This window comes from Centropristis striata, chromosome 6 (assembly GCF_030273125.1).
Source record: "Centropristis striata isolate RG_2023a ecotype Rhode Island chromosome 6, C.striata_1.0, whole genome shotgun sequence".
Lineage (NCBI taxonomy): Eukaryota > Metazoa > Chordata > Actinopteri > Perciformes > Serranidae > Centropristis > Centropristis striata.
In genome coordinates, this window is record NC_081522.1 from 9,004,845 (window position 1) to 9,149,023 (window position 144,179).

Sequence of the window (144,179 nt, forward strand, 5' to 3'; positions counted from 1 at the left end):
CACCTCGCTCTGTTCAGGTACACACACACTATTAAGTACCCAGTGTAAAATATGGGATTGGCTCTTAGTAAATAATAGGCGTTCAGGCAAAATTGAAATTTTTATATTGAGATAAGGATATATCACAATATGAATTAGATCTGCTATAAATGTAAATTTAGATTGGAAGACGAGTAGTCTATACATTGTGATACAACCCCCCCAAAAAATATCCAGAAAAACTTTCAATGATAAAATCTGCAGACAGAAATTCAGAGATATGAATGTGATAGGTATTATAATGTTCTCTCACATCATATATTATCATATCACACATCCCTACATGTGATAGCCCCATATGTGCCAAGTTATATGCCTTATGCTCTCTTTTGAGAATTATTAAAAGTTACATTTTACTTTTTTTTATCATCTATTTGGAGATCCCCATTGTGAGAATATACACTGGTACAAATGAAGCTGTAAGAACATTCACTGGATGCACACTCCCTTATGTTTGTGTTAATTATTGACATTAAAATGCATTATTTACCTAAATGAGGTTTGACAAGTAAGTTAAAATGTGTTTTTACTTTTTTTCATTAAAAACAGATGGAAACACACCTACTGACGCTGGGATAGTTTCGGTTAATTGGTTGAATTTGTAATTATCTCAACAACACATCGCTGCACGGTTGAATCCCTTCACCAAGTTTACATCCACATTTGTCCAGACTAATTTATGTTGCCATTATAGCAGACAATGCCTCACATATGGATGTTGCTGCAAGGAAGGTAAGAATTCTAAAATGCTTTACATACATCTTCAACCCTGCAGCTCAGAAGATCTATACAATCACCACAGTGTCAATGTGGGGACCCATGAATTCAGCATCCGACCATATGACTCCACTTCTGTTCCTGAGAAAAGAGAAAAGCGCCAGAAAGTATTTAACATTATGATGCCACAGTGACCTTTGACCTTTTGGATATAAAACATCAACACTTCCTTTTATCCAATTAGACATTTGAAAGAAATTATGTCATATTAAGCATATGAATAATTCAGTTATGGCCAAAAACGTGTTTGGTGAAGTCACATTAAACGTAACCATGGACCTCCAAAATCTAATCAGCTTATTTTGAAAAAAAAAAAAAAAAAAAAAGAAAATCCCTCAAGGTGTTTCTGAGATATCCAGTAAGAGATGTTTGGTTACAGTGACTTTGACCTTTGACCAACCAAAACCCAATCAGTTAATCCTGAGTCTTACATGACATTTGTGCCAAATTTGAAGACATTCAACATCATGGCAAAACGTTCAACAATTAGTTTATCCTCTTATCATTCAGCTTTCATTTTTTTATTGAGAATTGGGGGTTGTTGGGAGTGGATATTTAGGGGGAGATAGCAGGTCAACTGTAAATGCCACATGAAAGTGGTGGACATCATCTGAAAGCTGTGAACCTGAAGATTAATTTAAGTTGTTCTGGTCATAAATCTCTGAGAAAAATGACACAATCAAGACATTAATTAAACCTATTAAAGTGTATAAGGGTTCATAACATTCATATCTTGCTTTCTGAAGTCCATTTCCGTGTTCAACTATGTCCCATAAGTTTTTACAGCAATTTTTGGTGCTGATTTATGCAATGTTATTCATATCAAGAATGGATGAAATTGGTCGAAAAACAGTCCAGAATATAACATCAATATACCAAGATCTTTGGAAGAACATTCTGTGATTTGGTTTCAAAAACTATGGGTATTTTGGAGATTTCTGTATTTTTAGCGATTGGAAGACAAGCACTTCTGTTCTCTGAACTGATTATCCCCTTATTGTCAAAAAAATATTCAGATGTCATATTTTTGAAAAACAGTAACCTATGAGTCTATATTTTTTACTTTTTTGACAAAAGTTCATGTATGGGTCAACAACTGGCTGTCTATCAAAACTTCACATAAGCATGTCGGTGCTTCCTTTAAGAGGGAATAGTTCACAACTGTCTCATCTATTGCTGTGAATATTTATCTGCAATTCTAAACATGATTTTGTAGATTAGACAAATATGAATTAATGCCATAAATACAATTATACTCCAATCACAACCAATTTAGGCAAAAAAAAAACACACGTTACATTAAGAAAAATCTTCATCTTCTATAAGAAAACAGGGTAAGAAATACTCATTCTGTGCTGAGAAAGTAACTGTTTTCTGCTTCTAACCGATTCAACAAATATTTGAGAATTGCACCTAAATACCGCTTTAAAATCATTAGAGAAATGGAAAACACTATCTGTAGTCCAAGACTTCACTCTGTTCAATCTTCAAAAAGATGGTCTTGATTAAACTTTACCTTGTAGATTTGAATATAAAACTGAGACTTAATATAAATCGAAAGATGAAAAACAAACACAACGCAGACACGGTGATACCACAGAAATTATAGTCTTGTAATTCAATGAATTCACATTACAACATCCACATGGTTCAGTTTGTGACAACTTCTAATGATCTTCAAATATATTCACTGTATGATACATAATACCAATATAGGCACTTCCAGTAAGTCTGGCAATATTGAAGCTACAGTATAGTGTCTAAATTACAAAATGGTAAAAATAAATAATGTATATCTAAAAGAGTTTTTGTAGTTTTAAAATTTCTTTACTGTACAGCATATATGTATATTGTACAAAATGGAGCATCGACCTGCAAGAAAAATTTATTATTTTACTTTCACAAATACTGTGTATTTGGACATATTCTTCCTTGTGTAAGTATTAGTACATGTGGTAAGTGCAAGGTACTAGTGAGAAGAAAGCAATTATTTAATCATGTGTCAACTATATAAAAATACTCATCTCTTCGTTTTGTTTTTTTTTCCATTTTTTTTCTCATAATTGTAAAGCTTGTTTGGTTCCCAATGTTACAATTATGTTATATGTGTGAATAAGTATGACAATCAATTAAAACCAATTAAGACATAAAAATACACTATCAAAACTAATATACTGAATCAGCTCAAGCACTGATTTAAGACTAATGTGACTGGGGGAAAAATGCATACATAGTCCACTCTAAAAACAGAAAGAAAGAGAGCGTGCTAACAAACTAACACAGTGGATTTAATCCCTTCACCAGAAAAGATGAGGGACGTTGTGTGATGAATGCTCGGCTGCTGTTACCAGTGAGGATCTCTGATCTGCAGGCGAAGCACTCGGCAGATCAAAGAGGAAGCGCAAGGAGAAAAATGCAAAAGGACCTTCTGCGAATAACAATTTCATCTGTGTCTGAGAAGAATTGAAGAACTACTTACTGCATCACTTTACCCTTCATTATTTCACCACCTCTACTGGCAAACTTGTCTCCTACAAAGTCTGTTCCCATACAAAGAAACAAGTCAACATTGACTTCTGTCTCCTGAGTAAGAAACAGCTTTCTCATTTGAGGGAAACATAGGTTCTTGAGGATTACAGACACAGTTTTTACAGTTAAGGTTAACATAAACAAAAGTACTTGGTTCAGTGGAGGATTAGATCATGGTTTGGTTTAAAATAAGTATTTTGTGACGTAAATTCAGTTACTTATGTAAGTTAAGTTACATACTTGCAACCCTGATTCCAAAAAGTTGGGATGTCGATTAAAACTTAGAACAGAATATGATCACTTTCTAAGATTTTGTGACAAATAATGAACTGCAAAGTGTGGTAAGACAGCATTTGTTATGCTGAAACTGATAAACATTTGTTCTGTAAATATACATTGAATTCTGAAATTGATGCATATTTACTTTAACTTGTTTAACCTTTTTGGACTCAGGGGTTGTAAGTTAAAATAAGTCAACATTGACTTCTGTCTCCTGAACAACAAACTGAATTGTCATTCGCGGGAAACATATTTTCTTGTGGATTAGAGTTGAAAACAGTTGAACTGAAAACCGGTATATTTTATGTTAAAACTGCTAAACATTTCTTCTGTAGAAATACACTGAATTCTGAAATTGATGCACATTTACTGTTTTTTTCTTCATAGAGCTTTTGTGTAATGGGGGGTTGTAAGTTAAAATAAGTCAACATTGAACTGTGTCTCCTGAGTAAAAGTCCTGTGTTTGTTTGACCTATCCATCATGCAGACTTTGATTAGAAACGTATTTGTGATGAGCCAAAAACAAACATAATCCTCTGAACATAGTTGAGAATGTACTGTCATTGCATGGGAACTACATTTTTAAGAGACAGGGCTGCTATTTGTGAGTAAAACCCTCTACTCAACAGTAAACACAAGCCAAACACAGAACAGAGTCACATTAGAGAGGCCAGTGGAAGAATTCAAATAGACAAAGATGCAAACACACACGATCTCGCTCTCTCTCACACACTGTATACTCTATTTATACATTCACAAAACAGGAGCTTTGGAGAGTTTGATTCATGTAATTATATAATTGTACAGCCTTGGGGGCCTGAAATAGAAACTAGGAGAAGGAGTTACATCATCCAGATGAATGATAAAGAGTAAAAGTTTTTCTTTTCTAATTCTGGACCACTTTAGTTAAGATGTCTGAGTTGTAGTGAATTAGCTTGCTTAATAAAACATTGCTGATAAGCTGAATAAAATGCATCCATGGTGTCTGTAATGATGATTATAGCTCATTTGGGTTGAATTGCAGACAACACAGAAACAGCAGGTGTGTTGTTTATGAGCTACAATGAGTGAGGCAGGACAGGATCATTAGAGGCCAGAAAAAATACAAATGTTCTGATTCAGTGGCTGTTAACAAGTTTGGTCTGACAGAAATAATTCTCTGTCGAATGCCTGCCTAAACAGTGGGTCAACCAATTATCTTCAACTTGTGTGGCCTGAGCTGCACTGCCTGAGTTCCTCCTCCTCCTTCTCCTCCTCCTCTCCACACTGTAGCAGAGTCAGGGCAGCAGTTAACAGGCCATTACGGATGTGGTGCACTATTCAGCACAGCCAGGAACATTGTGTGGTAATAGAGTATGTTAATGCAGGATCTGCAAGGATCTGCAAAGATAAAAGGACATGATGTTCTCCACTCAAAGTCATTAAAACACAGGAGAGGAGCTCTGTCATCCTGTCTGCAGGTTGACTTGTACGCTATGCAGCTTTTTAAAAGTCACTTTTTTAAGGATATAAGATTATGGAAGACAGCAGTGGTTTAGCATGAGATGAGATAACGCCGCATCGGAGATTCAGATGTGCATGTAGGCCACGAGAAGTCGACAAGATTAACAGTGGATAATTCATTACATATTGCCTCACTGCACTCGTGTGTGACAGTAACTTGACCTGCCAACTCAGTGTAGAGCATTTTACTTATTCAACTCAAGATCTACTTGTGGTCTCTCAGACACTTTTTCTATGTAAATGTGAAATAATGAAGCAAAGTGGAAGTTCTTTAGAGATATTTGTCCTTCTGGTATGCAACTTCAAGTCATTAAGTTGTACAGTAATGTTTTTAAAATAAAGTCATGTTAGAAACAAAGTGTTGGACTGTTAGGGCTATTGTGCTACTAATGCAGGTACTGGGATGCAATATTTTAGAGCCAATAAGGGGCAATTCAGGTAGACTAAGTATGAATGCCAGAACATTTGGATATTATTTCAAAAGTGATTAAATGACACAAGCTGCTGCCATCAATGTCATCTTGGCCCTTACTGAAGGGAAACATCTTCAAGGTTATCCACTGCATATCCATTTGGTTAAAAGAAAGAGCATGGCATGGCCTTGAGTTATCACTGTGTTTATCAAACTTGACTTGATTTCAAACAGCAGTAAACAACATTTCTGGCATTATAATTCCCCCCGTGTGTCATCACAGATGTGATTTATCAGATTTCGCTTGCAGAAGAACTCTGTCCAGCTGATGCACTCTGGAGTCCCGACTGCTGTTAACTGAATGAATGTCTCCCTGAGGTGCCAAGACAAGAATTCAGACAGATTCACTGTGTTAATCTGCAAAGACATAGTGAGAATAGTCAAAGCAGGAAAGAGGGTGTTGTGATATAAACGTCAGCCTTGCTCTTAGCCTTTTATAAACACATTCTATACTAGCTTGATATCCCTGCATATTTGTAATTTAGATGTTTACTTTGAATTTCAACAGTTGAGGTTTTTCCTGAGGGTTAAAGGTCAGCATCATTTGCAGGTTTTTACATAATGAGGATCAGTGAGTATAGACTATAATACAGCACACAGATTGGAATACATAGTCAGAGAGTTAAAAACTGATAGAAAAGACAAAGGACAGTGTAATAGTTAGTCTACCTATTGCTGTTTTTAAAAAATCATATATATTTCATTCATTTTGGGACTTTTTGTTAAATAGATGTTTTCTACTTCTTTATTTTTAATGAATGCATGGTGACTAGGGTTGTACAAGTCCGGGAAAGATGGAAACTTTCCATGGGAATTAACGAGAATTTATGGGAATAAAAATGATTAAACTGGGAATTTACAAAATTGAAGGTTGGCCTTTAACAGGGAACTTAAATATAGTTATATATAAATAATTTATTTTAGCATGATCTTGAGTAAAACAACCAGATTCCATCTGGTTCCAAGTGATTTTTGAATGGGTGGGGTCATTCATGTTTTTGTTGTTCAATGAAAGAATTGATTGTTTAATAAAATAATAAAAAAATTTTAGAGTTCTACTGACAAATACATTTCTTGAAATGTCAAGTTCTTTTAAATTTTAAATATTTCCAATATTTCCCAGTTTAACTTCCCATGGAAAGTTTCTGGAAATTTTACCGCAAATGTTCCACCCCTTTGCAACCCTATTGGTGACCTGTTTTGTTGTTGTATTCCCCCTTTATAATTCCCCTTAACACTTTGGTAGTATTAGTGCATGTCCTGTGTACTAGATTTCACTTTTTGGTCTCATATTCAGCACGGATTCATTTCTAAAAACAATGACGTTTACAAAAGCACTCACATCCTGATGACAGATGAATGGACTTGGAAAAGACAAAAATAATAAAGTCAGCATGCTAATATAAGATAACACTTTCATAAATATGTATTTTATAGAAGTCATGGGAGCGTTATCTTTTGTGCAGACTATTTTTTTTGTTATTTCCAACAACCCTGTGCTGTTTTGTCAGTGCAGGCCTCTCAACTACAACATTTGGGACAGTGAACCCTGTATTGACCTCTATATTAACCTTGGAGAACACAAATAAATTTGCTGAATCAATTTATAAATCCTTTGCAGAAGAACTGGCATTTGATCCTAATCTAAACATGCAGACACACACGCACACACAGAGTTTAAGTGGCCTTGAGTCTCCTTCCTTAAAGTAACATGGCAACACTTAATGGTATAAAGTACTTAATTTGGCAACAAATGTAAAACAAAACATATTATTGTTTGATTTTGTATGCTAAAACCTATGGGTGAGTGATTTATTTTGGCAGAAGTAGAATGGAATAATACGCCAATGTTTCTTATTTGATTGACTCCCTTTATAATCACACACGCGCACACACGCATATATATATATATATATATATATATATATATATATATAAAACATATCATGGTCCATGTGAGACCTCAAAAAACCCTTGCTAAAATTGAAACACAAGTACAAGTAACTGTGATGTCTATATATAATTGCATTCAGAAAATAATTATGTATAAACTGGCAGCAAATTTCTGCAGTCCTGTGTTACCACATTGGGTTGAGGTCTGTGCAAGCAGTCTTCCTCTTCTCTTGACAGTAGCAAAAGAGTCTGTATCCCAAAGTACACAAATAATCCTGTATTGCAATATGGAAAGCTCCTTTAAATGTTTGGTGAAACCAGATATTCAGATAAAATGTGTAAAGCACAAATTTTCCCACCCTGTTTTTTTTCTATAATAGGCACACATTTCCCAAACATCTACAGTGTTGTGTCTAAGTGATGTGCTGGCAAAGACAGGAGTCAGTTGATAGGATAAGAAATCAAGAAATACTTCTTCACGTCCTGGCCCTGACTGTCGCCATATTTCCCATGGGCTGTTTCACTGTGGGTCCCCCTCCGCTAGTTCCTCCGGAGGTTTAGAGTCTTCCTGCGGAGACACGGGCCACTCCGGTACCTCCACTGCCTCCTCCGGATCCTCTCCTTCTACTAGCTCCTCTCTGCTGCCTGGCTCCTCTTCCTCCTCATGGATAGCCAGGATTGGCTCAGCTACATTGTTTAAATGGACGGATTCGGCTCCTTGCGGCTGTTTCTGGGCCTCCTCTGCGATCACCTTCTTCCACATCTCGTGGTTCTCCAGCAGGTGGTGGGTGATCTGGCAGAAAGCTTTCCTTCTCTTCTTGGGAGTTGCTTTCTCTGGAAAAAAAACAAAACAGAAATAACTTTAACAATCTCAGATAGAAAAGTAACTTTTAATTGCAGTCACTCATCAGCAAGCAAGCCCACAGCCTCGAGCCTCTGAACAGTAATTGGTCTCTATGACGGACTATGTGGTCGGACCTTTTTGACAGGGGCATTTCTACTTCCACCAGTTTCACTTTCCACTTCTAATTTCTCTCTTTCCTATTTATTTAGATATTAATGCTAGGCAGGCAGATATGTTGCAAATACACACTGCAACATGTACAGTGTACATCGCAGGCCGGTCTAAAGCTTTACTATAAAGAGCATTTCCAATTGGCTTTGTAATTACTTGAGTATAGACTATAATACAGCAAACAGATTGGAATACATAGTCAGAGAGTTAAAAACTGATAGAAAATACAAAGGACAGTGTAATAGTTAGTCTACCTATTGCTGTTTTAAAAAAATCATATATATTTCATTCATTTTGGGACTTTTTTAAATAGATGTTTTCTACTTCTTTATTTTTAATGAATGCATAGTTACTAGGGTTGCACAAGTCCGGGAAAGTTGGAAACTTTCCATGGGAATTAACGAGAATTTATGGGAATAAAAGTGATTAAACTGGGAATTTACAAAATTGAAGGTTGGCCCTTAACAGAGAACTTAAATATAGTTATATATAAATAATTTATTTTAGCATGATCTTGACTAAAACTATTGGCTTTGTAATTACTTTTTATTCTTATCAGATGCTTTGTAATTCAATGTTAAACTGCAATGTCTTTTAAGTCAATCTATTTCTCACCATTAAGACTATAAACTACTGTTTAATGTTGTAGTGGCAATTTCAGGACTGACAACAAGAGAGTGGTCTTTGTGGTTTATTTTTTAAAAAAAGAAGACGCAACAACCAGCACCGTAGACTGTAGCAGATTGAAGCGTAAATTGTCTCTTCTGTGGCATCCTTTTATACAATACATGCTCACTCTAAGATCACACAGCTGTAAGTCATACAACATCACTGGTGATACATTCACCTAATCCTGTCCCAAGTTCGAATGGGATTTGGGGTCAGCTGAAGCTGTCACCATCATCAAAGGGAGCACATATTTTAAAGTAAAACATAAATAAACTCAACTACACTGTAATAAATTATTCTGTAGTCATTTAATTTTACTTAATATATTTGATAAAATGTATTAAATATAAATGTGTCCTTGATTTTGAGGCAGTTGTTTAAGTAACTTTAATATAAAAATGTTTGAGATTGAATCAACTTATTTTGATCACATTAAATATAATCTTTATGTGTATGTAATTCTAAATCAAGAGAATTTTGAATGAATCCAACACAATATAATTAGTCCGTTTTTAAATGACAGGCACTTCCTGTTAAGTTGTTATTAACTGAACTTGTAACGTAGTTAGATTTAATTAATAATATTGCGTGCAATCTGTTGCCTCAATTTTATTGAGTAGCTATTGTTTATCTTTTTTTACAGTGTACTGTGAGTTAGCACACACGTGTGACTTCAAACTTAATAAATGGTTTTATACCAATTGAGGTAATTTCCTATCACCAATGTCAAAATTGTAAATGTTTTTTTTTTAAATGATGTATATGGAAACCTATATAAGGAGAACAAATGGCAGTAACAAATGATTCCATAGAAAAGTATGCAATTTCTAATATAATAATTTCTAATTTAATGCATGTGTATAATTAATATTTCAGGTTGATAGCTTTGCTTTAGACCAGTGATTCCTGAATGTTTTCTTTAAATTACCTCTTTTTTATCATTAAGTAAAGTGACAACCCCTTAGTGAGTAATATATTTTATGGATATTAAATGTAATATTCACTACATAACAATAACAGTACAGAAAAACTGATACACCATGATATTGCTCCAAATAGTGAACTCAATAAATGCAGGAATTTTGTGTGAAATGAGAGATATGGATGAATGTTGAGCTGATTATTTGTGAATATTACATTAGATATCAGTTTCTTGTTATTTCTAAGAACTCTTAATACAATTCTACCTTTTTATGTTTGTTTTTGTTATTGTGACAAGCACACAGACTTAATAGGCTTCTTTTGTTGTCTTCTATCTGATATTTGGTCGTTGTTCTATTACTTCTTTGGTTGTTTTAACTGTGTACTTTTCTAATGCTAAACGAGGCTCTTTAGCAGAGATGGAAGGCTTTGTGAAGTTTATGTTCAAGCCTTTATTGTGCCCTATTCTATGAGGTTATTTCTAAGTTTATATCTAAATTAAAAGTCAAACTTTAAAAATTGAAAGTTTTCTTTATGGAAATTAATGAAATGCTGAAATATAGGTCAACTGTATATTAAAAGTAAAAGAAGGCTTAAACCCCTGTGAACCTTTGGCGACCCCTAGTGGAGGTCAGGGCTTAAAAGTGCTTACGTGACGCCTCTGAGCTGGTGGACGAGTCTTCCTCCGCAGTGTCCTCCTCATCCTCCTCCTCCTCCTCAGTCTCTGTGATCTCCGGCTCCTCTGCCTCCGGGTTGGGCTCCACCCATCGTCCGGGCATGAGGCTGGCTGAATCGTAGGAGTTACAGAGCGGTCCCACGATGTGCGTGATGAACGACTCCTGGAGTTTGGCCAACTGTGGTGCCGATCGGTCCATGTAGGGGCTGATGGGCAGGCCCAGGCTGGACTCCTCATCGCCCTGCATAAAGAACGACCCACATGGAAGACATGGCATGATTCACGTTTCAACACACAGATTATTCCAAAAGAGCCGAGTCATTCAGGCCAGAATGAATAGTTGGGATTGATGTTAACCCTACACTCACCGGCCACTTTGTTAGGTACACCTTGCTCGCTGATAAGGTGGCCGGCAAGTGTACGTCCATCAAGTAATTTATTATCTGGACAGGTTTATTAGTAATAGTGTAAGAGTGTGAACGCTGGTGTTGCTAGTCAGAAAGATGAATCCAAAGAAAATTATTATTTCAGGCACTGGCAGTGCTCAAAACACAGATGTGACAGGTGGAACAAAAAAAAAAAGGAAAGCTTAAATCTGGGAATAAAATTAAGCCAGAAGCATCCATGAAAACCATTCACACAAAGGAAATAAGTCTATAGAATATACTGTCGTGGGAAGGCTGTGGGGCAGCAGCATGTGTGCTGTCTAAAACGTCTGCATGGACGGCAATGAACAACAAGCTATAGCAAGGTTTTCTGGTTGCCTTGGTAACTGACCCCAAGTGTCATCCCATACACTTTACAGTAGCGTGCCTTTGTTCCTGCAGAGATACAAGCTTCTAACAGGAAACACAATGACTGATGTGATTAAAAGATGGGATCTGAGATGGATGTGCAGCTTGTTGGAATTGCTTAACAAGTGAGAGGACATAAAACAAAACAAGGAGATCCAGCTGTCACCATTACTAAGTACATGTACTCAAGTACTGCACTTAAGTACAAGTTTGAGGTACTTATACTTTGTTTGATAATTTTTATTTATGTATACTTCTACTCCACTACATTTCAGAGGCAAAAAATGTCAAGTAATTTCACAGTGTGGTATTAGTACTTTTACTTAAGTAAGGGACTATATCCTAAACTGAAGAAGTCAGAGGCATGCCAGGTTAACTTTCCAAATAAATGTCTTTAGATAATAAGAAACAGTGTTATGAATATGGTGGCCAGGTGTATTCTAACTGACCATAAAATACAGGACCCTTCGTATTTTGGGTGTAGGACTTGTGTATTAAGCGTAAGCCCCTGTAAACCCAGAGATTCATTCAGTATTTTGATACAGATTCAAGACCTCCAGATCCTGGTTTACACATCATAATCAATTTCCGAAAGCCTCAGAGCACGGCGAGCAAATCTTATCCTGGAGGCACTGTCGACATGCTTTCATACACTCCTCGACAAAGCGTTGTATGATCATGTGTTTGCTTTGTATACATGCCTGAACATGTTCTGTATTAAAGGGTAGCATTGTAGTATTGCTTTGAAGCTTTTTTTCTATGGTTGTTGGCTTCTGGGTGTGATCAGAGGCTGCTGCTCCACCTACACCACAGTTGCCTGGGCAGCCTGCTTGTGCGTCACCACATCTAGCTGCCCTAAAACTATTGTAAGTGAAGAGCATTTCTCCTGTGAGTCCCCCTCACAGACCTCACAGTGGCTTGTAACAAGCTGATTGTGTCACCTATCTCAAGGAGCAGGGTACATAAGGGCCTCAGTCTGCAGCAGAGGCAATTAGCAGAGATTAGCAGGCATTCTGTGCCAAGGAGAAATACTGTAACAAAGGTCGCTGAGTATGGCTGAAGGCATGATTAGATTCTGATTATTATAGCAGCACTGTACACTGTGTACATCAATTTATTAGATACACCTGTACAATCTAATACAATTTAAATAAAATATGATGCTTTACAATGTCTCCTTTTTGTTGTGATAGAAGTGTTAATTCAATTGCATGTTTTAGCATTATGGTTGTTAGTGGTGGTGCTGTGATGCATAATATTCAGAGGTGTTTCTAATATTCTGCCCACCTCATTTATGTAAATATGGAGGACAATGTAGTCCAGTACAACACCACTTTAACTATGACCTCAATAATAAGCACATAACTAAATCCGGTACACACGTCCAGCAATGTTAACAAAAATGGAACATTGTGAACTTTGAAAAATCAATCAATCAATCAATCAATCTATCTATCTATCTATCTATCTATCTATCTATCTATCTATCTATCTATCTATCTATCTATCTATCTATCTATCTATCTATCTATCTATCTATCTATCTATCTATCTATCTATCTATCTATCTATCTATCTTCATGACAATGAAAGTGTCAGTGTCATCAAGATGAAAAGTCCTGACACCATGTTTATGAACAAGATAGTCAAATGACTCTGTCGTGTTTTCATTATGATAGTTTACTCTGTAAATGCTTTCCAATGCAAAAAAGTCAGATCTTGGTGATGCTACCTGAAAATGCTCAAGATAGCACTATATACTTTTTGCACAGCCATTTGAAAACTACAGTACAGTTACACATTACTGTATTTAGTAAGTACAACAAACTGAATATGTATGTTTCACATTTTTACTGTATATGCTCTTTGCAATTCTAATTTGTTCACAGCATTGTGCAAAGGAAGAAAAACCTTTATTTACAACAAACAAACTCCCTTTAGGTAGAGCTGTGCACAACCATAAACAATAGTGCAGTACATAATGGAACTGAACATACAACATACATAGTACTTTAAATCATTCATGCACATCCAGACGTTTGTCTGGCCACATAGTTTCATCTACACCACAGCAGTATCATCTCTTGCAATGCAGTGAGGAAAGTATCTCCTCTGCAGTGAAAGCTGAAATTCACCAGAGAGAAATTATTTATAAGATTTAGAAAAAATATATAAATTTGCTTGACAGATTTTGACAACTAGTTCAACATTTTCGTATGTAATGACTCAAGCAATGAAATGAGGACTGTTAGTTTTGTATGGAATGACTATCCAGAATTCACAAGTATAGTTAATTTTGACTGACACGACATAAGCAAAATGATAATGTTATAAAACAGCAGAGAGTTGTATGAAAGCAATTGATGACTGTCCAAAAGCATTTGTAATTTGTTGGAAGGAATGAAAAACTGCTACTATGGTGAGCACAAATGACTAAATGTTGTGGAGGTTGAACTAACTGTTGTGCAAATGTTAATATTGATGTGTGAAATGCACCAAAGCAACTAAGAAAAACTGTAACATGCATTAAAATAAAACATATTAATAAATATTTATAAGGTAAAAAGAAGAATACATGACTGAACAGATGAGTAAATCTCTTTATGAAATTATGACAACGCCTCATACAATAAGAGCTCTAAGAGGGAGCACTTCCACTACTATCTCAATTTGTCAGAAAGAATAAAAAATGAATTAAAGGGAGCAAAAATCAATTAAGCTTTAAGTCTTTAGTCTACATGACGGAAAAATAAAGAGGGTTGACAGTATTTAAGTTTCTGGGCCTGTTTCTTTGTATTTTAAGAAAAAAAATAAAAATTAATTTGTCTGAAACACACAGCATGGAACCAGGAGTCATTCTGCTCTGCTCCTCTATTATATTTTGAGAGAAAATATTCTGAGAAATTTCGTGAGATATATTTACCACCTGTTTGTGTGTCTCCAGTTAGATTGTAGGTCTGAAGAATGAGGACATTTTGCCAGGTAAGGAGTTCTGCCGTATTCTCACTAACTCAAGGATCTGATAAAGATGACGGTTCAGAGGTTGGACTCTGAGGGTTAGAACCATGTTTATGATAAGGTTGTGGTTAGAATAGGTATGTTAGGTTGAGTAATTGTGGTGCTGAAAGGATAAGGGTTGCATTAATCTATATTATCTTTACTCAATATTTTTTGTTGGAATAATCCCCTGAAACCAGAAGTGCTATTAACAGACATATCCTTTTAAATTTAGGGATTGTGAATGTATAAGAGCAATTCAAACCTGCACGTTAAATTTTCATATTGCTTTTTTAATTTTAACCCTCTGGAGTCTGGGGCTATTTTGTCCGTTTTTGAATCCTTTTCATTCCCTGCCTGTATATAACACTTAAAACAATGTTTACCACGTCATGTTGGTATCTTTTTCTATCAGCACAACCTCACCTTTGTCACCTGATAATTATTTTTTCACTTTGACTTACTGGATCAACATTTTGAACCCAAAGAAACACAACAAAATGTTGCAAATGTGGACACAAGTTGCATATAAGAGGTAAAATGAGGATAACATCTAGTTCTATATTTGTATACTAAATATATTTGACCTTATCTCCGGATTTACTTGGCCTATCATCAAACAAAAACTGGCATGGAGTTTAAAGCCAGTGTTTTAGAGGTGTTGATGTTGAAGTTGATGGCAGGGAAACACACTGCTACGTTTTTACGCCATTACATCATGAAGAAGTCATATGATTTGATAATGTTGGCAGGACTGATGACTCCAGAGGGTTAATTTAACTTTGTCTGTCTGTGTTTTGTCTATGACAACCATATGTTTAAAATTCTGGTCATGTGATATGTCTACACTGCAGCTGTCAGGCTCTGATATTGTGTTACATTTAAAGCTGTTGAAATGTTTCCTTGTTTACTGAACCTGAAGGTTTCGGAATAAAACAGGCCAAATGTTAACAATGAGGTTAAGCCTGAAAAATAGGTTTTTAAAGCACAAATTGCTAGGAGAGCGATACAGGCAGATATGTTGCTTTTTTATTTTCTTGTTTCAATATCATTGTTTTTAAAATATGTATAAACGTGTTAAATTATTTAACGATGAGGAGTGTGATTATACCAATAGAAAAAAAAAATGAAAATATTAAATGCCCTCAGAAATTATCATAAAACTGACATCTCAACATTTTGCTCAGCCAAACCCTCACAAAGACATTTACATTTGACATTTAATTTAAAAAAAGCTAGGCAAGTTTTTCCACACAGAAAATTGCAAATTCACTGATGTCCCTCAATTACATTTTACTTGGAATTATCAACTAATTAAGCCAATGAACTGGTTTAGTGAATATTACTTGGAACGAATGATTCAATTTACAGACAAAACTGAGGACACATAATAACAAACAATCACTAAGTAATGCACTACATGAAAAACTGCTATTTTAAAGTTAAAGCACTGAATTCGTATTTCCTTGTAGAATTTATATAGATGATTGAAATAATAATTACTGGGCCAAAAAATCTCTTTTTTTCAGTGTGTGTTTGTGTTGATGTGTTCTCCACCTGCAGGTAAACATGACAGTACATTGATCTTTAGTTGAGCAAAGACAAATGAGGTCTAAGTACCCATTAGAGACGGTTCACACACCTGTTCATAGAACTCGTTGACGATGCCCTCTGTCCACTGCAGATGCAGGTCCTTACACTTCAGAGGCCCGTTGATGTCAGCCAGTTTAATGCACATCTGGCACACCAGCAACCTGTCGTTCTCGTTACCCCAATCAATACCTGTGGATGGATCATCACCCACCTGGGGGATCAACAAACAGACATGTTGACATTTAACATATTTGAATATTTTGGCAGACATAGCATGTGATGTTAGGTTAATGTAATGCCATTGATCTGTTGTTCCAATATTATGTATTCATATTATTGCCTCAGGGGTTCATTTATCAGGGAGAAGACATACAGCAACACTGGGTTCTATATTAAATGGTACATGAACAGACTTTTAACTGATAAAATGTGATTTCTTTTCAAATTGAGAGGTTTAATACTACTATAATTGTGCTGTTCTCTGAATTAAATCAGTGGATGTTTTGTAACTTTTATCTATACTGCATTATGAACATACATATAATGCTATAAATTCAGCTTATAGAACTGTATAATTATAGCTATACAAATTGAGACATATTAATTATGCTTTGTTACAATAATCATATAATTATAAAGCATTTTATAATAACTTATATGGTAAAATATCATTACATTTTATAGTTTCTGGTTGCTCACATTGTTTGTGCAAGCCCATGTCTATAATGCATTCTAAATATACTTATGATGCATTATAAGGATAGGATTTTCCTAAATCCCTACCCTAACCCTATAATCACATTAGAATTAATTAGAACAGTGATTATAATGCATTACATAATATTATAATGTATTACAACTAAGAGCATTATAATTCGTTATGATTCTTGCAAAAAATTACCAGCAATTATTAAGTATTATTATGCTTGACCTTATAAGTCATTAAATTGCTTTAATGGTTATAAGCATTCATAAATATTCATAAGGTCTAACAGTAAAGCATTATACAGTGCCAAAAGCAGATTATAATGCATTAGAAGTATGTTTATAAAGGTTTATAGACATGGAAAATAGAAATCAGAGAAAGTTCTACTACATTTTTGATTATATCTCCAGACATGACGGCACTTAAAATCATGAAGTTAAAGTTTGCATTAATCTCAACTCTGTTGGAATGAATTAGTTATGGTTAATGAGAGTCAGATCTGGAGATGGAGCATCACTGAATTCTTAGAGTCTTATCATTCTAACCTAATAATTCAGGAAGCTGGAGAGATCAAGAGAGAAACTTGATGGGTACTTCACAGAAAGCTAATTTGCTTCCAGGAAGAGCAGAGCGGGGTGTACTACAGTCAGAGACACTGCTGTTACGTTTGCTGCCAAGCCAGCAGGCTCTACACTAGCTGACAGGCCATGGCCATCCAGCACCACCACTGTACTAATACTCACAATGGAAAATCCCAAAACCCTCAAATCCAAAGCCAACATCCTGTCTGCGCTTAAAGGAGTTCTTGAAAAGCTGCAGGGCGCTTTGTGTTGTTGACGTGAACAGAACATACCGCAAAAGCTGCAATGTTCTTCACAAACAGACCTGTTCTTTGAAAACCACTGGACATTTCCCTTTCAATAAAGCCTTTTTTCCAGGTTTAAAAAGATGTGGTATGAACATATGAAGCACCTCTACAGAAAACACTTGACTCTTGAAAAACTGACGGATACATTTAAAGTTTACCAGACAATTCATTATGCCGTCAATCCAGAATCCCAAGACAACAAAATGAAACGTTTTACCTTATAACCCAGTGCATTAACTTAAAATCTCAAAGCTCAAAAGTAATTCAATTAAAGATCAATAAACAATCTAAAAAGTTTTTAAGATCATAATGTTGTCAAATTAACATTTCTAGTGATTTTATCCACATAAAATGTCAAACAGTTATGTTTTTAAGAGCTACCTTGGCGTTGAACTCAGCCAGGAAGTCGAAGTGCTTCTTCAGATCAGTGGCCAATATGGCCTCAATGACCAGGAAACGGAAACGCTTGAACTCCCCGTGGTCCAGGTTGACGAGGAAGTTGAACTCTGGCTGCGACATGAAGAGATTCCAGGCCGATGCAGCATGGTGGTTCTCCAGAACGGATCGATCGTTGTAGAGCACTGCCTGCAAACGCACAAGCACTTTAAATTTACATAAACAAGTACGATATGCTGCAGTTTATATTAATCCAGACATCCTACACAGGACTAAATAAGAGTCGAAAAAAGTAGTTATGTTGTCTAAAACATAAATAAAACAGATTGTGACTCAATTAAAAAATGTACAAAGACATTACATTTAACATTTACATTTTACGGTGTCCAAACTTTTTCTTTTTTTTTCATAAATAATTAAAGTCTTACAAATTTACAGAAAAATGAAAAAAAATGAAAAAAAAAACTTCATTCTTCCAAAGTACTGTCAAGAAAATTAGAGCCACTGTACTACATCACCACTCTCTAATAAAAAAAAAGCAATCCCTCAGTATTTTGACAGCCTGTTTAACTAAATTTCAGAGACATGTCTAGACAGAAAATACTGTGTAGAAGTTTACAAATCCATCCTCAGCACCTGTCAATTTCTGACAAGCAACTAGGAGCTACTGTAGCTTGTGATTCTCTGATTATGCTGCCAAAGGCTGATGATTTGCTGCAGCCCTGCCAGTGCAGTTTGGCAGGGAAACAAGAAAAGTGGAAGAAAATCGGCAATCAAATTATCGTCTTGTTCATTACAAGGAAAAAACTGAGTCTAACAGTGAATCAAGAAAACAGGCTTTTACTGACTTTGATCCAAATCAGATGCTGTGCTATGGAGGCCCTGAGAGGCAAGTGAGGAGGTTCGCCGGGATAATCTTTCTATGATACAGTTGGGGGAAAAGGGGATGCACTTTAGCCCCATGTGGCTGAAATCGGTATTACAACAACAAACACTAAGCACATTGACAACAACAAAAATACTGCCAAAATGTTGTTGTTTTTTTGCAGATTAAAATCTAGTTGGACAAATTATCCTGGCAAAACTTTTTGAAGAGACAAAAAAAATAAAGACTTTAGAAAGATTATCATTAAAGATTAAGATAAAGATTATAATAAGTCATTAACACAGGAGAGAAAATCACTTAGATCAGCTTTAGAAAATGTATCATTCTAATTTTTTCGCTCTCTTGCCTCTCAGGGCTCCCATACGGTTCTCGACCATAGGCTAGTCATAGAGAGTACCTGTGGGGCGCTGGTGGCCACCAGGAAAGCATTGGTCCGACCGGGGTGGTCATAGTCGTGCATTGCGGCAGCCACATAAAGGGCCATGAGCTCCAGAGCAGGTATGAGGCCTGACAGGCAGCCGTAACCGTCTTCTGACACAGTGTAGGTCTTTGAAACCAGGAAGCCCATATGACTGTGTGTTATTCCACTGTCGGAGTCTAGCCGCGGGGGAACAGACAAAGCGAGGAGGGTGAAGAGCAGGGTGGCAGAAGTTACACAAACACACATGATGTACTTTCATGCACACACACTAACACACAGTGCAGAGCACACACACGCTCAAAAACACACACTTGAACGTTCAAATCCACTTATATGTGGATCAAAGGGATGGCCCTAGTAAGGCATACAAATGAGGTTATGGAAATATGGGTGAGAGGGAACTCTAATCTGCCTTCAATTTCATGCTGTTCTAGACTTCAAATAGTGTTTGGTACGTAAATGCAAGTGCCAAAAGCCTGGTAAGATAAGACAAACTGTGAAAAGGATAAGAACACACACTCCTGCAGGTTTGATGCTGCGACATTAATGAGATAGCTCTGAGTAAAGCTGCAGGCAGATGGAAAAATCTAAATAAAAAAAAGGCCTGGCCTACATATAGACAGTCTTTATGGTAATAAATGGCTTAACAAAACTTATAAAAAGTGAACAAAAAGGTGTTTGGAGCTTATGTGTTACTATACTACAACTTTTACCACACTTTACTGGTCATGTTTACACACACACACACACACACACACACACACACACACCGGCACCTCCACCAGGACATGTCATGTAAATATGTGCATGTCCGGACTAATGGACAGACCTGAGTCACTGGCAGAGCCGTGGTCAGTAATGAGGCTGGGCAGACCAGGCACAGCCTGCGTGGTGAGGTACCAGACTGCATGCAGCACATCTGTGGCGTGGACCCTGTTGTGATCTGGGTCAGGAGAGAGAAAAAGTCTGCTCAGTGTGTCTTATAAATTCTCCACTAGGGTGCACTGTTAGGCTGCTTATGTTTCTTGTAACAACATACAGGCTTCACACAGTCACATATGACGACATGATACTCCCCTCTAGTGGCTGGTTTTATTGTTACAGCTGCACACAAGGGTATACTGGTAATCTGAAGCAAAATTAAAAAAGCTTGCTCAAGCTTACATGGTATGTCTCTGTAACCATTCTCAAGGGCATGGAAGTAGTTCATGAATTCTTTTACGGGGATATTGAAGGTCTCAAACAGGCCAGTGTCTTCAAAGAGCCTGTAGGAGACCTGAAAGATAAAAATCAAATTAACAGAGAGTCTGTCAACATCACCAGGCTTAATGGTAAACAACACAATACATGTAAGAGGGGTTCAAGCATTAAAAAAAATGCAAATTGTAACCAATAAATGATAAGATTGTAGATACAGCTCTTCAATTATATTAATTCATTAATTCATTATCCTTAACCGATTATCCACACTCGGGTCGCAGGGGCTGGAGCCTCTTCAATTATATGTTCTATTAAGTTATGAATGAGGGAAAAACAGGAAGTTTCTCAGCATTTTTTTTTTATTATTTTTTTTTAGAACTTTCAAGCATTATTTTGCTGGAATTAATCTTTCACTCATCACTGGTGATCCCAGATGTGCTCACCTGACTGAGGATGCGTCCACATTTCCCGTTGGTCTTCTCCATCAAATTGAAGATGGGGAAGTTCCAATTATTTAGCTGACTCATGAAAGGCTCTAAGTCCTCCATTACTAATGGCTCAGGAGCCAGCATGGGTTTGTCCTGTGACACATGATGAAAAGATACAAAGTCAACAATGTATATTCCAATATGGCTGCAGCTCTGTTGTGTTCTACTGATGAAAAGTCGTTTTGCCTGGCTTTACCTCAGGAGGTATTAGTGGGTGCAGGATGACATTCTGGGCAGGGTTTTTTCCTTCCTCTGTGTCCTCCTCTGTATGTGCTACATCACTGCTGTCACTGTGGTTGGCTTCGTGGGTGCTGTCATAGTCTGATGACGCCACCACTTGGTCCTCTGCTAGTAAAAGAAACGACAAAAGAGATGTTACATTGGGCCTAAGGCAAACTCATAAACTGATGCACATTGTCAGGTTTTTAGGGGTGTTGAGTTTACTTCTCTAGTATATCTAGTTGTCCTAAACCCACTTTGTTACAGCAGTTTTTCCCAGTCCCAGAGATGTTGGGTGTGCTGGTTCATTAACACTGCTGCATCTCAGTCAGACTGAACTTATCATGCAGTGTGTCTGGTGTTAGCAGTGATTCATACAGTAATCTGTAATTTTTATCATTAGAAAAACAGGTATGTCTGCACTACAAAATGGCAAATGTGTTAAGAATTTCTTGCTCTGTGACTAAGAATGACTGATACCAAAGTGTGAGCTTAAAGTGATAGTTTGGATTTCATGAAGTGGGGTTGTATGAGGTACATATCCATAGTCAGGGTTATAGCTGTAGTACAGGGTGGTCAGTTAAGTAGGAAGGAGTACTGACACGGGAGCTAAATTATGGATGAGGACACCATTAAAATGTATGTTAGCCACCTTAAAAAAAGGACCTTATAAAAATGGTAAATGGCATAGTATGCCAATATTTAGAATATTTACTACATGCAACAGCCTTTTCTGACAGGGACCTGAAGCCATTATCTACGCTCTCTACAAAGCCACCAGACTCCTTTGACAAAATCAATAATTTTACATCGCAAATCACTAGAGTGATTTGTTTGTGATAATGTGTGACTTTTGAAGTGTTAGTTCCAATTCAAAAAGTATTGTTTTGTCAAAGGAGTCTGTTGGCTTTAAAGAGGACAGTCTGATAAGAAGGTAAAGCAGTGAAAATATTCTAAATATAGTGTACACTGCAACTGATATAGATTTTTTTAGGTGTCTTACATACAAATATATTTTTCTGCTGCCCACGTTCACAGCAGTGCATTGCTTTGCTTTTCTATTTTAAGCATTCTGAATATGTCTGCTGTATATATTAGACTCCTATACTGTATCAACACATTGTAATGGGGGCAGACAGTCTCAAAAGGGAGTTAGAAACAGTGTGATATGATATCTTGGGAACTTTGCTGCATGTCATACCCCACTCTCTCCCCCATTTCCACTCTGTCTCTACACTCTCAAAGAAAAATGATGTTTTTTGTGATAAAGTATATATGCACACAAACGATCACAAAGAAAGAAGACTGAAAGCATACCTGACCGTGGTATCCTGTCTCCCTTGTCCATAGAGCCCTCCCCATGGCTCAGTCTGATGTACGGTCTCCCACAGCTGCAGACAAGAGGGGTTTAACAGGTTAAAGATAAAATGCATGAAAGGAAAATGTTGAATTGAACTTCACAGCGTATAACGTTTCCCTCTTGTAATGCTGTGATATTTGAAGCCGGTGCTGTGTTTTGCGTCTTCCACACCTGCATATATATGTCAGAATCAATTGATTTCAGTGATTTTTATGGACAAACGTGTTCCACCTCACAGCTGGGACTGCACACTGAGAGAGACAGTTAAATGTCAAGAAACAACTCATTATCAGGGTCAATTTTATATCCAAATAAGTGTTAAAACATCTGCTAATCAAATGCTAGAATAGGTTTTGTCGTGCTGGTAGGATAAGATGGAATTTTAATGACACACAAATTCTACGTAGCTGGTTTTGTCTGGCAGATTATATTGTTAATAACTAGTGAAAACTCCAAAATCAACAGAAATGAATAAAAGAAACAACAGAAGGACAAATGAAGAATAGTGCATGTGATTTTGTAGAAGCCTTTGCTGTCTGCGCCAAAGAAATGGGAATAATGCCATTCACTACATCTGTCTTTGATGTCTAACCAGTCGGCAGAAGTTGTCAAGAAAAAAAAATAAATGGGATTCCTACTGTGCTGTCCCCACATGAAGCAGACGTTGTACAGATGCTTCAAGAAAAATACTCATTAATGAACTTAATGGATGCACACATTAACACAATGCAATGAGAATAAACAACAAAACAAATTTGAAACAGTTGCCCGTGCTGGCGCTGTTATAAATGACTCATTAGAAACGGAGCCCACCCTCTTTGAGCTTTATGACAAATCTGTGTCAGCCACACAAAACGGCTTACTGCTCGCCACAATCTCAGACGGATGAAAATTTTCACATTTGCCGACTGGTTCATAAATCAAATAACAAATATTATCTTTTACGAAAAGAGCCTTGAGCCGGCCTGTGCTGGTTAGTTAGCTGTGTGACACTGTGGGGAGCCTCCCGAGCTGCTCTCAACAGCTTTTCCATGTTTCTCCGCCGAGGCCACTGTCAGGCTGTAGGTGGTTCCAATTAAAATACCTCTCCCTAAATGTTGTAAAACCTGCCTTCTCAGGGCAGGAAATGCCTGCCGTTAGAGCATGGTGTCACAGGGAGCACAAAGCCCTGTAGTGTGTCTATCTCCTTCTGATAAATTGTTTCTTGAACACTTTTTGAGCCGTACCCACCCTGCCTAATGGTCCTGAGGCCCCAACAAAGGCAGTTCTGTTGTGTTTGCATGGCCAGGTTGGACCACTGTGTGTAATGCCTAGCAGGTGTGGAATATAAAATAGTTTGATAGTTTGGCGGGCGAACAGTTAGTACATTATTGTCAGGGGGGTCTGGGCAGGCAGCAGCGCTTGGCTTAAAAGGTTTACTTTTAATGAAAGTTGAAGAACTGGCAGACACTCTTCCTATTCTGCTAATGCAGCAGAATAGCCTCAGCTACTGACATTGAGCCTTCAGCACTAAATGTAAATAAGAAGGTCGACCATTTTCACTCAAGGGATCCGTCAGTCATGTATCAAGTGACTGTGCTTTTATCACAAAAAGCTTCTTAAGAGTAGTTACAGTTGTTAGAACTGTAGTTACAGTAATTTAACTGTCCCAGTGAAACATGCCTACAGTACGCAGACAAAATACACTTTCCTCTATGTTTTTGTTTCAATTCTGTCTCAAAGAAATTACATTTGAATTCTAAATCATTTCTGCCTGGTACCTCTGGGAAGAATGTAACTGCTGCCTGCAAATATGTTTGTTCAGTCTCGTGGTATGCTTAGAATTAGGCAACAAAAACACTTTAAGGTTGGACAAAGAGCATTTCTTTATTGAAAAAAAAAACATTTTTTCTTTAACCCTTTAACCCAAACCACATTTTTTCTCCAACTTTAACTAAGTGCTGTGTGTGCCTAAACACAAACACAAACACATTAATTATGCTGTATTTTCTTAAAGTGGATACTGTGGGCGAAGCAACTTAAATATGTTGTCAATCAACGTTGAGGGATGCAATTATTATATTACTTTATTGTCAATTAGCCTGCTAAGTCTTTTCTAAATTAATCAATTCTTTGTTTGGTCTAGTTTGGTTTTTCAAATGTATTCATTTTCATTCCAACAAGCCAAAATCTTGCATTTACTCTAATAAAAGACAAAAAACAAGTATTCACATTTGAGAAGCATCAAACTGTGAAATTGTATTTTTTTTTTTTCTTAAAATGTTTTTGTGGCTGAATTTTCTGTTATTCCACTAATTGATTCATCAGCTAATCTCTCCAGCTCTAGGTAAGTTTGCAAACAGTACATTTATCAATCCAAACAGTACATTTATTAATCCAAATAAATGTTTGCTCATTATGATTACATAATTGGTTAAAAAAAAATCATGATCAAAAAAAGTGTGAAAAAAATGTCCTATTCTAAAGTGCTATTTTCAAATGAAATGTTTAGTACGTCCAATCAAACCGTTAATCTTTCTCTTTCTTCTATAAATGTATCTATTACATTCATTATTATAAATGTATAATAGTCACATCTGAGGAGCATCAAACTGCAAATGTATGGTGTTTTTCTTGGCGTTTTTCTTTTCTTTTCTTTTCTTTTCTCATTGGGACGATATAAAAAAAATCTTTTCTTCAAAATACACTTTTGGTGTAGTAAAATGAATACTATAGAAACATAATGTGTAAGAAACACAACAATGCAAAAGTCAAAGGTCGAAGTTGTTTTTTTTGCATTGTATATACTTTAAACAAATGTAAATACAGCCAGAATTAATTGTCAACAGTCAATTGGGAGTATTTCTCCGAAGTAGAAAATGACTCCCGTTCTCATAGAAAAGCACCTTGGCATTCTCCAGAATAAACCTTCATCAAGTTAATTATCCTGGAAAAGGAAATACTGTATAAATCGCAACATTGTCTGCTTTTTCTGAGAACAGCCTCCTCCGTCCACGTTGCTTATCTTAATAGTTTGGAGCCATGCAATAAGCTCTGACTGGCCTCTGCCCGCTCCCCTCTCAGCTGCAGTTTACTCCCAGATTTTATACTCAACCACTCACAGCAGGTTGACAGATTACCTTTGGTCCAGAGCCCAAACGGACAGTGTCCAAGCCACGATAAACACAGCAGCCATTATTTCTGCTTCCAGTAATCTACCTACTCTGGAGCCAGATGACGTGAAGAAGATAACAGCACAGTGGCCGGGGCCGAGGGAAATGGAAGGTATTCAATCGTCCCCTTTTTTACCGGGGTCTGTGTGATAAAAAAGCCGATACTGTAGCTTTGAAGTTGGTGTTATTCCTTCTTAACAATGTACGTCACTGAAAGCTGACATGATGGAAAAAGGAGGGAGAAAAAAAGAAGCCTAATGTCCTAATTAAGATTGTACAGATTTGATGATGGAGCAGAGAGAAGGCAATTGAAGCCATGTGTTCATTTTCTCTCCTCCATGTGTTCTCTCTCTCCTTCCTTCTTCCTAAAAAACATTTCTGCATCTCACTTTTCTGATGGGACTCATTACATATCAGGAATGATTATTGGTGTTTTCATCTGTAAATAAATTCACATTACTGCGTCTTGGCCTGCTCTCACAATGGATAACAAATATAAGTTACAGTACATAAATTACATTAAAAACACTCCCTTCTACGCCTTTAAGCTTGTGTAATTGTTGTGTTAAAGCCCCCTTGAGAGATAATGTGCTGGCAGGTTGCCGATTAAGAGACCATCACAGGTTTACCCCCAACAACAGCATGTAGTTGTCAGTAGGTATGGTAAGTGTATTTTAGCTTGACACGGAAGCCTTAACCGACTTTCCTTTTTCATTTTAGACATCTGGATACGAGCCAGATGCCTGAAACAAAATTTAAATGAAGTGTTGCTCCGATGAGAGCCCTCTCAGCTGCAGTAAACTAAACCCAGAGACTCTCTGTACTCTCCAATTGTGTCTGTATAACCCCTGCCAGAAGAAGCAGCTGTGACAGTGTGTCTCAGTGTGTGTGTGTGTGTGTGTGTGTGTTAATTGTGAGGTTCTGGTGACTGGGGAGAGGCCCAGGTGTTTGTTTATACTCACACCACCATAAGTGGCCATAGCTGGGGCCTGCTGCTGGGCTGGGCTGCGGCTTTAAGACCAGGCGACAGGGCTGTGTGTACAGAAGCTGCTCAGTGTGCTTACATTTACTGAACTCGTTCAAGTATCACACTGTCATTGTGCAAACAGACCCAAACAAGTCACTGACAGCCCACACAGTTCTTCAGACGGCCTCAAGACACAAAACAAAACAGTGTGCAGATTCTTTTTTAGACAGTGCAGTAAACAATATATTTTAGAAGTGAACGCTGCATATACTGGAGTCACGAGCTGTAGACTTTTGTATCAGTTTTCTAGTTTATTGCGTCCATTTCACAATATGGATAAACCAAGGGGCAACCTCCAGGCTGAAAAATTTAATCAATGGCTCAGTTCGAAAAAAAGCAGTTCCTCAATTCGCCACTTGAGGCTTGCTCCAAAAATGAGTCAATCCCCATAGACTCCTATGTTAAATTACCCAACTTTACAGCAGGAATTAACACCTTAACAGCCTTATACAAAATACAGTTTTAGTCTCTATAGCTAATTTTTCCTTCATGACAATTGTACTGAGATTGATTTTACATAAAACTCACCTGTTTTAATTATATTAAGGCTTTAAGTTATCCATAATAAAGGTCATTGCTGCTTTGCTGTTTTTGTTTTTTGAAGAAGTGTAAAACATATATTTAAAGGTAATGGAGAGACGAGAGATGGGTGAATGTAGTTAGTTTGAAGTAATTAGTAGTGCTTACTATTTGTATAATGAGTAATATAACTATGATTAAAGCCACATGTCACAATTTTCATTTTAGTCTGTAGTATAGAGGAGGAACAGCTGTCTTTGTTTTGTTGTTGACTTCGGCCCGGGCCACGACTGCTATGGAGACAAGTGATATTAACTTTTAGTGTTTTTATTCGGCATTCACTGCAGTTGTATACATGACACGTTGTTTGTGTAGTAAGTTATTAATAGCTTGTTTTATTTCATTACATTTTTCATTTTTGTCTGTTCATATTCCTGTCCCACATTGGATTAAATTGATTTTTTTTCGTTGTGTAAATATTTAAACAAATGTTTATGTATTTATTGTTTATGACAGAAAATAAAGCAAAGCAAACAGAACCAAACCACAAGCTTTTTCACCAGCTGACAGTAACAGGATGGGACAGTTATGTTGTCCACAGATGCATACTGTGTACCCAAGACTACATAAAAGTTTGTAACCCTGTGATGAAATGTTGTTGTATTTACATGTTTTATCTTTATATTAAATTGTTAAGTAACATATTTCATAAATAATTAAAAACGCAATAATGAATAACCATGAATGAATCCCACAGTACAAGTGAGCAGGAGGCTGAGTTAACTAACCTTAAACTACCTCATTCATTTGCCTTTATTAGAATTAGGATGACAAAGAGCTCTTTCAAAAGTATTTCTGTCCTTAAAAGAAAAAATTCTGTGAACTTAAAAACAAAGACGTGGAAGCTGTCTGCAGAGTATCGAGTGTTAAATCATCTTAGAGGAATCCTCCAGATCTGGAGGGAATCTATTTTCTTAGTGGTCAGCAAAGACTCTGATAAGTGCAAAATCTTCAGGGCAAAATCACCCAATAAGGCAGACTTCATGGAAACAGGCACGCAGATATCTGTTCCACCCAGATGATACATCAATTTAGTTACTGATTTGAGGACAACATACAAGACATAGCCAAAAGTACATGGACACTCATGAAAAGTGCATCATCACCTGAATATGACCCATATGATTGTTAAATATCTAATTCCAAAACCATGAGCCACCATTATTAATCTGCTTCTATATCGGTCACCACTATTCTGGGAAAGTTTCCACAAGATTTTTGGAACTCTAGCGACTGGGATTTTCTCCCATTCAGCCACAAGAGCATAAGTGATGTTGGGCACTTTTTTGGGAGATAAGTCGGCATTTCAATTCATCCAAACAATCTTTTTGGGTTAGGGTTAAGAGTTCTGTGCAGGGAAACACAGAAATTATTTTCTTGATGGACCTTGATTGTGCAAGGGAGCACTGCAATGCTGAAACAGGAAATTGCCACAAAATTAGAAGCAAAAAATATCATAGTGTTTTGTATAATTAGGATTTCCTTTAGCTGGAATGAATGGGCCAAACAATATAAAACAGCCTTGGAGCAGAGTGAGAGGGCAAAGATACTTTTGGCCTGATAATGTATTCATGTTAGCAGTATTTTGTATATTAAAACAGTAGTTCTTGGTCAGATCTCTACTCAAGAGTCAATTCATATTCCATACACATTATTTTGACATGGCAAAGATTAATACAATGTGCAGTTTCTGTGTCACATGATCTGCCCTGATGGATGCAGCAGCTCACTGATCTGTCCTTTTTAAGAAACGTTTAGAAAGAAGAGCTTCCACTGTATGTGCCAGTAAGGTAAAAAGCAATGGAAATAGTACTGCACCTACTGAATCCAACACTACATGTGAGTATCAGATCACATCCAGAAACCATCAAATACTGCAGGTGTGTCTATCTCGCCAACAGCTGCAGGCATCGTCTGCTTGGCTAGTTAGCATGTCTCTCCAGACAGCTTGGCTAAACCAGTGCCATTATTGGAAGATAGGAGCCACATGTTTTACAAACCAAAATCAAATACTTTGCAACCACTTAAGGTAGGCTGGCTTCTCTCACTGATCAGGCTGTTTTCATTTACTCTTCGTAGTTATACCTACGAAAAGTAATGCACTTTAATTTGAAGATAACCTGCATAACTGAGCCTGGAGGCGCAGCTTTTTGCACCTCATATTGATGTTTGTGGTTGTGTGGTGACCTCTAATGGCTGTAGTAATCATGACGGGAGGAAAGAAGGGAAGTGAGGTGATGTACTGTAAACACAGATAAAATAAAGTTAGGGGAGGTGGATAGGTGATGGATGAGTCAAACAAACACAGGACTTTGTGTTTTGTTGATATTGTTCACGTCCCCTGTGAAACTAAAAATCTAAATTTTTCAACTTATAAATTAACTTCTGGACGTAAATACGTCACAATCAACATCACCTTCTACAACCCATACATCCCCTATGTAACTGCATCAGGTAGTTACATAAAGAAGTATATATTTAGTTACCAAACCCGTGTTCTTTTTCCTAATCTTTACCAAATTTTTTAGTCCCCGACCAAGTTGTTTAGTTTCATGTTCACCACATAAAACAGTGATTGTGTGACTGTTTGCTACATAAAAAAGAACGGTCATATAACATAAGATATCATATGAATCGCACATGAGGATATGATGCACTGGAAAGAACATGGATCACTTAAGTTGCCTGAATATATATACAAACTGCACCAACTATACTCAATACAGCTAGACAGTCTCCTCCTTAACTTAGTCACAAACATTGCTTCTAATGCTGGGCTTACACAAGATTTTCACAGTCCCAGACTAAAAACTGAAAGTCTTTAGTAAATCTAGGAGTTTTACTGGAGTCACAGCACTCTGGTCATTTCGATCGTTAAGTTTAAGGTAGTAATCTGCTCTGTTTCATATCAGTCTTTTCCTAGTCTTAGGTTTGCGATCATATCAAACGTGCAAGTCGCAGTGACGTAACACAATCAACAACCGATGAGCGGGGAAAAGGTCTCCATTTCCAGATCGGGCAGTAAAACCACTTCCACAGGAAAAAGTAACATCACAATAATGCTAGTAAGCTCAGTCCTAAATACAAATATAGTGATGTAATATATTTACGGCCACACGCAGGATTTTTTGGGGCGCTGTTTCTTAGTAAAGAGAACAGTTAGGAGACCCAGTAAAAATGTATAAATAAATCTATACATAAATAAGTAATTAACAATCTTTGATTAATGTATGATTAACTAAATGAAAGTTGATAGAGCTGATAAATATAATTATTCAATTAAACAAATTATAATTAAATAGGACATGAATTCATGTATATCATGAATTCATTTCTTCGTTTTCCTTTCCTTTATTCTTCCTTATATCTATTTTTACTGTAAAATAGTCAACTTTTCATGTCAGAAAAACAGAAAACCCTTTTTCAGCTTTGTGAGGGGGCATTTTGTGGCGTCTTCTCCTCTTCTTTTTGTTGTTTTTTTCCCCCAACACAAACCACTGCACACACTAGAGCAGCTGTAGCCAAAAGCGGCTTCCTCTCCATTTTGTAAATTTTCACTAAGAGCATGATGGGAAAAGATGCAAAAAGAATCTAGTTGTAGTCTTGTAAATAGTTACCCTGCAAGATTCACAGTCTGTCTAAAATCTCAATCTAGAGACTAGGCAGGAACTAAAAACTCCAAACACTTGTCTTTAGATGTGAGCAGGTGTGAGCTGATAGTTTTCCAGGAGTCTTTTCCAAATATTTTCAAAGTCTTCTGATGTATAGGTAGCATAAAACAAAAAACATGGCATCCCTTCTGAAAACATCATATTTCTCTAAAACTATCCACCCAAAAATAATTTCTAAATGAATCTGAGGTGGGAAATAGGCCATGCAGTTGCAGAGTCAAGCCTCATTTTACAGCAGTGAGTTTGTTTTTATCCAAAAGTTCACTGACGGGCCCAGTAAGTATGCGAGCGAGCTGAATTAAATCTCAAGATGCATGCATAAAACCTGTAGTGAAATCTAAGCTCATGAAATGTACTCGGTTTTTATGAGGTTGCACTTTTTTATTCTTCATGAATGAAATATTTCTTAACACTAGCCTTAGATACAGAAAGAGAGAAACAAGACACATCTATGCTTGTTCTGTACGTCGGCACATAAACTTCTAAACAACCCAACAACTCAAAGGTTAAGATCAGTTGGAGCTGCATTGTTTGAATCCATGCAGGCAGTTTGCAGCGTGTCTCTGAGTCAGACATCAGACATGGTTTTCAGAAGTTCTTCTACACATTAATAATTAAGCTCAAGCTTCAGTTTAGATATCTGACTAAAGTTCTTTTTCAACATTTGAAAATGAAACTAACTTTGTACAACAACACACACATATACACAAACCTTCACTATGGTACTAACTGTCCCCCTATTTGGCACACAACAAGAATCCGTGACGCTGGTTGGCAGCACAGAGACGTCAAGAAGCCTCTGTATTTGCAGACAAACGCTGAACTCCATCTGAGGACTTTCATGCCTGTGACACAAACTCGACAGGGGAGAAAGTGAATAAGGTAGATGAAACGCAAAGAGACTCTTTCTTGTTGAGCCATAGTTAATATTTTAAAGACAGAGAGCATGTGCTGTCTAGTACTGCTTGTGCATCCACATCATAAAAAACATCGTATGCACGATAGCTCATATTCATAACACGCAAACACGCACAGCTGAAGATTTTCAAGCTAAATCTCCATTTTCTACGCCTTTGAAATTCATAAAACACATTATTTTCCCTGAGCTGTTCTAAGATAATCCAAACATAACGTCACAGTAATCACAAACTAATTGTAAGGAATGCAATCTCTGCACTGATCACAGTAAATTATGCTGAAATATTCCACTTAGTAATCATAACTACTCTAATAAATTAGGACTGTGTTTATTCTAGACTTAATGCATCAATGTGATTTACTAGCACAACAAAAGCAGCACAAACAAACCCAGTTACTTGTTTTTGTGCGTTTTTTCAACAATATGGGACTGTCATGTCTTGACATTTCTTCTGATTCACTGCGTGTGTGTTCGTCCTGCCTGAACATAATGGAACAACCAGGCCAGATTTTCTCAACAGCTTTTGCAAAAACAAAATGCATCCAGGCAGAAACGCCATCACACAAATAGATGCTTTCATGCACACACAAACCCATGAATGCACACACCCTCATCATCGCTCACATATATCCTGCAACCATCTCTATCCCAAAACAGCCCCTCCTCCGAAAAAAAAGGACACAAAAATAAAAATGATATCACATGCACACATATCTCCTATAAAGCATGATACTTCTGTGTAGCCTGAGTCTCGTGCTATCTTCAGCACCACTGTGCTGTCTTAGTTATTCAGGTTAATGTGTTTGCCTGTGGGGCATATTTCCATTCTGGCTCCCTTTGCACACACATCCTCTTCCAAACTGCTGCGCCATTACTGTTCACTCACAGTGTCTTTGCTATAACTGCAACCACACTGCTGGGGATAAACCTCTAAACCTACAAGGTCATGTGCCATCCTGTGGTAGCCATTGTAAGGCTCCTCCTGAACGCCTTTGCACCATAGTTGTGTATACCTTTATCACAATGTTGCACTTTAGGACCTCATTAGTATATTGAAATATAATATTCAAGGGCTTTCCTTCAGACAACAAACTTTTCTCTACATACTCCTTCCAATCTAAAATATAAAAATAAAAATGGGACTGCATTTGCTATTTTTTCACCCAATCCTACTACAAAATTAAACTGTATATACACTCGTGTCACTCATGAAGTTAGAATACTTTTTTTTAATTTTACCTCCGTCCATGAAATTATTGTGACAATGTGATTTATTCTTGATAGATAAAGTGTATATCTTCAGAAAAACTTTATGCCAACCAAATGTATTTCATTTCATCATTTTATATCTGTGAAATGCCTACAAATGTGTGTTTGTTGTTATAAAAATAAAACAAACTATAACTATAAGTTGTCTATATTCTGTGGAAATTTCTTGTGCTTTTATTGCAACCGATCAGAAGTACTATAGTGCTGCTTGTTTTGTTGTTCACTGTACAAAGACAGTTCTATATCTATTCTATTTTTTTCTTAGATCTTTTGTGTCCAAGGATAGGAGAGGTGTATGCTCAGATACCTGCATGTGAGTGCTTCATGGTAGGGTTTGATGCTAGCGCTGCGGTCCCTTCGCACGGGCCCGGGCTCGATGGTGGGCAGGCCTGTGGCGGAGGTGGTGGTGGTCCACGTGGAAGAGATCCTCCTCAGAAGACCAGGGTGGAGACTCCGCCTCAGACGCTTTACAAACACAAAGGCAAAACAAACACACATACACAGTCAGAACTACTTAATGCTGTTATAGAAGAAGAAGAAGAAGAAGAAGAAGATTACTTTATTAATCCCACAATGGTGAAATTCAACCTCTGCATTCAACCCATCCTTTTTTTACACACAAGTGAACACACCATGCAAGGAGCAGTGGGCAGCACATTACTGCGCCGTTTAATTGACATTTAATTAAAATTGTTTAATCACTTTAAATTTATCATTTGAAATTTATCGTTTTTTTATGTTAATTCTTGACCTAAAAATAACTAAATCTGTCGACTAAATGTAGTGGAGTAAGAATTAAAATATTTGCCTCAAACTGTAGTGGAGTAGAAGTATAAAGTTATACATAATATAAAGATAAAGATAAACAACATATAAAGTTGTACATAAAATGGAAAGACTTGAATAAAGTACAAGTACCTCAAAATTGTACTTTACGTGAGTAAATGTGCTTAGTTATTTTCCACCACTGGTCTGCTGTCACATTGATCATCTATATGAGACAGTTGTTTTTCCAGAATCCGCCCAAGACAAAAAGAAAAAGAAAAAAAGAAAATACATCTAATATCATGGAAAATCTTTATTTTTTTTCCTTCATTGGATCCAAAGAGAATCACCACAGTCACCACAGGCTGCAGGATATTGGCAAGAAGCAGCACCAACGATGCCCCTCATGGTACATTATTAGATACAATGTCAGTATTGCACTGCACAGATACATTTCATCATAGGGATTCTGCCTCTCTGCTTCTCATTCTCTCTCTAAGTTTCTTTTGTCTTGTCCTCTCAGTCTCTTTCTTTATCTTTTCTCTGGGATTCCCAGTGGTCTGTGCCCTTGTGATGCCTCCATCTGTTCGGTGCCATGCAGCAGCTTGGCACAGCAGCGCTAAACATGGCAGCCTCTCTCTCTCAGTCTTCTGCAGGGTGACCTAGTAAAGATCGCCTCAGAATCCTGAATGAGCCCATTCACAGCACGGCGGCATACACTCAGTACAACCACACACACACACACACACACACACACGTAGGTTTAGGTCACTTTAGTGGACATTTTACTAATTTCAATTTACTCTTAACCTTAATTTAAGCCCAATAAAAAAAAACAGAAAACTGTTCTGATTTTTTGTGCTGAATTCAGTTGCACATTAAACACAAATGCGTCGTTTAGAAAATGCATGCATACAAAATAAGCCATGCACAAAAAGTGCAGATTATATGTATAAGTATTGACACACTAATGCACACAAAACTGCATTATCACAAATCCACAGAGCAAGAATCTCTTCAAAGCATCCTGTGTGTGATCATGCTATGATTAGAAGAATGTCTAATGAACATGTGTTCATTAAAATATTCATCGAATTCTCAGTTTTGAAAGTAGAAAACATTTCATGATATGTTTTTGCAGCAGCGTAGTTCCATTCTTTAATGAAAGCTTGGACACACACCAAGTAGAAACACACATCACAGAAATGCACACACATCACCATCGGCAACATGGCAAAAACCAGGCCATCCTCGCAAAAAAAAAAGAAAAGAAAAAAGAACTACAGCTGATCCCTGCTGCAGTCAGTGTTGATTTAAGTCTATAACTGGACTTATCTCTGAAACAGAGTGAGAAAAATTAGATCAAGGTAACTAAAAAATACTTCATAATTAATTGCGTGTTTTGTCATGTTTTCTTTGTGCAGCTAATGCACTGGCTTTTTTTTTTTTGCAGCACAGAGAACATGCCCTGTCCTGGACAGAAAATGGGTTTTTGGAAAAGCGCTTGAAAGGCATCAGTATGCACCACGATGGACATCAGACTCTTAGCCAGGAGGCAGAAAAGCAAGCACAGGGCTTTCCACTCCCGCACTAACCACCTTCACTCCTCCTGCTATTCTCCTCCTGGGCAGTTAGAGGCAGGCACGTCGTCTCTGGGGAGCAGAGTCTTAATGAGTGCGGGCTCACTGGCCACTCCACAGGCGCAGTTTGTCTTAACTTCTTTTACAAAGTTCAGAAGATGTAAAAAAAACACCTGTCAGCCAAGTGCTTGGCTCGATGGCATGGCAGCCATCGACCACACGCTAGCGTTCAAGACAGCTAGGATGGGAAATCTTCCTCAGATAAATAACTGGAACCATAACTGTGGTGGGGGGTCCAGGTTTGTTGACACACGCTCGTCCCTCATTGTAACCTTTTGAGAGATGTGTTCACCTTCATGTTGCCTCTCTCCTCATCTTTTCGATTCATACACACACACACACACACACACACACACACACACACACACACACACAGCCTGGCTCTGCACATCTGTCATGTTGACACAGCTGTGGCTATGAAAGGGAGAACAGTGCTCGGAGCAGTAGACGCGCTCTATTTTTCTTCACTCAACTCTATGAAAATACTCTCCTTCATTTGATGCTAAAAGCTTTGAGAGCAGGAAGCACTCATTAGCTGATACATAGGCTAAAAGATTAACATGTGTGTGGAGCGCTGTGTGGTGTATAAATCATTTGGCCTTAATAAAGTGGACTGAATTTCCATCTAAGGATTATTTCAGTCGTTTCCAAAAAAAAAGTTTTATGACTACCTGTGATTAACAGTTCAGACTTTTGATATTTGGATGAAATGTCTTCACTTTCATCTCAACTTTCTAGAACAGCACATCTTTCCAGTAGAGTATAAATCATGACACTCTTTATTTACTTCCTTACCTTGTGAATGGACGTCTTCTCTCCTTTCTCAGGACCCTCCTCTGAGTCGGATAAGGTGTAGGCATCACTTGGGTTAAGCAGGGGAGCAGGGCGTGGCCGGTGCAGCGGCTGGAAGGTGAGCTGGGTGGTTAGCAGGTTGCTGACGGCCCGTAGTGAGGTGCAGGTGTTGGGGGGCAGAGAGGGGTCAGCCAGCAGGTCTGTGATCAGTCCGTGGGCTTCTCCCATCACTGCTATGTCTACCATGACAGTGGTGCCGGATGACTATAGGATGACAGGGAGACGGAAAGGGGAAATAAACATCAGTGCTGCTGTGGATAATGTGTGCTGATGCTAATTAATGTCTGGGTCTGATAGCAGCTTCTTAGTGGCAGGCATGAAGGGCAGGTGTGTAAACTCTGTCCGTGAGGACTTAATGTGGTTAACGCTGACATTGGCATCACTTGTGTTGTTGATCCTACAGAATTAGAAGTCAACCTTTGTTGAAGTTATACAGAAGTCTATGTTTTTGCATGAAGACAAACGGTTTGAACTCTGAGTTGTGTTAACTGACATAGTGTATTTACTCATATACTACTGTTGAGTACAATTCTGAAGTGTTTGTGAATAAAGTTGCACTAATATATATTTTCTATGTAAGCCAGAGACCATCTGGATATGCGATCACACCACGTGACACCAAATTGGTGAGTATGTTGGACCACAATTTGTCATGATAACACACAGAAAAAATGCGAGCCATATGGTGTTGTGGCTGTTAACAATGGGTCATATTACAATGTGTAACGTGAAAGGTGTTGCACGTAGAAACCTGCCTCTACATGTTCCCTAAACTCTGCAGAGCATTTTGACTTCTTAAGCTTTGCTTTGTTGTTTGGGTTCAGTCTCACTGTTCTCATCAGTGTCGTATTCGGCTGCAACAGACATCTCACAGCTCTGACGAACCCAATGCACACTGTCTGTCCAGCTCCAATCCACAGACAGACAAAGTTAGTGATTGTAGTGGCGCATTTAGCAGCTAACTGTCCAGAAATTAACATTTGTCAGGAGATTTGTCTCATGTTGAGAATGTATTATGTGAGGACAATGACAGTGCACACATCCATAACCAAATCATGTTTCAAAAGTTCACTTAGCGCAGAACAAAACCCACCATGGCACAAAATAAAACAAATGATACCTAATAAACCAAACTAAACACAACAATATGAAAGTAGAAAAACAATGGACAATTGCCTTTGGACCAGTATCACAGGAGCCATATTCAATCACAGGGTCGGACTGAGATCCTGCCAAGCTTTGTAAACTGTATTATAATTATGCTATCACACCAAGCTACGCACATGCAGACGCACACACTTGTGCACACTTACGTCCACTCACACATCACAGCCTTTATTCTGCACCTTATATGGCTCCTTTTAGCTCAGAGAAAGCAAAAACGTGAGGAGGAGAAGCAGGGAGTCGGGCTTCACAGTAGTAGGAGTTGACATACTTGCAGCCTTTTAGACTTCAGCATGTTCAGCACACCTGCAATACTTTATGCTTAATGAATGAGCTCATTAGTGATGCCTCAGCTAGAATCTGACCTTTGACTTTCTCACTCCTGACCTCTCAGACGGCCAACAGCCATCGTCTGTTCCTGACCGTCTGCCACGCGGCTTTGAAGGCAGCAGCGCAGTGTGAGCCGGCCTTGTTTTTGCAGAGTAAAGTGAAAAGTTCACAACCCACTCTTAATTGCTATGCATAGAGCAACCACAACTAAACACAGGTCAGTCTTGGCTGCCAACAAATGTATCTAATAAACTCACGAGTTCCCTTTATCCCCAAAGAATGTTATCAGATTTTCCTCCCCCAATGTCCCATTCACTTTGACACCAGCTGCCAGGCACCCAGAATTATTCTGTTTACACTGGCTAAGTGGCAGGAGGTTGACCTGAACAACACATGTGTGAACACCTTTCATTCGTTTCCACTTGTGGGAACAGTGAAGGTTTCGTATTTTATTTTCATAGTCATATCAGATAAGTCACCGTATTTATGCAACTTTCCTATTGGTCTGTAAAAGGACAAAAGCTGTGTGTTCAGTGGGTGTGAGGGCATTCCTCCACACGTGTCGATCCACACGTGATGATGGCACACATTTATTGATAAATCTGACATATTGTCAACACTGGTGGCTAATCTCTTTTAAAGACAAGGAGCTGTCCTGCGGGACGGCTGATGGGGGTTTCTTGATAGATGATTATTGTACTCTCTGCATCCCTCCTCTCCTCTATGTTTTCTTCTCCTCCCTCTCTTCTTTCCTATATTCTGCTCTAATGCATGCTTTGAGGATACGATGTAAACACTTGTCTCTCAGCTCATTTACAGGCTGATTTAGGAGTTTGCTAAAGAGGGGGGTTATGAAAAATAAAGCATCTGAAGAACATCTGTCTGATCTCAGTATCTTTAAACACGCAAAACAACTCGTGCAACTGCAGCAAACATAACCCCTACTTCTGACACCACAACCAACACAAAAGCCATGTGAAAACATAAATAGCATATGCAAAGACTGACATACAAATATACATTGATGTTGGCACATAAACTGATACAAAGGGCATCCTCCTGTAGCACCGAGATGCACATGTGCACCCAGATAAACACACTTTGCAAGAGGATGAGCATTTGCGTCACTAAGCTAAACCATCTAAAAATTGGACCTGAGGGGCAATAAAAAGGGAGGGAATGATGAATGTGTTGGGTTTGATTTTGCACTGGGAGCAAGCCACTTAACGCCCAAAACCTGACATGAAAAATAAAGTTTGGTGAAAGGCTCCAGGTGCACGGGAAGCATTTGATATTTGGGGACACAGTAGGGATCTTGCTTCCACTGAATTTGTACTATTCTCATTGACCTGGAAAAAATGGCCTGCCTGTGATGAAAAAACAAAGAAATAAGAATCAAAAAATAGGAAGAAGCGAACTGCAGAGGTCCAGGCTTGGACCCACGTCCCCTGTCCCCCGTCTGACCTTTTCTGACCCTGAGTTTGGACCACAGACTGTTAGGTTTGGAGAAGAAAGTGATGTTTGAATTGTGTAGGCTACCAAGAGATAATCATCGGGATACAATAGCATGCTTTCATTAGTTTGAATAAACCACACAACCCCATCCAAAGACACCAAGTTGAACAATACAACCTTGATATTTAGATATTACTTAACTGTAACTTAAGCAGCAAATTGGATGGTTGGTGGTTCGATCCCAGACCATGGCAGCCTTGAGCAAGATACTGAACCCCAAATTGCTTCCGATGCTGCGTTCATCGGTGTGAGAATGAATTCCCAATGGTGGCAGGTGGCACCATTTAGGGTAGCCTCTGCCACCAGTATGAATGTGTGTGTGAACGGGTGAATGAGTGCAGTCTGTAGTGTAAAGTGCTTTGAGTGGTCACAAAGCGACTAGAAAAGCGATATATAAGTGCAGGTCCATTTACCTACCAACATTAACCTAAGCGGACATTTTTATAGGCTTTTTTGCATCTTTTTCCCGTTGATGAATGTGAAGCATTGTATTTGTACGTTCATATACGTTTGCTGACGACATTAGCATAGCTAGCTAATGTTAGCAAACTCATAGCGTTTGCACATGTTATTTGCTGCTTAACGTTATGTTACCTTCCTTTATATGTCAGAGTACAGTTATATTAAAAATTGAAGGTTGTATTGTTTCACTTGGTGTTGTTGGCTGTGTGGCTTATTCAAACTAATGAACGTTTGCTGTTAATACCTGTCAAGTTTTGGATTTGAAAATAAGGTAAATTTTCCGCCGCCTGCCGCAAGCAGTCCCACCACCCCAACCAAGCTCCAGTATCCCTTACATTTAAAGACAGGTGTACAAGAAAGCTAAAATCACCACTTGTCAACCACTTATAAACTACAATTCGCTTTATGCACAGCTGCACTACTTCCTGAACTTTAGCCAGCTCCTTTGTTTCCTGCCTGCCATTATTGGACAAACTGATTTTCCAGATGTGCCTGACCTCAGTTGTCACAACAACAACAACAATAATAAGACACATGTGAATTAATCAGTTTGTCAGAACCCTATGGGTGACGTCACCGTGACTACATCCATTGTTTTTTTATTTAAAGATATTTTTGGGGCATTTTATAGCTTTATTGATAGAGAGATATTCAGAGTGAAAGGGGAAGACAGAGGGAAAGTGCTCCATGCCGGATTCAAACCCAGGTAACCCGCTCACGAGGACTGAGTCTCTACAAGGTGTGCCACCGGAGATGCACCATGTTCATTATTTATACAGTTTATGGTTGTCACTCATCTGACGTCACACACTAACCTCACGACAGCTGCCACCTACAGTACCTGTAGTAGGCTACTGTGGATGGCAGTTATCACGAGGCTAGTGACAGAGCTCAGACTGGGAATGTTTTTGGTTTTTTTTTTGCTCCGCTCAGGCCCGGTAAAAATACGGGAGATTTACAGGAAAATACTAATACGGGAGGACGGCGGGAAAGAAGGGTAAATACGGGACTTTCCCAGCCAAAACGGGATACTTGACAGGTATGATGCTGTTGCAAAGGTTATGTGGCATCTAACCCTTTACACTCTGTAGCCTATACAGAAGCATCTGAATACATAGGCAAGCACGAGAAGCACAACAAACATAGCTTAATGTGACACCAAATGTGATCAGTCGTTTTAATACACCTACCTAAATATACATCACCATGGCCATGATGCAATGTATTAAATATATCCTCAGTCAACAACTATAAACGTTACGTGCATTAAAACAATACAGTCACCAAAATAATACAATGCCATGTAAAGGTAATTTACTGATAAGGAAAGTTGATAAATACTCAGGATTTCCACCATTAGTCCTGGTGATCGAGATCAGTCCCAGCGCCAGAGGTGGGGCCGCAGCGGGCCGCTATCGAAAAAAGCAAGCCAACATCTTGCCGAATTAGAAAGAATGTGCCCTTAAAATATATCTACCTTGAAAAATCCTCTATCTGAACCTCTCTACGGAATGTTTGTGAGACGAGGAGTAATAGCTTTGAGCTATTAAAAAAATCTGACTGCAGGGAAAGATAAAGAATGTAAAGTCCTGACCATCCCTGGCGCAACTTTTTATGGATGCCTTAAAAGTTTTGTCTTGGCTGGAATATAGGTCCTGATGTTCCTAATCTTCCAACAATCTGCAACCTAAAACTTAAGAATCATCAACAGACATCCTGTAAAAGATCGAATTGTGAGTAAGTTACATAATATCAAAAGGTTATGTAAGTGTTTCCTGTCAGGTTAAATGATCAGTTTCATTTGTCAGCCACAGCCACCTCTGAAGCAGACTTAACTTGTGGAGAGGATAGATCTCATAGGAGCCCCACACAGTGACCCCTGTCTGGGAAAATAGCACTGCGAGTATCACTGAAAAAAGCTTTTGGACAGATGTTTAGATGGAGCTCTTCAAAATTCTTAATATTTTTCTGCAAGCACCACAGTGGATGTTCTTTCCCTGGATAGCTCTGCAATGTTTGTAAATCTATTAAACGCTGTCATTAAAATCATTGTATTTTAACCTTACAGGGAGTTTAATGACTCACTTTTATAAATGGTTCCCGAAGCACATATGCTTTTTTTTTTTTTTACTGCTGCTCTACACGACATTCATAGTAACGCACATCCACATCTGGGAACTGTCAACAACCGTCTGTCACTGGCTCACACTCCTCTCTGTAGAGATTTTTCTGAGAAATACACCCTTCACAGTTAGTCAGGAATCACGCTTCTCAGAGAGTTGTGTGGAGGAGATATATGGGAGCAACTACTTTAAACTGTGGAGAAAAAAGTAAAAGGTTACCTCTTTGATCATCGGAACAGCTTCCTTGGTTTTAAAATGATTCATGATTTCTCTGTTTCCAAGTGAGATAGACCAATCTTTCTTTTTAAAGGAAACATCAACACAGTTGGTGGCAATGAAAACAGCTGGCAGCAGCATATTGGGAAAGTGACAAACTGACAACCCCTCATCTGGTCAGATTAATGCATTAGCACATTCTAAGAGCTGCTCAACAGCAATTTACACAGATTTATTTTGTTTAATTTTGGATGGCCAAGAGATCTTATTTCATTTGTACTTTTTGACTGTGAAAACAACAATGAACTCCTGTCCTGACCAAGCAACACGAAGACATTTTGGGAAATACACTTATTTGATTACTTGCTCAAAGTTAGATAAGAAGATTAATATCACTCTAATGTATTGTAAATATGAGGAAACCACCAGCAGGCGGTTAGTTAAGCACTAACGACTGGAAACAGTGGGTAAGGCTGCTTTCAAGGTTGTGCGGCGGTGGCAGAGTGGCGCTTTAATGGCACATTTGTGTGATGTCATGATGTTATCTATAACCCCCTGTGTAACACAAGAAGATTTTATATCTGAGAGCAGCAATCATCAACTAGTGGCGCGCGGGCCACATAAGCTGGACAAAACTTCCAGCCCGGCCGAAGAATATTAGTCTAATAGATGTGAGGAGGGGAAAAATGTGTTCTGGTATTTAGCATGTTTACACTGTTTCACCGTTTTTAACCATCACTCCTCAGGAAACTGCCTTCTTGGCTGAAGTCTGAGAGCATTCTAGTTCAGTATCTAGTTATCATTCTGGATGTTCATTAGGAGTCTAAGGACACTGAAATAGGTAAATAAAAATAGCATAAATTTAGTAAGAAAGTGAAAATATCAAACAATGATAAGCTAAAAATAACATTATATTTTCTTTATTTGAAAGTTCGACCCCCACAGTGTCTGCTTAGAAAAAGTCTGGCCCTTGGACAAATGTAGTTGATGACCCCTGTCTTAGAGGTACAGGCCATCGAAACAAAAACTGCTTCCCAGCACCTCAAAAGCTACTCATAACTTGTATGTTTACCTGTACCTTTACACAAAGCTAGGCAAACTTTAGGAAGCAGTATACAGTAAAGAATAACTGGCTCAAGATTAATTTATACCTTACAGCTGTCCGAGGGTTACATAATCTTCAGTCTAACTATCAGCAAGAATAGCCTACCAGAAATATTCCAAAACTGTTTACCCTTTATCAGGCAAAGAACTATATTTGGTAACTTCAGGTAATATTTCGAGAAAAAAGTTGCAAATTTACTAGATTAAAGTGGCAAATCTACAAGAAAAAAAGTTGCAGATTTACAAGAAAAAAGTGGGGAAAAAGCAACATTTTCCTCCCAGATTCACCACTTTAACCCTTAATAGGGCACTCATTGAAATACTTGCAAATTCCAAATTTCAACCCTAGAGAATATTGGAGGATATTACATACAGCCAACATGTGTAAAAAAAAAACATACGAAAATAATATTTTGAGAAAAAAGTTTAAAGTGGTGAATCTGGGAGAAAAAATATGCTTTTTTCCCATTTTTTTCTCGTAAATCTGCGACTTTTTTCGTACCGTTTTCCACTTTAAATCTCTTAAATCTGCAACTTTTTTCTTGTAGATTTGCCACTTTAATCTAGTAAATTTGCAACTTTTTTCTCGAAATATTACCTGAAGTTACCAAATATAGTTATTTGCCTGATAAAGGGTTAAACTAATTCTATGTGCTGTACTTTAACCTGTGGGCTGATGCTCTTCAGGAAGAAAAAGTGAATGAAGATTATAATTTCATCATGGTTATATTCACTGTTGAAGGGCACCCTCCCTGTTGGGTCATTTAGAGAAATATTTATTCTTTTTTTATATTTAGGAGCCTATTTAAGTGCCATTGTGAATTAACTGTGGTGACCTTATGAAAGAAGTATTATTTTTGGAGCATGTAGGTTCTTTCCTGCTTGCAGCCATTTGGTATTTTTGTGGCTGGCAAATCTTTTGCATTTATCGCGCAGGAGGCACACTGATTTTTACAAGGCAGTAAAGTTCCTGTTTCGACTGCTGCCAGCCCCTGACACACCCACTGATCTTTCTAATCTGGCCTGTGAGCCAGCACCTCTGGTCACAAAATTCACTACAAATCTGTGTGAAATTTGGTCACAAGCCCCCGGCTTTTGTTGACATGCTATATTTGATAAAACTGACTACCAGCATCAATAAACAGTTTTTATGACTCCTCGACAAGCCGAAGCATATACTAAACCATGCATGAACATTCTGTTATGACATTTTACTATGAATAACAACAGTGTACATGATCAATGGTCTTAATTGCCTCTGTGAACACAGTTTGGAACAGTGCGTCAATAGACATGCCATAGATTAACACCCGCGCAGCAGTTCATGTAAACCAAAGCAAGGGCCAGTCAAAACAAACCAGCAATCACTCCTGAAGAGTGAAAAGCTGTTTGTCCACACAGCTTCTCTGTACTCAAGGCCTTACTCTGCTGTGTGGGTAGCTTTAGTTGCAGTAATGTGCACCAAAGTTTGAGCAAATAATATTTTCAAATAACTCTTAGTGGATATTATAACGGATTAATGGAGTGAGTGTTACTGACTAGAAACATTTCATTTGAAGCTTATTTTAAATGTAATTGATGAATTATTCACTCAAATGACATCTGTCCATGATATGATGCATGCTGGAACCATTTCATTAATTTGGAGCCAAAAGTGACCATATTTGGAATAGAGGGAGGAGCTGGGGAGGATGATGATCAGTTACCAGCTGATGCTAGTGCTAGCTAGGTTAGCAAGGTGTATCAGTAATCTAAAATGAACAGCCGACTCCTTAAAGTTTCTTTTAGCACAACTTAACCTCGACCAAAACATTTTTAAGCAGCCAAAATTAAATTTTATGAATTAAAAAACACACTGTGAAAGGGCCATGGTTCTGAGATGCAAACTAGAGATATAAACCCTGCTTTATGGTCTATTCTGCCCTAAATGGATCCATAATTTACCAAACTCTTCATGCTGTTCTGAAGAAGACTAACAATTGAGACCATCAACTCATTAGGAAAATGTTTATTGATGTAATAGGATGCCTCAGTAATGAGTTGTTAAACAAGGAAGTAAGTTAGCATTTTAGCTCCCTGGGGTCTATTCTCTCAACTCAATGAGGAAACGTGTGTTAGCTTATTTTCTGTAATTATCCAAAATCCAATGCGAAAATCCCATAGGCTTATTTTCAATAGATCACATGGGGATGCTACTTCTGAGTGGGCCTATGAAAATATATAATTTTGTTTGCTCTCTATATATCAAGTGAGAATTAGGTTTATTTTTCTTAAAGACTTTTATACAGTTGGACTTCATTTTGGAACTAGTGGAGTCACCCTCTGCTGCCCCAAACAAAGAACGCAGGTTTAAAGCACTTCCACATTGGCTTTACTTTTCAGGCCTGAAAGTTGCTGCTTGTTGTGCAAACGTGCATCTACAATATTTAAACTTTTATACCATAAATATCAGATATTTATATGCACAAAATGTACAATCTTCATGTGAAACATCACACATAACAAACAACACCATCAACATTGATGTTGCAACAACACTGAGTGATGGAAATATGATAGTTGGTGTTCCTGCTGTGTCCACATGTTGCCAATAACTCTGCAGAAGACAGATGAAGTGCATTTGCTGTAACAAACACATCGCTGATCCTTCTGTCTAATGACCATTATTAATCGGGTACACAGACAGAGAGGTCACATTTTTGTAATTTCTGAGCCAGTCCACTTTATGCACTTTTAACCCATCGGCTCCCTCATCTAAACATAGAGTCCTCTTAGCCTCGAGTAAAATACCAGTGATATGTGGGCTTCTTAAAATTGTGCAATGATGAGAATATAATGTATCCCGCAGGAGAGATAGAGACTGGACAAATGCCTCTGGGGCCTAATGGAGAATGAAAGGTATTTCATTCTCTTAGTAAACACATTTCAATAATGTAAGCAACTCTGGCTCATCATAAAGCACACAGATAGACACACAGCCGGTGCTTATTTTGCAATTAACCCCTTACACAAATCCTCACACTCTGAGAAATACAGGAATGTGCTGAGCAAGAAGCCGGGAAATATATAAAAAAACTACTTAAGTGCGTCCATGATTTTTTCTTAGGTTGATTTCATTTGCACAGAACTCTCTCTGCATGTTTGAAAAATCATTACCATGCAGTTTTCTATTTCAGTGGCAGTGCAGTTAGTGTAATGGCCCTGATTACATCTGTCGAGATGGATTAGCTGAAGAGGAGCCTGGGAGATGGTGATGTTCTCTACTTAAAATAACAGAGCCGCGATACAGTGTGAATCACAGCAGAACGGTAACACAAAACTCCACCGAGACACTGCTCGCTCCCTGCCTTAGCTCCTGCAGCCAAAACTACGCCCAGCAGCACTGCACTTCCCACTTCCCAACCAACCCACACCCCAGCCACGACCCCACTCCCCTCACAACTCCCTCCGTCAGCTCAGACCGAAGCTGTGCTGAGCCAGGTCCTCGGCTGCAGCCAGGATACAATTACACGCTATTACATATTTTATTAAAAAGAGGGTGTGCTGGGGGATGTGGGGGATCAAAACAAAACAAAAAAGAACAACTGCCTCATTAAAGATTTACTGGGAAAGGTCAAGCCAATTGACCCCTAAGATGCAGCCATCTCATCTCCAACAAAAGACTTGTTTTTCCTTCCACATATTTCAGGGTGTTTGATTCCAACAGTGGGGCCAGCTAAGATAAAAAAAAAAAAAACAGAAACAGATTGACAAACGGAGAGAGATTGGTTGAGACAGGAGCAAGAAATGCTGGCGTAATGGACAGGGCAAACAAAAGAGATGCATGAAGTAAAACAGATGGCTTGAGCGATGAGTGAGCGAGGATATACCGCATGATACAAGTGGTTAAACATATACCCATCATCAGCACTGCAGCGGGCACAGTCACAAGTTTTTAAAAATCTTGCAAAGTGAATGGGCATACTATAAATAAAACCAAGTTAAAATGTCATTCTCTTCCCCACTTTCTCTCTGAGAAATGGCACAAGCCCAGAGGTGTTTTACTGCTGCACGTCATGAAAAGTAGGAGCTCGAAAATCGTTAATGTCTCTGTATCATTTGTGGCAGATCCAATTATTTCCATGGCAGCGTACAGTGAAAAGCGCAGGTAGTCTAATGTTTTCAGTCTCTTTCAGGCTTAAATTGAGTCTTGCCAAAGGACCCATTTTAACGGGGACCTATTATGCTTTTCCTTATTTTCTATCCTACATAAAATGTTACAATGTCGAACAATGTCGGATGTTCATATTAACTGTGGCCAAAGTTTCAGATAATGTGGTAATATGGTTTTCTGACCATTCTGAACACTCTGTTGCCAACAGTTTCCTGCTCTCAGCTGGAGCTGATGTAAGCTTGTGAAGGATTTCTGTGTAAGGCCATCTGCTCTAGGGACGCCATTGCAGTGTTTGCATTACATAGACTGCTACATGTATAGCTACATAAGGGAAACATGACATATTGGTTGCTGATATTGTTAATTACTACCTTATTTTGGACAACGTTCCTGACGGAAAATGCTTGATTGTGTAGTTTTTGGTTTTGCGTTTGAGTCATTCCCTGGCTGCAATGATGGCAGGACAGAGATACAGAGAGCCATAGATGTATTATAGACAAAACTGGATACTGGACCCAAAGATAGTGTCTGTTCAGTCAAATAAGAATTGCTCATCTGGCGCATATGACAAAAAATAAAAATCCGAGTTTCTGGGTTTACTTCTTCACAGATCACAGAATATGTGAAGTAATGTTTGTCCTGCAGGTGTCGCCTGTGAGCTCCAGTTTGGCACATAGAGTTTACATTATGATGATGTCACAGATATTTCCATTACTATTCTCAGCTCGAGGAAAGTTTTTCAAATACAAAATCAACATGGATGTAAAAATGATAATATAAATAATCTCTTCTTGTTTGCTGTTCGAGGGGGGCCTGTCAAGAGTTTTAAAGACATCTCCTTTATAATGGTGGTCTATGGGGTAAATGTTTCTTGAGACACATTTTCTGTTGCACTACCGTGAGTGGCCACTGGGAAAAGCTGGCTGCAAGGCTGACAAGAGTAGAGATGGGGAAGACCCAGAAACACTGACCAGTCGGGCTTAAAGAGACAGAGCCTCTCAGACCGGTGGATAGAGGGGCAAAAGCCATAGGCAGTGTGAAGCATTTAAAAAAATGTGTGGTACAAACCCAAAATACTAATATGAACTTGAAATTGAGCACATTACTGTAGGCCTCCTTTAATGAGAAAAGACTAGACTGTCATGATGGGACTAACCAGAAAAAGGGCAGTGACCTTTTTCAACTCCCAAACCCGCAGTTTAAGAAAAACTGATCCCAAGTGTTTGAAGTGCTCACAATGATGTTGAGAAATCTTCAACATGACTGCAATGTCATGGCTTGTCTGCCTCACACACCACTCTTCCAGCCCTTCTGTAATTTAGAATAACAGTCACAAGATCAGGGGCCTACAAACACTCTTTTCTCAGATAATCTCCTCGGGTAATGTTCCAAAACCAATGTGTTTTCAAGTCGAATACAAATATTTAAATAGCTCTTTCCATACATAACTTCACTGTCAATTCCTAAGCTAAAACATCCACCGCAACCTTTGGAAGGGGGGGAAAAAAAGAAAAAAGATGTGGTTTGGAAAATGAGCCTGCTAATGTGTGCATGTTGGCAACTATGACACAGTGGAGATCAATCAAACTTCACTGGTCACCGGCTGAAGAGCGGAGTGTGTGATTTATACACTCTGCGAGGTGCCATGCCATAGTAAAGCGCTACCAGCCTCTCTGACCGACAACCTGGTCCAGAGGGAAAACAGCCACGAGAGGGAGAGAGATGCCAACATAAGCCTCAAATTCTTACATGTCTTGTCAGTCTCCGGACTATTACAGTATTCCACTGATGAACGCAGAGCACCAATCCAAATAAAAAAAGCCTGAACTGACCACTGAGTCTAAATGGCAGCTTAGGGAATGCATCAATCAAAAAATATGTGCTTGCCTACTAACCCCACATAACAAATTGATATGAGCCTCGGACAATATTTCACAAGGGTAACATGCTATTTGAAAATTTCCCCGCTTGAAGGGGATAATACTGTAAGGCTGATTTTGGGAACAGATATACCACTATATGAATCTTAGCATCTCGAGGAAATTACACAGTGTGTAATTCGATTTTAAGGCCAATCCTGCGCTGCACAGTTATGAATGCTATTCATAAAAAAAAATCCCCTAATTTTCCCCTCAACAACCACAACTTTTCAGCATTTATTGCTACCCAAACATACAGTGTCAGCACTGGATATCCTCCTGATAGCTGAACATAAAGTGCAGAACACATACTGTATGGTCATGTCAACACCAAGGGCATTGCTTGTTCTTCATGTACTGCCTGTCCTGCCCTGTGGCTTTGTAGCAGCTACATACACCAAACCCCAAACACACTCACATATTCTCCCCCTCCAAAGATGGGAAAGGTAATTTCAAGGATGTGGCTGTGTGTGTGTGTGTGTGTGTGTGTGTGTGTGTGTGTGCCCTCTACAAGCTGTGCCCCTGTGTCCGAGTCCCTCTAGTTTTAATTCCCTGGCCTTTAATGGCTTTTGCAGCACCTTACAGCCAAATCACAGAGCTGTGTCCTACAACAAGGACTCTGGTGGGAAGTGACACCTCTGGACATGCTGTTTAACCAGGGCTAAAATGAGTGGGTGCACAGGCCTGTTAGTGGTGGGATTTCTGCTATTTGCGTCATTTATAAGGTGTGTGTAGGCGAGTGACAGAGATCAGGGAGCTAGTTCCTGTGTGTGTGTGTGTGTGTGTGTGTGTGTGTGTCAGCTGTTTATCATTATTATTATTACTAGTGTGTCTCTTTCTGTGTGGACGGTGCTAACCTGTGATCCTCGGGAGCCTCTCTTGTGGTCCCAATCGGAGCGGGGGAGCATCTGTGGGAAAACAGAGACAGAGACATGTTCAAACCACAGTCTTGAACATCCTGTTCCTGTTAGCGTCCTGTTTCAGAAACTCGTACAAAAAGCAACATCATAATGGAGAGACTGGAGAGTTACTTTTGCTGTAGCGGAAAAGAGGAGGAGCAGGAGTGGTGATGCAAAGAGTCAGGGACGTGTGGGGGGAATGGAAACGCTCATAAATGCAAAAATGGGTTTTGTCTATTTTTTTCACTTTCCATTAAGCGCAGACGTCTAATGCAATTTCACAGTCAGGTTTGGTTTACTTTAGCTTCTATTCACTGCCTAAGGGCCTGGTGGAGGCTGAGGATTTTTACGCTGTCTAATTACCAGCCACTGTGTCCTCCCACAGGCCTCGTAAACCCGTTTTCCACTTTCTTGGGAGTCACCGAACGCATCAGTGCAGCTCTGTCACTGTTTTTTTGGTGAGCGCGTTGCAGGAGAGCCAAGTCAACATTAAACCTCCCCTGCCTCTGTTAGGGCTCTCTGCCCCAGAACTGAGAAGCCCTGAAACTCAGCATGTCGCTGTGACAAATTGCTGCTGCACACATTGAGGCGAAGGGCTCGGTATAAGAGCCAAATTGATAATTCAGGTGTAATTTACTGTGTCAGAGGAGGTCATTGAGTTGTGTCATGCTGGGAGTGAAAATATCAGGAAAACAGTGGGTTTTGGTCAGCGGTGCGAGGGCCTGTCTGGACAACAGTGTTGTTTTGTGGGGTGTTTTCCAACCATGCTGCTTAATTTTAAACAAATAGTGAAGTAACTGCTCCTGTTGCCTCATTAAAAGGTAGTTTAGTTTGCACATTGCTGACTGTAAAAAGTACAGGCCTATTTGCACTGTATATTGAAGAATGTTACTTTATGTGTACCCATTTTTCCAACTTACTGCACCTCTTATCGTGTCTAACGGTGCAGAGAGTTTTAGTTTTATGTGCTGAAACGCATCTTTCCCATTCCAAATGAGTGTAGGTCATTGTAAGCAGCAATGCATCTGAACAGAAACAATGTCCTGAACAATCTAGATAATCCACTGACTCTGCAGTTAGTTCTTCAGAAAAAGTATTTAGTACTTCCAGTGAAACCCTTTCTGTTGTTAATTTATCAGACTGAAAGGTGTAGAACTATCTAAACCTTTTAGATGTTTTAAATACAGCTGCAATGACATATTCGTAATTTCCAAGCAAAATGCCAAACATGCTCTAGTTCGAGCTTCTCAAATGTGATTATTTTATACTTTTGTTATTCATATCTGATGAATATATTAGTATTAACATATTAGTATTTGGACTGTTAAGGACTAAATAAAATGAATAGTTTTACTATCATTGGGTTGAGTGAAAATATACCAGGACATTTCTGACATTTAATAGACAGAATGACAAACAGTTAATTAAGAAAAATCTGCAAATTAATAAATAGTTAAGTGTCAAATATTAAAAATAAAATTTTCTCATGTGAAGAATTCAGAATTGCTCCAACTTTGGTGGAAATGTTTGCATTCATGTAGAACCCACTCATAGCAAGAAGCTGGATGAGAAAATATGTTTTCAGGGCTTTAACAAACCTGTACTATAAAGGCTTTAAATTGTAGTAATGGCGGTAACCCTGACAGTAAGCAAACAAGTTCATCATCACAATACTCACACACAACACGATGCACAGCCATTCATACAGCAAAGTACAACGGCAGTTTGACATTTAGGAGGTTTTCAAAAAAATGCAATATGAGGGCTTTACCCTTTCTCAACCAACATCTTCATCTCTCATCCTCCATTTTCTAGCCCGAGGACTGCAGCTCTGAAGAGCCTGGATTCTCCAATCGTCAGCATTATAATATCTGTGAGTCACTTTAAAGCTCCATCAAGCGTGTGCGTACCTCCTCATGCATTAAAATAACCATACTAGACGGAAAAGGAAGTCAACAAGCAATCAGCTGTGTAAAAGTCTCATGTATGAGATGTAAATTACTGTGAATGATAGTATTAGCCAGCCACTGAGCTGTTTGTCTTGTTCTTTACTGCTCTGACAACAGCGTTTTTGCTTTTTACAGAGCGGGAGCAGCAGCAGCTCCTGCATGGTCACGGCCGAGTCCTGCTCCATTAGGAGGTCCTAGTATCAGTGAGGCTCTCCAGGCGCACACACATAAACAGCCTTTTGGGTCTACGGTCTTATGTAACCCAACCTTTCATCTCCATGCTGTGAGAGAGAGACTCAGACTACACAGAAGTCTACATGCGCCCTTTGATGTGCCAAAACAAAAAACCCACACAAAATCAAAGCTGGGCATAAAGTTGAGCAGCGCAGATAGCCTCTCACACAGAGTGATTTTACAGGCCACAGCGGAGTTCATTTCCTCTGAGACGGGCTGATCAACAAATACACTCGGATGGTGTGCTGCTAACTCACTAAACCAAACAGTGGATGCAGTCTGGTGCCACTGTGTTTAAATGTTTTTTACCAGTGCTGGAAAATCAGTAAACAATATCTTGGTGTTTCAAGCTTCATAACACCGATGTCAGGATAAACAAGAAATTACTGCAGCACAAACATCATCTATCTTTTCAAAGAGAAAAAGAAACAATATCAGTCACAAGAGTTAAAAGAAACCCAGCAGAACTAGACAATAAAATATGTCTAGATGACAAAAAATGTACTGTAAAAAAGAAGTTACGTTACTCAAACCAATAACCTCTTACAAACAACAATGATAAAAACAAAAAGCCATGTTCAGACTTTATTACCTTGTTTTGCCTCAGCAGGATGAAGTAGATTATACCTTAAACATATGACAGTTCACTGCCAATATTATGTCTAAAGAGGTAAAACCACACATGAATGATTTCTTAGATATCTCCTGGTTTTTCATGGACAGCCTCCAGGCAGCATAACAGCCGAAGCAGTAAAATTTCCAAATGGATTTGTTTTTGTCCTAAAGCTCCAGTGCACCTACTGGGAAAAATAACAACTTTGTAGAAGTTATGCCCTTTGTTTCACCCTCTGCTAGATTCATTATGCCGCCCCATAACTCAGAATAAGTCAGGTCTAGCAGTGGCTTTCCATCACGTACAGCAATGCTGGTTTTCTTCAGAAGAAAAAACGCTTTGTCTTTGAAGGTGGAAGTACGTCTTTCAATCACAGTGCGAGAGCTACCAGAGTAACATGACACACTCAATAAGGTTTCAGGCATTTTTATGGGACTCTGGCTCCATTGTGAATGTATTCTGGAGATTTGCTGTTCTTTCATGATCCAGAGTGAAACTCTCAAGAAAGAAACACGAGAAAGAAATGATAACAGTGGAGTTCAGCGTCAGGTTAATAGAAGGTGACGCAAAGTCAAGGCATCTTTCCATGAAATACATTTAATCAAATCAGTTTGAATTGGATTTTAAACCAGAATTATATTGATTTTTCCTCTTACCTGTTCTGCTATTTATTTATCATTTTATGTTGTTTTGGTGATGAGATACCGGGCTGTAGAGAAATCTGCTTTTTCTCAAATATAATGGAACTAGATGGTCATTTGCTTGTCATGCTCAAAAACCATTATAGATTTGAAAAACTACATCCATGAATAGAGGCACGCTTTGTTCTGCGCGGTGATATGATTGGTAAAAAGTAGAAATAAAGTAGTTTCCAAAGAAAAATGCTCACAACAAGGTCTATGAATTATCTTGAGTCAACAGGTCATGATCCCTGGAAAGACACATTTCTGTTGAGTTTTCAAATGTATTGAGCACCACAAGCAAAACGCCACATAGTTCCCTCTCCCCATCTACACTTCTACAGCCAATATCTCCAACACTTGGCATCTCACACCAACATTATCATCATCATAAATGATCAATAAATAACACAACAGGTAAGAGGAAAAATGTGTATTTTTGATTTTGGGTGATTTTAACACTGAATATAAAAATGTATATAAATAAGACATAAGGAGTTTGGCATCATCAGCATTTAGGATTGGTCTCTTTACTATTTTTTCGGTAGGTTTGGACAAGTTTTTTATTCATGCTACTACATTTGAATGGCAGAGACTGGAAATTTTCTAATTGTTAAGTAATATTCATACACTTTTATTCTTTCAAATTACAGCTCAGCCCCCGCACTATCCTCTGGGGTTGAAGTTTGCCTGGTTGGGAATCACTGCTTTTACCCCAGTGTAGCGGGACATGAATGGAATTCTGTTTGTTGTGCCCACAAAACCTCGAGAATAACATTTAAAAACTTCAACAGCAATGTGTCGTTCCAGGAATGTCCCGGTTGCTGCGGACGGGCCGCAGACCTCACTGTCAACAGTTTTCATTGGAATAATATTCTACCTATGAAGCCTGTACACAGTGAGTCACTGAGACATTGTTCCTGGAAAGAGATGTTGCTGTCGGATTTCTCAAATGTTTTGATTTTTCAATGGTGTGAGGACCAAAAACAAAATTCCATTCACCGTCACTGTACTGGGGTGGAGGCAGAACTTTCAGAAAGTAATAACTCAAAAATTGAACCAGAACATTCTGCATGTCGACATACCACTAGAAGTAAGTGGGAAAATATATATTTTTTTAAATAATTTTCATCAGCTGTCACCTTAAAGGAAACTCAAGCCAAATATAGTGGCACTTCCTTGTAGTTACACTACTAATCAACCTTCACACAACTACCAAGACAGAGATACAGACTGGATTTGGGTAACTTAAATTGATGAAACCTTATATTAGTTTCAACAATTTTTTTTGTCCAAAACAAGGGCTGTGGGTCTTGCCACAATCACTTATGGAGACGAGTTTACAGTTCTGTATTATCACCTGTGTCTTGGTAAAATAAGTCCTGTCTTTTACTGTCCAACTTTATGACGGTTTGTTCAGCTTCATAAGCATGAACGTAAATAATGGAAAGGATACTCCAAAGTACTACTGATATGATAATATCAGATATACAAGGAAAGCAGCCAGCCAAAATATGCCCGCTGCCCTCTGTAAATGAGCTGCACTCTCATGACTCAAAACAGTGCCAGCCAACTCCCAGCCTTCCTCTCACCCAGAGTGTTAAGAGGGCAGCAGCGTGGATGCCAGTATGCAGCCATGCCCTGTCCACCACCATGGCTCCGGGCCACAGCCCACAGCAAGCTGCCGTGCCTCTGAGGTGCTGGGTAAACACCATGGTGTCAAAGCACAAACAAACTACTGGAATATGCTTGTTGTTTGACTTGCTCCTGCCAGTAACCAGTTGAGAACCACTTCCCTGTGGGTGTGAAGTGGTGGGAGCTGCAGCAAAGCACCCGTATTGAAGCTCCACTTTCACACTGATCATCCCCGCGACGAGCCCCGACCCACTGTCACTGACTTACTACTGAGTACTTTTCTAAATCTGTCTGGAAAGGGAACCGGAAACTGCCTCGTCCTAATATAGCTCAGTGCAAGATAACTGCAAGCGGTGTTTCTTAATCATTCATTCATGATCATTCCTTCATTCTTCTTTCCCTCCCTTCTGTGCCTCCTGCCTCCTCTTTCGTCCCTCATTACTGGGTTCATATGAGTAGAGTTGATGTGTGTCTACTTGGATCTTCAGTAGCTGTGTTAGCTTGTTAGTGCACTGGATTTACTGGCACCCAAATTCAGCATCCATTGAGGACTCAGTAACAAGAAGTGCCAACTAGAGATCTCCTGGTTGAGAGAAGGGAAGGAGAAAGAGAGAGAGTGCTGATGTTACAGTATGGTTGGGTTAATTAAGGCGCTGTTGAAAGGCCAGCAGATCAGTCTGCAGGATTTCCAATCAGCTTGACCCAGGGGTTTTATGCACCACCTCTCCGTCCAATTAAACCCACTATGTGCTCACTTACAATCAGGTCTGCAAAGTCATGAATTCGCACATCTGCCTACGTACATAAATGCACACACACACATGCACTCAGACTCACACTCGCTGCCTCGAGGTCTCAGAATATTTTCTTACTTATTCCTCCTTTGTTCTCTTATCGCCGCTCTCTGTCAAAGATATTCTGACGTCTGCATTGCTTGACTCAGACATCCCCACTTTCATTTTAGCCCGACAAAAAGAAAGTAGGTCAGATTCGACTGAGGCTCTCTATATGAAGGCTTCAGAAATGACAGCGACTTAGCCGTAAGGCCATCATCGGGGCAACAATCAAAGATCCTTGTACCCACTTTCATGGTTGTTAGAGCCACAGTAAGCTCTATATTGCTCATCACAGCTTTTAAAATGAGGTGTAATCTTCTTTTGCACCCACAGGTGGAGGTATTTTCATGATTAGTGCCATATAGCTGCTTTCTCTTGGGACCCTCTGTAGGAAACTGTCCTTTTTGTTTAATGACAGGTTTATTTATTCTTTTAAAGATAATTATGATTATGTATATTTTCAGGGCACCCTTTGGGGATTATTGAAGATTTTTTGGTGCACCAGTGGGAGAAACTAATGCAACGTAACTCCTAACATACATTTTAACACCTCTATTAATTGCTACCTAAGCTTTGAGTGCAGGAAGCTTTGATGATTGAACCCTCTGGTCTACCTGGTGCTCTTCATCTATTTCTCACTCTGAACAGATAGAGATGTTCTTTATAACTTTCAGTCTCACAGATTTTTAAATTTAGTGTTTGGACTACAGAAACAGCCAGGTATATACATTTCCCTGCTGAAAAGACATGAACAAATATATATCAGATAAAAATGAGAAAAGGGAATGTGTGAGTCTTAATCTATGTTCTCTCTCTTTGTGGTTTTCCCACTCTTGAATTTTCATTAAACAAACTATCGTCCTCCTTGGAAAATCTCTTCATAAGCTGTCCTGAATTTAATTGGACACAAGGCAATAGTAATGCTAGAAGGGAAAGGAAAATAGACATTAAAGTGCTGAGAATTAATAGGGGTGTGTACAGTATACAGCAAAACTGCATACTGTTTAGAAAGGCTTGGGGTCAGGCAAACACAAATTTCTGGACTGAAAAATGTCTGGCTCTTTATACAGGTGACTCTGAAAAACCTCGGCACACCTTCTCCTCTGCCACATCCACCCTGAGCGCTGGGAGGACACTTATAAATCCTTCCATGCCTGCCTGCTGAGGGGAGAGTATGAAGAGTCATTCCTATTCACGCTGGCTAATGTTTTACAGGTTTTACCGTGGGGGTCAGTCATCGTGGGTCATTTGCGTCATCGCTGGAGGGAAGGGAACTATTGAGGTGGGCTGCCAAAGCGGAGGGGGGCCGTGTGTAGGGAATGAGGAACACACTTGTGTGTATGCAAAGATTAGCACGCACACACACCTAAAAGCTGTTTGGCTTTCACATTCTCTGTCTCATGCACTGTCCTGCAAAGCAAACATGCACACTTAATGAACAAAACCACACATGCATGTGCATTAACAACGTGCATAAATATGATCCCATGTTTTCTTTCACACACCAGCACTGCGTCGACGCCACCCCTCCTTTACTTTTCACACTTTCTTCCTCAGACTCTGCTAATTTCTGAAGTGTGACTAATGGGATTTATCGTCTTTACGTTTCCTGGGAGAGACTTAGCCCGATCCTAGAAGAAACCCAGTGTATGAGTCTGTGCCAGAGATAGATCTGTCAGTCTCCCAGGGTGAAAGCACAGGCCACAAGGATGCCGTGGCCCAGAGAAAACCTCAATGGGAGAATACCCCATATTCTGACCTCAAAAACTGTCAAACACGACGGCATTAAAATGTGCCAGTTACAAAGCAAAAATCTCTTCTTAAAAACCTATAGTATGAAAATATTTCTCATGATTCAAAAAGCATCAACTTGTATGTTTTTGTAATATAATTTGCATACTACACTGTTTTTCCTTGTTTTATGCGCTCTGGACGACTTTTTCTCAAGCAGTTCGGTTCCCAGCACATTCAGCTGGGTGAAAAAGAGGGGATCTGGCTGGGCAGACCTGGCAGTCCACCTCAAAACAGCATGCCAACGCCATTAGTGTATAATGGTCCAGTCAGGATTACTGCCGGGGCCCGGAGAGCTGCGAAGGGAACACAGCACTCACTTGTTTGTTTGTTTTACAAGCCTCTGCTCCGTTCAGTCTGCAAGGTGCCAGTGGGCTTTGTGTGGCTTAATTCACAGTTGAATCGAACGGTGGACAGTGTGACAACAATAGTGGCTACTCTGTGGCCACAGCACACTTGTTTAAGAGAGTTATGTCAGAATAAATAGGTTATAATGCTGCAATTAATTTAGTAAATCTAAGCACTGAAATACAGACATTAAGCCTGCACTGTCACTCATCCTCCAATCGATGTATTTCCCCCAAAGGTGACTGCACCTGCTTGTTGATTGGCTAATTACATCTCCATAAGGGAACAACAAATTCTCTGTGATGTGCTTTTCACGTGTCATTGCCCCGGCTTCATGTTCATCAAAAAGAGATGGACAGCATTAAGATAAAGAGTGCATTTCCCCATCATCCATCAACTCAGTGATTCAGCCCTTCAGCCCGCTTCAGCCACTTGGGTATTTTCCAGCTGAGCTTTCATTACAAAATGGAAATGGTAATATTGATTTATGTGTCTTCTTAAAGACTTTCTGTCGCATTTATGAATTGCATTATGAAAGGCCAGAGAATTAGGAGCGTAGGCTGGTTAAAAAAAAAAAAAAAAAGGCTAAGCCACATTTTATTCTGTTTTGTTTCTGTTATTTAAGCAATGAGAAATGGATAGATTTGTGCTGGTTAAGTGCACAGTGCAGGTCTCAGACAACAGGGCTGGGTGTTACAGTTCCACTGTAAAATGTTTTTATGAAGCCATAAGTCTGACTGGGACAGAAGGCAATATTTCTTTCGGCGGAGGCGATCTACGTCAAAAGGGGATTTCAAAGTTAATGAACAGTTGAATAACAAAACAATTTGGACCTGACCTTGACATGAGAACTGAAGCAAGTGCATTGAACTTGTGACTCGAGCTATTTCTGGCGTAATAATGACGTGTGGAAATCCACCCATTGATATTAAAGTATTCTCGCTTTAGTATTCAACTTAAGCTTTGCTATAAGATAATGCAGTGCATGTGGAATGAGAGTCAAAGAGTTCAGTAAACGGGCAATGTTATGAAAGCAGTATGGGAATTTGTGCATGCATGCTGCCTCCAGTGCATACATTATTTCATCTTTTATTCACCGGTCTGACTCAGCTAGGCCTGTGTTCTGTGTTTTGTCTGTGCTCATCAGAGAAAGGACCACACACACACACACACACACACACACACACACACATCTCCCCCACTATTTCAGCTGCACACAGAACATTTACAATCCCATCAAGATTCCCACAGGACTCCAGTAAACAAACAGACAGCGACTGCCCGTTCAAGCATATGCCTTTAAATCACATCCTCCTACATGCTTTATAAATCACTGCTGCAGAAATATAAACGTACAGTCAGGACAGCACCTATGTAGTGACTGATGTACTCAAAGCGTTCGTGTGCATGCATGAAAGTGTGTGAATGCCAGCCGCTAATAAACAGCATGTGTACCTGTGTGGGGGCATAAATCTCTGCTTCCTCTTTTTGCAGGTGGAGGGATTTGCATTAGAGAGCCTGTTCCCCTAGAAAGAGGCTCAGGTCAGCCCCATGGGCAGGTTTTCCACCATTAGCTTGTAAAACGCTTGCTTTGTCAGTGAAATTCCCAGAGGGCTCTACTTCCCCATGTAGAAGGAATGTAGGGGTCTGCAGGGACCATGAAGGTACAGGCGAACAAGAGACGGCCTTCCCTGACACACTCCGGTGGGCTTCTCTTTATGAGGCAAAGCATAGAGCCATTAAGAATGGACCATCATGCTGACAGCCATCCTGGAAACCTGGCTTAGAGCAAAGCAAACATGGGGATCAGATATAGGAGACGCTGGTTGTCCTCGGGGGAAATAGGCTGCAGGCTCCATGAGTGACAGAAAGCCATCTTCTTCGATCCCACACTCACTGGGGCTCATCGAGGCTTAGCATGCAATTCACAAAATATACTATCTTAAAGCTCTCCGTCCCGCTCCCCTAAGTGATATATGATGTGATAATAGCCAAAGATACAGTAGTAATAATATGTTGTCACTGTGTCATGCAGCTATGCCTTTGGCAAAGGTATATCATGATGTATGGTTTCCGTAGCTCTACTTAAAAGTGACAACAGCTCTGTTTCTGGACCACCCAGAGTGATTGTTCTCAGTCCAGCTACAGAGGCATATTTATCTTAAACTGGGAAGTTTTAAATGAATACATGCCTATATATTTCAAATGTGTCTAAGTCAATGATGGAGTATGTATATCTTACGTAAAAGTGGTAATACAACAATCTTAAAGCATTAAAAAGGAGTTCACAAATTTACTGAATTTGAAAACACACAACTGACATTAACACCTTATGAGGTTGTTCCAGTGGAAGTGTTGTAGACTCAAATATCCAGCAGATAAAGTATGAAGCAACATTATCAAAAAAATATGTTTTTGGCCACCAGGCAAATGTAAGTCCAGTATTCACTCTTCTTTTGGTTTCCCCCATCATTTGTGTAAGATATCTGGCTCTTCAGTTTCTAAATGCCCCGCTTGTCGCTAACTTTGTCTGGGTGCCATTTGGTGCCAGGTAGTGTACTGCTGGTTTATCAGAGTTTGTTTACAGAAAACAGCTGCCTGCTAAGTCAAGAGGTTGATAAGAGCAGTGAGACTGAACTGAAACAGAGATGAACAAGTCAGGTGATCGTTTTATGTGGGTCCGTCTATAAGTGTCTCCTCTCACATTACATGGAGTCATTTGATACATTGTTAATAAAAAGATATTAAATATCTGTTGAGCTTTAACGGTTCAGTAACCTGTCTAAAAAAGAAGAAGAAGAAGAAGAAGAAGAAGAAGAAGAAGAAGAAGAAGAAGAAGAAGAAGAAGAAGAACAACAACAACAACAACAACAACAACAACAACAACAAAAACACTTTTTGTTGTTTTTGTTAGATTAGCTGAAACTGTCACCATGTCCCAACAGTAATACATGAAGTATAATCTGTGCTCCTCCTGGTGCTTCTCATGGCATTTGCAAGATCCAAAGCTCCTGAACAAAAACAACCAATCAGAGCCAGGAGGAGTCTCTAATAGTGTCATTCACTGCTCGTTAGATGGATGGCTGGATAATAAGGTAGCTAGATTGCTAATGGAAGCTAATTAGCCAGCCTTAGCTTGTCCTTCTCTTCTCTGGTGCTGCCATCCACTCTCCTCCCGGCAAACTAGTCTCTTAGTGGTGGAGAGTGACATGGAGGGATCATTAGACTCAGTGCTGCCACTGGCCACCAGTAGCATGAAAGCAGGGCGCAATTAGCTTGCTAGCTAACTATCCAGCTGCTAAATTATTAAAATATAAGAACTTTATGTTTGATCCTCTTGTCACAGTGTAGCAAAAGTGACATTGTCGTTTTTTTTTTCACAGATAATCAGTCTCATGTAATCCATTCAGGATAAATAGTGACAGTTTCTCCAAATATGACAGGATGTTACTCTTATAAAAGTTATCTACTGAACATTTAAGTAAAAGGCTATAAGTTTAACCAGCACTCAGGACACATTTTTCGAATGAGTTTATCTAAAAAAATTGCAAAAAAAATGCTGCTGTTAGCTTCATTGTTGCAACATTGTTGCATTACTTTGCATATATTGTACTTGGTTGAGGTGAGGCTAATGGTAACTATTTGTGTGTAAGAATAAGATCTCTCTTTACTGGTTTGTATGTATAATCCTGATCTTAATTGTAGTTTTAAAAAGTATTGTACTGTAATGTACATAATGTAGAAAAGTAAAAAGTACTATATTAAAGTAGCATAAAATAGAAATATTCAAGCTAATGTACTTGGCTACATTGTATAATACTAAGTATACTATGTACTATACTAACTACACTAAGTGGGTTTTTGTGTTACAGTACATGCCTGCATGTATAAGAAAGCTGGACTTGTGTGTGTGTACACTGTATGTCTGCGAGTGTACCACATGTAGGTGTACAGTAAACACACAGTATATCCCTATATGTCTATACATCTAAATGCCTGTGCATGGCTCTGTTTTCATGTCTGCAATAGTGTCCATGTATGCATGTGTGCTCAGGATCTGGAATGGCATTAAGGCCAACCACAAGAAAAACATTGTTAAAAAACTTTGTTAGTCTGCTGTTTAAACATGGAAGGAATCCTAGTAAAAATACACAAAGCATTTGTTTCTTTTTTTTACACTCAACAACACGAAGCAAAAGCTCTCTCGAAGGAACACTTTGCTCCTGGATCCTCTTGATCAGAGCCACTGGTGCCACACACACACACACACACACACACCAGGCTGAACGGCTACTTTTGTTTACCTAGCCATGTGACTGAATCTACCGCACATCCAGTGACGTCAGCTCACATTCCTTACATTCATCAGCCTCAGTTCTCACTGATACTGTCTCAGATGCTGCGGAACAAAGGGAGCAGAGATCATACATTATAAAAGCAGCAATCATTCACTGGGCCTGTGTTTGCTATATTTAGCTTTTCCTGATAAAATAAATAAGCACTACGTTGTGTTTGCCATCCGTTTTCATAACCAGTTGTGCGCTCTTGAACAGCTATTGCCTGAAATAGTCTTCCTGTTCCACTTAAAACATGGAATCCATAAATAATTGCAAAACTGCTGTCAGGAGATGGATGCAGGGAACAAACAACTCACTACATAAATATGCATGAATGCTTCAGCTTTTAACTACAGTAGGTTTTGTTTGGTGTCGTGTCTGCAGCTTATTGTTAAATTAGTGTATTTTTCTCTTGTAGTGTAGAACAACAGATGAATGGTGGGGATCCTACAGTATATATGGTATGCATGATAATGGTCAGGATGTGAATTAATTATTATTTTAACTTACAGCATGTGTTATTAGCATAACACATGTTATGAAAAGTTGCTTTAAATCATATGTTTGGTCTATGTGATGGGAATGAAAGGCAAGAGAGCAAGACATTCAAATTTTTTATCCAACAGTTAAAGTTATAGGTGGGCTCTGAGTATACTCAGAGAAAAATCTTATAGCTCATTTATAGCTATGACCTAAAACATTGATTGTTTAATGCATGTATGTAGACCGAATGTGAATAATTTAGTAGTCACAAAAGGGCATGTAATAATCAATAGGATTTGACATTTTGAGAGCTTTGCACTATGTACTCATAAAAGCCCTGTCTCAAAATTACGTTAATATACAGCTCATTTGAAACAGTGAACATATTTCCAAGAAATTGTATAAACCTATTGATGAAAATGCTAATTAAGTTGCAAAATGTTCTCTCCCGAACGTATTGTGAAAATGTTCCTATACATTAATTTGCTCTCATCTGCTTTCACAATACAATATTCACTCGTAACATGTAAACCAGTGGTAAACAACTGTTAAAGCGCTTATGTAATTCTTGCAATTTGTATTGACCACATGCTTAAAAAAACAGTGGCCAGCATTTCACCTTGTGCAATTACCTACCTTTAGTAAATAGTAAATGCAGCGATTGTGTAGACTTATGCACGCAATAAACCTTGTAATGTCCTCAAAAATGTATAGCAAACTGTCAAAACTAAAATTAAGACACACACCAGAAACGTTTTTTTAGAAAGCTGTTGCAATGGATGGGTTCCTGAACAGTCTTATTGTACAAAATTCTACAAAACACATATTTAAATGACTTTTTTTTACTTTTCTTTTGAAGCTGACATACATGATGGCACTTTTGGCATAATTGATCATATTTCATAAAGAGGGCAAAATGATTGTACAAACATATAATTATCGTACATCTGACCAGTCTACCGGTCTTGTTCCTTTTCTGACTTATTTTTCTTGTGGCTTGATACTTTTCAATCTGTTGCAGAAAGCCACAAAAAACTCTCGCAACAGCGAAAGTTTAAGACAACACTCTAAGAAGGCCTTCTAAATTCTCAGCCTATCCTAAACAGTCCACTCTGCAACACAGCTGAGGAAACAGTTTGCTGAGACCTTTGCCTTTCACATTCTGCTCCCCACGACACGGCCCAAAGACACCGCCGAACAGCAGGCTCCTCTTGCTACCATCTGAAGAAGCAGAGCAGGCATGATGGAGGTTGTGTTTAACCTCACTCAGTCATTACACTGTCCAAATCCTCATTTGTTATTTTCTTAATTGGCCAATCAGTAATGGTGGCAGGACAATTAATCAAACAATGAAGAGAAAGATTAATCCTGGTTTTAAGATCGTGTTCAGCTGAGGTTCACATCCCGTATAAGTCCGACAAAGTGGGTCTGTAGCCTGCAGCTAGTGTGACTTCTCATCTGTAATTGCTGTAATTGCACTTTCCGTAGACCATGTAAAAGCAGAAACAAATAATGTCTGCTGCAGCTCTGGATAAATGACGACCATCAGCCAAGATTGTTTTCACAATCCTGGCTCGAAAAATGCCCAATTGGAAAGGATAATCCAGTATAATGGGAAGTAGTTCAATTAATTAGGGAGGTAGACTAGAAGAGAGGTATCATAAAACTGAGCCATAAACAGCTTCAGCTGCACGCTTGATAAGGCTGTACTGTGCAGGGCTTGTAAATACAAAATGGCCACCTCGGAGTTAAAAACTGTGGAAATTTGGGCAAATGGTCATTTTTTTTTCAATCTGAAAAATCTGCATGTTTATTATCTGCATGTGTGCATTAATCTAATGGAAAACAGACCCCAAAGCAAATTAGTTCTCCCCATATAACCTGATTAGTACAGCTGCTGTAGCCTGAAGCAAATGGATCTGTGCAGACAACCGGCGGGGATAAAGAGGAGGGGTCGGGCGTGTGTGTGAGCGGAGGGCTCTCAGATCTGGCCGTCACCGTCGCTGTCACACTGTAAACACACCGAAGACAAGAAACTGCAGACAGACCACACCCAACCTGCATCCACATCCAAAACATCCACTGTCAGTGATTACAACATTACAGAACTAATCATAGCAACAATAATGAGCTGTCACAAGTTGGAAGCCAACGGCTAAATGACTCCTGTCAGGTCAGAGGGAGATTGTTTTAGTAGAACAGTGCATTTTCCATGTGTCACATTTCATTCCAATCTTTATACACTGTGATACCAACTGGTAGATTAACACTGATGGGCTGTGACGTGACAGCACTGCTGATGAGCGGGGTTCACTTAAAGGGATAGTTCTGTGTTTTGGGGAGACTTTTTTGCATCTAAGCAATACTTCAAAGTTGATTGGACAAATAGCCTGCCTGCAGTGTTTTAAAACAGTAAGATTTAAGCGAGAAATGAATGTGTTTGGGAAGCACTGACCATACGACTGGATGAATGAAACATGAGAGTTTGTAAATTAATGTTTTGATGTAGTTTTCCTGTAGAAAACGTGACCTCAATTTACTTAAATTCAACGACGATTTTGTCCATTTTCTGATTCTTCATTCACCGTGGAGGAATGTAAGAAAAGTTTTCTTTACAAAATCAAGGAAATGAGTAACTGATGTACTATTTGTCATTTTGCGGGTGAAGTATTCCATTTGAAATTGGGTTTTTTCATGGCTTAAACGAATGAAATATTCCGTGTTATCAGTGAGCTTGAAAGATGTTGGTAGCTGTTTCAAATGTTACGCTAACATCTCCTGGCTCTAGCTCCATATTTAACAGACTAATATAAGATCCAATTCTTGGCAAGGAAGTGGGAAACTGTATTTCCCAAAAGCCAAACAGTTTCTAAACAATGATTCCAAACATTTTTGCAGTGTGTGAATCCACCCTGCTTGGCTCTGACGCTCACCTTGTCCCGTCCTTTGCTGGATTTGATCCCTCTGCTGAGCTGGCAATGCCACGTTGAACTGTGTGAAACCAGGGGACCTGTGTTGGCAGAATGGGCCTCGCCCCGGGCAAAAACACCCTCAACTGTGGCTCACTGGGTTATGGTTCGATAGTGCTCCCAGGCTCTTGGGTCAAAACTCCAGTCACATGCAACAAAGCACTAATGGCCATGGCTCTGTCTGTCCCTGGGCCTCAGAAACAAGTCAAGGGCAAGTCAGCCAAAAAACCCAGCAGTGACTCGGAGCTGAGCTGTAAGGCGGCACTTTTTTATGGCCGTCATCTGGTAAGGCTGCCTTTTCTGGCAAACCGCACAGAATCACACACACTCACTGCCCCTTGTGTTTCCTCTGTCTGACTCTTTTTCCTCTCGCTAACACACAGCCTCACATCCACAGAGAAACTCCACACACACACACACACACACACACACACACATGCACCTGTGTCAGACTGACTGTTTTCCACTGAGGGTCTAATTGATTGGAAAATGAAGACGGACGCCTGTGCAAGGCGAAGCCTGTTGATTAGCAGGAGACACGGAGTCTATTACAGTGGTCCTGCTCCCGACCCACACATCACCCAAACAACCAGTCAGTCTTCATTGTTGGCTACCAATCACACTCCTGACTGGGTGAATGACGGAGACGACGATCCGCACGACAGAGGCGGGCGGCGGTGGATTACGGATAGTTTGGGAGACAGCAATCCCCCTCTCCTGAGCAGCGATACACCACTTTCAATAGGGAGAGGAAATGGGTTGGAAATGGGCAGTGTAATGCTTTCAGCCCCGGCCTCTCTGAGCAATGACAACAGACATAACACAGAGCCATTAACGGCTTCACTGTGAGTGTTTGGCTAGCCAGACAGACTGGCCACTGCTAGCTAGAGATTGAGGCTGGCCTGATTATTGACATTTTGATGGTTTTCAGGCTTGGAAAACGTCAGACTACGAAACCCTGATAGATTTTGGCTTGAAAAAGCTTTAGCTGAACTTTGAGTTACGGATGTACACTGGTTATTAGAGTGGTACATCCTAATGTAACTGACTTAATGTGAAACTCATTACAAATAACTCCAGCAACCATAAAATTAGACAAGTGATAATTTTTTACTATACTCCTTTTCAATTCAGCAATAAACTAAACCTGAACTTGCTTTATTGTCCTTTGGCACCCTGGGGGATGGCTGGAGCTGTATTAATCTTACGTAGGCATGGATACACGAGGGAGTATGTTTCCTTTTCATCCGAGCCTGTCCTCTCACCAGAGCGAGGAACGAGAAAGGAAAAGGCAAAACTGTGAAGAGGAAGAGCCTGTAGAAAGGAGAGGGGTCGGCCGTTCAGTGGAATTCAACAGTGCATGAAAGGCGAGGGAGAAAAATGAATACATCTGGCGTGGAAATAGGAGAGGTGGTTTGTCGGGCATTACAGAGTTTGGAGAAGAGAAGAAAGGAGAGAGGAAGAGAGAAGACAGAGAGTAAAATGGGGGCTAATCATGAAAGAGACAGGGCTGGGAGGCAAGAAGAGACAGGATGACTAAAATAGGGACAGTGAAGTAAGAGAGGAAGAGGCTCAGAGTGAGACACGGAGAGATGGGGGAAAAAAGAAGAAGTGGAAGGTAAAAGAGAGCAAAGTGTGCAGCTCTAATCACACAAGCTCATTGTGAAACTATAGATTAGGGGGAGGTGATTTTAGCTCGAGGAGTAATGTCTCCATCCGGAGCCGGAGCTTTGAGCGCACACAGGACGAGATGTGGGGGAAAAGAAAAAAAAATGAACGCACCTCCCCAGAGTGGGGAGCACTGTGTTACCATGGTAACAGCTCTGACGTCAGAGCAGGCATTATGTGATTACTCATAGAGTCTGTTGAGGAGCGGGCCAATAAAACAGGGACCATTACTCACACACAGGGAGATGGCCAGAGCTCAGGTTACACACATGCATATGCACACGCACTCACACACACTAGACACACAAATAAAAGCATATATACACACACATATACACACACGTATACACACACACACACAAAGTACCAGCTCACTCCAGCAGCTCCACCTTAAATAAAAAGCAGACTGATGATAAACTGTATGAACATTTTTACAATCCAGACTCAGTAAATTCGTCACACTTTTACAAGGGGCTCCTGATTTGGAATGCAAAACGTGCAAATTCAACACATGCTTGATAACGTTGGTGCTGAGGAATGAAGCAATAACCTGAACACTCAGCACTCAGCGCCGAAACCTCAACATGAGTGTCCCCTCGATGACTGCACACCACAAGTCTGACTCCCGACAACGAGGAGCGCAAACACAACCTCTTCGGCACAACCGCAACCAGGATATCGCTGGCAGAATCTGCGTATTCTGCATTCCACACACTCTGACCCACGTCTGACAAAGTACATCAAACGTGCACGCTGACATGTACACTATTGTGCGTCACAACACACACAGGCACACTTCCTCTCGCCGTCTCCCACACATTCTCCACTGGGAGTTAAAACACTGTTAGGGCTGATAAGGATCCAGGCAAACAGTGTGGATAAACAGTCACTCTGGTAATTAAGAACCACGGGCCTATCAGAGAAGAGTATGCTGAGACAAACATGTGATCCAGACTCCATTACTGGGGCCGTGCACATTCCCACCAAAAAGACCATTAGGTGGGTCCAGACAGGCTGCGAGAGTCACCAGAACTGTAAAAGCCCAGAGTGGCTCCAGTATTTTAAGCTGTGATCACATGAACTGTGTTTTCACCCAAAGCGTCCAGTGTGTATCTATAGTGTCAAGAAAAATAATGTTTTTTTATAAATAGTGCACTAAAATAAAACATCCACGTTAGATAACTTGATAAACACCATTGTAAAGATCTTTTAGTATTTATAGGCCTGTCACTAGTTTTCTTGGACGACATAGAGTCAGAAATAATTGTATTAAATTATATTTTTGTCATTTTAAGAGAGTTTTATGCCACTGACATATCATCATAATAACAACATATTAGCATAGTAACGCAAGAACACCCTTTCAAAGTCCAATGAACTTTCAATTCTTAAGAATATTTAGTTGGAGTGAGGAAAGAACAAAATAAAATATCCTAAATAAATACAACATAAATAAAATAAAAATCACAAAACCAAAACAGTAAATGAAATGGACTGTCAGGCTCTGGTAACAAAAAACATAATGACAAATAATAACATTTGCTGCAAGGTATAAAAAGTTACTCATTCCTTAATAGAAAATATACTTCTAATCTGTGAAAAGACAGCAAAATGTGTCCCGGCATTATTTTTTTTCTGTTCGTTCACCATAGGTGCCGTTAAAACGATCACTCTTAAAATATAAAGTCTTTTAATGGGAGGGAAACCTGTCATGTCGGCTAAAATGTTAGTGATATTTTATGTAAACAAAAACACATTAACAGGTTTTCACAGCAACATGTGGTTAATTGGAAACTTTTCTCTTTTTGGGGAACCGCTAGCAGGTAGACTGTCAGGGCAGTTCCTGTGTGGCGTTGTAAAAGCAGAGCTCTATCATTTTTGCAAGTTGATAATGTCATTATTGTGAAAGGTAATATATATAAAAAGAAAAAACATTTATATTCTCTTGTATGCTGCTTCACTGAGTCTGTTTAAAACTTTGTTAAATGACCATAATGTGGGATGCTCGACCCTGAATCTCACTCTCCAATACACTTTAAAATTGAAAACATAAGGAGAGATGCTGCTGGTTATTGTAGTTGTACTAATTTTTCACCTGATTTGTCCTGCACTGAAAAAAATCAAACAACCTATTACAGTGCTCTTCAAGGTGCGAAAGAGATGCATATCCGAACTCAACACCATCACTGCTGATTGATGTGATGGCCTTCAAGTCCGATCATTTTCTAAAATAAAGTTTCCCTCGTCTTTCAAGTACAGCGCTCATAATAAACACAGAGATATTCTCAGTTTTGTAAAGGATAAAACAAAATAATGAGCTATTATTATGAGCAAATGTCTTCCCAGGACATCAGTACTATTACAACTTTGATGGGGTTTTTTTTTTTACAGTAAAAATGCATCAAATATTGCGGACTGATGCCTCTCTTTGTAATGACAGTCTTTGTTTTTTTCCTTGAAAAAGAGTGTGCAGTGAGTGAGACAGATTAGCACTGATCAAAAGACACACTGTAGCTGCAGTCAGACGTCTCTGTCTCTCTCTGTGTGAGCGTCAGCCAGCGTCAGCCTATCTACCTCTGCAGTCTCTGTATTTTCAACTGTCCGTAATGTGCATGACGCAAGTTCAGTTATTGCATTTGGAACAAGTGCTCCATGTCACTTCTCTGCCACAAATGTGACTGAGCTCTGGCCAAAACCTGATATACTAGACTCTGCAGCATCACTAATTTGGTTACAATGATACCATATCTGAGTTGATCTGATTACAGGCCCGATAGCTCTCCCTCCCTCCGTCTGTCCCTGCAAAGTGTGTGAACGTGACTTATTTGTACAACTATTAGCAAGCACACATGTGTACACCCATGCATCATGTGCGCCGTGAGTGTGTGTGTGCTGAAACAAGCTGCAGTCCACCTGGCAGGCCAGTGAACTTAATGAGTCTCGTATTCATGCAGCGTGCGCAGCCACATCCGCTGCCTGAGGCTCTGGCCAGGTGCTCTGACACAACACATATTCAAACAACGTGAGCAGGATCCTCCTGTAATATCATCATGGCCAACAGCATACCACCCAGAAGGAACAGTTTTCTTTAAAACTCTCTATAATAACATTACCTGACTAAAACATGGGAGGATCTCCAAAAATGATTGGAAACAGGGTGATTAAGTTACCTCTCTAAATGTAATTTATTACTGACTAACTTCCTAAAAGTATAACCACATTGTAAATGATCATATTGTTTTCAACTGTATTTATATATGTAGCATATTAAGTTAAATGGGCAATGACTCCAATTTCATGGCAGTGAGATGATTTAAATAACTACTACCAGCCTGACTGAATTTGTGTTGTCAAATGCTGGGTGTCTATAATTTTTTAATTAGTACCTTTATGTATCTCAACACTCGATTCTTTCTTCTTCTTTTTTTAAAGAGACAGGACACCTATACTAGAAAGGAAATAGTTCCTACCTGAACTGTCCTAATGTGATGATAATTAGATGTTATTCTAAATAAAAATGCATAGAAAATGTTGCTTTAAAAGGGTAATAGGAGTCACAAGATCATGATCAACTTCTGTTCAAGAGAAATTACTACATCTGTCAAGGATGTTGCAATGATATCACAACTATGATTAACCAATGTAGGAAAGTACCAAAAATCTGCTAAACTAAATACTGTCATATCACCATGACTCACTCCTTACCTAACAAGATGATTTCTTATCAGAATATCTATCACACATCAAATCGCCTGAAAACTGAGCTGACTGACAAAAACTCAGTAAAATATAAGTTAAATAAAATATATCATAAAATATGCATAAAAACCTACAGGAGCTTCATGTGCAACAGATGAAAAACAACCAGAACCATTTATGAGCCATAAATTAGGTCAATATGATAATTTATTGCATGTTTGAGGAATAATATTGTGATCAAATCATATATCAAAATATTGTGATACACAATAATATTATCTAAACTGATAATAACAAGCATACTGACTCAAATTTCACAGAAAAAATGTAATGTGAAATATTTTGATGACATAGCATTTGAATATTGCAGCTTTTTTGTACTCAGTTACATGCATGTAAAGATTTCGTGTATAGCTAGAAATAATTGTCTTTGTCTATAATTTCACTTGAAACTGTTACATTTTGCAAAAAAAAAGGATTTTAATCAAATGAGAAAACATACAGTTCTTCAGACTCCATTCATTCATTTATCAAGTTTGTAACACAGGAGCCAAAAAAGGCTTCACTATTAATGTCATACAGGCTATTTATTTATTGAAATATTGGAAAACATGCTATATCGGTATCAAGAGATATGATGACATAAATATTAGGACAGAACCAAGATGTACTCTGTGCAATGACAATAAAGTTGAATCTAATCTGATCTAATCTAAAGAAGGTTTTGAACACATCACCAAGCCCTGTCATAAATACAGTGCAATGCAGTCGTGTTTTATGCATTACACATTAAATAGGAATGTTTCTGGTATAAGAACTGTGAGAAAAGTTCAGAGATATGGGGGCTGAACAGTTGGCCCAGTAGGAAGTATCCTGGCCTGGCCTGGGTCCATACATGGTCCAGTCAACTCAGACTTAGCAACACAAATATACTAATGAATCACAGCTGCAGGGTCTAAAGAGAAAAACTCCTCCTTACTTTACTTCCCCCCCAAAAAAACCTTTGCAAAAACTCCCTTGCAACCTTCTCATTCCTCTCCTTTCCTTTTTTCCCACTAAAGTCAAGTAGGTAGCCCGGCACTCAAGAGACCCTTTTCAGCAGCCATTACAGTAGGGTGGACTTTTTTGTGCAATAATAACCGTGTTGCTACTGATGAGAGGCCTCTCAGAGTCCACTCTCTCCCACACCCTTTACTCATGAACAAATGTCAAACTTTCAGGGGCTTATGATTCAAGTAGTGACCCAGGAGGAGATGAATGTTAGAATTTGCCGAGGCTCTAAATGTGTGAGAGTGGGGTTTATTTGCTGCCTGCAGGGTCGCGGTCTGCTCCGTCCTGCAGCCAGGCCCTGCGGACACAAACGACTTGGCCAGAGCAATGCTACCAGGGAAGCGGTGAAGGGCACTACAGGACTTTGAAGAGTGTGTGTGTGTGTCCAACATGCATCATCTCCCCTAATGTTTTCTCTCAAATGTGACCCCTGGTTCCAGTTCCTTTCCAGCAGCTGACCACCATATGTAAAAGGCCCGCACAGGTCCACTGAATCCCTGTCTAATGGGCTGCACAGATGCCACTTTCCTGGAACAATTACTCCTGTGTGTGTGTGTGTGTGTGTGTGTGTGTGTGTGTGTGTGTGTGTGTGTGTGTGTCCCTGTCTCCCTCCGTGCAAACAGACTCTAACGTTTCACACATTTCCTTCAATATGTTTCACCACTGTCTGGAAACAATGAAAGGTGCTGGGTGAGAAGTGGGGAGCAGAGAAAAAAGAAGAATTATGGAAAATGGCACGGTGGGAGAAAGGGAAACACATAAGGAGGGAAAGTTATGCTGCTGTTTGGACAAGCGTTGTTGAGGGTAAGTAAAAAGGGAAGTACGTAAACTAACAGCAGGTCAGTCGTGAGGGGAGGAGGAGGAGGAGGAGGAGGAGAAGGAGAGAGTGAGGGCAGATTATTGACTTAATGGCAGAATCGAGGCTGTCAAGGGCTTCAGAGACACTGTTTGTGTAGTTTGGACTGGGCCTGGCAGAGCGTGTGGCGTGATGATGGAAATCTTACACTCACTAAAAACAAGCCCGCTGACCTTTTCATCTACCAGCCCCTGAATCAGTCTTAACATTCTGCCAACGTGGAAATGAATGAGTGCTTATTGCATCTGTGGCAACTTCACAGGCTCCAGCCCCCTTTAGTACGCAGGTGTGTGTGCGTGTTTCATGAATGTTTGTGCATTCCTGCCATCGAGCAACAATATGGGCACATGAAATGAGGCAGGAATAATCTCTATAAGCATGTAATGTTGTCGGGTCTGCTCTCAGCTCACTGTGTCTCCGCGTCAGAGTATACAACCACAAGGAGCAGGGCGTGACGAGGAACGTAAAGACCTCAGTCACAGTAAATTGGGTGTCTTCTTGAAGGTGACCAATCTTCATTACCACTGACATTTCAGAAATAATGAGCTCATCATAGACAGCGGGAGCCACCATTTTGTTTCCCGGACTTTGTCTGGATTGTGAACACACACAAAAAAAGGCCCGAGCTAACATCTGCCTGAAACGATATAGCCTCTGACTCGCCCCTGGGGAAAAAATAACAAATGAAAAGGACACGGCTGCCAAAACGGAGCAAAAACTAAACAATATCAACATATAAAAAGCACACAGCCAAGCTTATGACTGAGATCAATAGACATTGATGCTTGCCTTTTCCATAGATCTGGGATATTCAGCATTTTTCTCAGAAATTGGGAAGTGACTGCCAGCTGCGGCTTGGCAGATAGCACAGAAATGCAATTTTTTGAAATGAAGAAATGCTCTGACCCCATTATGGACAGTGAGACTTATAGGCAACATAGATGAAATCCAATTTCTACCAAAAGTGCTCCAAAAGATGACAAAAATAAGATCCAAGTGGAAATGCCCTGAACTTAGCTGTTTATATGGAGGATGAATCAATCCTTGATGTTCATACAAATCACATGAACTTTCAGATTGCAGACTGGACTGTTCAGCCCTTCACTTACTCCAATGAATATTTTTGTTTTACAGCTTTCTGAACATACTGTATCCACGATTTGATTTAATCAACTGAAATTAGTGAAATGCCACACAATTTCCCCCCTCATTACAACAAATTATGTCGAGGATCGGTTACGCCATCAACTGTGATGTCAGGATCAGGTTTAGGAGGTGAAATCAGATTAGATGAAACACTACTATCTCCCACAGGGGACTGAGTTTAGATTTACACGGTGGGACATGAAAAACCAATGAACTGACAAAAAACTTGATAGGAAAGTGGAAAACTATTTTCTAAATCCTAATGTGTGTCTATGTGTATTTTAAAGGATTATTGGGGTGCCCGGGAGGTTCCTTGGGTGATTTTTTTTTCTTTTTTACTGTTATTTCTTCATGTTTTTTTGTTTTAATTCATTTTCACTGGCTGTGAATCATCTTATATCACATCTAAAATGTTTTTTTCTGTATTAATTTATATTGCAATATGTTAAAATGAATAAATTACAAAAGTACTTTGCCTAAAATCTGTAATAGCTGAGTTTTGGCTGCATGACACAGGACAAACAAGCTGTAACTACAACAGTGACATTTCACCATTTAAGCTGACATGTCAAATTTGTTAGCAATTTATTTTACATACTGAGCTTACAAGGAGCTGCATAATAATTCATTGGAGACACCTGGCAAATTAAATTCCAATATTCACTCTCCTTTTTAGCTCTATTTTGGTCTCCATCAACTCCTGAGGGAAATATCTGGCTCTTTAGCTGCTAAATGCTCCACTATGTTCACCACAGTTGCTAACTTTGTCTCTGCTGTTTGGTGCCCAGCGGGTTGCCTACAGTGAGTTTTTGACAGCTGCCTGCTGCGGCTAAAAAAAACGCTGTGAAATGAGGTGAAAGATGCTAAAACGCTCCACAGAGGGAACTCAACGGAACTGCAGAGTAGCGCAAAAATTTTCTGTTGGTTCACAACTATGAACAAACACATAGTTTTGCATAGTAAAAACAAGCTGATTATAGTTGCTTTAAAATTTTAATAATAGAAGAGTATTGAGAGAGAGCATTTCATTGCATTTTGTAAAGCTCCAATGGGAACGCATGTCAGTCTGGAGCTCTGCAATCTACCCCTCCATCTCTACACTACAACAGGCACCTTTACATTTGCAATAAAAGGTGCAAATAGCAGACAGATAAAGAGCCACTGTAACATGTCTAACTAACTGACAGACCAGAAAGAAAAGCATTATATAAGGCCTGAAGCGGCAGAGTGATGGTAGAGAGTTGGAGGAGAAGATTGCCCCTGGCTGATGGGCAGGACTGAACTAGCGGTTCTCTTGGGCCCAACATCACCTCGTCTTCCCTCCGTCCACCTTACGTAACAGGAGCAATGCAGCTGAAAGGCATACTGTAGCAGCTACTTCAGGTTCCTTTCCACCGCTCTGAGACCCGTTCAGAAAAAAACCCACCGGATATGACCTAAATGACCCACTAACACCCTCCCTTTTGTCATGCTGTACCTCTTATTGCACACACTGACGACCACATCAGTTCACGCCTGTGCACAACCACAAAACCCAAATGAGACCCGGCTAAAGATCCTGTGCCGTTGATTCTTTTTCTGTGGGTATTTTAACGGAAAATAAAGGCAAAGTAAAAAGTCTGTGCACACAGGGAGCGTGCACGTGTGCATGTGTGTTTGTGTGTGTGTGTGCGTGCGTGCAGTCTCATCTGTGCAACATCTGCTCAACCAGCCCAAGGCTCCTCGCCTCTTGAGAAGTGGGTCACGTTTCCCAATGACGTCAAAAGTCCTTCTGCCTCTCCAGTTTGTGGAGCTTTGCCAAAACCACCACATGCCATTCCTCGTCCTTATAATGGAAACGCTCTCTCCAAAAGCCTTGATGAATCACCTGCCAAACCTCTCACAATTCTTAAATCTTAACACTGAAGTGGGTCTGACCGTGACAGCGAGACATAAGGTGAGGCATTGATTCTTTACAGAGGATTAAAAACATGATAATAAAAAAAGCCCAAAAGGGAAAGAAATAAGAGAGAGGTAAGAGAGAAAAGCAGAACTACAGACAGACACAGATCTATAAAAGACCGGATCTGCAATGTGGTCTCAGAGCCATCATTGTGATCCAGGATCTGAGGCTGCTAAACTGCCTCGAGCATGAAGACCTGACACTAAAATCTTTCCACTGTCCATGGAGAGGACAGATCAGGGAAAAAGAAAAAAACACAGAGAAGAGAAGAGAAGAGAAGAGAAGAGAAGAGAAGAGAAGAGAAGAGAAGAGAAGAGAAGAGAAGAGAAGAGAAGAGAAGAGAAGAGAAGAGAAGAGAAGAGAAGAGAAGGTCTCTACTACAGTAGGTGTAGAGATTTCATTTAAGCCGTCCAGTCCCAGAGGAGACGGTGCAGGGATAGTATGAATGGAACAGCAGCAAATGGAAAACATTATGGAGAGAGAGAGGATGTAGGGAGAAACCTGGGAAAAACCTGAGGCAGCACTAGGCAGATAACCATTAAAATAAAGGCTCAGTATGCCTATTCTGACCTCAAACACATTGTTGTGAGTCCCATTTATTAATATTAATCCTCTCTTTATACCACAGAGGGACTTTTTACTGTTATCTGGGTGGATGTTGGCCTGCGGAGCAGGATCCATTTAAAGTTTTCTGAAACATTGATTCCTCCTGCCGGAAGCGATATATGGACAAGATTCATTTTATTATTATTTTTCCTTTTTCAATATTTATATATTGAATATATAAATATAAAATAATATATATATATTTCAATATTTTTTTCAATTTTGTTTTTCAATTCAATTCAATTCAATTCAATTCAATTCAATTCAATTCAATTCAATTCAATTCAATTCAGTTCAGTTCAGTTCAGTTCAGTTCAGTTCAGTTCAGTTCAGTTCAGTTCAGTGCAATTCAATTCAATTGGGCAACTTATAACAGTTCTTTAATATCAGCTTGTCTTGGCTGGCAGAGCGGAACCAGCTGATCAGTCATGTGATTCGGAAAAATCGTTTCCTTCTCCAATTTAGTGCATTAATGATTTTTTGAAAAAGACAAAAACCAGCTCAAGCAAGCGCAAAAACTTTAATGCGCATTATCAAAAGTTTTGGTGTTTCCATCAAGCTTTTCTCAAGCAAATTTCACATGTGCATAGAAATTTGTTGATGGAAACACGACTAGTGTCATGCATCTTATCAACGAGGCTGAAGTGTTGTTATGGCATGTCTTTTCTCACTTCTTGTTTTCCAGGTGAAGATATGACCTGAACCAGCAGTGTCCATGGCTTTTTCTCCATAAAACAATGAGTTGGTGAGCTGGGCTATCTTGGGCAGGAAGGGGTGCTTGGAACCAGCAGGCGACTATCTCCACTACACAGTTGTCCGACCACACACACACACACACACACACACACACAGAAGAGCCTGCTGTTCATAGCCATCGATTGTGGCCCAGTATAAACGGATGTCACCTACACAAGAACACGTCAGCCCTGACATCGTTTAGTGTCTCCAGGCAATGCAGAGCAGAGCAGCAACAAATCAATGAGACCTTACCTTGCCAGTCTGCCGGACTGTGTGTGTGTGTGTGTGTGTGTGTGTGTGTGTGTGTGTGTGTTTGTGTGTGAGCAGGTGGTTATAGTGTATAGAGAGCACAAACTGGAGGGGATGGCCACTGTATTATACACCTCACAGACATAAAGTGGAGGGCCTGAGCAGGGTTTTGGGCAGACGGACTGAGGAGAAGTCATAGCTGCAGCCTTCGTCTCAGCGATTCTCTAACAACTGAGCAGAGACTCACACTTTCAAACTGAATAATACAGTGTGTAGTTGAACTCCTGCAAGTGTGGGAATATCTCAAGGCCCTCTGGATGTCTTGTCCTCACCATGGACCTAACAAGTCGACTTGAGACGATATTCCCTTTAAACTCCAAACATCTATTGCATGTAGCATTGAACACAAAACTTTCCAATCCTGTGAGGCTTATGGTTAATTACTGTGTGTGTGTGTGTGTGTGTGTGTGTGTGTGTGTTTGTGTGTGTGGTCACTTGTTTCTTGTGCAGTTGGTTACCTGTGAGATGGTGCAGAGGTTTTCACAGCTGTTTTTGGGTGTATTCTTGTGTATGCAACTGCATTCTTATATTAATGTTGTAAATGCTACTTACGTTCTTGTGTCTATGCCTATATTTTTATTTTGTTAAAAAATGTAAAGCATTTAAATGTAAAGCACTTTGAGTTTACATTCAATGGAATGTGCTATATAAATATTTCTTTACCGCCACTGAAAGGAAAAAAAAGACTTTTCCCACAGAAAATAGTGACAAACTTCCACACACTTCCATCACATCCACGTCAAGAATGGTGATAACAAAGAGAGATAAAGAGGAAACACAAGAAAAGCAGCTGAAGAATGTGTCCCAGAAAACACAGCTGACTGCTTTTTAATTTTTCACTTCTTCCCCCATTTATTGCTTTTTTCCCCCCCAATTAATAAAAATAACTTATTTCCTTGAGCTGACCATGAGCGGTTTCTGTTTGCAGAGTGGTTTCAGAAATGTTACCAAAGTGGTACAGAAATAGCTCCACAGTGTTAAACTCAGCATCATAACCAACAAGCATTCCAACATTGGTATTTGTTCATGCACAGTGTGTCCATAAAAGTCTAAATCATATAGACACTGTATACCATCATGCAAATTCAGTGCAGCACTACGGCTATACATTCCGCTTTTAATATCCGACTAATTGAAAGTGACTGCGCGAAAACAGCCCTTAACCCAAACCCTAAGACTCTCACCGCTGCAAGGGGTGAAATAACCCGACTGACAGACAGATGTACAGACAGTTTTTTTTTTTCCTCGAACATATTTAGAGAGTAAAACATGGCATTGAGCAGGGAACAGCAGAAGCCTTGTTGGCTGCAGGGACAGACAGACTCATGGCGAGCCAGTGAGGCAGCGGGCTGGACGGACGGGGAGGGCTCACCAGGCAGAGGTTACAATAACACATTTCCTCGTACCACGCCATCGAGCTAGACAGACATGCGGCCTGCTGACGGAGGGGATTATTTCTATACTTTTAATTCCACTGCACATGCTTAGCTGCGAGTTACTTTAATTCACTTTCAGATAAAGATTTTATACAAAACATAACATCAGCTTAAAAATATAATGCATTGTGACTGAACAGGCTTAGAGTATATAATAAGTTTTAAAAGGAGCTTGACTTCGACTAGATATAACATATTTCTTGAATATCAATCTGCTGCATAACAAATACTGATGTTTTTCATGACGTATGTACAATTTGGCAATAACATCCCTCTGAATGCATGACTTTTTCTTGAAATGGAGTATTTTTATACTGTTGTGATGCTACTTTTAACAAAGTAAAGGATCTGAATGCTTCTTCTACCACTATGTTTTGAAAATGATTTGCATTTGAAATGGAGAGGTTGTAATGTTTAGAGGAAAATGCACGCTGCATGAAGAGTTTGAATCAAATAAAACTTGTGCAACAACCCGTCCAGTTGTAGCCACACGTAACCAACCAGGCAGCGGATTACTAAATATAATCACCCATCAGTGAAAACAGCCTTCCTGAAACATATAATCAATTAATTGCTGACCATGTTTGGATTTATTGGACAGCCCCAGTCAGATGGGTTCGAAATGTTCCTGTTTGTTAAATGAATGATGGCAGCAGCAGCAGCAGCAGCAGCGGCTGGTCTACCGTGTTTCTCGTGGAGACACAATAGCCAGGCTGGACCTGAGGGACTTGCTGCACTTCCTCTCTGCACCCCAACACCAATCAAAGGCCATGAGATTAATTTCTGGGACCTGGTTGACCCGAATGCATGTGAACACTCTAAGAGAGGAAATTAACAGTTGTTTCTTCCATTTGTTTTTCACACATTCGACTGACTGTGGCTATTTACGTCTAGGACTACTCTCTCCCCCTCCTCTCTCTCTCTGCTTCTGCCTCCTTCTCACAAACATGCACACACACACACACTCGCGCACACACACTTCCCGGGGCGATGTGAGAGTGTCTATTCATTCGGCGGAGGCCAGCTGCACACCTGGTGACAGCCCAGGATGGTGGTGTTGGCTCAGGTCAGCGTGTGCGGGGAGAGGAGGGCCAGGAAGGGGAGTTGCTGGGTGAATGGGCCCACAGGCCTGTCCTTCAGGCTCTGCTCAACCTGCACATTCCAGTTCATTTAGCGCCGGGGCAAGCACAGGAATGTCCCCTCATGTAAGGGATCACTGTCTTTCAGGTGGGCTCCTTGTGTGATTGAAAAGGCCCTTCAGGAGGATAAATAGAGATGAAAGCCAAACGTGCTGCGCTCAGTTCCCAGAAGTGATGTGCTGTCCTACCGGATATGTACTGGCACACATTAACCTGCCAGACCTTTAAAGATGGGCAGGTTAAACTCAAGTGCTCTGCACACAGAGATCGGATTCGAACTTCAATCCTTGTGTTGTGAGAACTATCAAAGTACAGAAAGTTAGCTACAAATACTTGGCTAAATTCATATTCTTTGATTTTTCAGATTGGGCTACACGCTGGTGTCAGCCCTGTGATAGTCTGGCGACCTGTCCAGGGTGTACCCCTTCTCTCACACAATGTCAGCTGGGATCGGCTCCAGCCCCCGCGACCCGAGTGCGGTTAAGGATAGTATATGAATGAATGAATGAATGATTTCAGATTTTTTTGCGACCTATTTAAGACTGTATTTATTTTAGCAAGCCTCTTGTATGGCTGCTGGTAGGTGGCACTAGGGTGGAGAGAAAAATAAATAGATATTTGACATAGACAAGCTTGTCTGATCTTCTGTATTTGAAGCCGTTTCTCCTATTCTCTAGCTGATCTGCTCCAATCTACATACTTATTCAAGTATACAATTACTTTTTCTTTGGTAAACTAAAATCGTGCCAAAAATGTTTTGTTTCATGATCAGACAACCTCGTCAAGAGGTTCCAGAAACTTAGAGAGCCAAGACAGGCACAGAGACAGAGTGAGAACAGCGGGGGGAGACCACCTGTGACGGGCTACAGTACCTCCTCTGGTGCTGCACAACACACACAACCATCATTTGAAACGGTAATGAGCAGTACTTTTGCTGGAAGACTCTGTTGTTAAAGATGCAACATTTTGTCAGCATTTCCTGCAGCTCCTGTCTGTGTTGTCTGTTTTGTCCAGATGTGTAGTTTCTATGTAAGGTTGCGTTCACACTAAAACAAAGGATGTGGGAATCAGGGCAGGGTTGTGTGGTGGTGTGGGAATGCGTAACATCTTTAACCCCCCAATATAGCACAAGTGGACTTTATATTCCACAAAATACTGTTTTCCACCAGAGTGTTTTTACGATCAGCTAGATAAGAAAAGATGGAGAGACTATGCCTTGTGCTAGTGCTTTTTTGCAGGAAACAGCAAATTCCCCTAAGAACTTGTCCAGCAAGCATCTATATAGTCAGCTGTTGCACAGTCGGGGGTAAGTGCTTGTGTTTATCATTTTTACCCTTCTAGACTTTCAAGCTTTCTTGGACCCAAGTTGCGTCCAGCCCCTTCCCATGGCAGCGATACAGGCAGAGATGGTCACTGGACTCACTCACTGACTCATTGCTTACATGATTGGTAACTGCAGTGTGACATCACAACAAGTTCTCAACATAAACGGCAGAAGAGGTTGTGTGTCAGAAACACAAATAACGGCACATAGGCACGTATTGGGGCACGCGTTTTCTAAAAATAGCACACACCTATGGCCCGTGACTTTAGGTTTAGGGCAAAAACTTCTGATAAAGCGTTATAAAAGACAATTTAAACAGTTAATACATGTACGTAAATGCCGAAAATAAAATAGTTACAAGGCTCACGTGACTGCGGCAAGTTACGTAAAGATCATTGGAAGGACTGGTGTTTTTGTTGTAGCATGTGATTTGGTGTGAATGCAGCTTAATTCTATATTTTTTTTGACTGTCAAGTATTTCTGCCTTAGCCCACCTGCCCCCGGGTCCTATGAACCAGTCCTATCAGAGTGCTTTCTCTTTTCTTTTTTTTAACTGATAAAGCTGTGACTGTTATTATAAGGAAATATTAGTTTGCCGGTATTAATAGTAGTCAGAGTGCAACTTTTTACAGTAGACATATACTTGAAACTGACTTTTAAATGCCACATGTCTGCACGTTTATGCATGCATTTACTGCCGAGTTTTGACAACATCTTGATAAGTTAAAAAAAAAAGGGTTCTATAGAATACTTACATATTTCTGAAAGAAAATTATTAACAAAAGCATCGTTATTGTAACGGTAACAAAACTTATGCACATATTGGCTAATATAGACACTTTCACCTAACATATGCGCATATGCAAATGCATCCAATTCTTCACAAACACACAAATACTCTCTCCTCTCTCTCTCTCTCTCTGTCTTTGCCTCACACACACAAACACACTCATGCACAAGCACGCACACCCACGTACTATACGCATACACACATTTGTGCCAGGAACATTCTGTTCACCTCCATCACTGAAATAGTCGGTCTCTTACGGTAACACAGAAAACTTGAGTGACATAATTGCCTGAGTCTAGAACAGACAGCAGAAGAAGAAAGTACAGCGTGTAATCTACCCTTCAACACACACACAAAAAATGATAATTCGCTTCAGATTCTACTATTCTATTCAAATGTGAGGCAGTTATTAGGATCCTGAGGTGTTAATATGTGTGCTGTGTGTCAGGACTGGAGGCCTGTGCCTGTCTAGCAGTTCCAGCTGCGTTGGGTTGTGTCTGTGGTTTGAGGCCCTCCGTGTTTCTACGAGCAGATTCAACCTCTCAGCCTGCAGCAGCTGGCAGCCATCAAGCTGCTGGCAACGCACACAAACACACGCACACACTTACATGCACACACATGCTCACACAGACGTCCTTCCATAATTTCCATGGTAATCAGTAGGGAGCCAGATCGTGGTCGTGCCAGGGGTAGGGAAGAGAGGGATGAGGGGCACTCGGCTCAGCTCTGGACCTCTGCTGGGTTCGGTTGGCTTAGGTGATCAGAGACGCTGGGCGAGAATGTGTGCTGTAAATGAAGGTAATGAAGGAATTGGACACAGATGGGTGAGCCTTGTAATGTAGAGTTTAAAGGATAAATCGCCTTTATCACAATTTAGGTCATATTTTTGTAGTTTTGGCCATCATTATCGGTAAAAACAACATTGTTCTCACACAGTTAATTGCCGAGATTTAGAAACACTAAGCAGGGGGTCAGATGAGCATACAGGTTTTAAAGGAACAGTTCTACATTTGGGGAAATACTTACTTTTGCAGCCATGCCTCGAGTTAGATGGGACAATCAATATCTCTGTCATGATAATATGAAACTCCATACATCAGCTGACTATTTTAGCTTAGCATAAGAGAAGAGAGGATTACTTTATTAATCCCACAATGGGGAAATTCAACCTCTGCATTTAACCCATCCTTTTTTACACACAAGTGAACACACCATGCAAGGAGCAGTGGGCAGCACATTACTGCGCCCGGGGAGCTGTGCAGGAGGGTTAGGTGCCTTGCTCAAGGCACTTCAGACCTGTCAGTACCGGGATTCGAAACGGCGACTCTCCAGTTACAAGCCCGATTCCTAACCTCTAAGCCACGGACTGATAAAGACTTATAAAGACTGGCAATAGAGAAACAGCTAGCCTGCTAGTTTATTTATTTATTCATTTTCTGCTTGTCATTTCTCCCTCCTTCCAGTCTTTCTGCTAATCTAAGTTGAGCTAATCAACCACTGGATTCAGCTGCATATTTTAAATCATACAGACATGAGAAGGGGGTCAAACTTCTTATCCAACTCTGCAAGAAAGATAATAATTGTATTTCCCGAAATGTCAAACATTTCCTTTGAAAAAACAAGTGAAATTGAAAGAGGGTAATGGAAAAATTACAACCCAAATGATTCACTGTAAACTTTTATTAAAACATTTGTTTACAACTAGGGATAGGAACTGATAAAAAATGTAATGATACCAATTACATGCCATAATAGATTCTTCTAATAGGTCCAAATATTTATTGACTCTCTTATTGATTCCTGATAATAATTCTGTGTGGGGAAAAAGTAGACCCACACAGGTTGTTTTTTTAGCATCAACACAACTGTTTAATTATACCTGAGTCTAAACAAATAAGTGTAGATGAAATGAGAGAGTTTTGTACAGCATTTCTTTCCGTTAAGGTTGTCTTAGTCAGAGAAAAAATCTTCTAAACCTCCCTGTTTGGTGCTACTCGTTTAGTAAGCATTGAATACATGTCATTTCTGTAATTTAAGCTCATGTTGTGTCTAAATATGTTTCAGTATTTTGCTGGGGTTTCCTTAGTTACTTTAAATTATAATTTTACAAACATTACAAGCAGCACTGCGATGAAGTAAAGCTTTGGACCATTTCTTGATGATAATTTCTTCTTGTTGCAAGTTTCCAGCAGCGTAGACACATGACTATTATGTCATCGTTAAAACTCAGACGCATATGATTACAATGGATCAGACAATTTTTCTCAATTCCCATCCCTATTTACAACCTCTTTAATAACCTTACTGCTCATTTTAATAATTATTTTGCTGAGTACATATTACAGACTGAAATGTTTGCCAAAACTATGAAAATAAGAGCCAGGTTGCAAAAAAAACAAAATATATTATCCTTAAAGCATCTGGAGCTGGCCATCGCAGCACAACTTGTCTGTTTGGTGAGACAAAAAAATGTCGGCAAGAAGCTCTTATTTATGCCGCCACAGACCAAACCCCAGTGTAATGTGGCTTCATGCTGTGTAGCCAACATGGTAGAGGTAACACATACAAATCTGGAGCACAAGCCTGCTTAAAGTTGCTACACTGCAACAGTCAAACACAAGGCTCTTCCACCGTTCAGGGGGGTAAGAGTAAGCCTGCTGTTTTGCCTGGCTACTAAACAAAACCTCGAATGACCTACTTTCAATCCTACCCCGATTCCTCCACCCCTTGCCTCCTCACACACGCACAGCGCAGCTAATACACTGGGACTGAATGGGGATTGAAAGTGTGAAGTGCATCACCCAATCACAAGACACACAAACCCATGCTGATATCAGCTTCCTTTCCAAACGCACAGGGAGGCTTTCAATGAGACCGTTTCTAACCAAGAGGCCCGTCCAGTCAAAAAAAAAACCATCATATCCCACGAGGCTATGTGTTTAGAATACAAACAAGCTGTTTGGGATGAGAGTGCGCAGTGGCCCAGTGGTAAATCACTGCCCTACAGGCTATCAACAACCTCCTCCATCCAAAACACAATTCAATTATGGATGGTGCAGCTAAAATAGAGTAACAGGAAACATTTACAACAGCAACAGTAATTGTGTTTGGATCCCATTCCACAGGAAGTCATTACCATAGATTTCAAGAATATCTTCATCATCCAAGTTAAGAAAGAATTTCCTCCTCTGGTTGGGATAATATTTGTGTTGGTGTCAGTGAGAGGACAGAGAGCAGAGCGCTGTGGAGAGGGGTGGAGTTACTGACGGAGAAGGGAGCGGCTTCCAACGCCCCTGAAGAGAATCATATAAAAAGCAGAAGTGTCCTACTAATGTCCACACCCCTTCCTGGCTAATCAGCTCAAACTTTGCAGCTCAGGTAGTTAAAAACACTGGATGTGTGCTGGCAGACTGCTTTCCTCTGCATGAGGGGAAGTTCTATGACAGCGCTGATGTCTGCAGCAGGAGAGCCTTGGACTCAAATTTCCTTACACACTGTGAAAAGCGATCCACACCACAAGTCCACACCTCTTCCTCCAGTTCAATATCCTCAGCTGAAACACAGAAGACTGGCCTGTCATTTTGCATTAACCCAAGAAGAACTATCCTGCAGTGGCCCCTGCTAGCCGCTATCAGATCAGCTGATAATGACTTTCTTTTATTGCGCTCATGATGGGAAGAACGACCCCAGTGTTGCAAAATGCACCTACTTAGTGAGCTGATAGATGCTGGCAGCCAATTTGTAATCAAAAGGAGGGAAAATGGCTGTTTATTAAATCTACAGTTGAGCAGAGTGAAGCATAGCCTCGGAGCACGGCTTTGGCAAAGCGAGAGAAGGGCAACATGGCAGCTTTAAAGCTTGTGAGGAAGAAGAGAAGGAGGGATTCCTCTTTGCTCTATTTATTTTCTGAATAAACTGTTTTTACACAGTGACTATCAATCTGAAGGGCCTTTATATAAGACTCAAAGGTCTGTGGGAGAAGCTTCCTGAGAAAAACAAAGTTAAGTATCAACTGTAATCCTTCCGCCAACCTCACACTATTCTTCAAACACTTCAGACGCACAGCACTAACGCAAACATTGTCACGTCAACGAAGTGCAGATATACTCCTTGTCGTGACGCCTTTACAGCTTACTTAAAACATCATAACATTATTGTACACAGCAAAAGAGAAGATCTGTTAAAATATAATTCAGTCTCTTTAGGCCATCTAACTGAGAAGTGGTTCCTGGAAGATGATGGCCATGTTACTGTTACGCAGTGACCTTATATTTTTTCGAGCCCGATCTCCACAATCTGCATTCAAATAACAAAACTTTATGCTTTGGACTTTGGAGTATGCAGTGTGTGAATTTTTTATTTTGCATGCAGGTGATGTGCCTGTTATTACCAATAACTTCTGTGGCAAAGTTAGTTATTTTAGCATTTTGTTATATCCAGGGGTCACATTAAACAAATATTTTCCATCACTAACAGATGTTATTTTAAGATGATGGAAAAAATCTCAAGGCTGTTTCAACAAATTAGAAAACTAAGGATGATCTATTGGAACTTAAAGCAATTCATACCCCTGTCCAGTTGATGTTATGTGCATATTAATTAGCTTTTAAATAATTAGTATAGTCTTGTGTTGAGTCTTTTTCACACATGCATGACGTGGGTGTTGTCTAGCTGGCTTCAGCCATCGTATTGGTCAGTTCTGTACATTTGTCAATAGTCACTCCAAGCGCCAGAAAGTTGTTGGGTTATACCGTTCAGTTATTCAGGGCTCCCGAGCGTAAAGATGCTCTGGGCTCTCCGAGCGCAGTAAATGTTTGATGAACGGCTTAAAAATGGCATTTTACTAACGTTAGCTAGCAGCATACAATTTCAAAATGCCACGGTAGCTGAGAAGCTGAAAGCTCCTTAAAAAGCCCAATAATTATAACGGTGATAAACGAGGTGAAAAAACAAGGATTGGTGCAGTTGAGGATGACGGAAGCTTGTTAATCATCCTCCATCACTTCTTTTCTTGTTATTGTGGTGTTGACATGAAAATAGGCCGTAGACCGTATAATATATATATATATTTTTTTTTAAGAAGTAAAATGCAACAAAAAATGGTAATAATAGATTAAGACTGAATTTTTACAACCCGTCCGTCAAAATAAAGTGTAACTCAACCTCTGGTTACATCATGCGCCATCACTAATAACAACTCAAGGTAACGACATCACTTCCTCTGCCTAAACATGTCGTATTTTCCTCTAAACCTAACCATCTCATTTTGTTGCCTAAACTTAACTATGTTGTTTTGTTACGTAGACCTTGCAGAGTATTTCTGTTTTACAATGTTAACGGTGACCATAAAAGTCACCGGACAACATTTTAAAATGCATAGAACAGGACATATGAATGACAAGCAAATAGCTTAAAAAATGCACTCACATTACAAATGTCTTTGAATAACCGTAGTATTTGTATGCCTCCTGTGAGATCAGGTTGATTTTGTCCTCCAGGCAGAGTCAGTCAGACGCTTTATGCTGCCTGCTGTTCCCTTCACCATGTGGTGGTTGCATTGTGGCCCCCAAACGTGAGTCTGACCCCCCTTAGGGAGGCCAGAGCCCCGTGTGAGTGAGGTGATGACTAGTGTGGGTCAGCATGGGCTTGTTTACACATTACAGACCACACAGACAAGACACGGTTAAGACAGCATATGTACGCCATGTGTGACTCAATTACAGACAGGCCATGGCTGCTCGACTGCTTAGCACCACTGCCAGAGAGGAGAGCCAATGATCAAGCCCTTATATCCTTAACTTTCATATACTAAGTACTGCTTTCTTTATCTCCCACAAGAGAAACGTGTAATAGAGATCCTCTCTCAGCAGAGGGCTCCAGCCGGGCCGAGGTGGCGGAGCAGAGGAGGGTCTGAGATGTTGTTAATGTTTACATCTTTGCATGATGTTGTCTTTTCTGTATATCTGGTAATTCCATCCTGCTCAGCTTTTATTGGGATGTTGTTGCAAGAATGAAAAAAAAGCAGACAAAAACGTGTTAATTGCTGCAGTTGCATCAATGCGTGCTGTTTACGACTAATGTCTTGATTTTAGGGCTGTTTTTATTGTTCTCTGAGTAACTCCATCTTGAATGCCTTAAAGTAAAGGAGTTTGGATCCAAACATAATGGCATTCATCCTCTCATTTACACATTTGGTCTCTTTGAAATAGTGCATTACTGAACTGAAAAGCTTGGTTGTGTTATACCTATAAGGTCACTAATGTATGAAGTAGCATTTTTTCTTTCATCTATACACAGCTTTCTTCTTGTTTTCTAATGCATTATCGCAGAGTATGAAATTACAGATAAAAGGTCTTATTATTATATAACACAACACAAAAAATAAAAACACTGTGCTAAATGTATTGTTTTCTTTTTAGATATATAAAAAATATTTGTAACACTGAAAAAGTTTAGTTTTGCACGTTAAAACACAGCAGAGTGTAAAATAATCTGCTATCTGTGCACATGCTTGTTTAAAGCCATAAAGTAACTATTCAATGTAAAATATACATTCAGAAACAAAGATCCAAACATCCTCACTCTGATACTGCAGCAAACAAACTACTGCTTATCAAATGAATAATTGACACTTGAATGAGCTTCAGCTGGGACATCAAACCAAAATCAGAATAAAGTGTAAACTGTAAAATATATAAGAGTCTTTTCATATCTGATTTGTGTATGTGCAGGAGTGTGTGAGTGTCACCACAAAGAAAAACAAACAAGCACACTACAACGCTAACTAGCCCCGAGAGCTGAGGGCATCTTTCAAGTGGCCGGGCCGACAGTGCGGCCTCTCATCTCCCCACCTAACCGCACTCACAGGTCACAACGAGAGCTTTGATCACTCCAAAAGTCTGTTTCCCATTCACATGCTCAGCATGCTCATTGGTTTTCCATAAGGAGGGCTGAGGAGCTGATATTAGTCCGCTTTAATGAAGTCCCCCACAGGTATGCATGTGTATCAGTATCAGAGGACGTTTAAAAGCCAGAGCTGTTACATTCCTGGTGTTTGAGGACAGTAAGCCCTGATAAGTGAATAGGAGCAAGTGGTATTAAAGTCCAGAACACAAAGATAATAATGCATTTGTCAGTTTGGTGGAAGTGGCACAGAGATCATCTGGGGAGAATGCTTGACATAAATAATTAGAGATGAGATGAATCATTGACATCATGTCCTCAGCTTCCCTTTCTCCTTAGCACATGAAAGCTGAGTCTAAAATAGCACTTGCAACTATACTGTGTGTGTGTGTGTGTGTATATATATATGTATATATATATATATATATATATATATATATATATACACAGTAAAGTATATAAATTGCATCCACTTGGTCTGACGAGTGCAACAATTTCAGAGGAAAAAAATGGAAATATTGGCTTAATTGATAAGAAGATAAGGTATAATGTCTAATTTTAAAATAAGCCTAATAAGGAATTATACGACAATATAAGTGAGAAGGTAAAGTAGAAAACAAAATATTGTTAATTGTTATAAATCCATGTTTTCCCGCCACAGAATATGGCAAGATACAAATCCAAAGATGAGATGAGAGCTGAGCAAGATCAAACACACTCAAACACACTGCAATGTAAAACAGGAGCATGACATGTAAACACGATACGTTTTATTATAATTAAAGGCCTCACAATATTGATAATAACTATGATATCATAATTAATATTATCATTGTTGTTATAGCTGTTGTGTGTTAAACTACACATGACATAAAATCTCTGCAACCTTAAATACCATATGCATTGCTTAACAGCAATAATAATAATAATAATAATAATAATAATAATAATAATAATAATAATAAATAATAATAATAGTCTACTTAAAATTCCAGTCAGAGTCATAAAAGGCCAGCAGTAATTATTTTATTGCCATGTCTCTGCTCCCTCTTTCTCCCCTTCGCCTCAAACACAAAACTGGAGCAAAGAAAACAAGCCAGATATAGAAAAGTTGAATGGGACAGAAACTTCTTACCTGGTCCCTCTGGATGCATGGCAGAGAGGTCCGGCGATGTGACTTACTGTTGGACTGACTGTGTGCCATGTCTGAGGCTATCACAGAACTGGACCTCCTGCGCCTTTTAAATACAGGGATCTCTTCCCTGGCTCCAGTCACGGGGGTGCAGCCCTCCTTGTGTCTCCCTTGGTTGGGAAGGAGCTTGTCAGCATACCTCGCCAGCAGGATGCCCAGCACTCCAACCAGGTACGCTACGTACGGTCTCCAAGTGGCCCGTACTTTGTGCAGCGAAAAGAGTGAGATAGTCCTGACTAGGCTGATGAAAACGATCACAGATATGCCCTGATTCAGCCGCGCTACCATGAGTGCGCCGGTGGCCACGCAGATGAGCACGACCACGGCTGCTGTCGTGAATGAAAACAGCTGCTCATCTGTCCCGTCCAGGAGAGACCACGCCGCTGCTTCGCCCAGGTGGCACAAGGTTAGGAGGGAGAGGGCGGTCTGGATTAGAACTCCGCAGCGGATTAAGTAGACACCGACCCAGAAGAAGGCACATACAAGGGTGAACAATGGGGAAACAACACTCCAGCAAGTTTGCAACAGCTCCGCCGCGCAGCCTGAAACGAAGTGAAGGGGAGACGATGAATGCGAGTGTGTGTTGTCAGCGCTGCTGCTGCTGCTGCTGCTGGCTTCAGCTTTCCAGTCTGCACATTTGACCAACAGAGCGAGAAAAACCGAAAGCGACCCCACACACACCGCACTCCGGAGTCTCTGGGAACTCCATATTTTTGTGAACATTAGCCTCACCCACGATTCGTAATCTCGGTCACGGCACAGTGGGATGACACATGTTTTCACATAACCATTGCGATCCGGTGCGCTGAAGCTTTTTTCACGAGTGCTGCTCTGCGCACCGGTACTGTCAGATTCTGCAGGCATCGCCATCACTCATGGCAGATATGAAGTATGGGGAAGTCTATAATGCATCTATACCAGTGAGTCATGGGACACGACATGAGTTAGTGACAAAACAAACATCATTTATTGCACGCATAATGAAAAAGTACAGCGAGTACGCGCTGATGCGTCTCCATTTACGCACGGAGATGTGCTGCCACTGAACGCATTCCCTTTGTTTTTCCAGGTGCAGGTTGAGAAACTGCTGCCCGAAACAGCATGAAAGGAGCCTGGATGACAGAGTAACTCAGATGTTATTCAGATCTAGGGCACTGCTTCTCTGCACACACGCGTCCTGCTTTGCCCTCCTTTGTGGTGCGCCGTCTCTTTTACTTCTGCTGTCCTTCTCTTCGCCTTGTGGCTCCACGGCCCGGTCCGTGCAGCAGGAGCAGCAGTAGTCTTTGCAAAACATCAGTCCCGTTCCGTGAACATTCAGCGGTAAAAAGCGCTCTCCGTGTCCATTGTTTGGCCACTTCCCAGTCTGTCCTGAAACAACAGAAGCTCTCCTGGTACTTTCGAGGATAAACGCTGCTGAGGAATTTTGGCAGTTTGAGTGAGTGTCCGTCAGGTTATTGCTCGGCGTTTTGAGGGGCAAATCCTGAGTGTTTGTCACCAGCTCTCCAACCAGCCGCGAGTCTCAGCTCATTCACACCCCCGAGTTCCGTCTCCACACAGGGAGCAAGATATTGCAGCAGCAGTGAAACCCCCAAATCTTTTTTCTCTCAACCAGCCCAGCAGGCGTTGTCCTCATTAGATCTCACTTAGATTTAGAATTATTTTCCTTTTTGAACATTTTTAATTGCTTATTTATGGTAAAAAATATATTTAGTATTATATTTTTTTAAATTTAAACAGCAGAAAAACTGAATAAAATGGGGGTGACCTAATTTTTACTTGTGAGCTCCTGTCTGAATGGAGTAAATGTGTATTTAGGTGCAAATATATATGGCCATCTTTTATCTCAAAGGGTACGTTTTGATTTTTTTGGTCACCAAGCACATCTTGGCACTTTAAACTGCCGTGACATGAATTAATCTTTAACAAGAAATGTGTAGATGCTGACGACAAAACCAGGACCTGCAAACTGTGCAGTGAAATTTCCAGAATAATCCCGTGCTTGCCCTCCAGTTTGACTCCTAATGTCCCCCACTCCTATGGGTCATTGAAATATTCATTCCACTTTAAGTGTCACTGATAATGTGTTGCATCACAGTGGAAGGTCTCCATCAATGTTTCAGCATGCAGATCTTCCGTGTGCATAAGTACATGTGTTCACAGGTCAGGAGGCACACGTGGGTTCTCCCTCAGATGTGACGCTCTCATGGGATCATACCACCTCACATATCTACAGCCAAGAAAGCTCATGTAATCTCATGTTTGCTGATGCACACTCAAAGAAGCTGACGTACATACAGTGCATGAAGTCAGTGTCTCTCTTACTCAGTCTTTTTTCACTCTCACACACGTTTTAGACTGTACATTTAACCCTGGAGCTTTTCAACATCTGGTCTTCTCACAGCATCTAAATGAAGATGGAGCGTTTTAATAGACAATGCTCTGTCATGCCATGCTTTTGCTCTTGCAGCTCCACGTCCTTCATTCATTTATGGAAATCCTGCAGCCTTCTAAAATCGAGAAGCAGCATATTTAGCAGGACTCATTTCTGTGATTTTTAAAATCTTTTTGTCCTTCCTCAATCCTCTCTCCACCTGTGCTCATTCCCCCAGGATGAGACAGGTCAGCACGACTCTTTCCACCCATTGGTGTAGACAGAGTCCTGTGTATCCCTTGTCAGTTGTGATTAGCGGGAAGCACAGGAGGAGAAGAAGCGCTAACAGAGAGCGATAGGAGCAGGGGGAGGCCAGGTCCTGTCCATCACCTCTCAGCACATGCTCACTGGGTGCCAGGCAGCCCTTTCAATGCAGAGTATCACACAGGACAGCTGCCGGCTCCAAGTGTGAGTAGATTTCTGTGACAACATCTGTTTTTTTTATCTTTCAAAAGCCATTGGGTAACTTTTTCTTTGGAAGAGTTGAAACAATACTGCTTCAACTAACTGTTTTATTTCACAGATGACAAGAACAGAAACATTCCCTCAAACAAACAAAAGATAAGAGAGAGACAAAGGAGAGAGGAGTGGAAGTCAGCCAGAGAACTGGGAAGAATTCATTTTTCTTGTAGGATACTGTCATGCACTCATCTTGTGAAGTTGTTGGTCCTCTTTTACAAATCAGAGCCAAATCCATCAAGTGAGAGGCAAAAGGTTGTCCAAAATGTGTGTGGTAATGAAATATAAAATGACATAGATTATGCTTCAGGCAAAACAATAGAAAAATTGCAGTTATGCCAGATGTGGAATATCTGGAACAACACCCGTGTTATCAACTGTGAAAGCCAACAGCTGTCCCTGTTTTCCTGCAAACTGTCAATTGCCAGGAAGAATGAAACTCATCATAACCTGCATCTTTCCCCAATGAAAAGCATCACGTTCTGGTTCAGATGAAGATGAATCACTACAGCCGTCAGCATCCGCTGCACGCAGCATCTCCAGACAAGATCACTGTGAAAAAATGCTTTCGGTCCTCTCTGCAAACACGTCTAGAGGCCGTTCTGAATTACCCGTAAGAATTTTAACGACTGGGGAATGCACACGTAACCATCTTACCCTATTTGGCAATGTCACGGTCCATTGTAAAACAGGAATCTTTTTATGAGGAGCAATTCATCAGACATCTGGTTTGGGTGTTGCATGGGGGGCAGCCATCTGATGTGACCTCGCTCAGACCTACGCTGGCCTCTGGGCCTGCTGCTGACAGAGCTGATGTATATTCAGGAGGTGTGAATGTCCTGCAGAGTTGTTTACCATTAACCCGCTGCACCCTGCAGCCCCTATGTGCTCTACTTATATCCAATATGAAAATGAACTAAAGACATACCTCATACTTGATTTAAACTTCTGACGAATGTGGTTGTGAATAGCTTTCAATTATCCTAAACAGAACTTTACATCAAGAGCAGCTGTCTGTTTGATCAAACTTTGGCAGAAACTGTGTTGCGAATACAGCGTGATTCAGAGTTGAAAGACTAAAGGAACAGAAGGAAAGAAGAACAGCGAGTGGAGTGGAGTGATGGAAACAAGTTTACATTATGTTTGGCACTTGTGTGCAAAGTGAGATCCATCGCAACGTGTTTACCAGCCCTCATGGGCAACGGTCGGCTCATGGCCAAGTTTCCACTGAGGTGCTGTGGACACCCATCTCCACACAGTAAAACACACACACAGACACACACACACACACACACACACAGACAAATGCCACCGCCATCATATACACAAAAGACACGTGCACACACTTCCTGACACAGTCATCTATCTGCCTGTGTGTGTGTGTACACACAGAACAGGGGCCTTCTAGGCAGCACAGCCGAGGAATCAACAAGCTTCCTTTCTCTTAAGAAACATGGATCTGACCTGACATTGTTACCCAAACTGCAATTAGCTAGTGCTATCTTGTATTACACAATCAGGGCAAAATGGAGCAGTTACCTACAGCAGAGCCAACTGCATTATGTATGAGTCTGGGTCAATGATTTCAACATCTGCCAAAATGTCTCCATCAATATTCCAATTTAAATCATGTACAATTCAGAGATTCATTGGCACAAGAGAGCTATAGGATTTATAAGTCTAGATACAATTTTATGAATCCTATATCTACTGATATAAAATGCTCAAGCCAACGATGGTGAGACAAAGCCAACACTATCAATGCAAATTGTAATTCTTTGGTTCAATGAATAGAAAAATATGTGATCTAACTGCAATGACTAAAGCTGGTTTGGGCAGTTTTTTTGGTGTCATTGGGCAAAAATTCCAAATTCAAGTTGTCTTCATCCCTGTTTAACCTGTTTTCAGGCTTTAGATAATCTAGCCTGTGATGAGAGTTTCCAGAACAATCACAGTTCAATTCAGAGAGAGAATGTGTTCCTATTGGCTGTTCTACAAATGCAGATGCCAAGGCACGCCCCATCAGATGGTGATTTAATGGTGGAAAATCCTTCAGAAAAAGTTGCTGTTCCAGCATTGGATACAACTGTCTACAATGCAAAGTAATGCAAAAAAGTGCAACAGACTTTGCAAGAGTCTAAAAGAAATCTGACAGTAAACGCCTGACAATAAAGCGTGACAATATCAGTGAAGTGTTTCAGAGAAGGAGAGATTTTGTTGATAATAGTTTAGCTTTCTGCTAACTGTAGCCAAAGGCTCATGACTGCAGCTTATTCAAGTTCATGTTCATGAACCCCATATCACAGTTTGTCATCTCAAAGGGCTTTATAGTTCAAAAGTTTAAAAACAGGAGAGCAATGGGATCAGGGTCACAAACATGATGACTGAAATGAATTACTAGTAGTCATACAAGCTACTGTATGAAGTGTGTGTGTATGCCTGTGCTTATCTGGTGGGAGGGGCTTAGGAAAGGGAATGAGGGCTGCAGGAGGAGGGATGTATTTTACAATTCTTGCTTCTTTTTTTTTTTTTTTTGCTTTTTCCAGAACACATTCTACCCCCAGTGGCTAAATGATTAACAGAATATATACCTGAAACAATTTTGATAATTAATTAACCAGTTTTCAAGCAAACTTGCAAAATATTTGACATTCCCAGCTTCTTACAATGTGTGAACTTGCAGTAAACTGATAACACCACCTTGGGCTTTAGGAAATTCCAATAATCGTACAGTTTTCCCATGTTTTAAAGACCAAACACTGACTTGATTAATGGAAAAAAGTTCTGCATGTGGTTAAATAATGAAAATAATCCCCTGCTTACAATCCACTACAGTCTGCTGTCGGAGGAAAGGCTCCGTCTGCTGCCGTCCTCCTGTGTTTGTTGGTAAATAAACTGCTGACACTCTAGACACTCTAGACTGTAACATACTAGAATCTAGAGCAAGGGTTTGAACATACTGTACATGTACATGCAACCGAACACAACCAAACACACACACACACACACACACACACGGGTGAGAGATTAATTTTCATGGCAGAAAAAGTGTCACCGCCTAAATTTTCAGCTGAAATTTTACCATGTTAATTAAATTCTTTTGTCAGACTTCAAATTAAAAGTGAATTTGTAGAAAACATTACTGATCTGAACTTTTACTATTGCAGATGGAAATACTAGAAGGTACTGAAAATTTAACAAAAACAAAAAAAAAAAACCCACACACAATGAGCCCATAAAATATTAGTGGTGTCAACAATAATCCATTCGGTGATGCATTGCAATGCGGGGCATGCACGATTCAGCATCGATGCTGCAAAGTGCCATAATCAATTATGGCAGTGTGTGCATCAACACATGGCTAATTTGAATATACAAATGAGCCATGTGTTGATGCGCAGAGCAGGTAAGCTAGAGGGACAAGCTGTTTTGATATGTTGTAGCTGAAGTATGTGGTAGTATTTGACAGAACTTAACATTTACGTTTTTATAGAAAGTACTATTGATAGGTAATTACCATTGTATTTGTCTATTTAAAGTCGACTCCTTAATGTTACATTTTTGCGTCATGAAAACTAGCATAGCTAGCTAGTTGGGATAGCGCTAACGTCTTCCCTAGCTCAGGGACAAGGGGTCTACATTTAGCTGACGTAGATTTCACCTCAGCAGGTTCCTTTCTTATGGCAGGAGGAGGCATTTCTCTTTCCTTACTCTTAGATGAACTCAGGCAGGAGATTCATTTTGCCATCTTTTCAAAATATATGCATTTGCCGTCTTTTCAAAACAGGTTCATTTGTCATTTTCCAAAAAGGTCCTTTCTAATATATTTAATATATTGTGCATTAATGTTTCTTGGTGAATGAGAATGTTAAGGTATTAATCTGAAAGGTAAAACCAGCGTAATTTAACCAAACGGCCTTTATGCCCTGTCATGTAGCTTTGTGCCCTTAAAATAAGTGTGAACAGGAAGGCCAAATGGCCTTCCCCCTAAAATGACGAAATTCCAAGCCTGGTGGGGGAAATTTTCTCTGTCGCTAGTTTGGAGTTTAACACGGTTTTAAACTACAACTCCCAACTACAACTCCAGTTTAAAACTGTGTTAAACTCCAAACTAGTGACAGAGCAATTGCCCCGTGAAGTTTCAATTACTTCCGGCGGCATCATAATAACAACAATCAAGATGACTGAGGCGGAGGGAGATGACAGTGTTGTGTGCAGTATAATTGTGATGCATCGCAATGCATCGTAGAATCGAATCGAATCGTTACCTGGTGAATCGTAATCGAATCGTGAGGGCAGTGCCAATGCACACCCCTATAAAATATGATACATTCTTTTAAAAGAAAACTACCCAACAGTTTGCACAATATTTATAATAAGCTCCACCTGCTGCTTACACGTTAATGCGTTGGTAAAAATAATCTACGGTGTGCTGAAGAAATAACTCACAGTTATACATTTTAATAAGGACACATTTATCATATAATCTCTGGCATGTTCAGGTAAATTGGTTTGATATGTCTCCAACATGCACGCACAGAGAGAACATGTGCACACTAGTAGGGCAGCGTTTTGGAGAATGACAGGGAAGAATATTGGGATTGAATTAGAAGACGGGTACTTAATTCACTGGTGTGGGTGGGAGCACTGCGGGCAGAGAAAGAGAGAAAGTTGAAACACTGCCTCAGATGAATAATGCAATTCCAAGGTTTGAGTAGGAAAGGAGCCACACATTTTATTGCATATATATTCAGGGGGGTTAGAAAAGTTGCATGTATGAGTTTTGAATATTTCATATCAAAGTTTTAGAAGCTGCTCTGCCACCACAGCTCGCTCAGACCATGTGGCAGTTAGCTGGCGTGGGACATGCTGCTTGTCTCAGACACTAGATATCTGCTTGAGCCTGGGATTTATGCTAACCCAGGGAAACTGCAGGAACTTGTATTATATATATATGTCTCTCTTGTTCTGTGGAGTACAGATTTACTTCCTAAGCCTTCTCAAATAATGCAAAATAAAACCGTAGATCATGACTTGACACACCAGGCAGCCCACTGTAAATGGTCTGTGTTTGTTCAAGATGTGCCAGGAAAAACACCGGCCGTCCACCTTGTATGAGAGTTGTCCAGCACACAAAAGTCAGCTTTCATATGGGCATCTGGGCCAGGCGAGAAAGGCCAAGGGAGCTGACTGCTCACTTTTATTTTTTCGACGTCAGTTTACATGTTTTCCTAAACATGAGGAATGCTGCTGGGAGCCCGGGCCCAGAAACAGATCCTTAGGCTCTATTCACTTGTTAGGGAAACAGGGGGTCATGGGTAAAGTGCTTCACGGCAACTTTCCAGTCGGGAAAAAGGATGAGGGTAATGGACAACCTTTTCCAAAAGCATAATCACAAACAACAATCAAACAAATTCCTATTGACTGCAACATACTTATGCCTTGTTCTGTATGTTTAAATAACTAATTACCTGGAACAACCCTCAAAGGGAATCAGCACTGCCGGGAGAAACTGCAACTCCAGTTTTGTTCATTTACTTCAACTGAAACATTACAAGAAACTTTTTGGGATGACAAAATCCCATGACTGATGAAACTCTTTCCAAGCAAGCTGGATGAAGTCAAAAATATCTGACTGCTTTGAATTTTTTTTAAGCTTGAAATGAAGCTTTGAGGAGTTGATATTTTCCAGAACAGTGACAGGTCTGAAAAGTGACGCCAATGTAAAAGTGACGTAAACCTGCATTCTTTCACCGGGCCAGCAGGGGGAGACTCCACTGGCTACAAAACAAGTCCAATTGTATAAAAGTATATAAGAAAATGACTTGATTAGTTACCTCAGCAAACACTTTCCAAATGAATTCCTGATCTTCTAGTCACTAGTTTCAATATAGTAATAGCTAGTTTCATTTTAGGCATTAGAATGGTTAATGCTATGCATATACACGGTCGCCCATAAAGTTGGAATACTTTTGTTTTTTAGAAAAAATTGTCTGTTAATTTGGTGGTTACATTTTCATTGTGATATATTTGGAAGAGATTGATTAAAAAAGTTTTGAGAATATATTCACTTTATCTGTCAAGAATAAATCACAATCATTTCATGGAAAGCGGTAAAAAGAAGACTTTTTGGGCGACCGTGTATATAAAAAACTACCTGCGCTGGTCAATAAAGTAGAACATTAAGCAGCTGAAGAGCCAGATATTTCCCTCCAGAGTGTAGAGATCAAAAGGAGCAAGAATAATGAGTAAACTGAATATATTTGAGTTTTAGACAAAATGGGACACTTGAGAACATTATTTTGGGCTTTGGCAAACACTGATCAACATTTTCTGACATTTTCTAGACCAGACAACTTATCGATTAATCAAGAAAAGATGATGGAAAGCCCTCCTTACGGAATATTCAAATAAATTACAGGCAGTCACGCTGAGTTATCAGAATCAGTTTCAGTAGAGAAAAAGTCAGATCCCATGTAATAATTTAGTGACATCACAGGCTGGAAGACCCTTTAATTCTCCTGGGGTATAAATATGTTATTGGAGAATGTGTCTGGCTGCTTACGGAGGACCTCATACACAGAGGAATCTGAAGTACACGCTATTAGCCTTTCAAATGCCAGACACAAACAATCATCAAGGAGGAAAACCTACGGAACAATTTAGGGTACCACTCAGAATGAGCCAACAGCTGCGGGCTTTCAGTGAAGCATGCAAGTCAACTTTCCTCTCCCGGGGCCAAAGCTTCCAAACTTCAGACATTCATAAAAGTTTCTGAATCACTTGTCAGGTGATTTACCGTAAAACACGATTCAGCTCCGTGATGAAAAGGAGGGAATGAGATTTCATCTGGATGTTGGCTGACCTATGGAGGGTTGGTGCTCAAAAAAGACAAAAAAAAACAGGCAGACAAAGACAGCAGACTGGCACCTAAACAGAAGGAGAGACAGAGAGAAGACAGGACACCACAGCAGACTTCCTGTCCCCGAGAAGCAGCAGACGCACACTCGGCCTCGTCCCAGCTCTGTCCAATCAACTCGCATCTCACATGGCTGGTCTTCATCTTTAGATTCTGACAGCCCAGCTTTCTGTTTCTGTTTTTTTGTAACTTTTATTTGGGACAGAGGCTTTTAAGCTGCCATGTATCCCCCGCTGTTTGTACCGTTTATCCTGGTTGCCATCACAGAGCATGGCGCCGGCACACGTCAGGCCGTTCTTGGACCAGAGAAGAGGAGGAAGTGATCTATAAAGTGTGTGGTCTCTCAAGAGGAAACGGGCAGATTGAGGCCTCCATTTACAAACTCTCACTCTCTACTCTTGTTCCCCTCTCTATCAATAACATTTTATGAGAAACACCTACATGGTTGATACGCTGGACAGAGACTTTTAAGGCAACGTTTTTGCCTCTTAAATTGAGAATATAAAGCTTCTCCACCCTCTTCACTTTTCTCCCTTCATCAACTGAGGAGGAGGGACTTAAAATATCCCATTAAGAACTGCGTGAGGACAGTTGTGTAGACGGCAACAGACTTTAAAAAGCCCTATTTAGTCTTCCCAGTGGCTGTTTGACGTCATTTAATGGAGGAAAGACTTTCTTAAGTAAACTGACAAAAATGAGAAACCTCTCTAGCAGCTTACAGTTGTCATTCGGTTAAGCCCGAGTGCTGTAAACATCAGGGGAAAATCGTGCATGATTCTTGCCGTTCATGAGCCCCTGCAGAGTACAATATGTGCTATAAGTTAAGCTTTAACTTCAAAAGGATATTAATTATTTACCTCACAACACAGGAATGAAATACATCTTGCTTTATAATACCTTAACACCTTGTTTTAGTTTCAGAGATCCGAGCAGATATATCCAGCATGACATAAAACATCATGTCATTCATAAGTGAAAGCTGGACCCCAGCAGTAAAAACATAATAATGAGCTTTGCGAATCCAGATGTGCTGCAGAGGTGGAGTGAAGAAGGAGTGAGGGCCTATACCTCTCAGAGTTTGTATTACTTCACAAGTAAAGCAGCATACTGTGCTTCTTTTGAAAATGCATTATGCACCATATTCATATTTTCTGCAATCTAAGCATTACTGAGTCCCAAAACCGACAACGTGCTGCCCAGGAAAAAGGGAGACATTTAAGATGTTTTCGCTAAAATGCCAAACTGATGGCGGCGACAATGCAAACACTTCTCGTGTTTGCCGAAGCACTTAATCCTCCCTGTGATTTTCCTACAGAACATTTATTTTCTTCATGTTCGCGTGTCAAGTCACTTTCTCTCAGCTGGTCAAGTACACAACCCCTAAATATGTTTACTAGATTGCCATGGAAATTGACACAAAAATAATTCCGTCAGTTCGCAGCAGCTCAGCAAAATAATTTGACTGGATTAATCTACAAATGCAGTGCTTTGTTGGTAATAGGGATTTCTCTGACTGACGTTGCTTAAACAGAGATTGAGAGTTGGCACAGAGAGAGAAGCATGATGTTATTGCTATATTTTAAGGCATACAATTACAAAAAATAGTAATTCAAGTTGTAATATTGCCTCTGTCTGTCTCCTCTTTTGTTAGAGCAAAAGAGATTTGGTTCAATTTACAGAAGACACGTGTTACACTGAACATTACCCTGTGTCAGGAGTGTTTATAAGACACTCTGTACCAACAGATCCCTGTTACCCTTTAAAGGCAAAGCCAGTGCAGATACATGTTATTGTTTAAATAGTGATTTACAATCAGGGATTCAGTCTAAGTATGCCAAGCCTGAAATACAGTAAAGGTTATTTGCAAGTCAAACAATGCAAGCAAAAAAATATTAGAACTTTGAAATTTAAATATCTTGTACTTTTCCTTTAAAAATATGTTCCATAGCAGTCAATAAGTATTTAGTTTGAGTCAGTGGGTCTAAGGTGAGGCAAAGGACATTAATGGCATCTGGATTCTCTTGTGATTTCAGTAATCTGTGCTGGCATGCTTTTGTATGAGCGCCAACACATTTACATGGGTACTCACTCAGCCACAGGAGCCTTTATGAATGAATCAGTTGGTTTTCAGTCAAGGTCATCTTCTCTTTGAATTTGTTTTCATGTTAACAAAACATTCTGCTGACTTTCTAACTCTGTGACGCCACAAACCCCTGACGGTTGCCTTTTTTCTCTCTGTCCTTCAGGAAACTATAATGAATACTATACTGACATGACAGACATGAGCCAAATTTCTCAGAATATATGGTGCTGAAACATTTCTCTAGGTCTGCATTATGCACAAGTTATTCACGGCTCACTGGGAGCGTTCAATAATTAAAGTGCTAAAATGGCATATGTTTAAAAATGTAAATGCCCCCCTTTTGCCTTACTTGTGCACTGCACTATTCCTCTCACAATCAGGTTAATGTGCATGGGGGGGATGTGTCATATGGCCACTTCAAGAGGATACAAACAACATTGTTGTCACACCGAACAACCAAAAAGAGATAAGAAAAAAGAAAAAAGAAAGATAAAATAAAAGAAATGTCTTTGAAATACCTAATACTGACTTAATATGTTAGAGGTTGTTTTTTTATTAATAATTTCAGTTTGATCAATATTTCATAATTAAACTAACAATTTCTCTTGTTGGAAGTATGTTCTAACTTTGCCATGATGCACTTGATTTTAAAATATTAATATGAAACACACTCATGAATTTAAAAATTTAAACAAGACATCATCAGAAATTAAATCAAACAAATACAATCCCCTGCATAGAAAGAAAAAAAATAAATTGCAAACTGAAAAATTCACTGGAAAGACTGAATAAAATATCCACAGTGTCCTATCCCAGTGTTATCAGATTATAGGTTTAATGACTTCCAAAGGCCCAGGTCATTTCCTGTCTGTACTTCCTGGTGCTCAGACCTATGTGTGTTGGACTTGGACTTTCCCTGCAGCCCTCCACTCTGCTTTGGCCTGAACCGGACTGTTCCCTGGGGAGAGGGCCTAAACGTGGTCCAAGTGGTAAAAGCCAAAGACTTGGAGCTCTCAGACCGTCAGACCCTGGCTCTGATCTGATCTGCGCTGGGCAAGAAAACCCAGCACAGCTTGTTATTACTCCGGTGCACAAGGAAAAGTGCTCCTTGTGATCTGATGTCGGCCTCAGTGGCCAGATAAGCCTACAGACTAACTAACCACTCAGGAATCCCAATACTAAGTCTGTTAAGGAAACTTATGCCCGTGGAGAGATGTATGCGCATGTAACCATGGCTCAGTGTGCGTGACAAAACAAGCCTGCAGCTATATTTGCATGTGTATGAGAGCCTTTTATATTTGTATGTGCAGCTGAGGGCACATTCACATCATGTTTGGCTGATGCAGCAGGCACACCATCTGGGAAGAACATACTCAGTATTTTCAAGTTTCCTTGGCTGGATATTTTGCTGATCCATGATGACTGGCAGAGAAGCTGTATGGAGTTTCCATTGCACAAGGACGGAGAAACACTTGCTGTGTAGCGTGCTCTGAAGGAGAATTTGACATCATGTGATTTCATTTATTGACCTCAGGGTGACCCAAGGTATAAAGCACACACAGTCTGGTGTGGTTGGGCAAATACACACCCAGGATTTATTATATATATAACAGGAGGTCAATGTTCATCAATCAGATGAAAGTTGGACGGCAGCTGACGAAATCAAGTTATTTTCCAGCTTTTCACTGTGCGTGCTTGATTTAGCAATGCATTGGCAAATGCAAAGCTTTTACATTTAATTTAACATGAGGAGCAACAATTTCAATAAACCCAGAAAGGCGAGTTGTTGTTCGAAACGACAATGGCGTGACAGCTTGTAAAGAAGTAATCGTAGATGCTGCAATAGCATCAGTTAATGCAGAAATGGAGGGTATTTCTTCATTGTACGAAGAGCAAAAAATAGTACTGAAGGCTTTTCTCTACGAAAATATGTTTTGCAGCAGCCAGCCGGGAAAGACAGTAAAAGGCAGATGGTTGATCCAATCACCTGGCAGGTATTTTTAGAAAGTGTTTGCCCTTTTTCCAGTTTCCAATGACGGCTTCTCATATGGTTCTCTGTAACAAACCATCTGGCGTGTCAGGTTAGGTAAAGGTAGACAGCAGCCCTAATTGATGAGCATTGAACTACCATAAGGAGTTGACAGCATGCTATTGGCTAACAAAATAACTTACAGTCTCAAACACCGCCTCTTTCCTTTGATGCACTCTGCAATCAGAGAAGAGCAAACTCTAATTCCCTCAGTCAACTCAAAGGTTTCGGCCGCCTTAGGCCCACATTCACACTAAATACTACAAACTATAAAGACACTGAGAGGATGGTGAAAAGATGTGCCTGTACAGCAACATTGAGCTCACGTCCAACGTGTTGTTTTTATTTCGAAGCCTACAACAAATGTTCAATGTCAAGAGTGGATTAACCTTTGCAGAATATCTCTCAGTCTGCTCAACATCAGTACTATCTCTAAAGACACGTCATGTCTGCTCAAAGGCACCACCAAGAAACACATTCTCACAAGTAACAGCATTAGATAACTACTTCACATTTACTATGATTAATTGCCTTCCTGTGGTAAGTAATGTTAAACTGCTATAGGTTGCTGAACAGTATAGACATCACCAAACTATGTTACAGACTCGAGACGAGTCAATGGAGCAGCTGGAAGTTCTGGAAGTAATATTTAATACTGTAAATTCCCACTTTAATGTTGTCTTTTAGTTATATCCAACATTAACAATATTCCTCACAGTTTGGATTTCAATATTAGGACACAGATAAGGTTCAGCTGCTTTGAATCAGAGATGCTTCCCCTTTGATATCAGTAACAAAACACCATAGTCTCTCGAATCACCTGCATTGACAAATAACTAAAAATGGCACTGATTTTAACTACTGAATGGATTATTATCAACATCTCTATCTTAAACCTGCACGCAACGGAGTTTTAGTTCAGTGATTGGATGTTTCTAATTTAAGTGCTTCATAGGAGTTATAGCTGAATTCTCTTCATGGAGCATATAGTTTGAGAGTCAAGAAAGTATGCAGGTTGTACATTTAAAAAATGCTCACTCCTGTCTTGCTCAAAGCTCACATCAAAATATCTATTCAAATAGATATTATCAAAGGACACATATCTTTATACGAACCTGGTCTCACAGGAATCCGTGAAATAGCCACAGATTCACTTAACAAAAAATCCGTGGAATAGCCACGGAATCACTCAAATTTCCGTGAAACTGCCACTGATTTCGCTACAATGCAAGTTAATGACAGTCATATCCCGTGGCTATTCGTGTTCCGAGTCACGTGACTTTCAAGGTCCCAGCAGTCAGAACAAAAAACATGGCGGACTGTTATCTCATTTTTTGTGAAAAAAATCAATATTTTGGATTTTGATTACATTTCTAGCAAGAAATATATGTTTTCTTTTCTAAATATTCACTCAGTAAATGTACATAATCACTTTGTATGTTGGAATAGCCACGGGATATGACTGTCATTAACTTGCATTGTAGCGAAATCCGTGGCAGTTTCACGGAAATTTGAGTGATTCCGTGGCTATTTCACAGATTTTGAGTTAAGCAAATCCGTGGCTATTTCACGGATTCCTGTGAGACCAGGTTCATATATAAAGGTAGAACTTGCCTCTAATGCACTGACAGTTGCTCTTATTGGCCTTAAATTGGCAAGTAATGTAAATAAAACAACGTTATGCATATCCAGAAATACAGAGAAATGGTATGGATTATGATTTTAAAAATAACATATTTTCACAACATTTCTAACAGGCAGCAAACCCTTTAGAGCTGTAAACTGTCAATACTGTTGCTCTGACTGCTCCAGAGACACTACAGCATGGCTGACCCTGACCTTTGACCTCTCTGAAGAAATGCCAACATGTGCACACTGTATAATTAGGGATATGTTAATGAGAGAGTCATTAAAACTCAAGGTGCAAAGACAAATGGGTTTCTCATTTTAGGTTTTAAGATTGAGAGTCTCTAAATACAGTCTGGGTTAATGAGAAGTTTACTTTTAAACAGACAACCTTGCTGGTGCAAAAAAAAAGTAAGACTTTGTGCATAAAAACAAGCAGTTTCTGTCTGAGTTACAGGAAGATGAATTAGAAAGAGTTTCCTCTCAGTTTGTCCAATGAGGATGTGATTTTATAGACATGATGCTGTTTCCACATTGAGGCCCTGAGATCCAGTTAACCATTCGCTCTCAGGTTCATTACTGGAGATAATTACATCATTCACCACTGCATTTTATACAACGAGGTCGGTTGCTCTTCCCTGACTGAGAGACGTTAATAACCACTGGTATTTATTTATTCAAAAAGCCCCAGTCGGAAAATTGCCATCTTACATGAAAGTTTTGGACCTCGAGTCCATACTTAACTCACTCCATCAACTGGCTGATGCTTCAGGGGGGCCATGCAAGAGATATAGCTATAGCTTGATATAGCTTTGACTGTAAGTACACTAAGATCACAGAGTAAATTAATCAACAAAAAGTACTGTATTCTCAACAAACCTAACCTGTATTAATATAGGGTCAATTAAAGAAAATAGGCAAACACTGCAGCTAAGACTACAGGACTTTTTGAGCATGCTACTTCCCTGCACTGGTTGTGGCTCTCCAGCTCACATAACAGCTGCTGGTAATGTAAGTTGAGAGAGCCAGGGTCAGTCAAGCGACCGGCAGTGTGTCTGCAGCATGAATGAACACTGCATGTGTGAACACCAGGAGCACAGAGAGGTTATATATGAGGGAAAGACGCGCACTCATGGGTTCATTTCCACAGAAACTGTTATAATACAGTCGCTGATATAGTTTTTCCTGTAATTAGGCCGCTCAGATGTTTTGACTTTTTGTCTTCATCTAATAAATTCACATTTTAAAAATCTTTAAAAAGTTTTTGAGCATGCCGACACATTCAAATAGTTAATTTAAGTTAGATTATAAGATGACATTTTAAATCTGTGAAATGTGTGATTTTTGACTTTTTTAAATAAAAAGGCCCATTGTTGTAACAAATATCTAAGAATTGTTGATATTACATTAATATACTAGAATCAGTGAATGAGAGGCGAATGTACTGTGCATGTTCATTTCGTGCATATGTGACAGTGTCCTTCCAGTGCATTCATTTTCATAGGAATAACCACAGACAGTGAATGAGAAGAGTCTGGAGTGAGCCATGGTGAATCCTACTGGTGACTAATTGAACAAGATCTGTAGCTCACAGTCATGTATTGTTATTTTCTATTTGATACATTTTTATACATTTTCTTTCTGTCTATAAAACGTCAGCAAAAACTGAAAAGTGATCAACACAATTTCCCAAGTTCATATGCTCAAATGGAGTACTGCTTGTTTTGTCCAAGATATTCAGTTTACTATCATAGATGACAACAAATGCCACCAAATATTCACATTTCGGAAGTTATAAACATTTTACATCTGACATACAGAAAAATGATTTCAACAGTTAATTGGTTATCAGGGTTGTCCCTGAGTAATGTTCTGAAGATTGAGTCGTTAACAAAACAACACACAGTAACAATGTTACAATGCTGTAAATCACAATCAATGCAAAGGACATGCAGCGATAATGCATTTTTTATAGTTCATTTTGACTTCACGACCCATTAAATTCATATCTACAGTAATTATAAAATTAAATAATTATATTTTTATGCATTAACATGGTGTGTGTGTGTGTGTGGGGGGGGGGGGGGGGGGGGGTTGATCTGCATGCACACATGCTGGGATGGAGTACAATGCATTGAATTGATTATAGTAATAGCAATACGCTTAATGGCATAAACAACAATGAAATAATTACAGAATGCATCTGAAATCTAAATTACTGCACATTGACCAAGTTGACACGCAGGCATTTTTTTATTTAGAGGTCACACAAGTCGCAGCTAATTGAGTTCTGTCAGGATTACCAAGGCTTAATTAAGATTAATTGTAGCATTTATTCCTCTTCACTTAGTGTATAAATCAAGTGTGACAGCACAGTATTGAGTCTTGCTGCAGGGCTGGTGGGTATTACTATAGTGGCTTGACATCTACACACAAGGCCTCTCAAGGCAGGTGGTTTTAGGCTACAGGGATTTTGACAGGCTCCATTAGCCAACACTTGACTCTGACACTGAGGAGGGAATGCAGACTGAGTTCCCAGACCCCCCTGGGTCCTGTTTACCTTTCAGACCACACTAGACGATAGTCTATCTGACAAGGAAGAATGTGAGAGATACAGTCATACTAACACTGCAGGACACCCACTGTGTAATACACATATAAAACAATGTGGCAGCAGAAGAGGAAAATCCAGGTTGGTGTAATTTATATAAGAAATACGAGAAATAGGACATAACTGTGTTCACCTGACCAATTTAAGGCGACGATTCTATCTGTCTACAGTATTTCGCACTTTGTAGATGTCTTCTATAGTTTTGTGTGATCCTGCATTTGTAGTGGAGTGCAGATCAAATCCTTGACCCTTCCCCTCCACGTTTGGGGAGGGTATAAAAGAAAGCTACCCCACCAATGTTTCTTCTCTCTGCTCCTTTGTCTTCAGAGCCAAATCTACAAGGGAAACTTTCCAGCTGGCCTGTGTGTCCGTGCAGTAATCAACAAAGGAATCTCTCTGGTTAGCAATGTACAATTAGATGGTTTTTAGAGCATTTTGTAAGAGTCTGGATTTATGAAAGCTGAGAAGATAAAGTCAAGGAATGAAAAGCTCAGTTTCCAAAGAGCATCTCATAACTGAGACCTTTCTTGTTGTTGGATTATGTTTAAAAAAATAAAAAATATGCGTACAAATACTCAGCTAAACCCTGTCTGAGCTTTAGGCCAAGTCTAAATGTATATGGGAATTTCTGAAAAGAGAGTTTTTACAACAACAACAAAAAAAAATCCTTTTGTTTTAAAAACAATGTCACTATTATGATCTCGAAAATATAACTGAACCGCTGTGAAGAGCATGCCACACAACAGTCGGCCTATCATGGGGAAGTGTTGGATTATGAAGCAATGACCCCTGTAGCACATTCTGACACCTCTATAGTAAGAGTTACTGTACATGTGTAAACATATAAAAGGTGTGAAGCAGCACTATTTTGGCCACCTCCACCATTGCCCTCCCTCAGTGCAGCCTCATGTATGACGCCTCACAAAGCCTGAAAAAGCTCCACCCTGAAACTAGCTGTACAAAAGATCTGTTTCCAGTGACCTAAACTGTCTACAGTATGTGTGAACAAAAGACTAATACTAAGCATGTTTCCATTAAGGTAAAAAGTGGCCGCTGGGAAAGTCTCAGGCCACGGCCTCTCAAATGGCCGCTCACTCGGCGTGTCTCCATTACAAAAAAGGCCCCAGAGCGATTTTTACGAGAGTCTTGAGGTGGTTTTTGATCATGGCGTAATCGATTAGCGACAGTTTTGACGTGACGTCACATACGCAACGGATTTAACACGGTAGATGCGCCAAACGTAAACAATAATGAAGGGGGACGCGGAGATGGAAGGAGCAGAGCTGGCACATGCACATGGCAGTGATGATTATGGATGAGAGTATTATTATTGTTGTGACTACTCGCTACTTCGCCAGCTTTTAAAAATGGCGTGTGTTGTTGTGGCATCGAGTACTACGTCATATCCTGCTTAGCGTTCTATCCAATCAGCAACCAGGCTTTTTTTCAGGAGAGAAATGGCAAATATGGCCGGTCAAACGGCCGCTAAGAAGGGCTCACATTCAAATTAGGGGTGTTTTCGGAAAGGCAGACCCGCCTCATTCCGGGTATTCGACTATCGTGGAAACGCACCTAGTGTCAGTTCTGACCAGGCGGCAATCTCCGTGCCTGTGCATGGAAGCCACCAGGAAGTGCATAAAGCCTGCAATTCACCGAAAATTCCAATAGGGGGTGCTAAGTTTGGCTGCAAAAGAAATCTGCCCATTCATTTCAGTGCTAAATTTGAAAACTTCTCACTTGATTTATTACCTCAGAAAAAATTTTCAGGGACAACATTATGGTCTCAATCGCTAGTAAAAAATCTTCTTCAAGACAATTTGATGTCAATAGTTCTAATAATGGCCCCATTTAGAAGAAAATAGAAGATAAAGAATCGTATGATTTGGGGCGTTTCTAGCTTTGATTGACAGGTCACTGACTAGGCGAGCCGTCACCAGGAGAGAAGCAATAAAGTTATATATAACGTTATATAGATAGAAAAGAGGACGTTTAGCGGTTTGGTCTCATAACTTTGACCCTTTCACACTATATTTTCACTTAATGACAGTTTATTTGAAAGTTTTGTTCAGTAAAATGTCTTGTTCAGCGTTTGGTTGGACTTACGCCTGGATTCCACTGGATGCGTAATGGCTGCAGATCCGTCGTCGGAGCCGTTACGCACCCATTATAATCAATGTGTGAGATTCCACCGACTGCAGATCCGCTGCGTAATGAGTCCGACAACGCATGGCCATCCGACAGCCCTCGCAACACTTGCGCAGAGCTTCTATTTTTGTCGGACGACGGAGCACTACGCATAAATTCAGCACAGAGCAGATCGTTCCGGACAGGAAGTCTTGCACAGACACAAAATAAAACACCGGTATATTTTCAAAATAAAATACCTCAGGTTTGCTAACGAGGTCGGCCGGCTCGTTAACAAGCCGGCCAACCTCGTTAGCGCTCGTTAAGACGGAGTCGCTGGATTTGTCTCCAGTCATTAATGAGGAGATGTTGATTATCTTCCAGTTATATCAATTGATTAGGCGTGAATTCGCGAGATCTCGTGCGTCCTCGGGACTCTGCTGTCCGCAACAGCTCCGACACAGACGGATCCGGTGGGTGTTGACGGACTGCGTAGATACGCAGCCGTTGCGGACAGACCCCTGTCGGAGTCGTTACGCATCCAGTGGAATCCAGGCGTAACAGACACTCCAAGGAGTCGCTGCTCAGTTTTCTGAGGTAAGAAAGATACATTTTGTTTTTGTTTTTTTGCTAGCCAAAACTAACATCCCAGTTAATGCTCCAGTTAATGCTAACATGAATTAGCAGCGGCTTCTCTCAGTCGGGTTGCCGGTGTAGAGAGGCGTGTAGTCAGTGTCGTCAGATCCCTCGCGCTCCGCCACAGTCCAATTATGGTCTGCTCCGCGTATCGGAAACATGATGGCGACGCAAGATGGCGACGAGCGTAACGCTGAACTCGAGGCTTCCAACGGGCAGTCCACAAACCAATGGGTGATGTCACGGTGACTACGTCCATTATTTATATACAGTCTATGCTTCTGACACACGGCAGCATGGCTGACCCTGACCTTTGAACTCTCTGAGGAAATGCCAACATGTATGCACACATTGTATACTGTAAAGGATATAGTCTATTTAAAATGAAATGAAATAACTGTGGAGCTTGTTACATGATGTAAGGATGACCTGTTTCATATTGTTAAACTCAACACATCAGCTCTCCCTTGCTAGACTGACAAATCTCCAGACTATTATGATACTAGAGAGCCAAAATATCTTATTAATCATGACCTGATTAACTTGGTCTGTCAAACACAAGTGAAAAATTGATTTTCTTTTTCATCTTGGGTCAAGTTTGCTTGGGCAGCTGCATGCTTTTACTTTGAAAAGAAGGTAATGTGAGGTGGAACTGTCTGGCACATTACCACATCACAGAGAAAGCAGCTTTTTACTGCAGCTGAGCCGGAGTTAATATAAAACTTGGGGACATATCTTATCTAAAAATATATCAGAACTCTCAAATGAATGTGTGAAAGACTATCAGAACTGCAGATCAAAACAAGACAGGAAGTGTGTGTGTGTGTGTGTTTAATTGTGCATCTCATTTCCAGTAACCCGACACGTGATATGGCTTCTAATTTACCCTCTAATCTATGGATTTGACTTCAGTATTGCTAAATTCAATATTTCAAGTTTTATTGGTATCTGAGTAATAAATAAATAAATATATATATATATATATATATATATATATATATATATATATATATATATATATATAAATGCTAGGTTTGTCAGAAAGTTGTGTTATATTTACTTGACCAAGACGACATTTCTAATGACATTCTCACAGTTTATTTCTTTTAATTGTTTTAAATGTTTTTTTTTCACTGTAAAATGATATGAATATTTAACAACACAAGGATCTCTAAAACTCCAAAACATCCCAGTAGTTCACATTTTCTCATATATAAACCATAATTACTTCAACATAGCTCTGTTGATATTGAAGAAATCAATAAAAACGCCTTTTTCACAATCCATTTAACATTTAATCAGTCTGTTCTTCTTGTTCTCACAAAATCCCCAGATAGATCTCAGTTTCAAAGAAAAAAAATCCTGGATTATCTTCATTAATCAGCGACAAAATCAAGCCAAGAACATGGTAACAACACTGGTAAGGGATGTGGTATCTTATAAAGGATTTTTTTCCTTTATTGTAATTTGTCAATGTCTCAGGATTAAACAGAACCCACAGTGTTTACTGCTCAGCCCAGCTCAGTAAGGATCGCCCCTGTCTGCGTGTTAATTATATACTTGTTTGGTTTATTTCCACGACGAGAGAGACAGATGTGTTCTGGTCAACTTCCACTGTTTTTCAAGGGTCCACTTCATCAATGTGCCTGTTCCTGGTCCAGATAACAAAGCTCAGGGCTACGAAACAAACACGCAGTCCAAGTTTTACCCAGTGAGAGATTAGGATGGCGCTGCCAGACTCCTGGCACCCAGAGTGCTCCTCATCAGCAGGGGACACGCTGGACAAATGTGAGAAAGCAATGCCCGGAGAGGAAACAATACCAGAGTGCATTTAAGGCTGCTGCCACAATGACAGTGTGCATGAAAGCAATTCATGGATGGTGATTAATACAGACGATTGAGCAATCACAATCAGATTTTTCACTTTGATCACTTTACAACAAACTTCTTGATGCTGTGAGATTAACTCTCCACACGTCTGGTGAAAACAAGGTGCCTGAAGCTAAGAGAGGTCTTACTAGTGGTTAGTCCATGATTTCAGGAAATGCCACTGTGTATTAGTTTGAAAATGTATTAAATTCTAAGTATAATCCATTTTATAGCAAAAGAGAAGCTAACAGGCCAAAGAGATTGACCTAAACAATACAGTTCATGTGCAGATAAAGTAAATTTATGAATTAAACAGCAGCTAATGATTGTTTTTTTTTTGGCTTAAATAGTGAAAAAGTTATATTGTATTTTTTGTCGATTATTGTTTTATCCACAAATATTAAATATAAACATAATACAGATAGTATAATGTCATATAAGTAATATAAGTAAAATTAAGTATAAAGTAAAAGTAAATTTGAGAAGCTGAAAAAATAATTTTTGTTCGATAAAAACGGAAAACGTTATACTAGTATACTAGTTTCTGGCCTCGACAATGTGATTATTTTCTGCAACAAACCATTTCAACGAGGGTTGCAATGGTTTTCATAATATGATAACTCAGCTACATAGAATCATGGTATTACACTATTACGATTAAAAAAGACCATCTCTGTTTAAATTAAAGAAATTAGGGAAAAAGGTGTAGGAAAATCTCTCTTAACCTCTTTATCTCTTGAGAATTTCTATAAATCCATTCTGTATGTGTATCAAGCTGCATGTGTATGAATGGTGCACAATGTGCAGGATGCACAGGTTGTTGGGTTTTTTTACAATACTGTAGATAAGCAAAGTACATGGTATGATAACTGTCAATTTTCATACTAGTATATAGCGAAAACACTGCCATCGTAGCTTTAACTCTAAATAAAAAATGTAATAGAAAAGATACCAAGCTTAAATGAGTAGTCATTTAACTGATTTGTCAAAACACAAGGGGTAGTTGGCAAAGATTTCGATAATGAATTGTTTCCATCAAAAATGCAAAAAATTTACTGTTTCTGGCCTCGACAATGTGATTATTTTCTGTTTCTCATGTTTACATATCATGTTAAATAAAACATATGTGGGTTGTGAATTGTTCAGACGAAGATGTCATCTTGAGCTGTGGGTAATTGTGACTTTTGGGCACTTTTCAAAGTTTCCTGTCATTTTAATTAATATTGGGATTAATGGTAAATATTGAAAGATCTTAATTAAAGTCAGTGTTTATAGGTATTTAACCTACAAGGTTTGCAGCACATGAGAAAGAGCCTGTCAGGGATGCACTGCAGTGTAACATCTTTATCTTCTGTGTGAATTAATAACAGGGTGATAATCAGTCTCTGTTAGATTATCATTCACAACATACCAGCAGCATTACCACAGCGCACACCAGACGTCACTGCACTGCTCTGCAGCCATTACTGTCATCCTCATTTGAATGAAGCTCTGTTCGTCTCAGTATTAGCGTGTTCACTGGAGCTGAAGTCTGATAGTTGCTGACTTGGCCTTACTTGACAAAGTTTCACTGAGCTGGCAGAGATGATAGATTCTGTTGGTCGCATTGTTTTTCCAACATCCATATTTGGCTGTTCTGACCCTGTCATTTATAATGGCCCTGCTCCATGTTTAATTCATACGAGCCCTGCAGAGCGAGGCTCCATACAGGAAGCTGGCTTTATAGGCGACAGCCATTCCACTTTCCTGCCTCGGATATTTTATCAAGACGGAACTCCAAGCCAAGATTTATGTTCAGCAGGCTGTGCGTCAAACATGAGGGATGCAGCCAAGCCCAGTTCTTGCACCCCTGCTAACCTTACATTTCAGATCAGTGTACTAACAAGTTAACAGCTTCTCCCGGCGACTCTCCAAAGCGGTCAGCAATTAGATCCTGACTGGAAATCCATGCTGGGGATGGACGTGACACAACATAAATAGTAATCAGTTACTTTACTGGATTTTCACAGTGTAACAGTGTGGTGGCATTAACTGGGTTCCTTCCAAATTGCATCAGAGAAGCCCTCACAGAGGTGCAGTCTCCGCAGTCTAATTAGGCGCTCCAGTAGCTGCTGTCAACACCACCATCGTGGGCTTCAAAGCACGGGCTCAAGCTTGTGATCTGTCTAAATATTTCTTTCATGAAACCCTCGTCACATCAGGGCTGCAATCACAAAAAAGGTCAGTGAGAGGAAGAGAGGGAGGAGGAGGAGAGACTGGAGTCAGGTGGTGAGATCGAGCCAATGGAAGGGCGCTTGACCCCCTTCAATGTATTTGGAGCTCTTGTGCATGTCATGAGCAGATCCAGAGGGACTTCTGTGATGCATGAAAAATCTCTTTTCATGTGTCCCCACTTACTCTCACTGATGCTGCACGGCATTGCTCCAGTGGTCAAAACTGTCTGATAGCTTGCTGTCACACAGAACTCATGTAGTAGATGTTTACACCCCAAATCAAAACCGATGGGTGACTAAAGGGAAATATTTCATTCCGTGCTTCACCAAAGTTTATGCAACATCTTGCCTATACTATATATCCTACGATATAAAGAATTAAAGGAGTTTCACACACCACAAAGAAAAGAAAAGAAAAGAAAAGAAAAGAAAAGCCTTAACGAAAGAGTGCGCATACAGTTTAACAAATTTACTGTACAAGCAATCCTTCATAACAATCCACATTCTGCAGGGGAGAGTTAGCCTACACTGCTCGAGCTGAGGGTGGAAAAGATGGTCGAGAGTGAGTTCTGCAGACATTCTTGGAGTGTTAATGTCATCATGATGGCCTGACCATGGGTCCGCAAACTGACAGACCATCATCTGCATCTGGCCTCCAGGCACGCTTGTGGTCCCGCGTCTCTCAAGAATGAAGCAGAGAGAGAAAATCTGCAGTTGCTTAAAAGTTGCATAACACAATATTTGGAGGTGATCTATTTCTTCGAGGGACTGTGGCAGCGGTGGTGACGGCAGTGGTGGTTGCGGTCAGGCTGGAAGACTCTAATCACATACCGGCCCTGTGTCTGCTGCTGCTGCTGCTGAAAGCATGTATGTTAAATTTCCTGAATATGAAGAGCAGCGAGATGGAAACAAAAATGCATGCAAGAATCAGATTCCATTAAATGTAAGTGGCATGAACAATCAGCTCAGTCACTATGTTTCCTTCAGGATCTCATGTAAGAGATGAAATAAGACGACATGATGCAATGTAAAAGTGCCAATGGCTGTGAGGAATCTCTGGAGACAAGCATGCATGCACAAACAGTCATATGCACGCACACATATGTACTATGTATACATGAATGCCCCCATTAAAGCTCTATGATGCCATTTATTGTTTTTCAGTCTTTTCTTACTTTTCTCTGATATGTGAGCGCTGCTTTGGGTTCCATACAGTGTGGCGGTTTTGACAAGATTTCAATCTCAAGAGACAAATCCTGGTTAGAAAATAATCAAACCAAAATATATACAGCATGTACGTATGTGCAAAAGCCCATGTGTGGAAAAAATGGTGTAAAATAAGAATGGTCTCAAAAATAGAATGCAAAATGAGTGAACAGAAAAAAATCGAAATCAAATCAATATTTGGTGTGACCACCCTTTGCCTTCAAATCGGCATCAATCTTCAAGACATTTTTTCACATCAGCCTAAGACATAAACAGATATTCACAACAATATGGCACATGCACAGGACGTTTCAGCCTTGCAGTGGTGCCAACAATTTACTGTGTTACAAGAACAGAAACTCAAACACACATCAAGATGTTTTCAGAAAAACTGAAGTCCAAGACCTTGCCAGTGATCCTACATTAGTAAAGCTGGTTATCATTCAAAAATGTTTCAATACCAGTACTTTTACTTTGATGTTCCTCAATGATTCAAAAAACAACAACACCATAGTGGTTTGCATGTAAGCCTCTGCAGTGTGTAACCTTAGACAGCCAAATGCCAGCACTGTTAGATCTTGGTACAAGCATGCTGCATGCTTATTGTTGCTCACTGACACTGATGAGATTTACTCCTTATGTTTGGTATCAAATGATGAGGCATCATATCGGTATTGCAGTTTATTGTGTTTTAAAAAATTGACCTGTGGACATATGCTTATCTATAGTATTAAAAAATATTTACTTTTAAAAGCTGTGATACCTTGTACACATACTTCCATTTAAACATGATCTCAAATGTCTATTTGTTTTCATTTCTTTGAAGGTCATTATAATGGTGCCACAATACTGTGAAACTGGGATGTTTCCTATGACCATATTATGATTATATCACATTTTTAATCATCTATTTAAAGAAAAAAAAATCTTATTCAAAATTTAGCCAGCAACACACACTCCTGTAGCCTTTTTATTATCTCAGGTTTTGGCATTAAATGTGACCCCGGACAAGGACAACTTGTACTTCAGCATCTGTGAGAGATTGCATGGTAGATAATAAGACAACACATAACCGTTAATCACATAACAATCGAACAGATGATATGAATTAAGCAAATGAGATAAGTGAAACATTTCAGTAAAAATGTTGTGACAGCAGGTCGTCATAAAATCATAAAACTCTCAGCCAGTCCATAGAGAACATTTTCTCAGACTCACTATCAACAGCCGGGTTCAGTTATCTCCAATCCCACTGCACACTTCCTCTCAGACCTCCATAAATAAAGTTGTTGTTTTGTATTTCTACTCTGAGAGATTAACACCTTCAGTAGGAATATTCTTTTCCCTTCAGAGGATGATTGGAGACTTGTTTCTACTCGGCTAAATAAAAAGCTACTGCAAGTAATGCTGATAACATTAAAGATAAACAATGTGGAGATATTATATACTGCTAATTTAACTGCTGTTAGATGCTTATGCATCTCTCCTCTCCTTTATAATGTTTGGTGTTTTTTTGGTGTAAAATATAATTTGGGTTCAAGGATTCAACCTGTTCAAGTTGTTTTTTTGTTTTTTTTAAGTATAACCTTCTTTAAAATGTTCAAAGACAGATCTTTCTTTTCCTCCTTCACTATGGAGACATAATAAAGGCATAGATGCACAGAGGCATTGCTCCCAGAGCAACAACAAAGACAGTGTTTCCTTCCCAGTGTCTTCATCACAGGAATGTGATGCAGAGGCTAGACTGAGATGAGCAAAGGCTGCTGTCACCATAATCAACCCAGTCAGAGATGGGAGCGTGTGTCATCAGAGGAGGACTTAAGGTTATCGTAGTTCAGGATGCTCTGCTCTCCCATTTTCTCTCTATCTCTCTGTCTATCTTTTCCCCCCTCTCTTTCTGTCGTCTCCCCGGCCTCATCCTGCATCGCTGTGAGCAAACAGACCCTTTCCATCAGCCTCTGCTATCTCCAAATGTCAATCAAATAGAGAGAAGAACTGCAGGCAACACATTTTAAACAACCATCGTAGTGTCAGCTTCAGATTAGCCAGGGGCAGGACACAGGAGATGGGTTTCCTCAAGTCCGATCAAATCAAGAAACCCTTTGAATTTCAAAGAGCAGCAGCGGCAGCAGCACAGTCACTTGTGGCACAGCGAACTGTGAGGCAGCATGTGGCTCAGCCTGGCCTTTACTGTGACATCAGCCAGTCCCCTAAAGAACACCATGTTCTGAGTAGCTCCAACATGAGAAAATGCATCAAAGCCGACAAACAGAGCAATTAAGGAGGTGACAATTACTGCCAGGAGGCACAGTGGATAGAGGTGTCCGTGGATACAACACAACATGGCCTGTGGCAGTCGCTGCACTGTGGCCCTGAGAATCACAGATCTTTGGTGGAGGACAACCTAATAAATCAGCTGAGTGGCCGTTTTTATGTTAGCCCTGCACTATATGCTTTTATCTTCACTATTTAACTACTGTGAGCCTGATAGATGCAGGCAGTAAAAAGGAAGAGGTCTGATAAACAGTGCAGAGGGCACCAGAGTAATCCATCACAGCCACCTCTGGGTTTGGCCTTATAGTGTCGTGCTGACAACACTGGGAGATTATCTGCCAGATCATTGGGTGACCTGAAGGCTGGCAGCACCTCAAAGTGTAGAAATGTTTAGAAATGTAAACAAAGCTAGGATTATAAGTATTTTTCATTTTTTTCTAACTATTGTTCCAAGGTCAAGGCTGATCTCTCACATTCAAATCCAGTTAACTACTTAAAAATTAACTACTTCTGATTACAAATAACATAAGAGAATATGAACTTGCACCTTGTTTATGTCTACAAAGATGGGGTTTTTTTTTAACACAATAGGAATACAGTTTACAATAACACATGCTAAAGGCACTAATATAACTGTGTGTTAATACCAATATTGTGATAGTAATCCACAGCTGCAAGAGAATAATGCAACAATTATGTTCTACTGACCATAGACAGTTATTACTTAGCTGTTTATTGCTGACTTGCAAACCAAGCTGCCAAGCCTGATGACTTTTCACTTACCACAAGCAGATGTGACTGATAATGAGTATTATGCAGACAAAGCGCTTGTACGATTGTCTACCAGCATCTGGAATCCTCCTCCCCACACATTTACAATGTTCCAATATCGGGGGGCTCTGTTTCACAATTTTTCGCAACTTCCCAAAACTGACAACCCCACAAGTACGGCCACTTCATGCGTTGGTTGAAGTTTGCAGAGGTGAGAACGTATGCAGGATTTGAACTTGACAAGTTTTTGTGTCACCTCTCATGCTTTCTCCTGTGTGTTTGTGTGTGGAACAATTCATACGCATATACTGTCACTAGTCATGCTTTCAATGTGCAAGAGTCACTGTCTCTGCCACTGAATGGGAGCTGCAGAAAAATCAACATCCACAGTTATATTCTGGAAGGCCGCTGTTTGACGTTTGTTAAAAACACATTTCCATTGGTTGCAGGTCCATTGTAGAACACATGGGTTGTTTTCTACTTGCTTCTTCTGGAATGACGTGAAAAGAAAGTGATTTGGTCGTGGTCGTTCCACAGACCAACAAGTCAATCATCAACAGTTGGCACGGCTGCAGAGCAATGTTTCACATTTCAAGAGGTGCACGCCGGCTTTCCGACCAGCGCCAATTACGCAGCTGCAGAGGTTTGAGGGTGCACACCCAAATTTGTCGAAAGTATGGACCATTATCCCCATTTGTACAATTCACTGCTTTCTCTCTCCGACGCCAGGCTTTTTTAGCTATGCACTTGAATGTGGACATTTAGAACAGACAGCATACTTAAATGTTCACAGTAATTTAGAAGCTTGTGATTCAATTGCACAGTAGTTTGACTATTGTTTGGTATCAAAATAAAAGTTACTTTACAGAACAGCAGGTGTAAGCACAGGGACATTTTTATAATGATAAAACCCCCCAAAACACTCCAGAGAGCAATTTTTCTTTCATCTGAATAACAGCTTATTGTCAGAACATTTAAACATGCTTTGGATTTTTATGATCTGTCATAATGAAATGAACTGGGCAACATCCTTTATTACAGTCTATCCATTCGACAATCAGTTTACCACACATGAGGGAGGAGGGGTGCCTGATGTAACTGGCTGAAGTTTGGGGGTCTGTCTGTCTCCGTAGTTCATTGACCTGTTTGATTCCTCTGGCTCAGTAAGGAATGGATCTTGCCAAAGTAAACTGAGGACATGATTATCTGTCTCCCATTTTAAGCTCCCCACTAATCTCTCCCCTGTCCTCTTCTGAGTCGTTACATTTGCAGACAGACAACTCTTTTGATGTTGAGAAAAACGAAGAGATTGTTTCCCAGCTCTTTGGTCTTCGCCTCTGATCACTGTGAAGAAGTTTCACTCTCGTATCTATCTGCCAGGTTAAGAGCCAGGAGCTCAAGAGACAAACTCCCCTTTTTTTGGATCGCTCATTTCTCATTTATCACTAAAGGAGGGAACTAAAGTCTCGGCGGCAGATCTGAAACCTCGGGGAGACAGTGACCGCCGTCCTTCTCCTGGCTCTCTCCTTCCTTTGACTTATAATCAGACGAGCTATGAATCACACTATCTGGCCAGTGAATGAGCTCCCAAAAAAACAGGAATGTCATCACTACAGATTCCCTACTGCATGCTGCCGCGTCACGTTTGAGCAATCAGGAAGAAGAAATACGAAAGGAAGACTCCCTCATCTTTGACACTATTCTCATTTTCACCCTACCCTTCTCTTTTAATTCATGCAGACCAGACAGAGCAAAGAATGCATGCATTATAATGTGATTTGTATGTAACTCACAACTCATAGCCAGAATTCAAATCATCTTTCAACAACATCAAGGTGCATTGCACATTATAAGATGTGACAGGACAATTGGATGATATAAACTTGTGAAATTTCCATTTAATTCCAAAGACTGAACCGGAGCACTTTCTACTTAGACAGTTATTTCTCTTTTATTCTTTCGGATTGGTATCCAATTCTGTGGAGATTCTTGAATGCATTCTGGTCTGCACCACTTGTGGTTTGAATCTTGAGGTGAAACATTTTTTTAAAAATGACTCGAAAAATCTATTTTCATTCATTTGTGCTTTTTCTAAAATGATGAATATATTATGATGGTGAGAGCTCTAATGTAATCAGAAGTGACTGTCAGCATTCTCAGGTGATCTCCTCCCATCTATTCTACATGTAATCACTGTTTCACTTCTGTCAGCCGTCACACGAATTGTTTACGCTTCCAAATTACCTATAAGCTCCTATAGGCCAACGTTAGATGGCTGGTGCACTGATAAAGACCATTATGGAAGAGACCGATGCTGCATATTTTTTTTAAAAACTGGATAACATTTGCCACATGTGGAGAGTTGTTTCATTCATCTCTTGTGAGCTGCATAAATATGGTTTGATTGCAGGAAAGACACTGAACAGAAACAACACTGAATACACACACGTGGTCAGCGAATGGCAAGCTTCTCTGACAATGTAAGTGACAGGTTATGATTAATTATTCTTACTGTAAACTACAGTACAGACAATAAGAGTGAAACAGTATTTGGAGGGTGCACAAATCATCTACTGCAGCTAGCGGTGGTGATCTTTATCCAGCGGTGACTCACAGACATCAAATATTATTTCTTCTTCTGTTGTTTTGAAAATGTAACAATGCAATGAGGCCTTACTTATATCGGCCAATACGACAATTATATATCGACATCAGCTTATTTGTCAGCCAATCAATAAAAAGAAATTGTATGTAAAAAAAATAGAATAACCGCCTCACAGTTGTAAACCTCCGCCAACCCGTCAAGTTGCAATTAGGTTGTGTATGTAGAAAAATAAATTAATAAAAGGTATTAAAGACATGGAAGGCATCACTATTGACATTGTGTGATTCCAATAAATTATTGAATGTGCTCCTGAGGTGTTATGTTAATGAGAATGGGACGGACGGACAACCAAGAAATAATACTGCTGGCCCCTGCTGTCGACAGCATGGAGTATAGAAATCTGTTGATATGGTTTTCAGATTTTTTCACTTTTTTAACTCCTGAGGTTAAGATTGTTTTGTAAAGCTACAACTGCCAAAATCAATAATGAACACACACAACTTTACAAAACCTCTAGAACAATATCATTGATTACAGTGAGGATTCAGTCTCAGTATCCATCAAGGGAGCTACAAAAGCACCTCAATTTAACTAAAATGTACGCAACCTTAGAAGAATAGTTCATAACTTTAAGAACAATTAAAACAAAACAAGGTATAATGTGATTATTAATAAGCTTTAGAGTTGCTGGTAGATTGTATTAACTTTGCACAAGAGCCAGGCTAACTGTTTCCCCGTGTTCAGTTTCTGTGCTAAGCTAAGTGAAGTTAAGCTAAGTGTAACCCAGGTTACTAAGCCCTTATTAGTAGTCCAGTTTACCAGTTAATTGATTAGATCAATAAATTAATAAATTCATATTTTTAATGTGACAGATAAATAAATAAATAAATAAATAGGGTTTGATTTAAATAATCTTACACTTTCTTAGAGTGTACAAGATTCAGGGGCATGAGGAGTTCACGTGATAGTAACGTAGCTTAACCAATCAGAAGCCGTCAGGGTGCACGTGCGGTAGCTGCATGCTAACCCTTTGCTGCAGATAATGCTGTTTTGAGTGAGAGAGCCATATATTCCAATGTCTGTGTGATTTTTATCATCTGCGCAGAGAGCGAAATTCCCTTCTTTTTTTTTGCCATTGGTTGATAGCGGACCGTGTGTTTTGTTACGGAAGCAAAGGAGAACGTGAGTGTGTTTATTAGCATTCATGGCGCTAGCTCATGCTATTATCCACATGTACTTCGCTAAATTGTATTTGTGAGGTTACACATAACTGAACTCCCATGTCCCTGTCTCTTAAAATGTGGTGCCTGGACTGATGAGAGCCGTGTATTCTGCCTTGTGCCTGGAGTGTGTGTGTGTGTGTGTGTGTGTGTGTGTGTGTGTGTATATGATGCTTGAGCCTCTGGTGAGTAAACTTTATTGATAAAAGTCTGGTAAATGGAGTTGGAAGTGTGCATCTGCTAATGTTAACATAGATGAATGAGGCAGTAAATTCATATGTGTTGTGTTTAAAAAATGTATTACATTACGGTGTTATTTATCCTCACTCTGAGAGTGAGCTGCGGTAAAAAAGAAAAAAAAAGAAAAGAGATGAATGGAGAGAAATGATCAGCTATTTTGCATTTTGTCTCATGGTAATATTGAGAAATGTGTTAAGTTCATTTAATGGACAGTAAAGATGAGTTAAAATGATTATTATGAAACAATGTTACAATTTACATGTATAAATGTGTGTTAATATGCATTTATTTATATTTAAAGTATATTTTATTTACATGAATATTACAGTAACCCTATTTTTGGCCCTTAGGCCGGGTTTTCTTTTCTATGTATGGATTCCTGGGTTGAGATCTGCATAAAGACTTCTTCTTCTGCTGGGATTCCTCCCATTCTGTAAAGGTAGAAGGGAGCCTCAGTGGTTGTGGTGAGCCAACCAAAACAGAGACTGTGATTTATTCATAACTGGGTTTATGGAAAACTGTCGTTGATATCTCATGTGTGTGCTGAAAATTTTAATTTATTTTAATTTATTTCATTTTCTTTAATACCACACAATATAATACACTTAAAAACATACCTGTTGGTCGTGTGAATACTTTACTCTGTCACTTAATGCATATTTCTAATACCCCTTTCTCCTGTAGCGATCTAGACTTCTGATTTTCTGGCCCACGAGGTAATTAATGCACTAAAAATAAACTATCTCCCGGTCTTTACCATACAACAGTTAGAGCTGAGGCAGGCTACATGAACATGGCAAGAAAGCAAAAAACAAAACAAAATATAAAACTATTCCTTTAAAGACAATAGCGGCCTATGTATGTCTACCAGTATAGTATGTATGTTTTCAGTGATGTTTAAGTATTAGAATCAATACAGGAGAGGAAAGTGTGATCATAGAAAAAGTCCACAGATGGAGGAGAAGTGCCACGGTGTCACCACATACGCCAAAAACCTCCTCTGTCAACAGACACCCGACATAAATGTTTACATATTCTCCATTCATGCAAATGTGCGACAAATGTCTTTACTTAGTATAATTTGATCTCATTTGTTTTTCATGTGGTTCCAGCAATTCATATGGGTGTAACTTCATCCATCCACAAAGCTCAGATTCAACCAACAGTGAGAGTGTGATCATGGTCAGAGCAGTACGAGTTCTATGCCACAGCTCAAAAGAGAAAAATCTGATCCGAGTTCTCCCGGCAATCTGCAAATGTCACATCTCGCTTCATGTTCAAAGTGCTTTCCTGCAACATTGCAATGCCTATTGTGAGCCTCTTCTCCTCTGCCATGTTGCATCATGGCTGGCTGATGTAAGCTGGTGAACACAAAGGAAAACACAGCGGCTCATGCTCGGCGTCATTACTTTGGGGAAGCCTGTCCTGCATTTGCTATTGTCTTCTAATATAGTCCCAGGCCACACCCAGACACCACTCCAAACATCTGCCTGCGTCTGGCTGTCCCAATTCGGGTTAGACTGCGGATCCCTTTCAGCCAAGTGCCGGGCAGAATGATGATGATAATGAATCCCGAGAACAATTGTGTGCAATATGAGAGCAGCAATATGAAATTTGGAACATTCTTTACTCTTTTCAAAGAGAGTGTCAGAGAATATGAATGCGATGAAAGAGAAGGATCCATAAATTATAACAAAGAACGAGGATGATCAAAACACAGGAGTGATGTGGGTGGTTGAGTTTTCTAGTTCTGATGGAGGTGGGGAGCTGTTGGATACAGCTGTCTCTGCCATCACTGGCGATGCCAAATTCTGCGACACATCTAAGAGTTGGCGTCGCGTTCTGATCTGAATTCAATGAAATTTAAAAAAGCAGGCCATCCAATTTTATTCATGTGAATGAACCCACTGAACTTCACCATTGCCTGATTTTCCACTTCAAAAGAATATTGAGAGAGAGCCCTTTTTTTCTGCTTTGTGCGTAAAGGCTGCAATCAGTTCGGGACCCGGTCTGGGTTTTCTCTCAGACAGACTGTGAAAATGGAATCAGGCATTGGAAATTTTAGTTTTTTTAAAAAACAACAACAACAACAACAACAAAAAAACCTTCGTCTTCCTGTGGAGCTCTCTGTGGAGCTGGTGCACTTTTGACAGCACCTAAGGGACAAATGCTGTCACATGAACAAAGCTTACCTTTGTATTAGAAGCGAGGCGAATTAGGGAAGGTTTGAACTGAACAGGACATCAGGGACTGAACCCCATGAGAACATCAGATGAATAAGCAGTTTTTGACCCATTTAAACTCCTGTACAACAATTACTATTAAAGATGCGGTTTGATTTTTTTTCTTTCTTTCTTTTTGCTTCAAACAGCTATGGATTTAAATGCTCATTAACATCCAATACAAAGATGATCTAATTAAAATGGAGTCTTGAGCATCCATCACGGACAGTCTGAGTCCAATGCCCACCTGTGCAAACACACCAAAGCTCTCCTCTCATTACCGGAGGAGATGGTGCAGCAAAGGACTCACTGGTCCCAAATTAACCCCAATAATGGTCGGACAGCTGGGATACTTCTCCATTATCTGTCTTTGGAGCCTCACTAATCACATATTATCTGATGGTACAATTGCATCACATATCGTCTCATTTTTTTAATCTCATTTTTATAATTTCCTGATTATTGACTGTTGATTATTCGTTTTATTCTGTTTTGGAGTTGATTAATAGATTGGTTGATTAACAGGAAAAAATGAATCTGTGACAATTTGATTATAGATTAATCTGTTGAGTCATAAATGACAAACACTTGCCTCTTATGTTTGAGTATTTGCTCTTTGTCTCTGTTTTATATCATTATAACTAGAATATTGCTTTGAGTTTGGACAGACGGCTGCACAGAGCGAGAACGAGAAGACATCCAAAAAGGTCACATTGGGTTGTGAAAAATTGTGATTTTATATATATATATATATATATATATATATTCTTTATAGTGTCTGCCCCAATGTTGGCCAAAATTACCAGAAATCATGCTTTACATGATATATAGTTTGTTTGAGACACTGAGTTACGAAACACTCTTTTTTCAGGAAAGAAGATTTTCACCTAGCTTGACACCTCAGGATTTGCATCAACTCCAAAATGTAATTGGTTCTTTTACACCCTTTCACCATGTTTCCTGAAAATCTGATTTTTTTTTTACATACTCTGTTGACAGAAAAACAAACAAAGTGAACCAGACTAAAAACCGCCATCATTTTTAGTTGAAGATAATTCATAAATACATTTTTTGTATGTTTTGTGATGAAATATATTTGATTATATTCAACATACAATTCAATATCAATGATAATGAACATATGAAACATAAAGGTATATGTAGAAAGCTGTAAAAAATATAAGAGAGAAAGAAAGATTATCTGAGATTTTATATGTTAAAGTCATTGTTTCTGCATATGCAGCATGTCGGATGCTATCTGTTCATGGATGGCTGTTTAAATTACAAGTCAAGAGTACACTACGAGCATTTCAGTGTTGGGAACAGGATGAATCTTGCATGTTAATAACTTTACATATGTGTGTAAGGGATTTACACGGGGTGTGGCGAGTATGTAACAGTTTGGCACTAAGACATGCGTACTGGTAATTGGTTTTGGGGTTTTGAAAGTGTGAAACTTGACTGCATGTGTGAGCGTTTTACTCAAATACTGTACAAGCAGAAACATCATAATCTTGAAGGTTGTGGTCATGTGAAACCATATACTGTTGGTGCAATCATGTGTGTGTGTGTGAGAAGTAGTTCTGCAAAAGGACAGCTTGGAGATAACCTGGTGACGTCACAGCCAGAGTCAGGTCTGCTATCTCTCCCTGACAGCAGGGCCGTGCGTCACTTCTTACATGCCGAGCCAGCGAGAGAGCGAGAGAGCAGGAAGGATAGAAGGAGGACAGGGAGAGGAGTTGGGGAGGGGATGAGGATAGAAAGGAAGATGCCTCGGATCATTTAGTGGAAGCAAGTGGGACCTGGGCCAGGGTGACGCTAAAGTGGGAGAGTCTTTAATAAGAATAAGGAGGGACAGAAGGAGGAGAAGGGGAAGAGAGGGGGAGATTATGGAAATACTTTTTACAGTAAGTGGTAATCAGAGAGAGAGAGAGAGAGAGAGATAGAGAGAGAGAGCAGTGTAAACATTCTGTTTGAAGAGTAGAAATGCATAAAGAAGAAAGGGAGGAAGAGAAGAAGAAGAGGGTCATCTGTCGTGACAGAGAAATAAACAGTGAGAAGTGAGCAGGAAGAAGCAGGTCCACAGTTCATCATATGATAATGAACATTTTTACAAAAGCAATATGATTCAAAGAATCTGGAGCAAGGTTCGTCTTTGTGCCAGAGTGCACCAGCTTGTACTCCTGCTAATTATAAGCATTGTTGTGCGATAATTACATTCATGCCAGTCTCTTTTGAAGAGGAAAATTTCTCCCAACAGAGTTCTTCCGTCATATTGCTCAAAACTCCAGTATCAGCATGACCACAAACATATCTGCTTTTCATTTATGGTTTCTGGGGATTAGGATTAAAAATGGGAAGAAACTTGTGTGAAACAGGAATTAAAGGAGAGAAAAAAGTGATTATTGCTTGAGGCATGTGTGAGACATTCCAACCTTGTTTCGTTGTATGTTTGCATATTTGTGTGAATATATATATACATAATTGCGCTGACACCATTTCAGATGCGCAACTCACATGAAACAAATTATGAGAATTCAGAGTTAATTTTATACAGTGTTTGGCAACCTTGCCACTCCCCACGAGCTCAGCACAGGATATTCTTCTTCCCTCATGTACGCACATGCAAAAAAATAGGAACACTTCTAAACATAATGTAGTCCAGTACAACATCACCTTTAGCTAGGAGCTCAACAACAAAAACTTATCATGAATTTCAATCACACTGATGCATTTGCAATACCTTTTAAAAGAGCAAGCAACACAAAGCAAATCATGGAAGGAAATGATAAACAGATGACATTAGCTTAACTTTGGCAATGAGTGTGGTTTAGTGTAAAAGAGGAGCTCAGCCATTTTTTATCAGCAGTCAACAGAAGTCGATGCAAAAAGCACAAAAATAGCCGTAGCGCAAGCATACAATCACAGCTTGAAATGTTCAAAGACGTGAATTACGAAATGTACGAATACAATCTATGTTCTTGCCTTAAACTAAATTCTTCAACCAAAAGTTAGAGTGTGGGTAGAGTATTTTTTTTCGGGTGTCACAAAGGTGCAAGAAAAACAGAGTTCGGAAATGGAAGAAAAGCAGCATGGAGGTCAGTGAAAATGTCACTAATTCAGTCTGTCAGAGTTGACTAATGTGGAACGATGTTTGATCGCTGCTTGGACGACATAGACAGAATTTAAGGCTGAGATGACAAAGAGTCATCAATGGAAGGACTTGTCAAAGCATCACGCCACAAGAGATGTGCATGTCCACCTGAATGTCATGTTTCCGGAGCTGGAACCGATTAATAACCGTTACTACTGCAGAGCCATTTTCCCCGGGAATGAATGATGATTGTAAAGAGAAAGAGGCTTTAAAGACGTCAGAAAAGTCAACAAAGGGATGCATATGTGTGAAAGCAGCAACAGGAAGCACTACACAATCCTCCAAAAAACCATGCTGATGTTCCATCATTTGACTGCTACCAGCACTGTTGTTTATCTAGTACTACATCAACAGAAGCAGCAGCAAAGGAGTGTGCAGAGTTCATCTATCTCCTTTCTATGCCGAGTTGGATAAAAAGACAATTAGCCTATCTTAGCTTAACTGAAGGGAAACACAGGAAATATGAGAATGCTATCAATCTTATTCTCCAGCTCTCAGCAAGAAGATTGATAAACGGATTACACATTTAAGTCGCATAAATGCTACAGCAGGTAGTTTGTCGTGCGAGTCTAGCAAAGCAGCCTGAATTGTCCTTGTGAACCAACTTTTCGGCAGTGCTCCATTTATGCACATCTACTCACACGTTTAAATAATATGCGGAGTGTAGAGTTCATTCGGTCAACTTCACAGGAATGTGTTTGCTGATGAGGAAGCTCCTGCCCTCAGTTCCCTCTCCATATCAATGAGCTTGCACTGGGTTGTGCGTCATCAAAACAGATCACAGTGTTTACAGTCAACGTCTCTAACTGTCGTTGAACACTCATGTGAAACCTGTATCCAGAGAGACGGAGAGGAAGAACTGCAGTCTGAAGGAGATGTCTGTCACAGATGTCCCACATATCCTTCTACTGTTACTGCAATCTGTTTACGTGCATCAATGAGTAAAATATCTTACCTTATGGGTTTTATTCTATGTGGCAGGAGCCTGGGAAGTAGAGGCTTCATTCAAAGATCTTGTGCAGGATGAACTCGCAGTAGAATGATGTGGTGTTCCCCTTGGGATGGTCTGGGTAAATGGAAAAGTCCATATAGACCAAACAAGAAATAGGTCCCTTATGTTCCCTTATGCCGAATCTAATCTGAAATATTGTGTGTGATATATCAACAGTTAAAAAGACATCATTGTTCCCCTCTGGGGCTGTCAGGAATTCCAAAGTGTACGTTGCATCATAACTTTTATGGCTAATGTGTTGAAGTCAAGCCACAGTTTAGCTTTTAGGACTTACGTGCTGAAATTATGCCGTCAAATTAGAGTCGCATCAAGATTGAGGTATCAAGACACGTAGCTCTACAATAGTGGAATGAGCTCCCCAATGACATCAGGACAGCAGAAACCCTCAACATTTAAACATATCGGAAACAGGAGGACTAAAGATAAAGATATGTAACGTGACTAGTTGGATCAATAATTTACATTCAAATTAATTAATTAAATAGTGTAAAACCATGCAAAAATTGAACAGCAAAACTACACAAAAAAGAAGTGCTATTGTTTTTTAAAACTAATTATTATAAATTATCTCAAGGGATTCAAGAGCTGACTTTGGGGTTTTTGGGTTCAACATTTACTTTTTTTTTTTTTTTTACAAAATTGAAATATGTTGGAGGCAAAATGATTTTAATCATAACTTACCAGTTATTTAAACATGATTAAAATCCCATTTTTTTAACCATTATTTAAAAACTTCTGTAAGTTATGTACCAGTTCGCTTTAGAAATGGTATATATTTCCACCCTTATACCCTGCTAGTTTAGAGCTGAAGCCAGTTGGATATAATCTGTTCTCTAATCACTTCACAGGTATATTAATTAATGAGTCAATACAAAAAATGGTGTATTCCTTTAAGGCTGTGTACACATGTTCACGGTGATTGGAGCCTGACAGTTTCCCATTAAGACCGCTGTTTTCATTCACAAGAGTAAAGTTCCGGTGTTCTCAGGAAAGCAGAGGAAGAGTGGAGGCTCATGGAGACTTATGACTTCCTCACTCACTTTCTTCCTTTCTCTCTTTATTCCTGTCTTTACATTTTCACACACACATAATCATTCATGCATGAGGGAAGGGGCTTTCACACAGCACTTACAGGTGGAGCACAACTGCGCTTCCTGCACTTAAACTGAAGGTATTTCTGTCTTGAAACACAACGGCCAAAGTCATTGTCTGCCATGTTTTGGACTCCTGGAGAATGAGCAGATGAATGAATCTTACTAGCACTAGAGTGCATTGGAATAACACGAATGCTGCATGTGCCATGCAACTGACGGTGAGGAAAGGTTCTGTGGCTAAACACTGCAAAAACATAACATTGTCCTCTATATTACAGGAGAAACAGAATGCCATTGCGGTACATCAGGGAAAATGAGTGATGAAGGATGAGAGAGAAAGAAGTAAAGAGAGGAGAGGAGGGAGAGAGGGAAAAGCAAAAGAGAAATAAAGAGAACAAGTGTGGAGAATGACTGTTTATTTGACGAGGGGTGATTACGATCAGACAAGGTGAAGCGAGCACTTTTGCGAAGGGTGTGATCCCTGAAGAGAGGGAAAATTGGAAGGGCAGGCAGAAGGAGGGGGCAGAATATGTGAAAGGAGAGAGACACAGAGGTGGGGAAAAAGATAGAAAAAGAGTAAACGCAGAGAGAGAGCGGCTGTTTTAAAAACATCTGGGAGCCATCAGGGAGCGGAGAGAAAAACGCTGGACTCAGCTGAAACTCTCGGCTCCCCTCGCTACACTGCTTGCCTGCTTCACATCCAACTAACACCTTCCCCCAAAAGACACAAAGTAGACGAGGGAGAGTACAGTCTATCAGAGAGCAGAGAGAGTCCTTGAGCTTCTTCTCCCCTCAGACTAAAAGCAGTGCTGTAAAAGAGGATCATGCATTGTTAACGAATGGGACCCGTCTGAGGTCAACACATTGCAAAACTTTAACTGTAAATGACATTCAGACACGCTACTTTTCATGTCTGAGATTCATTTGAAACTGTAAAACGTAACATATAAAGCCTGTGATGTTTGGTGCGGCCACGCGATGTCCAAGCATACACTGTACTCGCATACACTGCCTGCGTTTCCTCCGTGCTGTCACCTGCACTAATCGATCACTTGAAGAATTCAGCATATGACGTTTAAGGAGGCAGCCTACTTCCATAGATGGCTATAAGAATTTACCTCTGCAGGCGTTCACTTGAAAACACAGAGAGACGTGGAGTTTCCTGTGTGGTCACAGTGGTGTGAGCAGAGGGTGGCATCTGTCCATGTCTTCACTGAAATGGCACGGCTCATGTGATGGCATTAGCAGAAATGTCAGTCACCCGGTCCCAGCGGTTGTGTAAAGGGCAGACTTTCTTTCTCCGTGGCACCACCACAGCTAGCCACTAAACCAGCGGATTCCCATAGCATGTCTCCATTCCAGTTTTAAAGGACGGAGCAGACAGACAGCTATAAATGATATATGCATGGCCACTGCAATCTTGAATAGAAAAATCTAAAATCAGATATCCCTGGAAAGAAAAATGACTCAAATTCTAAAGTTTTTTTGTAAAGGTGGCTCTATAGAGGAAAGGTCATGGGGTCATAATAGTCAAAAAGGGTTATCATCTTGGGAGAATAAATGTGCACCAATCAAAGGCTTCTTGTGTGCAAAATGTTACTTTTTAGCTTGTGGGGGGAAATGGAAATAGTTCATATCCTAATTGAAGTATATTCAGAACTGGGGTCTCAGTAGATTGTTATATTCTTCATTGCAGAGACTACTTATTAGCTTTACATTTGAAACATACACTAGTTGTTATTCCTCTCCTTCTTTTAGTGACTTTTCTGCTAATCCCACAGTTGTTTACATGCTATTCTGTTCCGTTGCTACTTTAGCTTAGAAGTTAACAATGACTTACTCTGTTTAGCACGCCAAATGTTTGGCTACTTCTCTGCATTCTTTAGTGATAGTAGTATATTTAATAAATTCATTATTTCCCATGTTGGAGGTAAGCTTAGTGAACTGAAAGCGTGGCTCTGCACCATAGAAACTCCATTGCTAATGTTAGCCGCAGTAGTAAGCAAGCCTCCGGTAGCCGGTGCAGGCTGACCTAATTCAGCTCCTTAGATTCTGCTTTAGATTATTTTGATATCATATTAATTCTGATAGTAAAAGTTTAAAACCCCTTAAGATCAGTTTAGGGGGGGAAATCCATTCAATCATTGATATTTGATCCCATCTCCAATTGGAACAAGCTTATTGGCAGTGATAAAAATAGATCATGACCTTGAAATACCATGAGATGTGTATATATATATATATATATATATATAAGGGCCGGGACTCAATTAAAAAAATGAATCTAATTAATTAGAGGCTTTGTAATTAATTAATCGAAATTAATCGCATTTTAATCACATATAAATATTTGACCTGACAACAGTGAGAAGTAATTTTTTTTACATGGATTCTTAGTATACCATTGAATAATGACTGAATACATAAGCTTAAGCAACAAAAATATTGTTTTTTTTGTTCATGTCCAACAGACCAGTGCAATTTTTGCCATTAGGTGTAGCAATTGCATATTTAGAAATATAGTACATTTCAGAAATTCAGGTAGCCTGGTAGACCTTCTGTAAACTATAATTGTTTTTTTTAAGTAAAACACAATCCACGCTCGGTACCTAACTAGCCACTAGCTGCTATACATTTTGCATTGAGGTGAGGTCCGTTCGTTTTTTGTATCAAAATTTCCCATCCACGGGGCCAACCAAAGCGGTCTCATCAGCTTCTTCGTTCATGTTCACTGTGGTTTGTTGTTGTCTGAACTCATGAACGCTAGTTGGAACTCCAGTATAATCGGTCCGCCTGAAACTCATCCAGTGAGAAACGTTCAATACATATACTATACACATATACACATATATATACACACACACAAACACATATATACACACACACATTTTAATATGTGCATTGGTCACATCCGATAATGTCACCATCACTCCCTGCCGTAGGGAATTATCATCCACCTCTAAAAGCCAGGTCGATTCTTTCCTGTTCTGTCCTAAAACTACCCTGCAACAACTTTGTACGTAGCTGAGTAATCTCTGGACACTATAATGACGACTTAGAATCAGCATTCATGTCAGGGACAGAGAAAATGCATTTCTTTATGAGGCATTTGTAGAACGATTCTTTCCATCAAATCTGTAACAACTCCAATTTCTGTTGGTAATCCCATTCTGAAGGAACACATTGATATGTAAATTGTTGTCTCAGAATGGCAGAGTGGTTATTAAAAAGGGGACACAGATTGAAAATGATTCAGGGACGACCCCAGTAATGTATTCATACCAAGGCAGTACACTCCTGTCCTAACACGTCTTACCTGCAAGACCTCACCGATATTTTCTACCCAAACTGTCTCCATTTCCTCTGAGATAAATGGGAAAAGATTATGAATGAAGAAATAGGTAATAATTTTGCCTGGTCAGTTTTTAGGCCACTGCTGGAACCAAATCCCCCTCAAAGTCTGATCTGCATGTCATAATGTCCTTTAAGTGATTTTCCCCACTCTCTAGCTGCTTCTGTCTTCCCCTCCCCCACTTCTATCCTCTGCCCTCCTTTTATCTAACTTCCATTCTCGCTCTCTCCGTCTCCCCCACACGCCAACCCCGCCTCTCGCCTCTTTCTCCTCTCCTTGCCTCCTCTTTTCTGGCACGTCCCTCTGTCTTTGTGTTGCCATCCAGAAGAGGTAGCGGTGACGATAGTGGTGATGCACGGCCCGGGCAGAGTGCAGGACAGTGTTGTGGAAGAAACACGGGCATCATCATCACCATCATTGTCATCATCAGCCAGATGAGGAGAGCCAAACTTGAGCTCTGTCCATCCCCATCAGGCTGGCTGACAGTCACAAACTCATCTCTTATTCACTCCACTCATCAATTATACACAGGCCAAAGGAGCCCTGAGAGGCAGGAGGCTGCAAAGGCCCCTCTCCATGTGTCGTCACCAACCGCAGCTCTTTGCTCAGCCCTTATCATCAATGTCGTCCTTCAGTCTCTCTGAGAGCAGGAGGCAGCTTGTCATCATGCCTTTAGCCACTGCTGCTATGTGTGGATGTCATGTATCTCATCGTGAGGCCACGGTTAGATCATCCGGCCAACAATGACATGGTGATGAGAGAGTAGTCCTGGAAACCCTCCTCAGCACAAATATTACATTAAACGGTCATTACTTGTGTCGTCCATTGGGATGCATTAAAAGAGCAAATATCAAGTCAATATTTATATTTTCAACTGGAATCTGCAATCTGATTGGTCGTTCCCTTCGGATGGAAACACACCGACCAAAACAAAACTGACAGATCACCAACATTAATTCTGCTCAGGTATTTATACAAGCCTCCATTTTTCTTTCCACATGCTAAAGCATTGTTTCACCAACTGTGATTTACCACACAAGTGGGACCAATAACAACTAACAAACATGACATATAGTCCTGGAAAACAGATTTGGAAAAACAGATTTAGCAAGAAAAAGCAACATTTGACAGTCCATTAAAAGCTCCATGTTGGGCTCGTATCAGCAATGTGTCAGCTAAAAGCAGAGCAAGATAGTGCTCAGAATTTACAGCTTTGTCATCAGAGATTAGATTGGTTTTGATGTTGTGTTCAAGGAAACGTCTTTAATGTAGGAAGAGATAAGACCTTGTGATGAGCAGTCAAGTGGTCACATCTAGCAAGAAAGATCAGAGGCTAATGGTTGAGTTAGCTATTACCTGTGTGCAAACACCGCTAATTCTGACAACTACAAAACCCTCCCAGCCATTCTTGGAAAGATATCACCACTTGGCAACAGAGCTGCTCTCATGTTGTCTAGGGCTCACAAGTGCTTTACAAACGAGACATTTTTTTTAAAACATGAGGTTAGTTTGATGGTTAAAAAAGACACGAGTGTCCTCTCCCACACGAACAGTTTTACAGTCACTAGTTATTTCCATATCAGGCAATGCAGCTGGAGTCGGGGAGCCCATTCAGCGAGGTGGGCTGGCCCTTAAGATTAAAGAGGTAGCATCCATGCCAGAGTTGGCGTGACATGCCCACTCTTTTACGTGTGAGTGTGTGTATCTGTGTGTGTGTGAGAGAGAGGCAGAGAGACTGGTCACCATTGCATAAAGTAATCTGACCTGAGCAGGCAGCTCAACACTAACCTTGCAAGTCAGCTGGATCTAACAAGCTCCACTCAACAGTTTCATTTGCACGAAATAGGACTGCGACAAGCAGAGTGTGATTAACAGAACAGTTTCTTTTACTGATTTGAATATGGTTACATTATAAGTACCACTCGGATATACATCTACTGTAGCCTATATATTAAATAAAATATTCCCAATAAAAGGAAGGCCCATTTCTCGCCTGGTACTTGTCTTTTTACTTTTTATCTATACATTTATTATTTAGTCACTAGTATATTATTTATATTATATTTCTCTTTTTTCATATTTGCTACACTTGTCTTTTCATGCAGTACTCTCTTATTCCTCGCCTTTTTGGATAGTTTATGCATTTTATTGAATTTATTTTGTAGTAGATTTTTTTTTTTAAAAGAAAGAAAAAAACACAGTGAAAGGGTCAAAATTCTGAGACGAAAACTCCAAAACCAAATCAGGTACCTCGGTATTCAAACATACACAGTGTCATGTATTGCTATGGCTCTTTCTTGATTGACAGGTCGCAATGGTCAATCACAAGGTAGCTACGCTCAAAAACATACCCTGCTTTATCATCTATTTTACTGTAAATAAGACCAAAATGTATAAAATAAGTATTGTGCTGTATTGAAGAAGAGTTGAAACTAACAATGGAGACCACAGGCTCATTAAAAATGTTTACTGAGGTAAAAAATCAAATGAGAAGTAGGGTCATTTACTCATAGACTCTCATAAAATTGGACTTTTTTTTATCAAACTGTAGATTGCTGCATGGACAAGACAAATCTCTCTGAGAAAGCAATTTTTCCCTACTAAAGTCAATTAAGTGATAGCCAACAGTAGCCTACAGAGTGGATGTATTTTGACCATCTACTACATCAACTATCTGCCAGGAAATATAAAATATTTTCTTGTAAATGTATACAAAGGTAGTTTCTAGAATTATACTACCATCAATATGATCAATGTGTCCTTTAAAGTGTTTATTACACAGATTAGTTAATGAGCAATACAGAGATATTCAGTTTTAAATAAGCTTTGAGATCCATAACATAACCTAATAAAAAACATCTTGGCAGCATATCTACCTTGTTTATCGTGTACATGACAATAATGTGTCAACATTCTCTGTGATGTGTACACGGCACGCTGCTGTGTAGAAACAAGAAACATGCTGGCTTACAACAACGGAGCTATTCACACACTCTGTAAATCCCACACTTCATATTCTGTTTCCTGTTGGTCGGCCTGCCAAATCCATAAGGGATTGATGGTCTTTCATCTAACTCTAAGATATTTCCTAATGTGAGGAGGAAATCAAGAAATAGAGTTGTAGCTGTCAGAGCCTAATGCTCGATATCATAAGAAGATAATGAAGGGAGGAGGGGATGGAAAGAGGGCGAGAGATAAAGATAGACTGGGACGGAGAGAGAGACCACACAGAAAGCTGGGCAGCAATTCTGACAAATCGCTGAAGCCTGGAAAATGGGAAGCTGCAAGAGGAGAGGAAGCAGACCAATCACATTTTAACTAAGGAAAAATGTATTTAAGTATCTGAGAAAAAGGTGGTACAGCTCAAATAGAAGGGGGAACACAACACCACCAAGCCCCAATTACTCCACCACTACCTGTACTGAGGGATGCCAATGACTGCTCTGGAATTTAATAATGTATAACTTGATGCACTGAGTGATTTATTTTAACAATATCTTGCACAATAACACAGTGTTGCACCATCTTTCTCTTCTGTGTCCTCTTTGTCATAGAGAAAGTAGTTTACATTCTATGAAAGGTTGAGGAGGATCCAAGGCAATCTCACATGACAGAATTGGTTTAGAAGCAGACAAGAAGCATGACATTATTCCCATATGGTGACCTCGGTCGCACACATCCATCCTCCAGAGAGACATGTGCATGGGAAATATGTTATGGCACAATACCTAAAGGATTGAGATAAGACTTATTCTATTTCACATGAGGTAGAAGGGAAGCTGACGCATGGCTAATGTGCCTTCACTAATTGGTTCTCCCGAGGGCCGGAGTTCAGAACACAGAAAACAGCCCTAACCATTTATTTCTGCATCTGTCATCAGCGCACAGCATGCTGCATTCACTACCATCCCATCCCCTTCCCTCAACCCACATGAATCAGCACGCCAGCCTGTCATGATTAAGACGTAATGTTGAAACTGAAACAAGTTCAGTTCTGTCTGGAATCAAATATGCTGATACTGAATCAGGAATGGAGACACACAGACTACTCAAATCAGCCTAAACTCTTATTTTTGCTAAATTGTGTATCCTTTGTTGAAAATGAATTGTCAAGTCATTAAATGCAGAACACATTTGTAAAGATCATCAAGTCCTCCAAACCAAACAACCATGTAGGTTGTTTGTTCCAACCCTCAAATATCACCTATAGGCTTTTACCTAAAGGAGCCCCCCTACCACGGTTTTAAAAATGTTGTTAAAGTTGTGAAATGCTTATGGTTTCATTAGGTTTAGGCAACAAAACGAATTGTTTAAGGTTAGGAGGGAAAGTACATGGTTAGGCTTGGAAAAAGATGGTTAAAACGAGTCAAGTAAATGGACATAACTACAAGAAGTGAGGTAGTTACATGGGTGATGTTGAATGTGGTGTAAACGATGACGCAGCTACACGGGCTACACCAATAAGTTAAGTTATACAATTGTCAAAAGCCGTGCTTCCTTTAGGGGTAAGAGTGGCCACGCCCTCTCAAATGTCCGCTCATTCAGCATGTCTCCATTACAAAAAGGCCTCCAGAGGGATTTACGAGACTCCAGAGGTGACGAATGGCTTTCGATTGTCGCATAATTGCTTAGTGACAGTTTCAACCGTGATCGGTGATTACATACGCGATGGATTAATCACGGGAGATGCAAATGTGGCCGCCGCCGCTAACTGTGCACAACGTCAGCAGCCGATCATAAACAAAGCAGCATGACTAATTAACCGGCATCGCTAACTGTGCACAAAGTATTCAGTGCTTGTTGTAAACAAACAGAGATCGCTAAGTGAACACCTCCTGCAGCAGCAGCACATACACACTGTACTGCTACAGAGCTGACTGTTAGCCTGTTAGCAGCTTACAAATGGCGCTTGTTGTTGTGGCGTCAAGTACTACGTCACATCCTGCTAAGCATTCTATCCAATCAGTAACCAGGCGTTTTGCATACATATAAATTGGACATCCCACAAAAAAAGAAATAACACAGCCAATACATTTTCATTGAAAACCAGATTTACCTTAATACTGGGATGAGCGAAAGCTGGCATGCATGTCCTTGACTTTCTTCATGTTGTATTTGTAGTTTGTTGATTTAATCACAGTGATGCATTCATGGGCAAGGCTCAGTCAGTTTCCTCTTGAGTCCATGGTCGAAAATGTTGACTCACAGGTGTATGTGCTCATGAAGAAAGACATCACTTTCTGTGCAAGAGGTTTCAAAGTGGGAAAGTCTGCTTCAGCAACCAAACTCCAGAAGAGGCCAACACGGGAGTTCAACTTGGAGAATGTTATTTGTTTGCAGCTCAATTATTTCACTCACAAGAGCAGCACAATTTGTTTGCATTTTAAGCACAAAGGGTTCATGGCATGCAGAACAAATAAGAATTTGTCTGTCCACTTGTCTTGAAATTTTCTGTCCTCATCCTGTACTCTTCTTATTTTTCGTTTCTTACTGGGTAACGTTACACCTGCCTTTTGCCTGCTCGTCCCCTCTCCGGTGTCGTGCCAAAAAGTGATTGCCTGCCAGAATCTGATTTCTGGCCGCGGGAGCGCGCACGGCAGCCCGTTGAGCGGTAGCGTAAACACGTCTGCTTTTCTCTGGATTAAACGGTCTTAATATGCAGATACACACAACTGTATTATAATGTAATTATAGCAAAGGCATGTGGCTTCGAAAGTTTAATGTTTGTTGTTGCGTAATTATTACAACTGTGGCCAAAAGAAGTGTAGTTTGTAGCGAAATCAGACATGGCAACTACGTGATAGACACGTCTATTTGCTTGGTATGTCTGATGACTTTGTTTAGCCCTGTCTTTGGAAATTAGACAATAATGAATATGATTTATTGGTGGGGTTTCAATAAAGATATGATAACTTTTGCAATGATCCTCGTGACTCTGCATTGTTTTTTATCTGATCTGATCCCTACATAGCGTTTGCTTCCCATGTTTGGATGTGTGTTGCAGTTTTCAATCAGTTTTCACCTCGCAAAAACTGATTGAAGGCATAGTATAGTTACTGAGAGGTTATTTCTGCCTAAATATGACTTGATCTCATTCATGAGCTTCATAATGTAAACACTAGAGCTCACAGGACAGCTTGGAATCCCTTTAAAGGACCATTACAACACATTACAGCCCGCTCAACGGGCTGCCGTGCGCGTTCCCGCGGCCAGAAATCAGATTCTGGTAGGCAATCACTTTTTGGAACGACACCGGTGTCTTTGTGGTGATCTTTGTTTGCTGCCTCCTAATTTTCCTCATCCACTCCAATATTTGTTACAACACTGTGTGTCTGTCTGTCTGCTTTTTGAGCTCGTTTCTGTCCCTTTTTTATAAAAAAAAAAAAAAAAAACCTGTCCATTTTGTGTATTACGCTGGCTAGCGGAGCTAACGTAGCCTGACTGCTATCGTGCGCTGCGGTCAAGTGTTGTAAACAATGCCACATGGCAAGCGGGCTGCGTTGCCAGGTTTGACAATGCCCCCTTAAGGAAGCACCATTAAGGCTTGAAATACTTCCTTTCACCTTCATTATTTGGGTGAAGGGAGAAGTATAATTCAGATGTTTGTGTTTTTGCAGTGCTGTATGTTTATGTAGCACATTTGAAAAAATGTATTGGCTGTGTTACCACATAGGAAGATACCATGCGAGCCATCAGTTATAGCTTTACGAGCTGCATGTGGCTCGCGAGTTGCGCAATGAGTAACTGAGTTAGACCATAACTCACAGGTTCAAGTTGCTCCACTGTCACGTCTGATCAGTTATCCAGGGGGCAGCGGCCCCAAGAAAATGGGTACCGTGGAGTTTTTGTAGCAGCGTTTTTTTACATCCCTATTTTTATTCATGTTATTTAAAAAAAAAAAAAAACACTCAGAGGGCACTTTTTAATAAGAGGCAAAAAGGGCAGGGGCTCAAGCACCCCTAGGGCCCTATGTGTGCATGTGCCTGCAGTAAAGAGTAGGGTCTTCAGTCTCTAGCAAGCAGAGATGCGTGTCGAGACTATGGGGTTGTTTGGTGGGAAGGAAAAGAACAGCTGGGTATCATCGGCATAACAATGGTATGAGAAGCCATGACTGCGGATTCTGTAATGTCACTTCTGACTTAGTGTCCTTACCGCGGCCACCAGAGGGCGACACTAACAAATGTAAATTTGGGTCATAATAAGCTGCTGTACGCACCAAACATGGGGTCTTATTTTGGGGTGCAGTGGCTTGTGTAAGAACTGATTTATAGATAAATACAAAAATGAATAAATATCTGAAACATAATTCATGAGCAAAGGTCAGAAACATAAATTAATGCTTGTCTGGAAGCAGAGCATAATTGGTTTATGTTTATGTTGGTGATTATTTGTCGTATGAGGAACACCAGCTGGAGTACAGTTTTATCTCTCTGCAGAATCTATCTCCCTTATTCCCACCAGAACCAGAAAACAAACAAGAGATGCTGTCTGATATATGAATACAAATCCAAACAGGGAACATTATTTCGAGCTGAAATAGGAAACGCAAAATGTCCCTATCATATATACTGTTTCTTCCACTCCCCATTTTTGCTGTTTTTCCTCCAGTGCCGATGACACACTGAGAATCTGATGAAATACTATCATCTATAAATAAAAGCTGGTACTATTGTTCAGCTGCAACAGCCTGATGGGAGAGTAGAGAGTGAGCGTGATGCTGGGTAAATGGCCAAAGGGCCATTCGAACACTGTGGCAGAGCTTGAACGTTGAAACGGCAGTGAATGGGACTTGGGCTAGCACAATGACAACAATAGCTTGACATTAACTAATTAATGCAGGCCTGCCCATTGCTCGCAGTTAAGCCGTAATGATGACTTACATAACCTCTAAACACTGACTTCCCCACTTCAGAGGGTCTTGCTGTGATATTTGCATGACGTCATCAGAGTCTATTGGACTGGTTGTACTGAGGAGGCAACCATGTGCTTCTCTGGGACAGTCTATATAAAGATAATGACAGGCATGATATAATTAAGGAATGCTTTGACATTTAGAGAAATGTGCATGTTCTGGCAATGGACCTAATTTACCATAAAGACTGGAAGCAGGTGGAAACAGCTAGCCCAATCTTGTAAACCATCAGCCATCTGTCTGACGAAGATGTAGCCTCTGAGGACAAGAGGTGGTAATTCTAGGGATTGGGTGTACCAGCGGATATCTGTAAAAGCTGTAATGGATATCCAGGCAGACTCTCTGCCTCTCTGAGTTCATCATTGTTGATGAGAATGGAGTTGGAATTTAGAGAGAATGGCTCTCATTTATCAAACGAGCGCAGATCTGAACGTATATTTCGTCGTATGACAGGGTTCACTAGTGATTCATCAAATGTTCGTATCTTGGCAATCACAGCGTAAGAATGATCGGATGTTGATAAATGTTGCGGCTGAAAACAAGAGTAATTTAAGTGTCACGTGCTAAAGATTACGACACTGAAGGATGCAATATTTTAGTTTTCTTTTTTTTAACTCACCTTTATTAGCAAAGTGCACCGTGACAAATAACAACAGGACCAAAATAGACATTTTACAGGAATACGCAGCGACGGGGATTTATGAAATAAAAAGTATATAATCAAACAAGGTTGGTGAATATTATAAATTTGGAGCACAGACTTACAGTTTTTACAGCTTTCTGGTTGCATCCAGGAGGTAAACAATGTTTTAAAGTAAGTTTTAATTCCAAAAGAAGTGGAATTTCTCAGAGTCAGAAAGTGAAACGCTGACATCCAACAGCTGCAACAGAATCAACTGGTTTTGTTTGGCAGCTTAAAAAGTGAGAAGGCAAGAAAATCAGTGCCACTGTCAGCAGAGTAGAAGTGGACCATTCAACTCCTGC

The 144,179-nt window shown here is 39.8% G+C and overlaps 1 protein-coding gene across 1 annotated transcript; it reads right to left on the reverse strand.

Annotated features, from left to right (window-relative positions):
• Positions 1–7,536: 7,536 nt before the first annotated feature.
• Positions 7,537–92,575, reverse strand: LOC131973319 (cGMP-inhibited 3',5'-cyclic phosphodiesterase 3A-like). The gene is made up of 14 exons (XM_059335286.1): positions 91,077–92,575; positions 50,419–50,469; positions 36,519–36,779; positions 33,626–33,783; positions 22,659–22,732; positions 21,319–21,470; positions 21,078–21,215; positions 20,599–20,710; positions 20,264–20,377; positions 19,411–19,610; positions 18,113–18,316; positions 16,207–16,368; positions 10,750–11,014; positions 7,537–8,326 (listed from the first exon to the last, which is right to left on the reverse strand). Exons 1-14 carry the CDS (start codon positions 92,001–92,003, stop codon positions 8,013–8,015), a joined length of 3,132 nt encoding a protein of 1,043 aa, XP_059191269.1. The 5' UTR covers positions 92,004–92,575; the 3' UTR covers positions 7,537–8,012.
• Between the last annotated feature and the right edge of the window lie 51,604 nt (positions 92,576–144,179).

Excerpts from the sequence above, each read along its gene's own strand:
- LOC131973319 (XM_059335286.1), bottom strand. The coding sequence starts at position 92,003 with ATGGCGATGCCTGCAGAATCTGACAGTACCGGTGCGCAGAGCAGCACT. Across the intron at positions 19,611-20,263 it reads CGGCTCTGCCAGTGACTCAG|ACTCCGACAGTGGAATAACA; the intron begins GTCTGTCCATTA and ends CCCCGCGGCTAG. Across the intron at positions 11,015-16,206 it reads TCAACGAGTTCTATGAACAG|GGCGATGAGGAGTCCAGCCT; the intron begins GTGTGTGAACCG and ends TTCTTTATGCAG.